The 144,179-nt window shown below is 34.6% G+C and overlaps 6 protein-coding genes and 3 pseudogenes across 7 annotated transcripts; 6 read left to right on the plus strand and 3 right to left on the minus strand.

Annotated features, from left to right (window-relative positions):
• Positions 1-17,214: 17,214 nt before the first annotated feature.
• Positions 17,215-19,631, plus strand: LOC120120568 (non-lysosomal glucosylceramidase-like). Its single transcript, XM_039140180.1, has 8 exons — positions 17,215-17,319; positions 17,469-17,507; positions 17,626-17,770; positions 18,545-18,726; positions 18,976-19,043; positions 19,275-19,347; positions 19,416-19,477; positions 19,561-19,631. Coding segments are annotated over exons 1-8 (642 nt in total). The 5' UTR covers positions 17,215-17,317.
• Positions 19,573-37,759, plus strand: LOC120120493 (non-lysosomal glucosylceramidase-like). The gene is made up of 5 exons (XM_039140132.1): positions 19,573-19,895; positions 29,955-29,958; positions 35,514-36,092; positions 36,448-36,737; positions 37,514-37,759. The coding sequence occupies exons 1-4, from the start codon at positions 19,694-19,696 to the stop codon at positions 36,539-36,541; spliced, it is 879 nt and encodes a 292-aa protein (XP_038996063.1). The 5' UTR covers positions 19,573-19,693; the 3' UTR covers positions 36,542-36,737; positions 37,514-37,759.
• Positions 37,760-38,270: 511 nt separating this feature from the next.
• Positions 38,271-45,850, minus strand: LOC120120569 (annotated as a pseudogene).
• Positions 45,851-49,063: 3,213 nt separating this feature from the next.
• LOC120120494 (chaperonin 60 subunit alpha 2, chloroplastic-like) lies at positions 49,064-52,870 on the plus strand. 2 transcript variants are annotated; one of them, XM_039140134.1, is made up of 9 exons: positions 49,064-49,173; positions 49,253-49,418; positions 49,942-50,063; positions 50,161-50,368; positions 50,454-50,599; positions 51,114-51,420; positions 51,805-52,055; positions 52,165-52,365; positions 52,539-52,870. In XM_039140134.1, exons 1-9 carry the CDS (start codon positions 49,117-49,119, stop codon positions 52,824-52,826), a joined length of 1,746 nt encoding a protein of 581 aa, XP_038996065.1. In that variant the 5' UTR covers positions 49,064-49,116; the 3' UTR covers positions 52,827-52,870. The 2 variants fall into 2 exon arrangements, with proteins under 2 accessions (XP_038996065.1, XP_038996066.1); XM_039140135.1 differs by lacking the exons at positions 49,064-49,173; positions 49,253-49,418 and having other exon boundaries at positions 49,940-50,073.
• Positions 52,871-61,457: 8,587 nt separating this feature from the next.
• On the plus strand, positions 61,458-69,580 carry LOC120120570 (annotated as a pseudogene).
• A 24,812-nt stretch (positions 69,581-94,392) lies between these two features.
• On the plus strand, positions 94,393-97,952 carry LOC120120481 (probable purine permease 10). Its single transcript, XM_039140116.1, has 2 exons — positions 94,393-94,479; positions 96,841-97,952. Exons 1-2 carry the CDS (start codon positions 94,443-94,445, stop codon positions 97,950-97,952), a joined length of 1,149 nt encoding a protein of 382 aa, XP_038996047.1. The 5' UTR covers positions 94,393-94,442.
• Positions 97,953-114,205: 16,253 nt separating this feature from the next.
• Positions 114,206-115,088, minus strand: LOC120120571 (uncharacterized protein DDB_G0290685-like). Its single transcript, XM_039140181.1, has 3 exons — positions 115,024-115,088; positions 114,519-114,917; positions 114,206-114,344 (listed from the first exon to the last, which is right to left on the minus strand). The coding sequence occupies exons 1-3, from the start codon at positions 115,086-115,088 to the stop codon at positions 114,206-114,208; spliced, it is 603 nt and encodes a 200-aa protein (XP_038996112.1).
• Positions 115,089-134,462: 19,374 nt separating this feature from the next.
• LOC120120573 (uncharacterized protein DDB_G0290685-like) lies at positions 134,463-135,612 on the minus strand. Its single transcript, XM_039140182.1, has 2 exons — positions 135,584-135,612; positions 134,463-135,510 (listed from the first exon to the last, which is right to left on the minus strand). The coding sequence occupies exons 1-2, from the start codon at positions 135,610-135,612 to the stop codon at positions 134,463-134,465; spliced, it is 1,077 nt and encodes a 358-aa protein (XP_038996113.1).
• A 5-nt stretch (positions 135,613-135,617) lies between these two features.
• On the plus strand, positions 135,618-137,365 carry LOC120120574 (annotated as a pseudogene).
• The last annotated feature ends 6,814 nt before the right edge of the window (positions 137,366-144,179 follow it).

Consider the following 144,179-nt stretch of genomic DNA (forward strand, 5'->3'; position numbering starts at 1 on the left):
ATCTCTTTGGGTCATATATTAATGGTTGGAATTTTCTATGAATCCCATGATTTTTGCTTCCCGCAGCCATACAAACATACATGCTAAAACCAACGTTAGCTTCAGAATACCTTCCTTTTCAACATCTTTTGCATAACAATACAAAATGATCTAATGTACCACAAGCTAAGCTATATGTTTTAACTTTTTCAAAATCAAATGCTTGTAAAAGGGGAATTGGAAAGGAAAAATATCTCTTTATTTATAAATGCAAAGGATTTTTAGCAACTATATGACAAACTTTTAACTGGAAAAAGAACAAAAGGATAGGCATATTCAAATATCAATAACACAAATGCTTTTGAACTGGCACGCCGTTAGAATGACCCGAGCATAGCTTCTATCAAAAGGAATTCCAAAATTGTGATGACACCTAAGAGTGCAAAGCTACTTCTGAACCCTAAAATCTCCCATTATTGGATGCCGTAAACCAGTGTTGAATCTCATGTGCATTCTATTTCTCCTCTGGTTGCTTTCATAGAGACTCGTTAATCTTTAGTCTCAATCCTGATCACCAACTATCATTGTCACTACTCATGTCATGAGCTCTTTCCACTTCCAAAAATAATTCAGAACCTCCACCATGCACGAATTCTGAATTTAACTCAAGCCGCCCTCTGCGGGTTTTCAACTTGATCTCATTTGGTTTCAAAATGCCCTTTTCGAGTTTGCATCTTGAACCCCCTTTTATTTTTTTTCGTTTTTTTCTTCTTTTTTTCTTCTTCTTTTTTATTTTTTTATTTTTTTCCATTTTTTCCATTTTTATATTTCATTTTTTCATTTTTTTTTCATTTTTTTTTCATTTTTTTCATTTTTCATTTTTTTTATCTTTAAGCAAAACCCCTCTTAGTTGCGTCGGAGTTCACTGGATAAGGTAATTCGGACTCATCCATCTCAATCAAGACTAGAGCTCCCCAAAAAAGGCTTTCTTGACAACATAGGATATTTCCCACTTGGGCATTCAATTCCCTCGGAAATCTTTTGGAACGAGCAATATCCTCCTGAGCATCAGATCCCCTTCATGGACTTCTCGAGGGAGAACTTTCTTACCATGTGCTCGTATCATCCGCTTCTGGTATATCTGACCATGACAAATAGCTTTCAATCTATTTTCTTCAATTAAATTCAGTTGGTCATATCTGGCCTGTACCCATTCTGCATCATTTAGCTTCACCTCTGACAAGATCCGAAGTGAAGGAAATTCACCTCAATAGGTAGGACAATTTTCATCCCATAAACCAAAGAAAACAGTTGCCCCAGTTAACGTCTGCACAGAAGTCCGATAGACAAACAGAGCAAATGGCAACTTCTCGTGCCAATCTTTATAAGTTTCAGTCATCTTCTCAATAAGCCTCTTAATGTTCTCATTAGCTGTCTCTACTGCCTCAATCATCTCCGGGCGATAAGTAGGGGAATTATGATGCTCTCTTTTGAATTGCTCATAGACAGACTTCATCATCTTGACGTTTAAATTCTATGCATTGTCAGAAGTAATCCTCTCCGGTAAGCCATATCCACAGATGATTTTCTTCTTCAAGAACTTACATACCGTTGACTGGGTAACACTCCCATAGGAAGCTGCGTCTACCCACTTGGTGAGGTAATCAATTGCTACCAGAATAAAGCGATGATCATTTGACGCTTTCGGCAAAATAACATCCATGTCCCCACATAGAAAACGGCCACGGGGCTGTCATCACATGCAACTAATGAGGAGGGGTGTGCATTCTATCTCCGTAATTCCATTAGCATGGGTGCCATATACTCCTTCATGTACTTCAAGAACGGTCTTGGCATCTTCAATGTCCACACACTTTAATAGGACTTGATTCAAGTTTTTCTCGTATAGGGTCTCCTCATTGGGCACATATCCCGCTGTCATTCTTGGTCGCCTACTCGGGATAACTTTGATACCTTATATATTGCAAGATACCCTAATACTAAGGCCTTCTAGCTTCTTCTTCTTCTTTAATACTAAAGCAGTGGGGTGAACACTCATAAGCTTTTATCTCAATAGGCATCATATTTGCATGCTCGTTCATCTTAAAGGCTGCTGCCAGAGAAGCCAATGCATCTGCCACTTGATTTTCTTCTCTGGGGAGGTAATTGAAAGTCACTTCTTCAAATTCTTCAATAAGTTCCAAGACTAATTTACGATATTCCACCAGTTTGGGATCTTTTGTTTCCCATTCTCTTCTGAGTTGGTAGATTACGAGAGCTGAATCGCCATATACCTTGGGTATTTTCACCTTGAGTTCAATAGCAGCTCTAAGACCCATGACACAAGCTTCATACTCGACCATATTGTTTGTACAATCAAAATTGAGCCGACTGGTAAAATGATAATGCTCTTCATCTGGTGAGACCAAGATTGCCCCAATTTCATGCCCCAAGGCATTTGAAGCGCCATCAAAGTTCATCTTCCAGTATTTCCTAGTGGATGCAATTGTTTCTTCCATCGAGATAGCCATTAAATCATCATCTGGGAAATCAAAATTCAACGGTTCATATTGTTCGGAAGCCCTACTTACAATGAATTCTGCTATGGCACTCCCTTTAACCGTTTTCTGGTTTACAAACTGGATATCAAATTCAGGCAACAGGATTTGCCAACGGGCTAATCTTCCATACAATGCAGGTGCCCCCATTAGTTACAAACATCGTTTTCTTCATATCTTCAAAGTGCATTTTAATTTGATTGTAGCTAGGGAGACCACCCACAAATGAGAATAAAGAATTTCCAGCGGTATCATCCATTAAAGTGTCTTTATGTGGCAAAGGAAAATTATCCTTTGGACTCGCTCTGCTGAGATCTCTGTCGTTGATACACATTCGAACTTTCTCATCCCTCCTTGGCACTGGGACAATATTCGCCACCCACTCAGGATATTTGGCCACTGCGAGAAAACATTAGGCATTATCGGCAATTTATAGACAACCAGTCTTGTATCCAGACCTGGCATATCTTCGTATGACCAAGCAAATACATCTTTAAATTCTTGAAGCAACTCCATCAAGCTATGTCTTCCTTCTAGCAGATAGGGTGGTACCAATCTTTACTTCTTTCTTTCCTCATTTGTACCCAGATTCAAGATCTCTGTAAGCTCTTCGTGAGGCAGAATTTGTTTATCTTCCTGTTCCACCATCTTTAGTAATTCCAAAGGTAGTTCACATCCCTCATTGTCATCACAACCTTTGACTTCCCCTTGACATATGGGCATCTCGAAATCAATCTCCGGGTCAGAATCATTAGCATTTGTATCATTGATATCTGAGTTCCTGAAAGAATACCGGAAGAGAATATACATACATATATATATATGGGAGAATCTTTTCCCATATAAGTAAGTAGAAAGAAATAATATATACATTATACAACCAAAAATGAAATGCATGGGAGAATGTTTGCCATTTTGGACCAATGGAATGCATCCTTTATTAAAAGCAAGTAAAAACACACAGCTTAACCCTTTACATCAGATCACCTATTGCCCCAGGGTATGGACAATAGAAAAAAGTTATAGCGCGCTCCTCTGCAAAAGATTTATAAACTACATGCAGCTTCTCCACAGTCCGATTGTTCAATACAAAACTCATCCTTTTCCTTCAGCGATTGCGTTAATTCCAGTTCCTGCATGGATTGGCAATGGATTTTGGGATATACTTGGTTGTCCACTGTCACCAAAATTGATAACATTCCTCCTTCTCAAAGCTTGGACGACCCTTTTGAATGCAGTGCAATTTTCAATAGAATGTCCGGGATTCCCACCATGGTAATCACACTTAACATTAGCATCGTACCATTTTGGATAAGGAGGTTGTATGGGTACCACATGATAAGGAGAGACTAGATGTCGATCGTATAAATCACGAAATAACTCCTTATAAGTCATAGGAATTGGATCAAATTGAGGCCTCCCTCTCCTCGGGTCCCTTGCCCCTTGTCTATTGTCATTTTGAGGTGGTGCTACCGTTCCCTGAGATTGGGACATTGTGATGTTATTGGAATAGTACTGGCTCACGTTGGTGACTTCATTTTCCTTTTCCCTCTTTAGTGGCTTGTTGCTGGACTCTCCTCCCTCGAGCTTCCCGCTTTTAATTGCCATTTCGATCATTTCTCCTGTCGTAACTATATCAGAAAAACTTCGGGAAGGATTACCGATAAGGTGAGAGAGAAAAGGAGCCTTCAAAGTACTAATGAAAAGCATATTCATTTCCTCCTCTTCTAATGGTGGGTGCACTTGCACTGCTACCTCCCTCCATCTCTGAGCATATTGTCTGAAACTTTCACTGTGCTTCTTCTTCATTCCTTGCAACACCAATCTGTTAGGCCTGACATCTTTCACATGTTCATACTGGTCGAGAAAGGATTTAGCAAGGTTTTTCCATGACCTAATATCAGCTCTTTTTAGTTGGTTATACCATCGTAAAGCTGAGCATGTCAAGCTTTCTTGGAAATAATGGATCAAAAGCTGATCGTCCCCTATGTACCCAGTCATTTTTCTGCAGAACATTGTAATATGGGCAGAAGGGCATCTAGTACCGTCGAATTTCTCGAAGTCGAGAGTTTTAAATTTTGGAGGCATGACCAAATCAGGAACTAAACTAAACTCTTTAGCGTCCAATCGATACATACTGGTGCATTCCTTCATAATCTGGACTTCACTTGCTAATTGTTCGAATTGTTCCCGAAATTGTTTGTTTTCATTCTTTTTGGCCTCTTCATCAAGGTCCGAGACTTGGTGACATGGACTTTCTTCGGGGTGCGAACTAGGTTCCGGTTGAAGATTCACAGCAACGCCAACGGGATTGATGTGCACTTTGGTAGGGACAGACATTCCTTGGACATTTTGAGACTGTACTGGGGTAAACCCTGGAGGATAAAGTGGTTCTCCAGTTATTTGCTCAGGGGCCTTTCCATGTTCTGGGTTTCTCCCTTCCGACAAACTTGTCAACTTAGACATCATATCTTCTTGATCCTTAAGCATGTCCTCTTGCATTTTCCTTAGATCATCTTGCAACTGCAGTTGAATTTTTTCAATTTGAGCAATCCTATCTTCCATGGCTCTCTCCCTTGTATTATAGTGATGCTTGGACTTTCCCAATATTTCTCTGCCACAGTTCCTTCACGAGTTACTCTCATGTTTTCATGATTGATGCATGTAAAAATGCTTAAATTAAAGCAATGCGAATGCAAATGTGGATGCCAAATGCAAATGCAAAAGGTGTTAATCCCAACAGTGACCGCTATAGAACAACCTTCATTTAGACAACAAGATTTATTTACACCATGTAATCAAAATACAATTGTGATTCTTCATTTACTTGAACCGTACTCTTCATAGAATCTAGCATTGCATCTCCAAAATGGTCGGCGTATTTTATCACATTTGATGAATCGGTTGTCCTTGGATTGAATCTTGGGATCTACATCTCCACTTTCAATGGAAAGTGCTCTTTACGTCTTTGTGAAGGGTCTTCTCGTCTTTGGCATTACTGCATCTATCTCCTGAGGGAACATCTTCAGGATGTCTTTCTTCGTGGATCGGTCTTCAATCAGGTTCAAATTTCTTCATTCATCAGATATTCTTCTTCATAAATCATCTGAACGCCTCCGGATCTTCGATTTTGATTACATGGTTAAGAATTTCTTGCCTCATTATGACCAGCCTTCTTATTAGTCAATCACTTGCGAATTAACACCTTTGGATGACATGAATATGCAAATGCAATAAATTAAAAATAAAATAGACATAAAACCAAAATGGGTTAGTACACATAATATAAACAACAAAATAACGAGTATCGTAACAAATAAAACCTACCCTCACATGCTGACTACCCAATCATGCTTAGTAAATCCTACCCGACATGATATCTACCTCCATGCTTTTGTTATTTGCAAATAATCCTAACCGCATGATATCTAATTCGCATGCTTGTTCGAGAAAATAAACCTAACCGCATGATTTCTAGTTCGCTTGCATTTATTCACAAAAACGAAAATAAATGACCCAAAAGCTTTTCCTTGTGTACACTCCTCACGGGATTCTTAAGGTTCGGGTTAGGCTCGACCTAAGTTCAGGCTCTATGTTTACTATATGCTGGGTTCGGTTCTAAAGTAATAGGTTCTCGAATTGTCCTTGTCGGTGCCCCCTTGGGCTGTCGAACCCTCAATCTTGGCCCATCACAGGCTTTAAGGATCGAGTTCAATTTCGAGGGAACACACCTCCTTATGTCCATGCGGAGGTGAATACCATCACGAGGACCATAAGGCGTGAGCTCCAAGAGTGATCCACTATCCCATGCGGAGGTGAAAACCACACGAGGGAGTAGTCTCTCACTCCTACTTAAATAGGACAGAGCGGGGTTTTAGCTCATGTTATGCAAATGCAATTGTGCAGTGTGTGAGGAAAAGCGAAAATAAAACAACAAATAATCACAAAGCACTCAAAAAAAATCAATCCTCTTTAAACACAAAATTAATCTGAAACCATTAGCAAACAGATCAGTACAACTATTTATTGGTTAATCAAATTCCGAACAACAACATTAAAATCAAATAGGGATCAAAAATCAAATTAGAACGAATTTATAACTTTCAATTGCAAAGATAATCAATTAATCAACTATAGGCCTGACTCTCTAAAAACTTCCCCAGCAGAGTCGCCAAGCTGTCGAAACGATTTTTAGGAGTTGGAAAACCACGTCATTTTTAATTATTTATATCTTTAATTGATTTTTTTATTAAAAACATTGTGATTTTAGAAAACATTTTGTTTCGAAAATTTAGAAATTCCTTTACGATAAAAACATATGGTTCGAGGAGTCGCCACCAATCTTTGATTAGGGTGTGATTGGACACCCAAAAATGTTTTGTCATTTTAAATAAAAAAATTAATTTTAATTAAAACAACAAATTGAAGTCTGCGTTACAACAATTCGAGTTCGGGAGTCGGTTACGTGCGGGGAAGGATTAGCACCCCCACAACGCCCTAAATCGGTACCTCATCGATTAACTAATGTCTTTGCAATGAAATTTACAAGTTCAATTTTAATTTGATTTATGATCCCCAATAAAACAATAACATACATATTTACAACATTCATAAACACCAAAACAGATTAAATTAAAATTACCCAACCATTAGAAAGATACAACCTTTAGAAAGATAAAAAATATTCGATTATTTACAAATATCGAGACCAGATCTTAAATAGTTATAACAACCTTTTCTCGATAAATTTAAATAGCCGAACATTTCTTTATCTTCCGTTCCAAAATTTTAAAGTGATAAATCAATTTTTAGGTGTCACTAATGGGATACATTTTTAATTTAAAATCGTTAGAAACGGACCTCTAATAGTTAAGACAGCCCACTTAAAACGAATTTAAATTAAAAGGGTATTACCCTTAATTCAATTATGTAAATTGGTTGAATCGTACATATGAGGCTAACATGCAAAAATAAATTAAAAAAAACACTTAACAAATAATATATACAAAACATTCCTACAATATGACACTTTAAAATAAAAATTATATACCTATTTTATTACCACACATTATACTGTATATATATATATAATATGCATCACAAATATGAATCAAATGCAGAAATAAAAACATAGCCTACCAAACTATAAAGAAAATAATACATTTTAAAATGATAACTAAATTATATTAGACATAATTTTACTATCTAAAATACAAACAAAATGCTAATTGAAATGGACACATGAATAACACACATAATAAATAATGGAACCAAAATTAAAACAAATCATTACCATAAGGGACTAAAATTAAAATTACCAAAAGATGTAAACCAAAATTAAAAGGAAAAATAAATGAAGGCATGACTAAGTGACATGGAGACAAAATAAGAGGGACTGCATAACTTATTTACCCTTGTTTATAAAAGCATGGTTTGATGCACTGAATTATTGCCATTTTAATTAAATAATATTTATATTATTTTAAAACTAAGCTAAACCCTATAGCAATATCGCACTATTCTTTTCTCTCAGGCAGTCCCTCTCACTCTTTTCCATCTCTCATGTACTGCCGGAAATAATGGCTCCTCAAGCCAAATAAATCTCGACCGGCCACCATCTCTTCTTCACTCACGGCCGTACCCCAAAGACCCAAGAGTTGCCACCGGCCACAGCACGGCCACCATACCGGTGAGGCCTGAAACCAAACCAAACCCTCTAAACCTAGACCTAGCTACCTCAACCGATTTCTCTCAAAAAACTACCCAAAACCCACTGTTCGGGATTTAACCACTTAGCCTCTCGTCCTCCACGCTCGCTCGACTCCGGTGAGAACAACGGCTAAACAGGTAAGGGTCTAAATCTCTTTTCTTATTTCGCTTCGAGCTTTAAAGTCTAAAAATCAACTCTCTAACTCCTCCCCCTCATCTTCAACAGTGGAACCCGAACATCCACGAAACGGAGCCGACGAGGCCCCACCGGCGTTCACAACCTAGGTAAATCCGCTCTATTCCTCTTCTTCTCTTTATTTGTTTTGAACACACACACACACCTGGAAAAAACGGGAAAACGAAAACAAATAAAAAATACCTTAAATCTCAACTTGTATCTCAATTGCTTTCTCGACTTCCCTGAATACAATGGTCAATTTTTTTTACAATCTATTTCCCCGGGTTTTTTGAAATACCCTGATTACATAGAATTTTTTTTTTGATGGAACTTTGCTCAACTGCCCCTCCTTTTCTTGATTGCTAACCTCTCGTTTTTTGTTTTTTGATTCTCCTCCCGTGATAAACGGTCGCCTCCAGTGTTTTCCATCTTTTTTCTTTTTCTCTGAAAAACCGAGCCCCTCTCCATTTTATCAATACTTTCTTTACCGAATACTTTGTCTGCATGTTGATTTTCTCTGTGTTTGGTGATATTTGGTTGAGCAAGTATTGACTTTGTGCAGAATATGGACACTTAACAAAACATGGGTGGCCAGCAAATATTAGTGGTGGCCAGCAAATATTAGTGGTGGCAGTATAATAGAGTTAGTGCTCCATTAATAGACTGCTAGTGCAGAAACAACATGGTGTGGGCTGGCGTGAGGTACTGTGCGGCCACATGTGCTGGTGAGTGCTTGTCTCCTAGCTGGAACATGTTTTTCCAACGTGTATATGTCTCCATGTTCATAAAAAATCTGTTCCCAACGTGTATATTGTGCAAAGTAAAAACAATTTTTTGTTGAAATTCGTAAATCCCGTATTCAGCTTGCACAGTCTTTATCTATCTGAGCGTATCTTGAGCTACCGATATCGGATTGATGCGATTCAAAGTGAGTTGGAAAGATAAGAGATAATGGAATAATTGTTAAGAAGACTTCAACATCCAAATATGTTTGGAACATGTTCAAAATTGGCAATACATCTGAATGTCGTGATCTGCCCACTGGACAATTTCCAGCCTGCACTGTCTTCATTAATTTAACCATATCTCGAGCTCCAAATATCGGATTGATGCGGTTCAATGTACGTTGGAAAGTTAAGAGATAATTGAATAACTGTTACGAAGACTTCAGAAACCGAAGATGCTTAGAACATGTTCAAAATTGGCAATCTCCATGGCTGCCGTGCACTGTTTGTAATTTGGGACCTGAATTGTGCTTGGCGTACCTTGGCCTGCAAAATGATAACATAAACAACTTTAACATTATTATTAATAATAAAATAATAATATAATAATAATAATGATAGCATCCCGGACAAAACGGGTGTCTACATAATGGAAGGCGGTCTACTTCGCTTGGATGGAAATCATATATCTCGACACTTTGCTGATACGGTAACATTTTAACGTTTTAATTCAATTTAAATTATTTGTAATAATTTTTTGATTTATTTAATGCATGATTATTAGATTAAGAATTAATTTGTGTAATTATTATTTTTTTAGGAGAAGGACCGTGTATTAGATCATTTTATTAGGAATCTTAAGTTAGTGATACCTAGCTGTGTCTTGCCGTATTTAGTAGAGGCTGGATTTGGTTACATAGGTAGATATCAGGGTCACTGTAAGATAGAACCAAACCTTATTTCTGCCTTAGTAGAGCGGTGGAGGCCGGAGACCCACACATTCCATCTTCCGTACGGAGAGTGCACGATTACACTTGAGGATGTTGCTATGCACCTAGGGCTTCTGGTGGATGGAGATGTGATATCAGGGATCTCGCAGGGTTCCTGGACTACTTTGTGCCGGGATAATCTAGGACGTGTCACAGAAAGTTTTATCAGAGGTAGGATACCGTTAAATTGGTTAGATGCCAATTTTCGGGAGTTGAGCGCAGATGCCTCTGAGGATGAAGTTAAGATGTATGCACGGGCATGCATACTGCAGTTGATAGGAGGGTTGCTGATGCCAGACAAATCGTGCAACCTAGTTCACTACATGTGGTTGCGACATCTTAGTGACTTTCGTCTGGCCGGATCATTCAGTTGGGGCTCGACAGTTTTGGCTTTGATGTACAGGGAGATGTGTGGAGCCACTGACTACAGGCGTAATGCTATCGGCGAATGTCTCCTGCTGCTGCAGTCTTGGGCATGATATCAATTGCCCTTTTTATATCTCGTTGTGAAGAACCCATTCGTATTTCCACTACTTCTGAGGTAATTATAAAACTGATTTTGTATATTAATAATTTTATATAGCGTATAATAATTTTTTTCCTTGAATAGGTGGTCTACTGATAGGAAAAATCATCAGGAGCTACCTGATGATTTAGAAAAAATTAGGGTGCTCATCGATCAGCAGGTTGGCACACAAATATGAATTTTAATGTTTAAAAATCGATTTTAGATTATTATTTTGGTAAAAATTATATATATTTGTTTTAGTTTGAGTGGGTGTCATATTCTACTGATGATGTGAGGGCAGTGATCCTACCTAAGTTGAGGGGCCCATCAGATGTTTGGATGGTGATGGTCCCTCTGATCTGTTATGCGATCGTCGAGTGGCACTCTACTAATCGCGTGCTCCAGCAGTTTGGTTGTTTTCAACCAATTACGGAAGCACCTCGCAATATGGACGAGTTGCATAGCTTAGATAGACACGGCAAGACAGATACAAATTGACTGGTGAGGCATCATGAGTGGGTCGTGTTGTGGGAGAATCGACATCGGTGCCTTCCCCGTAGAGAGCCTATTTTACCTGACCTATTGAGTGTTGCTGAAGGTTATTATGAGTGGTTCAACAGTAACCGGAAACCGTTTCTGCTTCCCGATGATGCACGAGGGCAGACCTTTCCGCGACGTCGCTTTCACTCCCACTTAAAAGGGACAAACTTGATTATAAAGCTTATTTATGAAGTACAAGTGTTGTGTGTGAGGAGAAATATTCAAACCTTTGACAAATAAATAAAAAATGAAATTTAATATCTAAAAATAAAATAAAAACATTAATAATAAAAGAATATAATAAATATTATGAAAATCATAAGTAATAAAAATTTTGAAAGAAAAGAATTATAAATTAAATAAATATGAATTTTTAATTTCTAATTGATAGAGACAATTTATAATTAATTTCAAAGCTTGACCAGTCCCCAGCGGAGTCGCCAAGCTGTCGTAACCGGATTTTACCCGGGTACGAATTTTTATTTGGCGTGAAAAATAAAATGAATAAATAAATGATTTTGATTTTAAAAAATATTTTGGCAGTCGCCATTGACCTTTTTGAGTTATGTAGGTCAAATACCTAAAAATAATCTTTTAAAATAGTTTTTAAGAAAACATAATTTAAAAGATAAATTGATCTGCGTATAACAAAAAAAAATTTAGTAAAGAAAGGATTCGTGGTCGGTTACGTTTAGGGAATGATTAACACCCCTATAACGCCCAAAATTGGTACTCATTAATTATAAATTGTCTCTATTATTGGAAATTAAAAATTCAAAGATATATTTAATTCATAATTTTTTGATTTCAAATTTATTACTATAATTTTAAGAAAAATGTATTAACTTTTATAAATATATATATATATATATATTTATTTATTTTTATAAATAAGATATTTATTTACTTAGAAATATCAGAAAAAGACTTCTAGTTGCTTTAAGACAATCATTTTCTTAATATTAAAAAATAAATATTAATAAAATATTTCTCTAAAAATAATTAAAATAATTAAAATAAAATAAATTAATATATATAATTTATAAAAGTAGGATATTTAGTTATTTAAAAATATCAGAAAAGGACTTCTAGTTGCTTTAAGACAGTCATTTTCTTAATATTAAAAAATAAATAAATATTAAAATATGATTATTTTTCCTAAAAGTAATTTATATAAAATTAAATTTATAAATAATATTTTTATTTAATAAAAACAAATAAAAATAAAATAAATAAATAAATATTATTATTATTATATATATATATATATTTATATGACTAAATAATAATAATAATAATTAAATATATTGAAAATAAACATATAAAATTAAAATATAACTAAATAGTGAGTAAAATAAATAAAATTAAAACTATAGTATTAAAATATAAAATGAAAGTATTTAAAATTAGTGATTAAATTATAACATATTAAACTTAAATGCCCTAATTCGTAATTATTTATTTAATATTATAATGGCTAAACATGCTATTTTACCTATTATTAATTTAGGGACTAAAATAAACATATACCAAATTCGAACATTAAATTAAAACAAATTAAAACATGTTGTTCGAGATTAAAATATTAATTAATAAAATTATAATGGCTAACTCGGTTATTTTACCTAAAATATATATAATTATGTAAATGACTAAATTATAAAGTAAATAAAATTCACAGACCAAATTAAAATAATCATAATTTGAATTCAGTGACTAAAATATAAAGTTATAAATTTATAATGGTTGCGGAAAGAGTTTTACCCTTATCAAATTACACATAGACCTCTCCCCAGAATGACGTCTTTCATAGAGGAGTATTTAAACCCTTTTAACCGGCCATTTAGGCCGATTTTCCTCATTTTTCTCATTCATTTCTCTCTCTAAGAGAGAGAATTAAAATTCTCTCTCGCCTCTCTCTAAACCCTCCACCGGAGGGAGTCTAACTTCCGGCCGACAACCGTGCTCAGGCGCCGATCACCGCCGCGAAAAATCCCAAAATACACCAAAACGAAGCCCTAAACACCCAAAGCCGAACCTAGCCTTAGTTTCCCCTAAAAATCTCCTAATCAGAGTAGATCTAAGAAAATACCTTTGGTATTTTTAGTTCTCCGACGACGTTTGGTGTTTCCGGCGATGATCGAAGCTTCAAGGGTAAGTTCTTCTTCTTCTCTACTTTTTATTTTCTTTGGTTTTGTTGCTTGCTGTTGGTGTTTTTCGTTTTTCTCTGTCTTTTCGTTTCGCAGGTTCGGTGGCTTTTATAGCGACCACCGAGCCTCCTTCGGACCGGGTAATATGGAGGTTTTCGATTAGTCACCAAACTATTGTGGTGACTCACCCTATAGCTTGCGACGTGGGTGGTTGGTTGGGATCTCTGGAGCCTTCAGTTGGCGTCGTGGCAGCAGAGGTCGAGGCGGTGGCAGCGGCTGGCTGACGAACGGTGGCCATGTGACCCTAGGGTATCATAACCCTAGGGTTTCTACTAGGACTATCTGGACCGTTGGATCTAAGCCAGATCCAACGGTGGACAAGGAGAGGTGGCTGGGGCATGAAACACAAACCCTAACTGGGTTTAGGGTTTCGGATGGGCTTGGGCTCCGAGATTTGTAACTAGGCCGGTCTATTTGAGCTCTTGTAATAGTAATAATAGTAGTAATAATAATAATAATAATAATAATAAATAATAAAATAAAATAATAATAATAATAATAATAATAAACAAATAAAATAATAATAATAATAATAATAAAAATAAAAACAAAATGAAAAAAAACTAGTTCACTATGCTTCTTTAAATAAGAAGTGACTCGATTTTAAATGTTTATTGTAGGGTTTTGTTTCACGCTCAAGCGGCGAAAAGTATTCTAGTGTATTGTGCCCAGCAAGTCCGGAGCTTGCCAAGTAAGCAACATATCCTTTTCTCTCTGTATTTAACAAAAGAATGTTGTTGGTTGTCGGCAGCATGTCTCATTTGGCATGTGATACCCGATATTCGGTAGGAACGGTTTGATTCGAATATCAGACATCATATTAATCATTGAAATAGTTCACATTCGAAACATATATTTTCACTTAATTAAAATAAAAGTAACTAAAATTTTTCAAAACCATTCAATCAGCATGCTTCAATGATGTCAAACACATATTAGTCACAACAATTATGACTCGTTTCTTAGCATACAAGTAACCTCATCAAGCATGTTGATTAAGTTTCTTCATGTTTAACTAATTCATCAAGTCACTTAAAACTAAGTAATTCATCGTGTCCAGACAAAAAAGGCTAAAGTGGTCAATATTTTTTCGACGGATCGATCATTTTTACAACGGATTAATCATTTTTATGAAAAATTACAGAATTTTTTTTTGAATATTTACTTTTTTTGATTACGTAACATGCAATTCATTGATTCTAATGATAATGAACATATGTCATGCATAACATAACAACACATAATCATACATCATAACATCAAATTCATATTTGAGTATGTCAAGATGATTAAAAGTTTATTTATGCAATTCAAATTATTTTTTAGGAACTCATTTTGTCAAATTCAACATCTTTAGTCATCTAACCATCCCAACAAATGTATTTAACCTTATTCACCATTCGTGATTGATACAGCCAATGAAATTCATCTAAATTAAGATTTTGACATATCAAATCTAACAGCATGCTTAAACACCTACTTAAACATAAATTACCAACATATCAATCACGCATTCTGTTGTTACTTTAGGATTTTGAATAAACATATTAACATATCAATCATCTTGAACATGTCAAACTTTCCAGACTATTAGTTTGGTTTTGTTATCAACTTCTTTTTAAGATCACTTCACAATCCTCAACTTTTTTTTTTTGTTTTGCAAATTCAATAAAAATTGAGTGTGAGCTTATTGAAGTTCAATGAATGTCTTTAGTCACCATAAACAACACAATATCGTAGATTAATCAAAAGCATACTATATAGATAATATAGATTAATCAAAAGCATACTATACAAAGAACACATACATTTTTGCAACACACTCTCACATGAGGAGAGTAAATGAACAAAACGTTCGGTGAATTGTTTGTGAACTGTTCGTATAACGTTCGTTTATTAAGTTAAATAAATGACTATGAATAAAATTTCTATGTTCATATAATAAACGAACGAACACGAATAGAGGTGTGTTCAATTCGTTTATGTTCACGAATAAACTCTTTTGTTTATGTTCATGAACAAGCTCTTTAAATGGCTCGTTTATTTTATTTTATTTTTACATTTTAAATATTAGTGAATGTAGGGATTAAATTGAACACGTGATGAAATTTAGAGTTTAAACTGTGAAGCTTAAGGAGTTTAAACACTAGTGACGTGATTTTAACATTTTTCTTTAGCACTAGTTGGTTTTGTTTAATTTCTAAATATATAAATGAACATGTTCGTGAACGCTAAACCGACGTGTTCGTGAATGCTAAACGAACGTTAAGCAAACATGTTCACTAACGCTAAACAAACATATACATGAACATGTTCACAAACGCGAAACGAATGAACACAAACATCTTCAAAAATAAATAAACGAATATGAACACGATATTAAAAATTTAAATGAAAACGAACCGAACATGAACATCTTTAAAAATAAACAAACGAACACGAACATTGCCTTATTTATTCATGTTCGATTCATTTACACCCCTAATGATACTATACAACATGTTTACTCTTTCATATCATATCATGAATTGAATTAAGCTCTTCATCGTTAATTTATTGACTTTTTTTTTCATATGAAACATAGTGTCAATACAAACATCGGATACAAGAATTCTTTATAACGTCTTATTATTGACTCAAAGAGTCGATCATGTTCCTATCAAAGTGTAGCATGACTCTCCAACACCCTATATATACATATTAGATTGCACTATCAAATGTCACTATAATGCATATAGAGCTAAATGGGACGGATCAATATATCTTAAAATTTTTGGTTTAATAGCATTTTAGGTCCTTATTAGTTTAAATTTAAATAAAATTGAACTTTTACCCTTTCCAATATTTTAGATTAAATACATAATAAGTCATTATTTTGAACATAAGTATCACGAGATCAACCTAATCCTAAGCTTGAGATTAACACAACGAATCGTGCAAATCAACAGCGACTTAGAACACTCATTGACTGCCTTCTTATTGATTTCTTAAGCTTTAATCACCTCTTAAAATCCATTTAGGATGAACAAAATCAGATCTAGTTCTTTAAATCTCATATTTTAATTTTTTTTATAGAAATCTCATGAAACCACTAAACAAAATCATCAAATTTTTAGGAACTTGATTTGATTAATTAAAATCAATTTATAAACTTCTTAATCTATAAAAAAAACCAAAAATCATTTAGAAATCAATATTTAACAAAGAAAACTGAATTTTACCACTAAAGATTCAAGATCTTCAAGAAACTCGTAATTTTTCGAATTTATTATTACAAAGGATCAAAACCTGTTTTGAACAAAATCGTTTAGATTCATGATTACGAAGATGGATTTTACCTTAGTTGAAGTAGAAAATGAATTAGGAGATTGATTGATGAGAATTCTCTTGAAAATAAGTTAGAAAAGAGAGAAAAAGATGGAAAATCTTGATGATTCGTCAGAAATTTTAAAGAGTAAAAATTGCGTTTGGGTGATTAGAAATGAAGGTAATTATTTGGTCCACATTTTTTTTCCTTTATAATTTAGTCCTTATTCTAATTTCAAAACTCATTCTTTAATATTTTCAATTAAAAAATTAATTTTCAACCGCCTACGAATTGGTTTAGTGGGATGAGGTACTAGATCCCTTAAGTAAGGTAAGGAGTTTGAATCATGACGTTTGCTAATGGAGCAAACTGGGTTGAGAGGGTCGTCATTGTCTCTGCAGAACTCGATCTGGATTAGTCGAGATCAGATACCAATGATTATAAAAAAAAATTCAAAAACCGATTTAATAAATCTGAATTTTCTGAATTTTGTGCATCTACCACTCAGTTTACCATTAGCATCTACCATTCATTCAAAAATTTTGTGCATATCTTCTCAGAATTCCGTGGGAGGAGTATCTGAATTTTCTGGTTGTCATTATAATTCAATAATAATGTGTCATACTTCCTTAAGCTTATGTAGACACACACACATAGACGCGTGTGTCCGTCTGTGCTTATCTATTAGTTTCTTCCCGGTCGGAATATTCTTCTTCTTTGTAGCATAATTTTTATACTAACATGTCAAGGAACCGATTTTGCTAGGATGAAGGATGGTGTGCACGGTGTCCTTTTACATCACATGTAAGGTCATCAGTGAAGATGGGGGGGGGGGAATGTTTCGGCTTGGTTTGATCTGTTGAATAGCTTTGCACTGCTGTTTTTTAGTTTCCAGAAGTAACACCTTTTATTACTGGTACAGTACTGCAGATGAGCTACCTCCTGTGACATTTGCAATCGCACCGCAGGAGACCGATGTTATTCGTGTTTCAGAATACCCTTGCTTTCTGGTATCTGGGAACTCAGAAGGCATAACTGCAAAAGAAATGTGGCAAGAAATAAAAGAGGTATGATGACTTTGTTTCCCTCAATTTCCATGTGCACAGTATATTCATTTTATGATCATTGTCTTTTCATTTCTTCTTTGCCCATTAACTTTCCATATCATTAGCTAAAGTTTTCCATAAAAATTACTAATTTTGATGACTCTTGTTATACTTTTGGAGATAACCTTCTTGAAGATTTCATCCTCTAATCAGAGCCTCCAGAAGTCTCCCTGAGATACCATAATATATCTGGAATCATCTTTCGTTGAGATCGCTCTTCAGAGATTGTACTCCTCAATCTTTGACGTGATATTTGACCGAGTCAAATCTTATAACTCACATCCATATATGTATAGTCTGTTAGCCTACTAACAAGCATGATGACCTTAGGTCTAACACCAGTTTCCATATAACGGGACATTTATATCACGAGGAAAGACTGAAAGGGTCATCCTTACATTAGTTACGGCTCTCCGCCCGAACCAGAAAGGGTAAACCGTCAACGACCGATGTAACTTATTTGTTCCTATCAACAACCCTTATTATATGCAATTAGGCCATTAACTTTCCATATCATTAGCTATAAGTCTTCCTTATAAACAATAATTTTGATGACCCTTTTCATCGACAATTATTCAACAAGTTCGATTCTAGCCAAATAGTCTGCGATTGCTTTGCAGTTAGCACTATCCAAGTCCTACCTTTTCTCTACATTGCTGCTGCCCACGGATAAACTTGTGCTTAAATCTTTGTTAAGGTAAACTGAAATTAGGATATCTCAAACTGTTTTTGTAGCATGGCTCTTTCGAGCATTTGAGATCTACTGAAGCATCAGTGTCTTCGAAACGAGGGTCCTCTATCGGTGCAGCCATTGCAGCTTCCGTGACGGTTCCATCTGATGCTGTAGGTACTGTTACGTTTTCATTGGCGTGGGACTGTCCTAAAGTAAACTTTCAAGGTGGAAAGACTTATTACAGGTTTGTGGTTAACATACTTGTAGAAGAAATTTCCGTACTTGAAACCTTATTTGCTTGATGAGTAGCGTATGTATCAGGGGCGGATGTGCAAACCAATTATTTTGATAAAAGTGTTAAATTTAGTTTAATTTGTTAATGAAAATAGAAAAAATAAAAAAATTTGCATATCCAAAATTTTTAGAATATGAGCATTAAAATTTTGGACCCCCATTTTTTAATTTCTAGATCCGCCACTAGTATGTATTGCAGGCGTTATACGAAGTTCTATGGAACCGAAGGAAATGCTGCAGCAAATATTGCACGTGATGCTCTTCTTGGTAATAAAAATGAAAATGTTTTCAAATTTCCATTTATTTTCTAATTTTACAACCAAACAAGTTTTCTATTTTCTAAGAAAATGAAAATAGCCTATATTTTCTAGAACCAAATGGATCCTAAATTTTTGTTAATGAAAACAAGCCTCAAAATTTAAGTTCACCAGTCTCACAAACTAGTTGTTTACAGTACTTATTTTGCATTTTGATATGTTTATTTTTCTTGAAACATAGAACACAACCATTGGGAATCACTGATTGAAGCATGGCAAGGGCCTGTACTTGAAGACAAGAGGACCCCTGAATGGTTAGTTCAGTCTTATTGTTTGCAATTACCTGTGCTACCAGACCCTAATTTTTTAACCCCCTCAACAGGTACCCTGTCACTTTATTCAGTGAGCTCTATTATCTTAATTCAGGGGGGACGATCTGGACAGGTGTCTGTACATTGCACTCATTTCTTAAAATTGGATTTCTTAAAGGACTTGTGCTAATCTTTCTCCTTTTGTTTGTACCACAGATGAACCACCACCACTCCATAGTTTAGTAAGCATTGGAGGAAGCAAGTTTTCCTTGATAGATCTCAGTTAGGATTGAAAAACATTACTGGTGTTCCCCATCAAAATTATACTGCCATTGACATTCTGGGAAGGATGACTTCTATACTTGAGCAAATACACACTCCAATTGCATCAAATTCGGCTTTAGGAACAAATTTGCTTCAAGAAGGAGAAGAAAACATTGGTCAATTCCTTTATCTTGAAGGAATTGAGTATCACATGCGGAACACCTATGATGTCCACTTTTATGCATCTTTTGCACTAATCATGTTATTTCCGGAACTTCAGCTCAGTATGAGAAGAGATTTTGCTGCTGCGGTAATAATGCATGATCCTAGTAAGATGAAACTTTTAAATGATGGACAACTGTGTAAACACTGATTTTTCATTTTACTTAATTTATTATTATTAAAATTATTATTATTATTATAAATATTATTATTATAATATATTATTATTAAATAATTATTACAAGCCCAGATCCCGGGAGCCCAAATACAAATCCCACACCCAACTTGAACCAGACCAGATGGCCCAGTAGAACCCTAAACTACTAGGGCTTCCTTCATCTCATCTCAGCGCCTCAGATCCTCAGCCGTTGGATCTAATCTAATCTAACGGTCCTGATGCAGTCCAGTAAGGAAACCCTAGGGTTTCATAACCCTAGGGACACATCCCAGCCGCCGCTACTTCCAGAAGACCCCAGCCGCCTCTCAAGCTTCCAACCGCCGCTGCCAACATCACGTCTCTGCCAGGTGGTCCAACAGCTGCTGTCGACACTCCAGTGCCACGCCACCTTGTCGTTGAAGCCTCCAGAAGCTCTGCTGCCACGATGACAGCCACACGTGTCGCCTCTACGGTGAGTCACCAGCAAAGCTTTGGTGACTCACCAAGGCTTTCATCCTATGGACTGGTCCGACGAGAGCCTCACCGAGGCTATAAAGCCTCGGTTCCCCTGCAAACAAAAAAAAGGAGGGACATAAAGAGAGGAAGCAACCAACGAGGACAGAGAAAGATATGAACAACAACGGAGAAGAACAAACAGCTACGAAGAAAAATAAATAACAGAACACAACAACAGCAAACTACTAACGATCTCAGTCAACAACAAATCGAGGGAAGAAGAAAAGGTAAAAGAAACTTACCACAGAGGAGAGCAAACGTCGCCTGAAACCACCAAAACCCGAAGGTATTCTTGTAGATCTGCTCCGATTAGGAGCTTTTTAAGGAAAAGTAAGGTTGGATTCGGTATTGGGGGTGTTTAGCGCTCCCTTTTGGTATAAGATTGTATAGTTCCGGCCACCGTGAGCGGTGGCCGGCGGCGACGTCTGACGCTAGGGTATGGTGGCCGGCAGCTGCCGGAGTTCCCTCTGGTGAGGGAAGCAAGAGAGAGACGAGAGAGAATTTCTTCTCTCATTTTTAGAGAGAAAAGAGAAAGGGAGAAAATGAGAGGCTGACCCGAAGGGTCAGCCATTTAGGAGTTTAAAAACCCTCTCCCAAACGACGTCGTTTTGGGGAGGGTATTTGTGTAATTTCCCACGTAGGTAAACTATACCCGCAGTCACTCCAAGAATGTAACTTTGCATTTTAGTCACTGAAAGTAATTTTTGATTAGTTTAATTTAGTCTTCAAATTTTGTTTAATTTATAATTTAGTCATTATTAGTGTTTATATATATTAAAGTAAATAACTGATTTAGTCCCTTATCATTTTAATTAATTATATTTTAGTCCTGAATAACTAATTAAGGACAAATTGCACCTTTAGCACTTAGATTTATGACATTTTGAATTAGACCATTTAATTTTAACAAGTTATAATTTAATCCCTAATTTTAGTTTATCATTTTTTTATATTTTAATACCCTAGTTTTAATTTTATTTATTTAAGTCATTACTTATTTTAATTTTATATGTTTATTTTTAAATATCTTTAATTATTATTATTATTATTATTATTTAGTCATATAAATATATATAATAAATAATATTTGTTTATTTATTTGTATTTGTTTTTTTAAATAAAAATCCTATTTATAAATTTAATTTTATAAATTACTTTTAAGAAAAATAATCATATTTTGATATTTATTTATTTTTTAATATCGAAGAAAAGAGCTGTTTTAAGGCACCTAGAAGCCCTTTTCTGATATTTTTAAATAAGTAAATATCTCCTATATTTATATATTAATATATTTTTGTAAAATTATAAATTTGAAAAACAGAATTATAAATTAAATATATCTTTGAATTTTTAAATTTCTAATAATAGAGACAATTTATAATTAATAAGTACTAATTTTGGGCGTTGTAGGGGTGCTAATCCTTCCCTAAACGTAACCGACCACGAATCCCTTTTTATTATTAAGAAGAATGAATTTTTGGTTAAAACGCAGATCAATTTATCTTTTAACTGATATTTTCTTAAAAACTCTTTTAAAAAATAATTTTTAGGTATTCAACCTACCTTACCCAAAAGGTCGATGGCGACTCCCAAAACATTTTAAAAACCATTTATTTACATCACTTTTCCAGCCGAGTAAAATTTTCGTGCCCGGGCGAAAACCGGTTACGACAGGTTGGCGACTCTGCTGGGGACTGTCAAACTTTAAAATTAATTATAAATTGTCTCTATTAATTAGAAATTAAAAATTCATTTATTTAATTTTAAATTATTTTCTTTCAAATTTTTATGATTTTTATAATATTTTTTATATTTTTTATTTTTACTTTATTTTCAGATATTAAATTTTTCATTTAATTATTTGTCAAAGGTTTGAATATTTCTCCTCACACACAACACTTGCATTGCATAACATAAGCTTTCTAATCAAGCTTGTCCCTTCTAAGTGGGAATGAAAGCGACGTCTTCGTGAGAATTTATTCTCCGTGTTAGACCTAGCAAGTAACTTTCGGGGTTCATACGCTCTATGTCTTCGTGAGAATTTATTCTCCGTGTCAGGCATAGAGAAATGTGTCCCCTCGAATTGAACTCGATCTGCTTAAGTCTGTAATGGACTAGGATTGAGGGTTTGACAGCCCAAGGGGGCATCAACAAGGACAATTCGAGTACCTTTACTCCTAGAACTGAAACTCTGCATATAATAAACCCTAGAAATTCACCTGATCTAAGATAGTACTGAACCTCTGTTCATAGGTGTACACAAAGAAGAAATAAGCTCTAGCTTTTAATTTATTTAATTTATTATTTTTCTCTCTGAATAAATGCCTGCGAACTAGTAATCATGCTGTTAGGTTAATTTTTCCAAACAAAGCATGGAACTAGAAAACATGAGGTTAGGATATATTATATACCATGATAGGTAGAATATTTTCTTTTCATTAATTGGTACTTACCAATTTATTTATTTCCTTTCTCATTTTTATTTTTCATACATTTTGTTTTGTTTTAACTTGTTTATATTGATTTCTTTTGTTTTGTGCCTGCATTACATGATCATGGCATAACCAAAAGGTGTTGACTTGAAAGACTGTTCATCAAATTGGAAAGAATTTGTAAATGGACAAAAAGTTTTATGATCAAACAAAATATGACGCGGCCAAGGAATGGCATCCTGAGGGAACTTCGAGGATAGATGAGAGCTATGCACCCAAAGATCGTATGCCCATTGAAGAGCAAAAGGAGATACGAGAAATAAGAGAGCAGATGTCCAAGATGATGGATAGAATATTTGTTTTGGACAAAGGAAAAGAAATTCCTGCACAGAAAGAGAGAGAGCTCAATGAACTTAACCTTGCAATGTCAGATACGCAAGGGACTTCGGATCTTAACCAACTTGAGAAATTACATACAGTCATCATTAGTATTCACAAATCGTCTGGAAATACCAAAGAAATAGTGACCACTGTAAAAGCTCCCAGAGATGAGAAGAAATCATGTAACCTGAAATCATCGAAGTTTAGTCTGCTCCCGATGTCTAAAACTCAGGTTCAATCCAAGACAAAAGGTGGTTCTCATTTTGATGCTATCCCTATATCATATAAAGAGTTGTATGAAAAGTTACTTGAAGCACGAGAAGTATCTCCATATTACATAAAACCATTCCAATCTCTGTATCCAAATTGGTATGACATCAACGTTCATTGTGAATATCATGCCGGAGCTCAAGGACATACCATCGAGAATTGTCTTGCCTTCAAACGTCGAGTCCAAAGTCTTTTGGATCATGGAACCTTACAATTTATGGTAAATGATCGCCCTAGTTTGGTAACCGAAGGTCCTGCTAGATTAATACCAAAAGTCTTCAAAGGTAAGAGTATCAGTAGGGGCCCCCAGAGAGAAGAAGATTTACCGAGGTTCGAGGCTCAAATACGTCATTTAAAGATTGGAAACGATAAATTGAGCACATAAATAGAAACCATGCAGGAAGATTTCCAGAAGGTCAGTCAAGCCTTTCAAAATGCTGGCATAGGAAACACCCCAGAAGAGTGGATAACAGGGGTCACCAAACTGAAAAAGAACTGTAATATATATGAAGGTCGAGCCAAGAAGTTTTATCATAATTCACGAGTTGCAGAAGAAAGACTCAATACAACTGTCATGGAATCGAGAAAATATCAAGTCGATAATCAAAGGTTGAATAGTACTATGACCAACATGGAAGCATCATATCAGATTCATCAGCTTGAGATCGATACTGAATTAAAAGCCACTATGACCAAGAACAAAACATTGAAGAAATGTTTAGATGATTATGGAGATCTTGTACGAGAACTTCTTGAACATAAAGAATCTCTCACAAGAAAAAATGAACAACATTGTTTACAAACCTGAGAGTTAACACAGAAGATGAAGGAAAAAGACAATGTCACGAAGGAAATTACTGGTCAAGCAAGCAATGTGGCTCATAAGCTGGTGAACTTAGCTGGCTTCGCGAGAGAATTGAAGCAGATGGATAACTCCACACCTGAACATGAGTGGAAGTTAAAATGGCTTTTAAGGGAAATAGAGAAATTAGGAGTAAAAGCCATCCCCTATATATAAAAGTTTTGTTTAATGCACGAAAACTTTTGTGTTCAATGAAATATGTTCTAAGATGATCACTCTTGAGTAACACCTTTTCATACATGCATTTGCATTTCACATCTTTGCATTTTCATTTTGTATTCATACTTTTATGTATGCTTTTACATTGCAAAGTTTGCATTCTTATTTTTACATTTATACATTTTTGCATTTACATTACATTTATTATTTAAGTATTGTTATATACATTAATTATAAAAACATGTAAATAATTCATGAAAGGTTTTGTAACAGTAAAATTGAGATCATTCATTCATATTATTGTACCATCATCATGAAAACAATGGAGCAATCTTATAAGGGACTACAAGATCAGTGGCCAGAACAATTGACAGGGTTACCTCAGGATATAAGGAAAGGAACATTAGATTCAGTACCAGATGGATCAAATCAAATTATTCAGGGGATGACATCTGATAAAGAAGAGATAATAAATGATAAAGAGCAACCATATTGTCAGATTGAAGAGTCGAGAATGATAACGTAACCTGGGGCATCCCACTCGAACCCAATGAATAGCCTCATTAATTATTCACAATATGAGGAGAGATTCAAGAAGATGGATGAATCAATCAGAAATATGAAAAGTGTTAATGCCTCCCACAAAGAATTAGAAGCAAGAGAGCTCAGCTTGGTTCCAGACTTGATTATTCCCCATGAATTCAAAATGCCAGATTTTGAGAAATACAAAGGCACCAGTTGTCCCCTAATCCACCTGAAAATGTTTTGCAGAAAATGGAAGGATATTTAAGTTTTGATGATCTGTTAATTCACTCATTCCATGATAGCCTCAGTGGAACAGCAGTAGTATGGTATAATCAGTTGACCAGTCTAACACGTATGGATCTTCGAAGAGTAAACAAGAAAACCAATGAAAGATTTCAAGAATATACCTTAAGATGGAGAGGAGTGGAAGCACAAGTTCAACTTCCCATGTTAGAAGAAGAGATATCACGTATGTTTCGTGATTCCCTTCCAGCGCCTTTCTTCGAGTTAATGCAGGCAAACCCGACGAAGGAATTTGAGAATCTTGTGACAAGTGGAAAATTATATGAGAATGTAATCAATGAAGAAAACTCAAAAGTCACATCCAGGAGCCCGACGGATCAAAAAGCAAAAGCTGATCATGTGAATGAGTGTCGCATCCAGAGTCCTCGCAATTGCAAAAGAAAAAGAGCAAGTAACTGTTCGAATCGACCAAAGAAAGTCATGCGATCAATAAAAACTTTGGAAGTGTTCCAAACTTCCATTTCAGACTTGTATCCTCATTTGGTTAAAGGTCAATACATCACACCAAGACCAACTAAAGTGACACCAAACCCTTCTGCTCATAGCTATGATCAAGATAGTGTTTGTAATTTCCACTTGGGGGTAAAGGGGCATTCTACAGGCAATTGTAGGCCACTGTTAAAAGAAATTGAGATGCTTGTTGACAAAGGGGTTTTGACACCAGAAATGATCAAGAAATGGGGGGCAAATGAGGAAAAGAACCCTGGTCCAAATACACACCCAACATTATAGGAATAATGAGGCATGATGCATAAACAAGTGGAAGTGTTATCTACCACTGTAGTACTTTCTATTTTCAGCATCTTGTTTGAACTTGTTTTTTTGTTCCTTTCTCCACCTTTTGTGCAATAAATAAATGTGTATTGCTTTTATGGTTATGAGCAAGGAATCAAGTTTTAACCTTGAGATTATTGAGTATCAAGTAGATTAAATATTCTTTTAATTTTTCAAGAGTTATAGATCTTTGGCAAGTGGTAAAATTATATCTTCCATATCCCATCCAACGCCAATTACTTGATCCTTACTAAAACCAAATTTTGACCGTACATTTATCTGAGACTCTGAAGAAATGTCTCTACTTGTTTTTGAGACACAAACTCTAGATGTTTACCTTCTCGGATATAGTTGGTTGGTTTATGATATAACCCCTTCCACCATATATATGACCTCAAAAGTCACACATTTGACATTCCAAATACAATACCATCATAAACCAAAAAAACCTCAAAAGAACCAAACTTTCAATTATCCGGGAATCTTCCTGCAAGAAGAGACGAGATGAGGCATCATGGACCGACTTATCGAAGATAATTTCGATGTGATTGGGACATACTCAAAGAAGAAGGAAAAAGTGATTGATTGAAATAAATATATCATGCATTAATTACATTTTTTCATGTAAATAAAGTTAATCTTGAATATTCATCCCCCTGTGGATACCTCTTTTTACAAAGGTTTCTGTGTATGAGATGATGAACGGTATTGTTTCATTTATCCTTTAATATATATATATATATATATATATATATATATATATATCCTTTATTATCCTCATTTGAGTCTGAATATTTTTCTTCTAATTCAACCCTAACCAAGGATCACCCTCTACATTGGGGGGTAAAGTGAAGGATATTTGCTCACAAGAATAAAGATTTTCAATACAGTTTTATTACGAAGACAAGTTTCCATGAAGTTAAGAAAGTTTTGAACTACAAGGTATGTCAAATACAGAGTGCTTGAAGATTAATCCAATCAAGAATAATGGAAAATCTCCAAAATGCAAAAGGAAAAGGAGATGCTCAAAGCAATTGAAGTATTATACTTATCCAGAAAAGAAAGAAGAAGGGAAAAAAAGGAAAAAAAGAAAAAGGAAAAAACAAAAAGGAAAAAAAAGAAAAAAAGGAAAATTGAATCAAGATGGGTAACTTATTGAGCCTCAAGTTACAAGATTGATCAAGTACAAACAAGAAGAGCAAGAAATGCTGGAGATATGAGAAAATGGAAATGAATCCAAAATTTGGCAGTCTAGAGGGATCTAGATGATGGAAAAATCCCCAACAAAGCAGATCCAAGTTAAGCAAGGCAAGGTGAAGGCATCAGAATGAATTGATCCTTGGTTTGATTACCTTTAAACACTTACTTGGGCCTTTTTATCCCTTTCTTTCATAACCATAAGCCATGGCCTACGTTACGTACCAGAAAAGTCCATTCTAATCATACATGGATTTCTAAGTGAAAGAGAATATCTTCAGATTTCATCCCGCCTCTCAAGATTGATTTTTATTTACAAATTGGTTTTTAAAATCTTTAATGCATGATATGAAAAAATGATAAAGGGGGGTTCAAGATGTAAATTTTTAAATAACATCTTGAAACCAAAGGAGGATTCGAGTTGAAAACCTGAAAAGGGAACTCGAATAATGAATGGTGCAACAATGACATAAGAGACGATCTTAAGCTCTTAATAAAGCACCTCACATCCCAAAGACATTCCTGAGAGTCTGGAAACAAGAAGTATTACTACAAACATGAGCATAACAACTATTTCTTCAAGTTAGTGGAAGCCCGAAGCGACATACTGAACCAACCTGAGAGACCTTACTTTACCAGAACTAACCTACACCTCAAATCAGTCAATAGTTTTGACACTTGCCATAGGACTATGATTTTTGAATGATTTAAAAGTGTAGTTGATTTATTTGATATTCATTAAACTCGTTGTTTATGATTTGATTATATTGTGAACCTGAAAGGAGCAATACTTTATAAAATTCTTTCATTCTTCAATAAAGAAAGGAGAAAAAACATTTTCAAACAGGTCAGTCTCAAATGAGGAAGGACCTTGAAGCAAGTTGTTGCCTATTCTACCTCTATTAAAGAGAAAGAATAAGTCAGACCAAAATGATGAAGCACTCTTGAAATCAAGTGGTCTGAGAAGCCAGAAAGTTTGAAGAATTGAACTCATGATGCTCTTCTGTGACATTATCAGCAAATTATCAAGAATGATTACCTTGTTCTAAAGGGAGATACTGAAAGACAGTCACTTTAGCAGCCATTGCAAGAAAAGGTTGTTACATGGAATGCCACCGATAACAAGGTCGAATTCGACAAATCTACTCATCAATTGCTCTAACCGATCATCATTCAGTTCTTGCACATCTGTTTTCAAAGGTATGCCAAGACAGTAGAAGGCAACCTCTACATCACTGATTCTAGAGAAAAGAGACAGAACATTGATACCACCGGGGAACATGTCTCTAGCAGATCCTCCTCCTCGTGTATGGTTTTTAGGGAAACCTAGAAGCATTTCCACCTCATCAGGTTCAAGTGGAGTAATTTTATTCCTTCCAACCCATACCAGATTCCATTTTCAGCACTCATCAAGAACATATTTCTGGACACTCGAAGATGGCTCATCGTCATAAGCTTCAAGAGCCTTATGGATCTTTCTGTCAATTTGGCACTTCCTGTATATGTTTGTAAACAGTTCAACTTTGTTCTGGGAGCCCATAAAGGCCACCATTTTGTGTCAATGAAAAAGCATCATGTATGGCGCAATGAGGAAGCAGAATAAAAGGAAATATGTTCTCAATTGGCAGATTATGAACATAGCCCTTTTCAGTGTAGCAGCATGAAAATACTTCGAATCTTCAAATTCTGGCTCTACATCGTATAAGTACCGTGACCTTTCGGTCCAAACACTAACTGGAGCAAGTGCCATGTTCTCGTAGTAGAAATAAGGAGGCCCAATAGCATTTTCTGGGAGTGTTCTTTGAGTTATCTGATCTGGTTCGGTAGGAACCCCAGAACCAATCATTGGAATTAAAAGATGAACTGAATGATCGTCTTCATTAAGAAGCTTATTTTCAAGCTTCTTCTGCTTATTCCTTTCCCAAAAATCATAGCTCGAGTTTAGTCTTTTCTTGTAATTAGGATCATTGCATAATGGATTCCTATCTTCTATCAGAAGAAGTGCGTTAGCAGCCTTTGATATTTGAACATCACATATAAAATCTGTCAACTCTGCAATAGATGAATTCAGACCACATCTCTTCATGGCTATTGAAGCCCCCCATTTTCGTCAAGTATAACAGTTTATTCTCCTCATCAGAATCAGAATTCAGGATTTCTTCGATATCAGAAGAACTATCAATATCTGTGAAATCATCCTGAAAGATCGCTTCATAATCAGATGAGTAGTTATCATAATTAACATGTTGCATGGGTGTGGATGTTTCAAGAGCCTATACCACTGTATATGTAGTCTTGCTATTGCATCAGATTACTGTTCACATAAATTGGTTTCTCTTCTACAGAAAAGTATATTCCAGAAATAGCCTTCACTGAAAGATGATAAGCCACTATATCGGCCTAGAATGGATTACCAAGCGATTTATACCGCTCTGTCTGACTAGACTCCTCCATATCCAGAAGATGATCACCTCATTCACATATCTCAGACGTTTCTGTCAGAATGATTGAGCACTTCATAAGTTTTTGAAAACATGAAGAGAATTCCTCCAGTTACTGCTGTTTAGTGACACCAGAATGAGAGTATTCAAGATAAACAGATTTGGGGTATCTCAAAAGCCATTTCAGACAGAAATGATCCATGTAGGGCATTCTTGGAAGCTCATCTCAACAAGAAGTAATGTCGAGCATACTTTTAGCATCTGTATTAGCAAATGTTGGGGCATTTTAAAGGTTCTTTCAGACAGATCTATGTGGGGAATTTTGAAGGCTCAAATTAACAAGAAGAAAATGTTGGGGCATACTGAAAACCCTTTTCAATCAAAATCAAGAATATTAAAGTATTTTGAATATTTATATCAACAAAATGCTGGGGCATGTTGAAAGCCCCTTTCAATCAGAATCAGGACTGTTGATGCATTTTGAACACTTGTATTAGTCAATGTTGGGGCATGCTGAAGGCCCATATCATCCTGTGTCAAGATCATTGACTTGAGCAAATATTTCCAAAGAGACGGAAAGATATGAAGAATGAAAATGGTGAAACAGTGATAGTCGAGCTGACTATACATAATTGCTTCGTTCATCTGGCAGTTACATTATGATCATGTTGTTGAACAAATATCTACTCAACAAGTATGGTTTCAAATACACAATCTTCTTAAACCATGTGTCACATGACAGTGTGTTCTTTGATAAACTATATCATGATTGCATGAATAAAGATGATCCCCAGGTAAATTACTCGATCCAGGGTTCAGTTTTTCAAGATCTCGGCTTTGAATTTTACATTCTCTGTGTCGGTGACAATTGAAAATATTTCTTTGAGATTCCTAGCTGTTAGTTTCAACCATACTGTTGGGATTACGAAGCTGTTTTTCACAATAGTTTTCGCTTAATCGATGACATTGGAAAGGGAGACTCGACTCACTTACATTACTGTTATTCCCATTGTTACTGGGGTTATCATTGCCTGCCAGGATGAATTGAAATTTTATCTATTTTGGGTTTATCATGTACGTTTCATCCCCAGCAACAAGAATTCCAAGGACATCTTTCTGTACATGGATCCTATAACTGAAGTGTTTCTACTTTCTACAATGCTCATTACAGAAGAAAACGTGATCAGTATCACACTTGCCCTTGCACGAGATGATATCAAGAGCAATTAGTGTCTCCTATTCAATTCGACACCAGCACATTTTGTGAATTTGACCAACTTTTTTGGTCATACCAATATTTCACTTGTATTCCCATTGAGTTTTGTTCTCAAGTGATCTTGTGACATCATACAAAAACTTTGAACACTAGGAAAAGAGCTTCAATGATTGAGAAATTTGAGCAGAAGCCACAGAAAAGGATGAATGTGTTGTCAAATGCTTTACGAACATCTGAGCAGAAACCACAGAAAAGGATGAATGTGTTGTCAAGTGTTTTACATCTGAGCAGAAACCACATGAGATGATGCATGTGTTGTCAAATGTTTTACGAACCAGTTATTCTGATGCTGAACCAATGTTGTGATCATATGGTTTCCATTTTTGATCCAAGATGAAGTTTGTCTTCTTCAACTTCAAGATTATAAGTTGAGATATGATGAAGATTTCTTTCCGCAGAAGGAGAGCTGAAATTTTAACAACAAGAAACTAGTGGAGCCAACTAAGGTTGAACGATAGGTTGTTGTTAAGCATCTCGACATGATATGGTCCAAGTTGCCTTGTTCAAGAACCATTTAAATGTGGGGACATGAAAGGAATTGAGATAAATTCTCCTTATGATGTGTTTCAAGAGTCAAATCAGAACAGACTCTACTTCCCTAATTAATCCCCGCTGAGTCAGACATATCTACATCTACACTCTTCAAAGATAATAGATTCTCTTTTTAAAGATGATAGATTCTCTTTTCAAAGATGAAAGCTTTATGGGATTTATACACAAGTCCAAGCAAATAAAGTTGGTTTTATCCATGACAAAATAGGGCATCAGGGTCATAATTTTGACTACAGCAAGAGTTCCACAAATGAAACATTTCTTATGAGACTTTAATGAAGCAAAGAAGATGCAAAGATACAAGTTGATCAAATGATTCTGTAGAAATGCAAGCTTGATAGCATAATTTTCTACACTGATATCCAGAGGTAACCCTGGCAATAAATGATGAAGTGAAGGAAGACCAAGTTCACCACTTTGAAGTCAAATGAAGATTGCATCAACATTCATGCATTCATAAGAATATCATTTACACAATAGACAATGCATTACATTGATACATCTGAGTGCATTCAAACATAAAGTTTTATAGATCTTCGGAAGAACAAGAAGATTCATGGTAAAAAGTACCTTACAAGAAGAAGGTATTCAAAACCGCAAATGCAGGAATCACGCCAACATATGAAGAATAGATGGACTCAATCCACAAGAATGAACATTATCTTGAGATTGGGTCATGTTACCCAATCAACATGTTATTTTGAAAAATAACGAGAAAACGATTTCCATAGTTTCTCATTCAATCTTTTCTAAAAATGAAATTGTTGAAAAGTAAGAAAACAATTTTCATAGTTTCTTACTTAGTAAACTATTTCCCACATATGTAAGTCCTACAGTGCATGATGTTTCCAAAAAGCCTTCGGGAGCTTTTTGATGTTTTCAAAACCTTAGGGTCATCTGTAAGTCCTACAGTGCATGATGTTTCCAAAAAGCCTTCGGGAGCTTTTTGATGTTTTCAAAGCCTTAGGGTAATCTGTAAGTCCTACAGTGCATGATGTTTCCAAAAAGCCTTCAGGAGCTTTTTGATGTTTTCAAAGCCTTAGGGTCATCTGTAAGTCCTACAGTGCATGATGTTTCCAAAAAGCCTTCGGGAGCTTTTTGATGTTTTCAAAGCCTTAGGGTCATCTACAAGTCCTACAGTGCATGATGTTTCCAAAAAGCCTTCGGGAGCTTTTTGATGTTTTCAAAGCCTTAGGGTCATCTGTAAGTCCTACAGTGCATGATGTTTCCAAAAAGCCTTCGGGAGCTTTTTGATGTTTTCAAAGCCTTAGGGTCATCTGTAAGTCCTACAGTGCATGATGTTTCCAAAAAGCCTTCGGGAGCTTTTTGATGTTTTCAAAGCCTTAGGGTCATCTGTAAGTCCTACAGTGCATGATGTTTTCAAAAAGCCTTCGGGAGCTTTATGATGTTTTTAAAACCTTCGGGTCATCTGTAAGCCCTTCAGTGCATGATGTTGTTAAGACCTCTGGAATGATGTTTTCAACATTTCAGTCTTACTCAAAAGAAGTCAAATGAAAAATTATTGTTTTTTCGTCTTTGCTCTATTCTTGTTAACACAAGAATGAGCAAAGAGGGGCAGCTGTAAACACTATTTTTTTTCATTTTACTTAATTTATTATTATTAAAATTATTATTATTATTATTATTATATTATATATATTATATTATTATTAAATAATTATTACAAGCCCAGATCCCGGGAGCCCAAATACAAATCCCAGACCCAACTTGAACCAGACCAGATGGCCCAGTAGAACCCTCAACTACTAGGGTTTCCTTCATCTCATCTCAGCCGCCTCAGATCCTCAGCTGTTGGATCTAATCTGATCTAACGGTCCTGATGCAGTCCAGTAAGGAAACCCTAGGGTATCATAACCCTAGGGACATGTCCCAGCCGCCGCTACTTCCAGAAGACCCCAGCCGCCTCTCAAGCTTCCAGCCGCCGCTGCCAACACCACGTCTCTGCCAGGTGGTCCAACAGCTACTGTCGACACTCCAGTGCCACACCACCTCGTCGTTGAAGCCTCCAGAAGCTCTGCTGCCACGATGACAGCCACAAACGTCGCCTCTACGGTGAGTCACCAACATAGCTTTGGTGACTCACCAAGGCTTTCATCCTCTGGACTGGTCCGACGAGAGCCTCACCGAGGCTATAAAGCCTCGGTTCCCCTGCAAACAAAAAAAAGGAGGGACAGAAAGAGAGGAAGCAACCAACTAGGATGGAGAGAGATACAAACAACAACGGAGAAGAACATACAGCTACGAAGAAAAACATATAACAGAACACAACAACAACAAACTACCAACGATCTCAGTCAACAACAAATCGAGGGAAGAAGAAAAGGTAAAAGAAACTTACCACAGAGGAGAGCAAACGTCGCCTGAAACCACCAAAACCCGAAGGTATTCTTGTATATCTGCTCCGATTAGGAGCTTTTTAAGGAAAAGTAAGGTTGGATTCGGTATTAGGGGTGTTTAGCTCTCCCTTTTGGTATAAGATTGTATAGTTTCGGCCACCGCTCACGGTGGCCGGCGGCGACGTCTAACGCCAGGGTATGGTGGCCGGAAGCTGCCGGAGTTCCCTCTGGTGAGGGAAGCAAGAGAGAGACGAGAGAGAATTTCTTCTCTCATTTTTAGAGAGAAAAGAGAAAGGGAGAAAATGAGAGGCTGACCCGAAGGGTCAGCCATTTAGGGTTTTAAAAACCCTCTCCCAAACGATGCCATTTTGGGGGAGGGTATTTGTGTAATTTCCCACGTAGGTAAACTATACCCGCAGTCACTCCAAGAATGTAACTTTGCATTTTAGTCACTGAAAGCAATTTTTGATTAGTTTAATTTAGTCTTCAAATTTTGTTTAATTTATAATTTAGTCATTATCAATGTTTATATATATTAAGGTAAATAATTGATTTAGTCCCTTATCATTTTAATTAATTATATTTTAGTCCTGAATAACTAATTAAGGACAAATTGCACCTTTAGCACTTAGATTTATGACATTTTGAATTAGACCATTTAATTTTAACAAGTTATAATTTAATCCCTAATTTTAGTTTATCGTTTTTTATATTTTAATACCCTAGTTTTAATTTTATTTATTTCAGTCATTACTTATTTTAATTTTATATGTTTATTTTTAAATATATTTAATTATTATTATTATTATTCATATAAATATATATAATAAATAATATTTGTTTATTTATTTTTATTTGTTTTTTAAAATAAAAATCCTATTTATAAATTTAATTTTATAAATTACTTTTAAGAAAAATAATCATATTTTGATATTTATTTATTTTTTAATATCGAAGAAAAGAGTTGTCTTAAAGCACATAGAAGCCCTTTTCTGATATTTCTAAATAAGTAAATATCTCCTATATTTATATATTAATATATTTTTGTAAAATTATAAATTTGAAAAACAGAATTATAAATTAAATATATCTTTGAATTTTTAAATTTCTAATAATAGAGACAATTTATAATTAAAAAGTACCAATTTTGGGCGTTGTAGGGGTGTTAATCCTTCCCTAAACGTAACCGACCACGAATCCCTTTTTATTATTAAAAAGAATGAATTTTTGGTTAAAACGCAGATCAGTTTATCTTTTAACTGATGTTTTCTTAAAAACTCTTTTAAAAGATAATTTTTAGGTATTCGACCTACCTGACCCAAGAGGCCGATGGTGACTCCCAAAACATTTTAAAAACCATTTATTCACATCACTTTTCCCGCCGAGTAAAATTTTCGTGCCCGGGCGAACACCTATGATGTCCACTTTTATGCATCTTTTGCACTAATCATGTTATTTCCGGAACTTCAGCTCAGTATGAGAAGAGATTTTGCTGCTGCGGTAATAATGCATGATCCTAGTAAGATGAAACTTTTAAATGATGGACAACTGGTTCCAAGAAAAGTTCTTGGAGCTGTTCCACATGATGTTGGAGTTGATGACCCGTGGTTTGAAGTTAACGCATACTGCCTTTACGACACTGATCGATGGAAAGACTTGAATCCAAAATTTGTTTACAGGGATGTCATTGCCACCGGTGACAAGAAGTTTGCAGAAGCTGTTTGGCCCTCAGTTTATGTTGCAATGGCTTATATGGGACAATTTGACGAGGATGGCGATGGGATGATTGAGAATGGAGGCTTCCCTGATAAGACATACGATACATGGTCCTTGTCTGGTGTAAGTGCCTATAGTGGTGGGCTCTGGGTAGCAGCCTTACAGACTGCATCTGCTTTGGCACGTGAAGTAGGAGACGAGGGTTCTGAAGATTATTTTTGGTACAAGTTTCTGAAAGCAAAAGGTGTCTATCATAAATTGTGGAATGGCTCTTACTTCAATTACGACGACAGTGGTAGTCGCACAAGTTCATCTATTCAGGCTGATCAGTTGGCTGGCCAATGGTCCATAACGGTGGACGTAACTTAAAACTTCTAGTTCATTATTACTTTTTCCATAATCTAGAAAATGATTTTGGTTAGAAATTTATACTTCTTTATTTGCACTTTAAATCATTTTCTTTAGTTTGAACGTAGGATTTTCTCTCATTTCATATTCTGATTAGAAACATTAGTACCTTCTTAATGGCATGCATCCATCATATAATGTTTTAGGTCTAAGCATGAATATTGAGATTTAGAATAATGTAGGCTTGAGACAATTATTGCTGTTCATTTTGTTGCACTGTTCCTTTTCATCCCAGCTAAATCTCTTTATATTGTTCTGTTCATGAGGTAATGAATTACAATGCCTTTGTAGGTATGCAAGGGCATGTGGTCTTTTTCCAATTGTTGATGAGGACAAAGCAAGAAGCACGTTAGAGAAGGTATACAGTTACAATGTCTTAAAGTGAAAGGTGGGAAGCGGGGGGCTGTAAACGGGATGCTGCCTGGTGGAAGAGTCGATATATCGTCGATGCAATCGAGAGACATATGGTCTGGAGTTACATATGCAGTGGTTGCAATAAAGTTCCATGAAGATTTGGTGGATATGGCATTTCATACTGCAAGTGGAATCTTTGAATCAGTGTGGTCTGAAGAAGGACTTGGGTAAGATTGACTTTCCCCTCTTTGTTTCCTGTAGTTGGTGGTATGATTTTTTGTGGAAAGCTTCCCCCTAATGTTTGAGTAGCATAAGAAATAAATCGAATGGGTTCACAGATTGTGAAAGTTGCCTTTGAATGGGGTGATTATAATCCCCTAACATAAGATGTTGCTTAATTTAGTCTCACGACTATTAAAAGTTATAAAATGGTTCTCCGATTATAGGGTGTTAGCACGGCTATTAAAAGTTACAAAATGGTCACATGACTAGTAAAAAGTAATATGCTCCAAACTTGTTTTTTTCCGTTAAAAGTTTAATGGTCGTCTGATCTAGATATTAACTTCTTGATTGAAATATGATAAAATCATATTTTAATTATAGCTATTGGCACCATTGTTACTTTCAACATTGATTCAATGACATAATGTAAAAAGAGACTCGATCAACAAAATACAACTCAAACAGTTATGAAATCATATTTTTACCATATTCCAGTGAGCAGGATAACGTCCAACTCAAACGGTCTTCAATTTTTCAACGGAAAATGACGAATTTAGAACATATGAATGATCATGTGACTAAACATCTTATAGTCAGAGGATCATTTTGTTTCAATGGTCGAGGGACTCAACAAAGCAACACCCTATAGTCAGGCAACGCACACACTTTACAAAACGTAGTTGTTCGAACTTGGAGCATTCTCTTCTTATCACTGAGATCTAGGTTAAGAGATTATTGTTTGAATATTCATTTGTTCACCATGTTGCTTATCTGTTGACAGTTACTCATTTCAAACCCCGGAAGGTTGGAACACAGAGGATCAATATAGATCTCCAACTTACATGCGTCCGTTGGCCATATGGGCAATGCAATGGGCCTTATCAAGACCAAAACTTCCAAAGCAGGACCTAAAACCCCTAGTGAAGGCAGACTCCCTACTTACACACCATGCCGTAGTCTCCAAAGTTGCTCGTCTTCTAAAATTGCATGAAGATCAAGGTTCCCCATTTCTTTTCCAGATAATATTCGATTATACTTGCAAGAGAATGTTGGCTTAATTGTTACTGGTGTATATTGATTGTGCAATGTGTTATTCAATAATTGGAAAACTCAATCATTGACACCAGATAAGCCCTTTTAAAGTGTTTGCATAATAATATTGTGATTAAATATAGTGAATTTTTGTTCTTTGAACTCAATCGTTTTCATTTTTGTTCTTTTTTCTTTCCCTATTACTTTCATGTTTTAATCCTGCGATCATAAGAAGTCATACATTGTGGCATGTAGGCTTATAGATGTATCTACAACACTTTCTCGTGATCTGGTGCATAATTATAAACAATAATCAATATAGATGGACATTCTGAAGCAAAACAAATGCACCAAAACATAATCTAAACCTAAGCTTTTCTCCAGCTCTCCAAAATGACAATTGAAAGATGAAACAATCTATAGATATGCAAGTCAGTTGCTGAAAAATGTGTACACGATGTGGTTGAAAGAAGGTCTAAGAACTCGGATAACGGTTTGCATCGCATCTAGCGATCAGAAGCAGTGGCAACATCTCCTTCCAAACTTCTCTGTTTCTTCTTCCCTTCCCCATGCATTGACCTCCTGGGTGCCTCATCCTCGATTTCATTGTCGTCATTCCTGAAGCTGTTTCAAGCAGCAAACTGATCTTCCTTGCGAGCCTTTATTCCTTCTTGCAGTACAGTGTCGAATCATCCCAGCCACTTCCTGGCCTCTACCCTGCTCTAATCTTGCACTAGATCTGTCATTGGTTGGTGTCCTCTGATCTCTTTTAATAGCCTGGCCAGAGTTCTGAGAGGAAGATGCCGGAGGTAGGGGAAACATAGGACGTATGCCAACGGGCCAGCCACCTCGAGCAGGATTTGCACCTGTCATAAATGGAGGACTCATTCCACCAGATGGAAACACTGCCCCAGGTTGTGGAGATCGTCCTGGAAACATCATGCCAAATGCAGGACCTGTAAAATCTCCAGAAAACCTGGGTCCATACGGAGCAAAAGGACGGGAAGCACCAAAAAGATCTGGCATCCCAAAACCATCAGAGGCAATTGGTCCATATGAAAAGCCATCACCACCCATCACCATAGATGGAAAGCCTCGCATCCCAAGCATAGGTCACCACGGGCTAGGGGCATGTGAGGGGACCACATTACTCCTCTGCCTCTTCCTCTTCCCTGAGCCGCAGAACTGAAGCTTTCATCCTCCTCACTTTCTTCCTCTTCCTCTTCCTCTTCTTCATTGTCCTAAAATGGAACAATGTTCGGGTTCTCTATATTATTTGAATTGACTCCCTTTGCTTTCTCATGTTCACGTTTTGATTCTGCTTCCAGTGAAATTGCCTGTACCCCATGGGATTAAACAAATGAATACAAGATAAGAGATTCATTCACATAGGGGATCCAATAAAATGAAAGGCAAGTCAAAATGTCAGACTTATGCAGCCTCCTATTATATCCTCAAATTAAAAGCATGGTAAAATGAAGGCAATGCTATAACCCAAACTAAGATGTCTCAACTGCATTATCTTCTTTAAGTAGTTTGAAACAATAATAATCTTATACTTCCACAAACTATTTGCAAGTTGCAATATGCATCTCAGTTGGTTAGCACATCAGAACTCGACTCCCCAAAACATTCGAGTCCATACAATCTTATCACTACTGTCACCTTCACAGTCTGATTTATTAGGAGGCTATTAGCCCGTATGTGTCTCTAACCCATACACCATACAAGGACCTCATATTTGGGTATGTAAAAGAGATCATACTAACTAGAATTCAAGCAAGCACGAGAACACAAGATTTGCTTCCCTCTCTTTCATTCCTTCTTTTTCAACTTTCCCATACTTATTCTAATAATTCTATTTCTATTGTTATCAAAATCAGATATCATAACAGTAAAATACAATAAACATACCATAAGCGCCCAATCTGGTTCAAGAGAAAGCAAGGAGGCCAACTGCTCGCCAACAGAAGGCTCTAACTCTTGGCAATCTCTGCTTATCTGCAAGTGCACAAAGTGCATCAATAAGGTTAAACTACAATCACTCCAAATATAACAGAAACAGCATCACATGATAAAACATTGTGATATTGTTGTCTATTGCAGACACTATATTAAAGATAAACGATACATGGTAGAAGCAGATAAATAATTCATATAAACTGGAGTATTAACCTAATAAGATGACAAAAATATTGCTGACATAAAATATCATCGATCATCATTAAGGCTTAACCTTCCAATGCTGGAATCATACCTATACTGGGAAGTTCTCATTGTAGGGGTTCCTCAAATGGCGAATTTTGTTGGACAGCTCACATAACTACATATCAAGCATAGGGGTGTAAATGAACCGACCTTGAACGAACAATACTATATTTGTGTTTGTTTGTTTATTTTTTAATGTGTTCATGTTCAGTTCGTGTTCGTTTAAATTTTCAATATCGTGTTCGTGCTCGTTTATTTATTTTTGAAAGTGTTGGTCTTCGTTTATTTATTATTCACGAACATGTTTGTTTAACGTTATCGAACTTGTTTGTTTAACGTTATCGAACTTGTTCGTTTATATGTTCATGAACATGTTAATTTAGCGTTCACGATCATGTTCGTTTAGTGTTAATTCAATGTTCATTTATATGTTCAATTTTTAGTTTTATCTTTCATTTGCAAGCTAAAGAAAATGGTAAAATTACACCACTAGTGCTTAAACTCCTCAAAATCCACAATTTAAATTTCAACTTTTACCATGTATTTAATTTAGTCCCTACCTTCAACAATATTTAAAATGTAAAAAATAAAATAAAAGGAAAATGAGAACCGGATAAACGATGTTGTTTATGAACATAAATAAACGAGCTTGTTCGTGAACATAAACGAACCAAACACACTTTGTTCCTATTCATTCGTTTATTAAATGAACATAATTTTTTCTTCATATTTGTTTATTTAGCTTAACAAGCGAACATAAATGAACATTATACGAACGATTTACGAACAGTTCACTGAACGCTTTTTTCATTTACACCACTAATCAAGCAGCAATTAGTCATCAAAATCTCACAAACACAAGGCAATCAAGGCACTGAACTAATCAACCAGTAAAAATGTAGCAATATTTTTTTTGATAGGAATAATAGGCCTCATTAAAAACCTCCCTCTTAGTTAACTCTAGAAAAGAATAACTAGCGGAAAGAGGAAAAGAGTGGCTTGATTTATTGAATATATAACTATTACAAAAGAGTACACCAATACATAGAGGGTATCCTAATAAAACTGAAATCCATAAAGCACCCTATAGATATACCCTTACAATTACTCGATCCCATCCTTAGCTAATTTATCTGCTTTCTAATTACAACCCCTAGGAATCCATCGAATAATAACCACCCTCTCTTGAACTCTGAACACAATATCCAAAACAATGGAATTGAAAAAACTAGGAACAGAATTAGGCAGTAATATCGAGTCGACTACAGATTTGCAGTCACTTTCTAGAATCAGTCTTCCCTTTGTAGCCCAATCTGATGATAGAAAAATGTCTAGACTTTTTTTAATTGCTTTCAGCTCAGCCAACGGAGGTGGTCCTGGACCAATACTAATAGAAAAAGTCGATAAAATAATACAATTACAATCTCTCAAAATACCTCCAATTCCTCCAGCCAACTTTATAAAAATCAGTTGGTGGAGGATGCCAACTTTGTATCAAACTTCTGTGAGTTTTCTGAATAACAATCCTATCTGCAAGAGAGGGGTCCCCTACCAACAAATCCATTTGAATTTGAATATGGGAAAACTTAGCTAAAAACCATTGAGCCAACCTAAATCTTATTAGGAAGAAGAGAGAGGTTATATCAAGGCTAGAATTATCAAACACAATTGAATTCCTTGCTTTCCAAATAGACCAAAGAACTACTCCCGGGATGAATTTCCATATGTGTGAGTTTTTCTTCAAATCAGACCATGAACTTAACAAAACTAGTGGATCATTAGGCAAAGCTGTATAGATGTCCCAAATCTTTAAAAAACATGCTAAGGATATCTTCATAGAAAACCTTTTAGCTGCTTAAAACTTCGCTTCATAGAAAATTTTGTTCTGAAAGGGGAGGGGAGGGGATGAAGAAATGCATCTTTAACCATTTTACTGAGAAATTTCGTCCATAAAGTCCAGTTCCATGAGCATGTTTCCAGTTGCCTCCAGCAACAGATCCACCAATTTTGGATGTCATCTTGGCACAACCCTAATAAGACAAGACAATGTAATACCTAAAACAACAGACATAAAAAGACAACATTTTGGACTAATGGTAATACATAAGACCTACTTGAGAACTGACAAGATAGTAATGCAAGACCTACAGGTAACAAGTTATTTCAGAATAACACATGTATGGGTTCCCAAATTGATTAGATATAGGATATTAGATTTCTGAATTACCTGGAAATGCAGGGTACGGTTAACGGAGAAGACCAAAATCACATTTTCAGCAGAATCAAAAGCAGCATTCAGTTTAGCCTCATTGCTTCTGAGTTGCCCATACTCCTAGTTGAACAGATAGTTCCAGATTTTCACGGTTGCAACTTTTAACAGTAAAATAACTAGGGTGCCATATTTGAGAGTAATAAATTAAACAAAGTTATTCACCGAAATGACATGTAATTTAACACTGAAAATAATGTCAAATTTAGAAAGAAAAAAAATATAACAGCAAACAGATTCTGCCTGCTTGGTATAAGCTAGCTACTATGAAAGTTCATAACGGTAACCAATCACTAAATAATGAACAAAGTATTGTAATAACTAATAAGCAGCTCGAGACATGGCTTATTACTGTTAGATTGCCGGTTATAAAGCTGAACTTAAACTTGAGGATTTTTAGGCATATAAGTTTTAAACCCATTTGACAAATTTACAAATGCAAAACCAATACAATCACTACTTACAGAGTTTCAGGTAAACTTAAGCATAGATTTAAAATGAGGGTTCTTATCATTGTGCAATTTAATTAGTTCTACAACAGTGTTACAACTATAACATATTTTTATGATTCTCAACTCTTGAATTGGTTACCGAAAATTAATTCATAACTTCCGTTCTTATTGTTCATGTAAATCATTCTTATTATATCATCCTCTTATTGTCATTTCTCCCACTGGATCACGTCATAACATATAAAGTAGAAAAGACATGAAACTGTGAACTTAATAGTCAAATGAAACAAAATAAGCACTACATAGGAAGGGGGTAGTTACTGATTTTCTTTCAGACATCTAAACCAACAAGACTAAGAAATAAACACACTGACACCAGAGTTCGGAACACCCTCATAAACAAGATAGGCCAGTTGTACAAAAATACTTTGAAAGTCTAAAAAGAAAAAGAGTATACATCAATTTTCTCAATCCTTTTCACCACAAGAAAGAACGTTTGTTGTATCTAAAAATTCAACAAGTTTAGTTTACAATAACTTCATTTCTATTTGTACAAAAAGGTAAAAAGGAGAAGAAGAAGAAGATAAATTTATTCAACTCTTAACTGTACGATCTGGTCCAATACAGGCATTGACATATTTTTAGATGCCCCTGCAAAATAAATAATACAAGAGCTTGAAGGAGAAAAACAACACATAAAAGAATTGTAAATCATTCAAATTACAGCATAAATGTGTAATAAAATGAACAACTACCTAGTTTAGTTTTTTATGTTACTAATTACACCTTATATATAATGACAGAATTCATATGGGCAGTTATTGTTGAATAAAGGATATCTCATAACTTTGTCCAAAACAAAATACAATTAACGATTTACAGAACTCAATTAAGGACCGCAGCACTCTTAACACACCTAGATATTCCTTGAGGCAAAGGTATAGCAGGTCTGGCTGCTCTGTTGTTGTGGTTGTTGAACATGCTGCTGTTGCTGCACATAAGTAGATTCAGTACCCAAAGGTTTTCCAGTTGCTCCTTGATTTACATTGTTATGTGCTTGTGGCATCTGAGATTTTTCAGCTTGTTGGGAAAAGCCAGCATTGCGCTGTTGAAAGAATTTGTTGTTATAATTGTGAGCACTTAATTGTTGAATCTTCTGCAGGACCTCTTCTACAGGAGGAGGAGGAATATGCCACCATTATGTTCAGACGTACTGAACCAACTTTACAATTTGTCTGTGGCAGAAGGGGGGGGGGAGACAGAGAGAGCACTCACGTGCAGGATCATCATTTTTCGCCAGAAAACCCCCGACGAAGATGCAAAATATTGAGAATAGAACAGGTATAAGGAAAGCAGGGGCAACCCTATTGATCATTTTCACCGCACCAAACACAATAAAGCAAAGTATAATAGTCACAACAATCCCATAAATTTGCAAGTCATGTGTACTTATACTCTGTATAGGTTCTGAGACCGTGCCATTGACCTTTGTAGTGGTCTCTGCATTGCAAGCAAGACAATATTAGAAATGAATTGGTACAAAATTCTTTTCAACAGATTTAAATCCAAATCATGACAATTGCTATCAACAACCGGTATGCGCGGTAAAGAACAAGGTTATCAGCAATTGTGCTAGCAATTAATAATTACCAGTAAAAATCCCAGCAGAAGGAAGAGCTTTTAGAAAGGTTTCAACAGCTCCCAACACATAACTACAACCAAAACCAAAAGCGCAAGGAAGACAACGGTATTAGCATGAGTTGGATGTTGTTAAATAAATAACGCATTATGCTATCAGGGTAGCAAAATTTGCTGTGAGTTATGCAGAAAATAGTGCCATAAAAAAAAGCAAAGGACCAGAAGATACACTCACAGAGCTCCCGCAACTGCATTGCCAAGAAAGAAACATAACCCAATGCTAACTCCAACCTCAGGACCAAGGGCACGACCAATTTGATAATATGGACCACCACCCTGGCAGTAATTAACAAGAAAATAACTGAAAAATAACGGTAAAGGATGTATATAATTATAAAGAATGTATACCTTCATAGCACTATTAGCTGCAATAGGTCTCAGTGATATTCCTGTCAATAAAGTACAGACCAAAAAGTGATACCAGCAGCAGTGACTCGCCAATGCCACCCATCCCAACAATCCTGCAATTATCATAAATGAATACTTTATCAACAAAAATAATAAAATCTAGCTATTTTACAGCATATTACAGTTCAAGGGCATAAAATCAGAATAGACCTTTTTTTCCTCGACTGAAACCCTTTTCTCACGGCATTAATAAAAAATAACATGACAATTTTTTTTGAAATTCATTTTCTGGTAAAAGATCAGCCTAAAATTTAAAACCAGAACCATCAATTAGAAACAAAGCATGCATTCAATTTACATTTGTACATGCACTACTGCACATCAGTGTTGTCAAGGCGTGCACTTGGGCACGCCTGCACGTTGCGTCTTAGCAGTAGAGAATAAAAAGTGCCTCAGACACTTTTGGGTGAGGCCTATTTAGTCAGGCACGTCTGGTGCGCCTAGGCACGCCTTTTTTGTAAGGCAATAGGAATCGGAAAAGCCTGCCTAATAAAGTTCTCTTTAATTTCTTCCATTTTTCATTAGATATACTTTAACTACTTACTGGTAAGGAATAGTATCAAATTCTATGCTTTTCAATATTTGAGTATTCAATAACAGACACGGGGCATAAGGAAATCATACATATTGACCAATAAAAAATAGCATGTTTTGTAGATAAACTGGATCATACTTTTGAGTTTATTATACCTCTTAAGGTTTATATGCACAAGGTTTATCATATACCTTAAGCTTTCTATATGTATGTATGTATGTACAAGCACACAATACAAAAACTTGCACATAAATAAATTGCAGTTTTTTTTCGGTTAGGCTAGTTCTGTTCTTTTTCCTTCTTTCATTTTTGGGCATTGCACCTGAGGCAACATGAGGGTTCTAGCCAGTTACAACACTGCTGCACATACATGATAAGACAAAATAATGGGCAAACAAATTAAAAAATAAACATCAAAAGAGATCAAACTTACCATGAAAACCGGATATAGTAGATAATACCCAAAATAATACCCATTTTGACATCAGAAGGCTGCTTGATATATGCACAGATCATGGAACAGCATGAGTAGGATGAAAAGTATAGTTTCCTATTTTTTGTTAAGAAAGAGGACAAGGAAACAAAGAATAATCTGACGCATTGCATTGCATAGCATTTCATAAAGCAGTTTCACATATACAAGATTTATCAATTCTTGCTAGCATTTCAACCGAGACAAACATAATTGATAGAAATGCAAGGAAATTAAACATGGGCATCAGTTCCTACCTACAGCATCCTACATAAATTAATTTTGGCTTAAGCATGCATGAAGCCCTCAAACTTTTGAAAAAGAAATCAATTAAACCCCTAAACCTTTGCACCCAATTGAACCTTCAAACCGAGAAATTGAATCAATTAAGCCCTTTGACCAATTTTGACCGTTACGACTTAACAGTTTTTCTGAGATATTACTGCCACACGGCACATTATAGTTCTGCTGCGTGGAATTTGCAGATTTTGTAAAGAAAAATCTAAAAATAGTTATAGAAATTCTAAAATAATTTTAAAATACTCTAAAAACTTTATTAAAAATTAATGAATTTCTGGAAATGCCACTTGGCAACATTGTGATGTGACCTGTAGCCCCAACTAGGGCTGTAAATGATACGAGACAGATCGCGAGCTACTCGAGATCGACTCGATCAAGGCTCGATAAATATTCGGATCGAATGGACTCGACTCGAGTTCTTAACGAGCCGAAACGAGCTACTTGATATTCTACTCGAAAAGCTCGTGAGCAGCTCGAAAACATAATATATTAAGATTTTATTTTTAAAAAAATAAATTATTAATAATATTAACATTTATGTATTGATTTTTTTTTTAAAATACAATAAGATTTTCATATATTTAAGGTTTAGGTTCGAGTTTGAGACTTCAATCGAATTAAGTTTAATTTTTTTTTTATTCATTTCAAGCCTTTTCGAGTTGCTCACGAGCTTCAGTTCAGGATTTCGAGTTCGAGACGAGCTTGAAAATTTTAAGCTTGCGAGTTTTCGAGTCAAATCGAGCTTCATTTTAGAGTTTTCGAGCCGAGTCGAGCTCAACACTACTCGAGCTCGACTCGGCTCGTTTACACCCCTAGCCCCAACTGATCCAAAAAATCGTTAGATTTAACGGTCAACATTGGTCAAAGGGGCAAATTGATGAAATTTCAAAGCATAGGGGCTTAATTGGGTGAATAAATCAGGGGCATAATAGATTTTTTCAAAAGTTTGAGGGCTTTTGGCACGCTTATGTGTACATATCTTAATACCTTAGTATCTAAAAATAAACACATAATTATATTGGTGTAAATATGTTTTTCTATGTGATACACATATATCATATAAAGTCGAGGGACTCGTCTCAAACTTGAAAATCAATATACTAATTACTAAAAAAATTAAATTATTCAAGTTGTATTTTACAAATCGATTTGAATTTATTTTTTTTGAAATGATTCAAATTTATGAAATTACAACTTAATATTTAATTCGTATCGAATCAAAAAATTAATCTTTTTAATTGAGTCGAATTTTGTTCATTTAGTATCATCTACAATATAGAATGCCGAATTAGTTGTTGAAGTATATAGACTTGTCCCATGCAGCTACCATAGAAGCCTACAGCTTTCCTTTAGACCGCCACCATAGGCCGAAACACTGCCATGCTGGCTAGGGACCCAGGTTTGAGCCCATGGTAGTTTATGGTCTTCACAACGATTGTCAGAATCTCCAAAATGGGGATGATATTAAAAAATAAAATTATTATTCAAGGACCTATTTGATATTTTAATAATAATTTAAGGGTAAAACTAAATATTATTATTTTTTTGTTAACGTTATCATTTCATCAATTTAACGAGATGATGGTGGAGTGATCATTTCGTTGCAAATAGATAATATTAGTAATTAATATGTTACTTTTTAAACTTCAATGGGAAAAACAAAAAAAATACTCAAACATTAGTAATCATTTTTGTAGTTTACCCAAAAAAATATTATTCTCTGTAGAAATTTCAGACTTGAACAACTATATTTTTGTAAGGTGTATATGTGTTATCTATGATTAAGAAATAATCTAAATATATAATATCTTGTAATCAATCTAGACTATTAGAAAAATCTTACAAGATTATGAATTCGAATTTTGACGATTGCGAATGAAATAAATTGGCTGAAAGCGTTATCCTAATAGTAGGCTTTTACAATAAATAAATTGAGTACACGTAATTAATTAAAAAAGGCTTAATACTTAAATAAGTGCTCAAATTATATCATTTTTTTTGAATAGGTGCCTATAATATTTTTTGGACTATCCAGTTGTCTAATGTTACAAACATTACCACTTTAGGTGCCCAGTCTGTCAACGATTTTAATTTCTTCTTTTATGTGAAACGTGTTACAATATGATAATTTTAATATGTATATATAATTTAAAAAGAAAATTATATATTTTTTTAAAAAGAAAACACAAAAAAATTTGAAATAACCCAAAAACTTTGAAAACCTTCATTTCAACCTCTAAACTTATGTCAATCGTTGCCCTTTGCCATCGACGAAGCTCCACCTGACCCCACCTCCCCCAAAGACCAAAACCCCTATGAAATCGTGACCGATCGACGAACAATCAACGGTGAATCGACGTTTTATACCCCCGCTAACCTTAGGATGAAAACCGCGATATCACACGATTTCGACGGCTAATCGACGACAACTACGGTGACGTATAATTAGGATGATAGCAGAGACTACGTAAGCGGCAGCGGTCGTGGCTGGAAAAAGTTAGGATTTGGGGATTTTAGGGACTTTGAGGTTTTTTTTTTGTAATTTAAAAGGAATTAGGATTTTTTTATAAATATAATAATATTTTAATATATTTAAAAAAATAAATTTCAAAATTACCATATTATGAAATGTGTCACTTAATGGAGAAAATTAACGGTCATTACGTTCCGAGCACCTAAAGTGATCACATTAATAATGTTAGACAACTAGATGGTCAAAAAAATATTATTGGCACCTATTCAAGTAAAAAGTATATAATTTGAACACTTATTTAGGGATTAAGCCATTAAAAAATCCTAATTTTTTTAGAAGAGAAAAAAAAACTTATTCCAAAACCTTTTTAAAGCCTCTCAAGAAAACAAAATAAAAAGTTAAAAGGGTTTGATGATAAATTAGACGATGAACTGAGTGGACTCGCCCCATAAAACCCTTTTAAAGCCTCTAAGTCTCAGCTAAATTTTAGAAACCTCGAAGACCACTAATCATTCTCCAGAGCTGAACGGAAGGGATATGTCTGTCTCATCCTTACTTTCACCAATCCCTGGAATTGCTTTCTTCTCCGTTTCTGTAAGTCACTTTCTCTTATTGTCTCTGTTCTTTGTTCTACGTCTGTTTAATTTCAACGAAGATGTGGGTACCGTTGCAGAACATTGATGGTAGTAGAAGAGCAGTGAGAAAACCACTGATGGTTAGGAATTTGATGGTGAGAGCTGGTCCAAAGAGGATATTATTCGGGAGAGATTGCAGGGAGGCGTTGCAAGCTGGTATTGATAAGTTAGCTGATGCTGTTTCTGTCACCTTGGGTCCTAGAGGTAAACCTTGCTGCCTCTTGTTGTTTTTCCTTTTTCTTCAATTGGGTGTTCTTATTTCTGTATGATTTCATAGGGTTATTATTGCTTTGCATGAGCATAGAATTCAATATAGGATTACAAAGATTTTGGGAGTTTTAATAACATTATCAGAGACAATGCTTAAGGATACAATCTTTTCCCTTGCAATGCTCACATACATTTGTTAATGCCTTGATTACTTTTTAACTTGTCTTCAATGGAGTACTGACCTGGGGTTTGTCTAGCTGTCATATAGGCACCTCATGCTTAGTGGTGGTGCGCATAATGATTGTTGCGCCTTTTAGCATTAAGCTTTAATGTTCTTTGGGACAAAGACAAGACGTGGTATCGTTCCAATGCCATGGGATTCACAACTAAATGAAGATGAACTTTTTTTTTAGAGAATTTATTTGTTCTCATTGAATGTCAAACTTCTGTTTTCATTAATTTGGTGATGGTGCATGCTTAATATGAGCTGCTAATCTATTTTAGGGGAACCTTGCAGGACGAAATGTTGTTCTTTTTGAGTCTGAGACACTGAAAGTAGTTAATGATGGTGTAACCATTGCCCGGGCTATAGAACTTTCCGATGCTATTGAGAATGCAGGAGCAATGCTAATACAAGAGGTCATTCATGGTTGCTATAGCTTCCTCCCTAAGCTTTTTATGATTTATTTTGGGAAAAATGATTCGGGATATGTAAGTTTTATGTTCTTCAATGCAGGTTGCAAGTAAAATGAATGATTTGGCTGGTGATGGTACTACAACTGCAATTATTTTAACTCGAGCCATTATCAAGTATGGATTGTTGGCAGTTTCTTTTGGAGCTAATCCTGTTTCTCTGAAAAGGGGAATGGATAAGACTGTGAAAGAATTGGTCAAGGAGCTTAAGAAGAGAAGTTTGCCTGTGAAAGGGAAGGAGGAAATAAAAGGTTTTTCTTATTTCATTTTTTTATTAATGACTTGTATCGGCTTTTTCTATATAAAAATGATGATACTGAACTCTTCTTTTCACAGCCGTTGCTTCAATCTCTGCTGGTAATGATGATTTCATTGGGAACTTGATTGCTGAAGCTATAGAAAAGATTGGTCCTGATGGAGTAATTTCTTTTGAGTCATCCTCATCAGCTGAAACCTCTGTGATAATTGAAGAAGGAATGAAGGTGTAAAGCTGACTCCAGCTTGCCATTCTTTTAGATAGTGTCTAAAAGAAACCATTGATTTGTGCATAACATAGCAAATTAGATTTTTGCTAAAATCAAAATTTTTGTTAGGCTCTATTTGGTTGATACTTTTACTATTTGCTTGTTGATCTGAATACAAAGGGCAAAGGGAAAAGGGCAAAAAGCAAAAGCACAAACCAGATGAGCCTTAGTATCAAGTTAGAAAAGCTAAGGTTTCAGTTTAGATTTACATCCAGTTTATTCCTCGTCTCGGCATGGTCAGTCATGAAAATTGTGGATTAAACACATTGTATCTGGTTAATATTAAAAGATAGTTTCATTTTAGCCATTCTTTCTTCATTTAACTGCACGTAGCATAATTTTACTTAATAATCTAATTTCTTTGAAACTCATGACTAAATTTGTTAAAGATGATTGAAGAGTTTCCTACTGCTCAGCTTGTGGATTTTTTCTAATCTTTTCATTGATGAGATTTAATATTTTCCCACTGCAGATTGACAAGGGATATATGTCGCCCCACTTCATCACTAATCAAGATAAGTCTATAGTGGAGTTCGACAATGCCAAAGTCCTTGTAACTGATCAAAAGATATCAACCGTCAAAGAAATTGTTCCATTACTTGAAAAGACTATGCAACTGAGTGTCCCTCTGCTAATCTTTGCGGAGGATATCTCAAAGCAAGTTCTGGAAACACTAGTTGTGAACAAAATGCAAGGTTTACTTAATGTTTCTGTTGTCAAATGTCCAGGATTCGGGGAAGGAAAGAAAGCCCTGTTGCAGGACATTGCCCTTATGACAGGTTAAATTGCTTTTATTTTGCCTTTATACAAATCTGCTGATGATCAGCAACGGCTAAAATAAATTTTTTTTGAATGTCTTCTTTATATTGTTCTGCTAATAATTAGCTGAAATTTTAATCTGAGAACCGTGAAGTGTCAGTTGTGTAAAAGGGTCTGTTTAAGCCATCAGGATGCCGTGATGTGTTTTGCATACTACAGTCTTTCCATTATTATAATATTGAATTCCCCCTAAATCTCTTGGGTGCTTCATTTTTTATTATCTTAAAGCATGAATATCTCTTTTCTCATGCCTGTGAGGACTGTTTAGCAGTATGACAATTGCTTCTTCATTCTTGCATTTAGTGTTATATGCCGGCTAACTGATATAATTTCTACATCATTAGGAGCTGATTTTCTTTCTGGAGACTTCGGTATGATGCTCGCTGCTGCGACTTCTGATCAACTTGGTGTTGCACGGAAAGTGACTATAACAAGCAATTCCACAACCATAGTTGCTGATCCTTCTACTAAGGCTGAAATCCAGGCAAGAATAATGCAGATAAAAAAGGATCTAGCTGAAACTGATAATGCATACTTGTCAAGACAGCTCTCAGAAAGAATTGCAAAACTCTCTGGTGGTGTGGCGGTCATTAAGGTTTGCAGCCACGACACATGATATACTGAGATTGAAAGGCATAACCTAACGGTTTAACCACATCTCTTTCCACTTCTAAATGGTTAAACAATGAGCATCAAAACTGTAGGTAGGAGCATATACTGAGATGGAACTTGAAGACCGTAAACTAAGAATTGAAGATGCAAAGAATGCTGCATTTTCTGCCATGGATGAAGGGATAGTACCAGGTGGTGGCGCAACTTATATACATCTTTCACAGCTGATTCACAAAATGAAGGATTCTATGGAAGACATGGATGAACGAATTGGTGCTGATATTGTAGCAAAAGTATGTGTTTGATTTGAGACTACCTTATGTTGGAGTCAACTTTCACTTTATATGTATCGAAGTCTTTGTCTATTGTTTTCCCTTCATCTTTTTAGTGTTATTAGAGTTCTTACTGCTTGCTTATATTGGTTTTAGAGGATTAAATTTTGACATTTTTGTCTGATGGAATTCAGGCACTCCTTGCACCTTCAAAAGTAATTGCAACAAATGCAGGTGTTGATGGAGAAGTTGTAGTGGAGAAGACTAGAAGGTTTGATTGGCGAATTGGGTACAATGCAATGTCTGGAAGATACGAAGACCTTATCAATGCTGGAGTTATTGATCCTTGTCGAGTTTCAAGGTGTGCCCTACAAAGTGCTGTCTCTGTTGCTGGGATAGTTCTAACCACCCAAGCTATAATGGTAGAGAAAATGAAGCAGCCCAAGCCAGCAGTCCCACTTGTTCCAGGAATAGGTCCTTGAAGAAAAAGGAACACTGATGGATTAAAGCTGAAGAGTATCTGAAGGAGCAAAGCTGCTGTATTTGCAATGATTAAAACCAGCCTGTGAATTGGGTTGGCTTGATTCTTGAGAACCAAAATGGATTTTATGATGAGAGCCTCAAATACTAGGTATACAAATGCGTACTGAATTGTTTCCTTGTAGCAGTACAATGTATTTGTTCACTGATTCCATCAGGGGAGGTCTTCTCTTCCCATTCGCCACCTTTCTTCGACATCCCTGCAGCTGGTAGCCCCATTTATTTCCTTTTACAAAACTCATTTAGCTGTTTGTAAATTGTTTTGAACTGACGTATTAGAAGCATCCTGAAACTAGATGATTGATAGGTTGGGTACTAAAATAAAACAAAAACTAAACGTTTGGCGTGATTTTGAAAAAAAATAGAAGTTCAAGTACTAAAACATATAAAAAATAGATAGTTTAAGTATTAAATATGTAATTTACCTTTTTTTAATAGTATGGGTAATTAAAAGTAGTATAGGTTATTGATAATGTATATACAATATCCATACGTATACGTATCTGTTCGAACTTAAAATCTAAAAAAAGAACAGTTTTCTCTTCAATCACTGAGATTATTCAATGAGATTTAATAACCAACTTCTTAAATCATCTCAAGGTCTAAGTACAAAACCCGATAAAGTTTTCAAATTGAAAATCAAAGATCCCAAGATTCGAATTAAAGGCTTAAAACAAATCAAATTATCTTGAACTTAACTTGAAAGCTTCAACATTCAATTCACTTTAAGCTCAATCATCCCAAAATTTAGATTAAACTAACCCGAGCAAAATTAGGTATCTATATTTTGGTTATTTTCAATTTGATCCCTAGTGCATGTATTACCCTTTTAGTTACCGTGTGACCATGTTTTAAGTCTCTCTTACTTTTGTATGCTTAATTGTGTCGGAAGTGTAAGAAAAATACTCAATGTTTTGTTTGTTTATTCAGTTGTTGCTCTAACATTATCATTTTATGTCGGTAAAATTATTTATAGTTAATTAATCCTCAATTAATTATAAGAAAAATGGATAATTATACAGATCACATTGTATACCAAAATCACTACTAAAGCGACATACCGAAATACACCACAAACAAATTTATCCTTATTATGCAAATATTAAAAAGTATAATGATTTATTTAAAATTAATTATTTATTAAAATTTTATTTATAATTTTAATAGAATTTTATTTTTTTATTAAAAATAATAATTAATTTAAGTAATTTAATTTGTTTAGAATTAATATTTTTAAGTTATATAACTTAGAACCGACCATCAGCATTAGTCACCGCTGAAGACCACCTTCACTCACCGTAAAATCAATTGCTGCAACGATTAGCGCTTTAGTTCATTGGAAAATCAATCACTCTTGTTATTTTTAATAAAAATGATAAACTACACGTGTAATACCTAAACTATTACTTGTCTTCTGTTTTAGTACCTCAACTTTCAATTTTTCAAAATCATACCTAATATTTACTTTTGGTTTCATTTTAGTATCCCACCATTAAAAAGTTAATGGCACATTTGACGTTGTATTTTTTATTTGCGTAAACTGCACAATTCATCACTCAATTATCTTCTCATTCCTATTTTGATCATTAAAGTTTAAAATTTTTGAATATAATCATTAAACTTTTGAATTGCTTCTATTTTGATCCTTTTGGACTATATTATTATTATTATTATTATTTTTAGTATGACATGATAAATTAATTAATAGTTAATATCAAATAAGATTTAAAATAAAAATAAAAATAAAAATTTTAATCCAACCCTTAATCCTCAAACCCCAATTGTCGATCCAAACTCTAACCCCACCGCATCACCCTTCGACCACCACATAAAAATCTCTTGAAAAATCATTTGCGAATTGGAAACAAATGAACACAGATAAACAAATTTAAGTGTCAAGAATACAACCACCACCACCACCTTCACAAAGACAAGTTAAGAAAAATGTAAACATTGCTCAATACCCATAATTGAAACAACAAAATGCTTAGAATTTTTTTATATAAAAACAAAAATAACAACAATAAAAGGGAAAACGCATAAAGTGGATGAGAAGGAAGTTGCCATCCATGCTTCCTCATTTCCTCTTAAAACGTTGCAGTTCCCAAAAAAAAGTAAAACTAAAATAAAGAAGAGATAAAGAGTATGATACAAAAAAAAAAAAAAAAACTAGGTTTCTGTTTATACTTATTTTTTAGGCAAAATAAAGATAACTCATTTCACTAACCAAACAAAAGCAACACTACCCCATTTTTTATTTTCACAGGCATAATCATAAAATCAAAATGAAAAGAATAAAAAAAATAAGAACAAGAACTTGATGAAGATAGGTATGGACTGCAAGATTATTTTTTTTTTAAATTTTTTGTGTAGTTTCACTCAATCGTAGCACTGGATCATGCAAAGGAAGAGAAGGAAATGAAAGAAAAACAAGGGCTAGTATGGGTTTTTGGGTATTCTTTTTTTCATGAAGATGGAATTAAAAATAAATTTAGATCGACGTTGGGGTTTGGAGATTTAGGATTAAGATTAATGATTTTGATTTTAAATTTTATTTGACATTAATAATAATAATAATTTGTCATGTCATGCTAAATATAATAATAAAATAATCTACGTCATCAAAGAGAGATCAAAATACAAGTAATTTGAAAGTTTAATGATTAAATTTAATTTTTTTAAAATTTTAGTGACCAAAATAGAAGTAAGAAGATAGTTGAGTGATGAATCATGTAATTTACCTAAATAAAAATACCACGTCAGCTGTGTCGTTAATTTTTTAATGGCGAGGTACTAAAATGAAATAAAAATAAACGTTGGGTATGTTTTTGAAAAAAAATGAAAGTTGAGGTACTAAATCGGAACAAAAGTGTAATTTAGGTACTAAACATGTAGTTTACCCTAAAATATTATAATTTAATTATAATTCTATTAGAATTATAATTAATTTTGAATAAATGAGTAATTTGAAATAAATCCTTATACTTTTTAACATTTACATAACAAGAGCAAATTTGCTTGTGATGTGTTTTGGTACGTCACTTTAGTGGTAGGTTGCCGTATGCAATATGCGCTGTAGAATTTTTCTAAAAAAATTATTTAAAAAATAAAACTTTTAAAAGTTAAACGGTTAAAAATAAAATAAAATGGCAAGTCTGAAGACTTTTTTTTATCATTGGACCATAATAATAATAAAACAAAGGGTAAACTATATATTTAGTCACCCAACTATCACTTTGATTCTATTATGGTCACTCAACTATTTTTTTTCAAAATCATCACTAATGTTACATTCTAGTTTCATTTTGATCACCCGCTGTTAAAAATTTAACAAAATTGTTGACAAAATATTTAAAAAAAAATTCAATGATGACGTGACATTACCTTATGGTGACACATCAACAACAACAACAACAACAAAACCCAATTCCCATATGTATGGGGTAAGGGGGAGGTAGGGTAGTAGGCTGCCCCCAACGCCAGGTTGAGAATAGCTTCCGTGAAAGACCTCCGGCAGTCAGAAAATTAAAAATATAGATAAAATGCAATGCATGTATAAATAATTACATAAATACATAGTTAAACAGTATTCATATGCAGTCATTAATATCATATGTGCTTCTGTAATGGGGAGTAATCCCTGCAAAATAATCCCTGCGAAAGAGTCTCTGCATATAGACAGAAACCTAAGACCCGGCTAAAAATAACATAGGAAACATGATGAGAATGATACACATGAGACAACGATAGTAAGCCCAGTTCTAATATTTCATAAATACCAATAACAGAAAAGTATAAAAAGTAAAAGTCAAGGAAATAACTACAAATGCATTTAAAAGAAGACAAAGATGATACACCCTATAGATGTGACCCACACTACTCGACTACCCTAGTCTTAAGCCTCCATAATTTCCTATCATAGGTCATGTCTTCGGTAAGGCCTAAATCCCTCAAATCAGATCTCAAGCAGTCATCCCACTTCCGCCTTGGTCGTCCTTTCCTTCTGGCACCGTCGACTGTAATCGACTCTACCCTCCTGACCGCATCCGACGGTAGTCGCCTAAGGACGTGTCCAAACCACCGTAGTCTTCCCTCCCTCATTTTTTCGGAAACAGACATCACCCCTAAGGACATCCTAATAGCAGAGTTTGTCGTCATATCCCACAGAGTCCTACCACATGTCCATCGAAGCATTCTCATTTCTGCGGCCTCTATCCTCCTAACGTGATCCTTCTTGGGTGCCCAACATTCTGATCCATACAACAGCGCTGGTCTTATTGCCATTCTATAAAATTTTCCCTTAAGTTTTAGAGGCACCTTCTTGTCACACAAAACTCCAGTAGCAGCCCTCCACTTTAGCCATCCCGCCTTTATACGGTGTGTAACGTCATCATCTACACCCCCATCTTTATGTATCATAGACCCTAAGTACTTGAAACAATCCTTTGAGGGAAGAACGTGTCCTTCGATGCATACTTCTACATTTTCATCATTTTGGTTCCCACTGAAGTTTGAACATAAATACTCTGTCTTTTCAATATTGATCCTTAAACCTTTTTCTTCCAAAGCAGTCTTCCAGGTAGCCAGTCTGCTATTCAACTCAGATTTTGTTTCAGCCACTAAGACAATGTCGTCAGCGAAAAGCATACACCAAGGTACACCGTCTGGTGTCGCACAATAGATGTCGTCCATAATCAAGGCGAAGATGTAAGGGCTAAGAGCCGACCCCTGGTGGAGTCCGATTTCCACCGGGAATGCCTCGGTGTCGCCAACTGTAGTCCTGACGTAAGTAGTAGATCTACAGTACATATCACGAATCGTCCGGATATAAGCAGTTGGTATCCGTCTCGTTTCCAAAGTCTTCCATATCGTATCGCGAGGAACGCTATCATAGGCCTTCTCAAGGTCAATGAACGCCATGTGGAGATCTCTAGACTTTTCCCTATATTTCTCCATAAGCCGTCGAAGTAGATGAATCGCCTCCGTGGTAGACCTGTTTGGCATAAAGCCAAATTGGTTTTCCGAAACCCTAGTGACTTGTCTCAACCTAGACTCTATCACCCTTTCCCATAGCTTCATGGTATGGCTGAGTAGTTTAATACCTCTGTAGTTACCACAACGTTGGGGATCTCCTTTATTTTTATAAATTGGTATCACCGTAGACTCTCTCCACTCCTCTGGCATCTTGGCAGTCTCTAAAATAATATTAAAGATGTTGGTCAACCACTTAACTCCCTCATCTCCTAAGGCTAACCACACAGTGATAGGAATTTGATCAGGACCGACAGCTTTCTCCCTTCCCATCTTTCTAAGAGCCATTTTGACTTCCTCAAACCCAATCCTACTTGTAGGGCAGTCATTGGCCGTAGTATGATGGTCGGCTGACCCAACAACGATATTATCTCTACATGGAGAGGCACCGTCATTAAATAAGCCAAAGAAGTAACTACCCCAAACCCTCTTAATATCATGTTCTTTCGTTAAAAGAACACCATTGTTGTCCTTAATAAACCTAATGTTACCTAGATCTTTTTTCCTAGTCTCCCTAGATTTTGAAAGTCTGAATATGCCATTTTGTCCTTCCTTAGTGTCTAATCTCTTGTACATTTCCTCATATGCCTTATCCTTTGCTTTAGCTACCGTTTTCTTGGCTTCCCGCTTTGCCTCCTGGTATCTTTGTTTAGCTCCCGACCTTTCTTCGTCGTCATTGCATTGAAGAAACTCCTTGAAGCAAGTTTGTTTTGTCTTCACCTTAGTTTGGACTTCGTCGTTCCACCACCACGATTCTTTATGTTCCTTGGCCTTCCCCGTCGACAACCCAAGGGTTTTTTTGCCCACCTCTCTGATGGAATTTGCCATATTTTTCCATAACATATCTGCGTTATTTGAGTTTGTAGTTTCAAAACCTGTATTAGACAAAAGCTTACTCCTAAAGTCATCAGTTGTCGCTCCATGTAAGTTCTTCCAGAGGATCCTAGGTTTACCCAGTTTAGCCCTCCTATGCGTGCTCCGCCCGTTGGGTACGCGGAACACCAAAACCAACAATTTGTGTTGTGATGTACATGCCTCTTCAGGGAACACCTTACAGTCAATGCAAGCCCATCGTTCCCGATTTCTAACCAAGATGTAGTCGATTTGGGTACAATGTCCCCCACTGTGAAACGTAATCAAGTTCACATCTCTTTTATTAAATAAGGAGTTAGTGATCACTAAGTCGTGAGCAGTAGCAAAATCAAGCAACGTACGCCCCTCATCATTCCTGTTACCATAACCGAAACCTCCATGAACACCGTTATACCCGTCGATTGCACTACCTATATGGCCGTTGAAGTCTCCCCTATGAAAACTCTTTGGTCCTCCGGGATGCTCCTAAGTACAATATCTAACTGATCCCAGAAGCAACGTTTCTCCCCCTCCCCTAGGCCAACGTGTGGAGCGTACACTGAAAGGACATTAACCACTTCCGCTTCTATAATAACCTTAATCATCATGATCCTATCCCGGTATCTACAAACTTCAACAACATTTTCCTTGAGACTAGAGGATACCAAGATACCCACCCCATTTCTAGCGTTATCTACTCCTGAATACCACAACTTGTACCCATTACACTCTCTGGCGCGAGCCCCTTTCCACCTAGTCTCTGAATACATGCAAAATCTATTTTCCTATTACTAAGTACGTCGGTCAGCTCCAGCAGCCTAGCATTTAATGTGCCTACATTTAACGAACAAACTCTAAGTCTAGTCTCATTGACACCACTCCGTTGAGCCCTCCCCCTATACGCCCTATGGGATCTAAAAGAATGACATGACCTCACGTAATCATCTATAATCGAAGCTATGTGGGACTATGAAAAGAATATCCAAAGAAGAAACCTTTCTGAAAATCCTCAGACCCGAAAATGCAACACCCAAAAAGCAAAAACAGTTTATAAATATTTATAACAGATATACTCAATTTGAAATATAAATAATGATATAAGATACTAGAGGTATAGGACAATGAAAAAACAATGATCTAGTAACTCCTACCCAGAGCAATATAGCAAAATATAGATCCAGTAGTGCCTTATAATGATTTTTAATTTAATATCAAGTAATATAAATATGATTATAATAGTGTAGTAAGTGATAATTCCAAAAATAAAAATACTAAACAATCACATAGATACACCTACTATTAATACAGAATCAAAACTAGTCGTAAAAGTAGCATAATACGTTTAAATATCTGGCCAACTACTATATGTACCTGACCGGCAAGTAAGAAGTAGTTGCTATTTTTTGGCGGGATTATTTTCCGACGAAGGTTCTGCTGTGGAACTTTAATGGGGTAGCCGGAGTCACCTGTAGAGATCACCGGTGGAATATGGTTGCGGTAACGTTCACCTGCAAAAAGCAAAAGTAACTCCAACGAATATCGGGAGAGAGAGAAGGTTCCACACTTTCCTTTCTGGATCTCCAGCTTCCGAGAAACGAAAATCAGGTGAGTGAAAGAGTAGATCTGAGGATTTGCGGAGCTAAAAGCAAAGGAAGAAAGCAAAAGGATAAGCGTAGGTGGGAAGCGAAAGTAGATCCCAGTCCCGGCCTAGAAGTTCCTCCTTTTATGCGATATTTGTCTGCGTTTGTGGAAGCAAGCAGAACCCAGATAAAAAAAACTAAAACCTAGGCTCTCTCCCTTATGGTGACACATCAATATCACAATTATGTTTATAACTATGAGTGACCAAAATGAAACCAAAGTGTAACTTTAATGAAGATTTTGAAAAAAAATAGTTGGATGACCAAGTCGGAACCAAAGTAATAGTTAGGTGACTAATAAGTAATTTACCCTGAAAAGAAAAGAGGGTAAACTACACATTTAGTACCTAAACTATTTTTTTTTTGTTTTGGTACCTAAACTTTATTTTTTTAAATCATACCTAACGTTTAGTTTAAGTTTCATACTCCGTCTTTAAAAACTTAACTGATGATATGACATTTTAAAAAAATTTCAACGATGACATGATATTATCTTATGGTGACACATCAACATCACAATTAAACTTTTAATGGCAGGTTACTAAAATGAAACAAAAAAATAACATTGACGATGATTTTGAAAGAAAAATTAAAGTTTGGGTACAAAAACGAAATCAAATCAATAGTTGGATAACTAAACACGTAGTTTATCCTAAAAAGAAAGTAATAGCAAAAAGACGACGACAGATGCGATTATATCGTATCCTGATTGATCTCATGGCTCATGCAACGAATGATATCGTACCATCTCCAGGCTTTCATCTTTCAGAAATCTCCAACAACTTTGAACTTTCCAATTATTAACCTAAGAAAACGCCATGGATCTGGCCCCTGAAGAGCTTCAATTTCTTTGCATCCCAGACATCCTTAGAGAATCTGTTTCAATCAGAGTTTTAAAACACGGTCAGCGACTGCGATTTCGGCCGTGATATAGCGGTTTCACCGCTGTTCGAGTTATCCGCGACGGCCGCAATAACACCCGCGACGGCCGCAATCACAGTAAATTCGAAATAACCGAAAACGCGACCGCGATTTGAAATCCTGATTTCAATCCCTCAAAAATCCCCCAAAGCCTTCAATCTCATTACCTTGGTTCTCATTTTCCCTCTCTCTTTCGCCATTCTAGTTCACTCCCTTTTCACCCACCCGATCCTAAATCAACTCGAATCCCACCCATTAGCCGACTCTTCCCAGACCCGTCACGAGTGGACTCTCCTTTTAACCTCATATTCCTCTTTGGTTTCTTCCTTTTATCAACAGCCGCCGTCGTTTTCACAGTCGCATCTCTCTACACCTCAAAGGCGGTCTCTTTCTCTTCCACGATCTCCGCCATACCAAAGGTGTTTAAACGCCTCTTCATAACCTTCGGATGGATTGCTCTCTTGATGTTTGTTTACAATGGCTTGATGATCGCCTTCTTGTTCATGTTCTTCATCGTCGTTAATACCCAGAACGTCGTTTTATCATTCTTGGCATTCATGGTGATCTTGGTCCTTTTCTTGGGTGTTCACGTTTACATCATGGCGCTATGGCATTTGGCCAGTGTGGTATCGGTGCTTGAACCCATTTATGGGCTCGTAGCAATGAAGAAGAGCTACGAGTTGTTGAAAGGGAGGGTCAACATGGCCTGCATTTTGGTGTTTGGGTATTTGGCGATCTGCGCCGTGATCAGCGGTACCTTTGGAACCGTGGTGGTGCATGGAGGGGAACGTTATGGGATTTTTTGGAGGATTTTGGTGGGGGGATTTTTGGTTGGAGTTTTGGTGATTGTGAACCTTGTTGGCTTGTTGGTGCAGAGTGTATTTTACTATGTCTGTAAGAGTTATCATCATCAGGGGATCGATAAAAGTGCTTTGCATGATCATCTTGGTGGGTATCTTGGGGAGTATGTGCCTCTCAAGAGCAGCATTCAAATGGAGAATTTGGATACTTGATTGTCAAGGAAACTTTTTTTATTCTATGAAATAGTATGTGGGATCCTAAACCCATTACTGCTCTTTCATAGGCATAACACATTGGATGATAAAACTTGTATGCTAGATTGCAAAGCATGTGATATCTTATTGTTCTTTCATTTTACCTTAGTTAAATATGTGTTATGCCTATGAAAATATCTTTTGAAAACTTATGTTATATTTTGACTCAAATTATAATTGATAATTAAGTTAGATTTTACTGTAATTATTTTAGGCAAGAATTCTTGGTGACCAAAGATTTAGTTATATAAATAGAAATAATATATTAAACTAATGTGATAGAATTATTTTGGAGAGATGTAATCTTTTTTATGCAACTTTTGGGGGTTTTGTAGGGATTGAGAAAGAGATAATTATTTTGGAGAGATGTAATTTTTTTTGGGATCTATGTAACTTTTGGGGTTTATATTGCAAAGTTAGTTGTGTAAGGATTGAGAGAGTCTTTGGGATACACCGGATTGTGGGATACATGTAATATCATGTATGTTCACTCTTCGTGTTCTCTACATCTATAATATATTATTATTCTTCTCATCCGTGGAGGTAGGCAATGTCAAATTACGTTAAATCTCGTCTCTTATGCATATCTTATTTTATGTTGATGTCGCTTTGATTATTTTTCCGCTTACAAATTCTAACAACTACACTAAACACCCACCAATAAAGATATCTGAAGTTACCACATCATCTTCGGAGTTTATGCTCTCCGGTCTTTGACATGACCTCTGACATTATTAAATATGTTTGAATTCTATAAATGCTTTCATATTTTGATCAAGAAAGGAAAATTTCTAAAGTAATGGTTGTTTCAGGGAACTAATGTGGCACACTAAGTCCATCTTATAACAAATCGAGTTCAAGGTGTTACATATAAATAGAATTTTTCATTTTAAAATGTCACTTACATAACAGTTGGTTGGTTAGTTTTTATACTTATGTAAATGTTATGGTGGCATGATATCATGATGGTCTTATGGGTGTATGTTAAAGTCGGTATGCATAATACGAAAATGAAGTTGTGACCTATTGTCCTAATTGGAGAAATGTTGCATAAGAGAAAGATGGAGACAGATTTGGTCAAATAGACTTATAATTATGCTTGAAAGTTGTTTCTAAAGTTCACATTGAAGTTTGATAAGTTTTAGAGGCTGTATGGGCTTAATTACATATTAGAGATCAAAACAATCCATTTTTTTTTGCATATTGGTCCTCTTAGGACATATGTGTTTAAGTCTTCATATAGGTAATATCTTGGGAAGATAATAGATTTTCTCATGGAGTTATATATGAATTTGAAGAGTGAAATGCATTCTAATACTTTAGAGATTTTCTAAATAGCTTTTGATGCATGTAAAGTTTGTCAAAATTTCAAATTTGTAATTGTATGGTGTAGTATATTAATATTATTCTGGTGGTATCAATATTGATCATTATTAGATTATTTTTAGTTTTGTGAAACTCATTTTAATACTGATACCTCAATGTTGGTATCGATATCCAAAAAATTTATTCATATTTGTTATATTTTTGAAACTTAGAATGGAATCAATACTTTTAGATTAGTATCAATACTCAATCATTTGAGTCAATTTCTTATAATATTAAGTCTTATTTTCGTATTGATACCATAGGTTTGGTATTGATACCCATGAGGCTTGTAATTGTTTCTTGTCTATCAATAAAGCCGAGCATATAGCTTTTTTACTCTTTGTTTAATAATGGTATTGTTGTATACATAGAGATAGTACTTGATGCAGTGGTTTATATGTTTTGTTGTGACATCATGTACACATCTAGTCATTCGGCTTGATATAGGTGTTAAAGAGGTAGATTCGATTGAGAAAATCGAATTACTATAAATTATTATATGTGTTATCTTATTTTCGATTGATCGATTAAACTAACACAAATACAATTTATTGAGTAATTTAAGAAATACACTATTTCTTTTTGGTATCTTCTTATCTACTAACGATTGCAAACAGAAAGGAATACGAGGAAATAAAGATGAACAGATTGACCGGTTGACCAGATGTGCTTGCTCCACTCTGCAAGAGTGTAACACCCATTTCCCATATACATTTTCGTACACGAGTCACATATGTCACCTGACTTTTGAAATATTTTCGGTACTTAAAAATCAGTAAAATTTTCGTTTTCTTTAGATAAAACCATTTAAATATATAGTTTATAAGACATTCTTCAATTATATATATATATATATATATATATATATATACTAAACACGTCTACTCCAATTTGCAATACTAGTTCTTATTATCCATATTTAAAATCATTATATGACAATTCAATTAATCTATTACAAACCAGTTTCCAAAATATTTAAATAGAGCTAATAGGACATTCATAAGTACATGCCACTAAACTGAGTCAAAATTTCATCAGAGGATGTCTTACTGATATTGTAGTATATTCCTTGATGCTTGGATATTGCTCTGTACTCTACTTCTAATCATGACTTTTACCTACATGTGAAAATCAATCACACGCTAAGTATTCACTTAGTGAGGCATAATAATAATGAAGTGAAATAAAAACATAAGTATATCATAAATACCAAAATACAAATTTACTTAAATAAATCATAATAATACATAAAGTTGGCTTGGTAAACCAAGTTTCTTTCACATAACCTACGAAACCATATTTAGTATGCCCAACATACTTATCAATCATTATTTATCTATATTATTCTTTTATTTGCACAATATATGTTGAATGAGAATGCATGGTACATGAATTGACACCTAAGTACCCATATTGAAATTCACAAACTCATTTTTAAATCATCGGGATGCACATATAGTGCTGATACGGTCATTCACAAACTCATTGTGAATTACGTAGGTTGCACACATAGTGCCAATACGAAAATTCATAAACTCATTATGAATTTCATCAGGTTGCACACATAGTGCCAATACGGAAATTCATAAACTAATTATGAATTTCGTGGGGTTGTACACATAGTGCCAATACGGAAATTCATAAACTCATTATGAATTTCGTGGGGTTGCACACATAGTGCCAATACGAAAATTCATAAACTTATTATGAATTTCGTGGGGTTGTACACATAGCGCTAATACAGAAATTCATAAACTCATTATAAATTTTGTGAGGTTGCACACATAGTGCCAATATGGAAATTCATAAACTCATTATGAATTTCAAGGGGTTACACATATAGTGCCAATACGGAAATTCATAAACTCATTATGAATTTCGTGGGGTTGCACACATAGTAACAATACGGAAATTCATAAACTCATTATGAATTTCTTGGGGTTGCACATATAGTTCCAATATGGAAATTCATAAACTCATTATGAATTTTGTGGGGTTGTACACATATATATTAAACAAAAAACATCTGTGACTATCATTGTAACACCCACAACCCGTATCCGACCCGAATACGAATCCGAGGTGTCACATTGACTTTTCAAATCATTTACTTTCAAAATATAGTTGAAAATTTAAAAATTTTGTTTACATCAAACTGGTGGAACCCTTTAATGCAAATATTTATAGAAATTTAAACTATAATTGAACACAAAGCTTATAAATTTACATAAGTACAATAAAGTGCTTTTACAAAATCGGATCAGAGCATATACAATTCAACATTTAACTACATGCCAACCAAATTTAATACAACAAAGCACATACTGTAAACTCTTTTCTGATCTGATCTTCGAAGGAAATATTATGTCCCGACTCCTAGCTTTGATCTTCTTGCTTCTTTGCACCTACGTGTGAAACACTCATACGCTAAGTCTTTGACTTAGTGAGGCATATAATTCATAAATAAAACCTTAAAACATGTAATCACACAATTAACTTTTATAAACATCATAAGTACATAAACTATCATACACTTCACCAAGCAAGAACATGTAACATTATGCACTGTTCATTCATTTTATTTCTTTTAATAGCCCATGGTACATTATTGAGAAATTAAGGTATATGAGTGCATTGAGGTTGTGCACTAATGCTGTCACCATAGCTCGTATAAATTGCAACGAAGTGCCATGTAGAATATGCACCAAAGTGCCACATAGAAATATCCCATAGGACCACATAGATATATCCCGAAAAACAGTGTAGAAATTTCCCGAAGGACCACATAGAATTGTCCCAAAGGACCGCGTAGAACCCTCGACTCTTGGTATGCTAATTTTACCATTAACCCTCATATCACATACTTTTGGGCTTTATCATTTATAACAGTTCACATAACTTATATCACATATGCATGTAATAATATAGCTCATTGTCACATAGTTTATATCACATTTTCATATAATCATATAGGTCATATAACACGTAGTATTAAATGTAACACATAGCTCATGTATGTCAATGCACATAACATATATACATATGCTTGTACTTATGTACACATGGAAACCATATCAACAAGATAATTATATTCACGAATATTATGCAATCAAAACATTGAAAATAGACTCATAGCAAGTCTTCTTTCCATATGATCATATTTCATATTAGTATGACTCACCTTGGCCTCACTTAGTCAAAGCAACACTTATAACTCTTAAACACTCTAATGACTTTGAATCATCCAAAACCTGTCCTCATTCTCTATGTACACAAAGATACAATCTATATGAATGTCGGAGTTCATATTACTATTAATCAATCCTTAATAACTTAAGCTTAAACAAAACACTTAATTCCCCAATTTATTCTGAATAGTATCGGTACCCAGGTCCAGTATTGATACTTCCTTACCATGGTATCAATACTATACTTCGGTATTGTTGAGTTAATCAATCGACAAATCAGCCAAGAGGGGGGGTGAATTGGTAATAAAAATTTTGGTAGAAGCTTTTGCAGAAAATAGAAAATAATTGCACAGCGATTTAGAGTGGTTCGATTTTCTCAACCAAAGTCTACGTCCACTACCTTAGCTATCCACACTAAGGATTTTCCACAAATTCACTAATTTGTCTTTCTTTTGAGAACAAAGAGTAACCTTACAAATCCCTTAAGAATTATACCCCAAATTCTTGAGAACACTCTCTCCCAAAGAGAACAATACAAATTTCACAAACTTATAGAAAAACCTCATAAGGAAAGATGTTTGTACAATTCTAGAACAAAGAAAGAACACTCAAAGATGAATAAAATTGAGCACAATAAGTATTCTTGAAAACAAAAAGAATATTGAATGAAAATTTGGCTTGAAATACTCAAACTTGAGGTTTGATGCTTTCTCTTTGATTCTCTAGCTTCTCTTCTTAATTGTTGTTGATCAATGGCTTCTAAGCTTGTTTAAATACACCTTGGATCACTTTTGAACGTTGGGGATCATTGGTGAAGTCAATAGAGCCGTTATTGTGTAATTATCATTTAAAAATCTGGTTGGGAGCGTAGGTGTATTGATACACACTAAGGGTGCATCGATACACTATGTGTAAAATTCAAATATTTCGACCGTTATAAGACCTTGTGCATCAGTACACTTGGGGTGCATCGGTATACTAATTACATTCGATGTTTCAAAAGAGCCAAAAGTGTATCGATGCATGATCAGTGCATCGGTACATAAAATGCATTCGATATTTCAATAAAATCAAGAGTGCATCGATGCATGGCTATGCATCGGTACACAAAATGCATCGAAATAGGGTGTGCATCGATACATCAAATAGTGCATCTGTACAACCCTATATAAAATTGATTTTTGGCTCAATTTTGGTTCAAAATACTTTGTAAAAATTTTATCAAACATATTTTAAGTTTAAAACACAATTTTACACTTTAGCAAGGATTGAAATTTACCTTTGAAAAACTTGGAGTAATATTTTGATATTCGAATGACTTAATCGAATATACTTTAAAAATGATTATAAAATCTTAAAATTCAATAACACTTAATTTGTTATATTGAAACATCAAAATGTTTTTAACAATCTCACCCTTTTTGATATAACAAAACATTTAAGAAATTTTAAGATTTTCTTTGAAAATCATTTTTGAAACCAACTTTTGATATTACTCCCCCTTACTATATTCTCCCCCTTTTTGTTAAATCAAAAAGACTCTATAAAACATTTTTAAACAAGGTTTTGAAAATTTTAGCCAATTGACATTTAGATAAAGCATAAGCTGCTAAGATCACAATCAAGAGAAAGATTAACCATTAGTTCCATAAATCAATATTCATAAATAATATGCAATGGTAATTGGTCATATTCTGCTATGATGCAAAAATTAATAATCATTAAGCTCAAATTCAAACCAAATATAAGCATTCAAATTCAAACATCCAAAATAAAATTTAAACATCCAAAATATATCAATCCAAAAACATCCAAAATGTTGATACCAATAAATCCTAAGTTCAATCTAATAAGAACTAAGCAAGGCAAGGTCTAATCATCCATAGGAGGATCGGGAGGAGATAGATATGCCCATATATTAGCCACATCATGTGTAAGCGCATTGAGTCTATCATCCACAACATTGAATCGATTATCCATTGCTTCTCGGTTAGCCGAATCTCTCATTGATTCTCCAATTATTGAGTCTCCATAGCAGTCAAGTGGGACTCTAATGATGCAAACCTCATATCCAATATCTCCATAAATGAGCTAAAGTATAGAGGCATTGGATCCTCTTGCCGTGCCAGCTCGTCCTCGGGTACGTGATCTTCGATATCTTGAAATAACTCTTGAAGTTCTGGATCATCGTCCGCTATCGGTGCCGGAGGAACTTGTGAAGAGCTAGCTCCCGATGTTTTCTCAATGGATCGAACCCATTGGTCATTTTCCTTCTTCCATCCCAATTTCTTTAAAGATGTGAGATTTATTTGGTTATGGAGAGGGATAGGAATATCAAGCATGACCCTAAGCCCGAGTTTGATAAACAAATTACTAAGGAGACAACCGTAAACTAAAATTTCTACATTTTTGGATGGGACAACGTTTACGGTATCTACTAATTCACCGAAAATGATCTGTGGCAAATTTATTTTATTGTTATGTTGGATACAATGTATGCACAATAAATATAAGACCCTAAGAGATGAGTACCTAGCTCCAGATGGTCTAAACCACCAAGAGATCATCAAGTGAAGGAATTGCTCGTGATGAGTTCTGAAGGTACTAGCACTATCCTTAGGCTTATAAGGTGTAGCCACCATCTCTTTCTCGTTATCTAAACCTAAGTTATCTAACCCAAAGTTGGTAGCGATTGTGTTAGAGTTAATATAAAGGAATTAACCTAAAAGATAAGATCGAATCCCTATGGTTTCAGTTTGACGCTTGTTTGGACACAGACCGCATTGGAGTAGAAAATGCGGACTAGTTGATGATAAACAATCGGTTTAAGGTGAAAAAGTTTATCAAATTTCCAGGATTTAAGGGTAGGAAGACATTCAAAATTCATATCGACCATAGCTTGAAGTGAGATGATACGCACTTCCCGGATTTTATATGATTGAAAAGAATTCATGTACCTATGGTAAAGGTTCTAACTATGATTGGGTTGGTTAAAACATGAATTGAGAATGGTCATATTTGGATCATTAGGGTTTGGATTTGGATTGGGTGGAGGAATAGGAGGTTGGTTTTGACTCGAACGACTGCAGGATGTCCTAGGGCATTTAGACATGATTAAAGATTGGAACTGGTAAGGTAACTTGCAATTTTGAAACACATGTATGCAATATAATCAATCACAAAACTCAATAAGTGTCCGCAATATTCAAGGTTCTCTAAAATAATCCTAATAGGCAAAATTTGAAAACTAATTTTGAAAAACGATGTTTGAAAATCAATATATAGTTTTGAAAACAACATAATTAAATCAAAAACATTAAATTTTAAAATCAAAACAATTTTTTTTATTTCGAAAATTCCAAAATATTTTGAAAAATTGTGTTTTTTTTTATGAAATTAGTTGTAAAATCTAGTTTAGAAACATCATATAATCATTGCCCGATATAAAGTTCAACCTAGGACTAATTAAAACTAATCCTAAGTTCAAAAATCAATAAAACAAAGGTTTTTGAAATATTACCTTGAAAATTCGGATTTAGTGAGAATGTGATGATTTTTTGCACGAGTTTGATGATTCCAACAGGTTTAGAAGATAAAGAACTATTGAATTCCGACTATAGATTGAAGGTTTTGAGCAAATGGAGATTTGAGGTTGAGAAAGGAGGGAACGACGAGTGTTTTTGATAGAGAGGGTTTTGGAAAAATGAAGGAATTAGGGATTTAAAGCCTAAAACCCGACGGGTGTATTGATGCACAACAGAGTGTATCGACGCACATTCAAATAATCCACCACTGGACTTCATAGTGTATCGATGCATATTCAAGGGATGCATCATTACACTTTCATAGTGTATCGATGCATAATGCACAAAAATGTTAAAATCTATTTTAAACACTTAAAATACTAAATTAATTAGCTCTAGTGGTATTGGCAACTCAAAGATCGAAAATTAACAATGTTCAATTAAATAAAATCTATAATTAAATTTTATTTGAACATACAATTAATTTTCACTAAAGAATCATAAACTCCCCCTAATTATTAGCAAAGAATACAATCAAAAATATTATTTTTATAAGCATTTTTCAAAAATAATTAAAAGTGCTAAAATTATTTTAAACACTAAGTCAAGGTAGGTTAGTTAAACCTAATTCTCTCCTAAGTGTCCAAAATCTTTCTTTATCTAAAGGTTTTGTAAAAATATCCGCTAATTGATGCAAAGTATCAACATATTCTAGAACTATATCTCCTTTAGTAATATGATCTCTAATAAAATGATGTCTAATTTCAATATGCTTAGTTCTAAAGTGTTGGATGAGATTTTTAGTGAGAAAAATAACACTAGTATTGTCACACTTGATAGGTATGGTACTAACTTCAATTCCATAATCTAAAAGTTGTTGTTTCATCCATAAAACATGTGCACAACAACTACCTACTGAAATGTATTCCGCTTCAGTGGTAGATAATGCAACACAATTTTGTTTCTTTGAAAACCATGAAATCAACATATTTCCTAGAAATTGGTAAGTACCGGAGGTGCTTTTCCTACCTAATTTGCATCCTCCATAATCCACATCAGAAAAGGCATGCAAGCTAAAGCTAGAGTCTCTAGGATACCAAAGTCCTAAACTAGGAGTGTCCTTAATATATCTAAAGATTCTCTTAACGGCTAGTAGATGTGATTCCTTAGGACATGATTGAAATCTAGCACATAAGCAAACACTAAACATAATGTCCGGTCTACTTACGGTTAGATATAGCAAATAACCAATCATTGACCTATATAATTTAACATCCACACATTTACCTCCATCATCTTTGTCAAGCTTTGTTGATGAGCTCATTGGAGTGACATGAGGTTTCCCATTTTCCAATCCAAATTTCTTGAGCATATACTTGACGTATTTTGCTTGATTGATGAAGATGCCATCTTTTCTTTACTTGATTTGGTGTCCCAAAAAAAATGAGAGCTCCCCCATCATGCTCATCTCGAATTCACTCTGCATTAGCTTAGAAAATTCTTGGCAAAGAGCATCATTAGTAGAACCAAATATTATATCATCGACATAAATTTGAACCACTAATAAATCTTACTTTTATGCTTTAAAAACAATGTAGTGTCAACCTTCCCTTTTGAAAAACCTTTTCAATTAAAAAAATTGACAATCTTTCATACCAAGCTCTAGAAGCTCTCTTTAAACCATAAAGTGCTTTTGTTAATTTAAAAACATGATCCGAAAATTTTGAATCTTCAAATCCTGGAGGTTGTTCTACATACACTTCTTCTTTTATAAAACCATTTAAAAATGCACTTTTAACATTCATTTGATATAATTTAAATTCATTGAAACATGCAAATGCTAATAACATTCTAATTGCTTCCATCCTAGCTACGGGAGCGTATGTTTCATCATAGTCTATGCCCTCTTCTTGAGTATAGCCTTGAGCAACAAATCTAGCCTTGTTCCTCACTATATTACCACTTTCATCAAGCTTATTCCTAAATACCCGTCTAGTACCTACAGTAGATTTATTACTAGGCCTTTCAACTAATGTCCATACTTTACTTCTCTCAAATTGATTTAATTCTTCTTGCATAGCCATAATCCAATTTTCATCATCTAATGCCTCTTTGATATTATTAGGCTCTATGCATGAAATAAATGCAACATAATTACATATATTTCTAAGAGAAGATCGAGTTGTTACCCCTTTGGATGGATCACCTATTATCTCATCATCCTTGACATAGTTGTATTCTCTTGGGTAAGAGACTTCCCTTGATTCAATGGTTGGATTCTTGAGAACATCGTGAGTTTCTTCATCTTTCGTTTCTTCCTTTGATGATGGTTCTCCAACATCTTGTCTAACATCATTTGATTTTACAATACCTACGTCATCATCAACACAATAATCATTCCTCGGAAGGGGATTATCATCGAAAACATGTATAGACTCTTCTACAACTAAAGTTCATTTATTAAATACTCGATAAGCTTTAGAATTTAAGGAATAACCCAAAAAAATTCCTTCATCACTTTTAGCATCAAATTTGCCAAGATTTGTTTTACCGTTGTTTAAAACAAAACATCTACATCCAAAATGATGAAAATAACTAATGTTAGGCTTTTTATTTTTGAAAAGTTTATATGGAGTTTTCTTTAAAATTGGCCTAATTATTACTCGGTTTATAACATAACCAGAGGTATTTGTTGCTTCCGCCCAAAAATATTTTGGTAAATTGTTTTCACAAAGCATGGTTCTAACCATTTCTTCTAAAGTTTGATTTTTCCTCTCAACAACTCCATTTTGTTGAGTGGTTCTCGGAGCTGAAAAATTATGGCTAATACCATTAGAGTTACAAAATCAATAAATCCAAGATTTTCATATTCAGTACCATGATCACTCCTAACACTAGTTATGGAGTAACCTTTTTCATTTTGGATTACTTTTGAAAACGTGATCAATTTTCTAATGCTTCATCTTTAGTACTTAAAAATAGAACCCAAATATATATAGAATAGTCATCTACCAATACAAAGCAATATTGTTTTCCACCCAAGCTAATAGTCTTAATTGGCCCAAAAATATCTATATGGATCAATTGTAATACTCTACTAGTTGATACATCATTAATTGACTTAAAGGAAGCTCTTTGATGTTTTCCTTTAGCAAAAGCATCACAGATTTTATCTTTATCAAATTTTAGCTTTGGCAACCCTCTTACTAAATCTCCTTGAATTAGTCTTTGTAAAACACTCATGATAGTATGTCCTAGTCTCCTATGACATAACCAACTATCATGTTCATCCTTAGTAACTAGGCATAAATTAGTCATATTTATTGAATCTAGATGCACTATGTAAATGTTTCATATTCTATGACCAACAAGCATAATCCAATTAGATGCAATGTAAATGACTTTACAACCATTCGTTTCAAATAAGACATTGTATCCTTTATCAAAAAATTGACTAATACTTAATAGATTATGCTTTAACCCATTCACATATAAAACATCTTTAATTTGTATGGAAGATGTATTACCTATAGTACCTATAACTTCAATGTGACCTTTTGAATTATCACCAAAAGTTACATCTCCTCCATTTTTGTCGTTAAACTCTATGAACCGGCTCTTGTTTCTGGTTATATGTCTTGAGCATCCACTATCAAGGTACCATGAGTTTGAACGTGTTTCTCATGCCTTCTAGCAAAGCTCATTTCCCTACAAACATAGATTAACTTTTGATTTTTGGTACCCAATTTCTTTTGGGTCCATATTCATTAGTTTCTAAAATTCTAGTCCCCTTTGGTATCTACTTTTGTAGGATATCCTTATCTTTAGTAGTAATGAGTTCTTTAGGAACCCATATACTTCTAATGATTTTTCCATTAGAGGTTCTTCGGGCACCTCTATGATGTAGTTTTTAAATCTTTTTCTAACAAAGTTGGATTTTGAACTTTCTCCATTTTCAAAATGTTTTGTTCCAACTTTATCAAAAGTAGTTTTAAGATTATCAATTTTCTTTTGATGATCATAATTCACTCTTGAAAGTAGGTTATACAAATATTTTTTCTTTTCAAATTCATCTAATTTGATTTGGAATTCTTTGACCTTACTTTCAAGATCAATGTTGGTCTTGGATATGAGATTATTTTCGTTTTTCAATTTTGAAATATCATTTTTTGGATTTTAAAAATAATTTCTCATAATCTAAAGCCAACCCAGTGTATTCCTCTAACAACTCATCAAAAGAATAATCTTCGAAATTAAATGAGCTAGAGGTTACCTGAGAATCTTCTCCGAAAGCCATTAAGCACAAGTTTGCTACTTATTGTTCCTCTTCATCGGAGGCTTCATCATCGCTCCATGTAGCCACGTGTACATTATGCTTCTTCTTGGATTTGCCTTTTTTCTTTAATTGTGGGCAATCGTATTTGACATGCCCGAGCTTTTTGCATTCGTAGAAAATGATAGGTTTTTTTTTTCTTTTGGTTCATTCTTGAAGCCTTCATTACGCTTGAATTTTCTTCCTCTATTGGGCTTCATTAGTTTTCTGAACCTTTTGGAAAATAATGCTATTTCCTCGTCATCGTTATCGTTATCTTCATCAGAATCACTCTCATCTTTTGTGGATTTGAGAGCAACTCCAACATTCTTCTTCTTCTCCGTCTCCTTCTTTGGCTCATCCCTTTCTCGAGGTCTATCTCATCTTGAAGCATCATTTCATGTGTGAAGAGAGAACCAATAAGCTCATCTAGGGTTAAAGATTTTAATTTTTTAGCCTCGATGATTGTCGTCTTCTTTGATTGCCAAGATTTTAGAAGAGAGTAAACTAACTTCCTCACAAGCTTCTCGTTTAGAATGATCTCTTCATATGATTTGAGACCATTGAAAATCGTGGAAAATCTATCCTTCATAGCTTTGATGTCTTCATCCTGAAATTTTCGTAGCTATGAGTTAGAAGACTAATTTTAGATTCTTTTACCTCGTTTGTGCCTTCATTAGTGACTTATAGTTTATCCCATATCTATTTGGCGGTTGTACAAGATGAAACCCTCTTGTATTCATCTGGTCCAAGAGTACAAAAAATAATATGGATAGCCTTTGAGTTGAGAGCTGGAACATTCTTGTCTCTCCTTCACTCCACAATCTTGAATGAGTGGAATGTATGATGTATCCGTGTTCTATGAGATTCCATGCTCCCATGTCACTTGCTTGAATGAAGTATCTCATTCTATTATTCTAATAAGCATTATTAGCTCAATTGAAGAAAGGAGGCTTGTTGACGAGCATTGAATCAAGACCGAAGTCGACGTTTGAAGTGAAGGCCATTAATGACTTGAATATTGATATAACTCTTCCTGAATCGACTCAAGAGGTGATTAAATATTCAAATGAGTGAGGCTCTGATACCAATTGTTGAGTTATTCGATCGAAAAATCGGCCATGAGGGGGTGAATTGGCAATAAAAATTTTGGTGGAAACTTTTGTAGAAAATAGAAAATAATTGCACAATGATTTACAGTGGTTCGACTTTCTCAACCAAAGTCTACGTCCACTACCTTAGCTATCCACACTAAGGATTTTCCACAAATTCACTAATTTGTCTTTCTTTTGAGGACAAAGAGTAACCTTACAAATCCCTCAAGAATTATACCTCAAATTCTTGAGAACACTCTCTCCCAAAGAGAACAATAGAAATTTTGCAAACTTACAGAAAAATATCACAAGGCAAGATGTTTGCCCATTTCTAGAACAAAGAAAGAACACTCAAAGATGAATACAATTGAGAACAATAAGTGTTCCTGAAAAACCAAAGAACATTGAATGAAAATTTGGCTTGAAATGCTCAAACTTGAGGTTTGATGCTTTCTCTTTAATTCTCTAGCTTCTCTTCTTAATTGTTGTTGATCAATGGCTTCTAAGCTTGTTTAAATACACCTTGGATCACTCCAGAATGTTGGGGATCATTGGTGAAGTCAATAGAGCCATTATTGTGTAATTATCATTTAAAAATCTGGTTGGGAGCGTAGGTGCATCGGTACACACTAAGGGTGCATCGGTACACTATGTGTAAAATTCAAATATTTCGATCGTTATAAGACCTTGTGCATCAGTACACTTGGGGTACATCGGTACACTAATTATATTCGATATTTCAAAAGAGCCAGGAGTGTATCGATGCATGGTCTGTTCGTCGATACATAAAATTCATTTGATGTTTCAATAAAATCAAGAGTGCATCGATGCATGACTGTGCATCGATACACAAAATGCATTCAAAATAGGGTATGCATCAATACATCAAATAGTGCATCGATACATCCCTATATAAAATTGATTTTTGGCTCGATTTTGGTTTGAAATACTTTTGTAAAAATTGTTTCAAACATATTTTAAGTTTAAAACACAATGTTACACTTTAGTAAGGATTGAAATTGACCTTTGAAAAACTTGAGTAATATTTTGATATTCGAATGACTTAATAGAATATACTTTAAAAATGATTATAAAATCTTAAAATTCAATAACACTTAATTTGTTATATCGAAACATCAAAATGTTTTTAACATGTATCGATACCCATTCTACATTCTGGAATTTGACTTCTAAAAATGGTAACGATACTTGTCCCTCATTATCGATACCCTTGGTATCGATGCTACTCCTTCGTTATCGATACTGATTAAAGGATTTTATACAATTTTACCTTATGGTATCAATATTGTTCTTCTAGTATCGATACCCAAACTCAGATATCACCTATTTTTGCTTTGAAGTATCGGTTCTATTCATCTAGTATCGACACCTCTTGCCCAGAACTTACTCATTTAAACCTGAAAATTTACCAAAACTTAGTTAAATCTTCTACTTTAATCTTCTTTCAAGCCTTTAAGCTACAATAAACTCATTAAAACTAACTTGTCTCACTTTAATACTCCTCAACACCCAAAATCTCACTAGAACACTTGGAAACCAAAAATCACACCAAATAATCAACAGACCCCAAATCCATTTCTAACACTTTAGATTCCTTATTCCAACTTATGACAAGTCAAATATGATTTCTAAATCCATTTATTAACTCTTTCTCATCAATTCTCTAAAAAAAATTCAATCACCCATAACTTGTAAATCTTTTAGTTTATACTTCTCTTTAAGCTTTCTTAAGCTTATATAAAGCCCAAACACCAAAAACCAACTTAAAATCTCAAGAAATAAGTAAGTCAAAAATCCCTTACCTTAGGTATGAAAACACAGTAGAAAGGATGAAGAAAGGATGAAGAGAAATCTAGATATCTCTTCTCTTCATCTCCACGTATATATTACACCACTAAGAAATTTTAAATTCATTTCTTGCCTATTGATCATTTTGCCCTTCCTTCTTTCAATTCTTGCTAATAAATCCTACATAAATAATTTCCAAGTAAATCTCTGAACTTTTCAATTTATCTAATTTGATTATGAAGTTTTAAAATCTTACAATTTAGTCACTAAACCGGTGTTTGAGATGTTACAATCTCCCCTTAAGAAAATTCATCCTCAAATTTTCACTGCATAAAGAGATGGGGAAATTGTCTACGCATATCTTCCTCACGTTCCCATGTTGCTTCCTCTACTTTATGATTCCTCCAAAAAACTTTTACTAATGGATTCGTCTTATTCCTTAGCTGTTTAATTTCATATGCCAAAATCTGCACCGGTTCTTCCTTGTAAGTCAGGTCATGTTGAACTTTTATCTCTTCCAGTGCAATGATATGAGAAGGATCAGATCTATATATTCGAGGCATGAAAACATGGAAAACATTGTGAATACTCTCATATGCCAGTAGTCCCACTTTTTTAAAAATCTCATATGGCCCGATAAATCTGGGACTAAGTTTTCCTTTTGACCATAACGTAATACTTTCTTCCAAGGAGATACTTTAAAAAACACTTTATCTCCAACTTCAAACTCAATCTCTTTCCTCTTTAGATTGGCATAGACTTCTGTCTATCGACTGCCACTTTGAGATTGTGCTGAATCACTTGAACTTTCTCTTCTACTTCCTTGATCAAGTCAGGATCGGGGGACCAAGAACTTCCCGATCCTTCAGCTCATACCATTTCAATGGTGTATGACACTTTTTCCCGTACAAAGCCTCATAGGGAGCCATCTTAATGCTTAACTGGTAACTATTATTTTAAGCAAATTCTGCAAGCAAAAAATATTTTTCCCAAGATCACTTGAACTCGATAACACACGCTCTTAACATATCTTCTAAAATTTGGATTGTCCGCTCAGACTGTCTATCTGTCTGAGGGTGAAAAGTTGTGCTAAAATTCAATCGAGTCCCTAAGGCTCCATGTAACGCTTTCCAAAATCTCGATGTAAACTGAGGATCTCGATCAGAAACTATTGAAATAAGCACACCATGCAGTCGAATAATCTCTTTTATATACAATGCAACATACTTATCCATGGAGAAATTAGCTCGAACTGGAATAAAAAGCGTTGACTTGGAAAATCAGTCAACTATCACTCAAATTGAATCTCTTTTATTCGGAGTAAAGGTAACCCCGTTAGAAAATCTATCGTTACGCTCTCCCATTTCTACTTAGGAATGAAGATTGGTTGTAACAATCCTGAAGGAACTTGATGCTCAACTTTGACTTACTGACACATCAAACATTTAGACATAAATTCCATGATACTTCTTTTTATTCTTGGCCACCAATACCGACTCTTAAGATCCGTATACATCTTGTTTTCACCTGGGTGCATAGTCAATGGACTACAATGAGCTTCTGTCAGCAAATCATTCTTCAATTCCTCATTATCTGGAATAACCAGTTTCCCACGATAATACAGATGGCCATCTAACTTAACTTCGAAATCCTTATTCCTTTCATTATCGAATTGCTTCATCCTTTTCAAACTCGTTTCATCTTTGTTTTGCAAGTCTTTAATTCGATCTAGAAACGTTGATTTAAGCTTTAATTTCGCAAGTAATGCATCATCACCATTTAATACCAATATCACATCTAAAGCTCGCAAAGTTACGAATGTCTTCCGACTTAACGCATCAGCTACCACATTTGCTTTCCCAGTATGGAAATCAATAACTACATCATAATATTTGAAAAACTCAATCCACCTTCTCTATCTCAGATTTAATTCTTTTTAAGTCATCAGATACTTCAAACTCTTATGATCAGTATATAAGTAGCAACACTCACCATATAAGTAGTGACACCATATATTCAAAGTGAATACTATTGCAACCAATTCTAAATCATGTGTCGGATAGTTTTTCTTGTGAAGTTTCAATTGCCTTGATGCATATGCCACTACTTTACCTTCTTGCATCAGTACACATCCCAAACCATTATGGGACACATTACTGTAAACCACATAGTTCTTGTCAGATTCAGGTTAGACCAATATCGAAGCTTCTGTTAAAATTCTCTTTAATGCTTCAAAGCTTTCTTGACATTCTGAGGTCCAAACAAAAGACACATATTTCCTTAGTAACTTGGTCAAAGGCAAAGATATCATCGAAAAGTTCTTAACGAACTTTCGATAATAACCTGCAAGACCTTGGAAACTTTAAACTTCTGACACATTCTTTGGAATTTCCCAGTATAATATGGCTTTTATCTTCTGAGAATGTACATGAATTCCATATGCAGATACCACATGCCTAAGGAAGGCCACCTTATTTAACCAAAAATCACACTTAGACAGTTTGACATATAACTTCTTATCTCGTAGAGTTTGTAAAACCACTCAAAGATATGCATCATGTTCTTCATTAGATTTGGAATATACTAGAATATCATCAATGAAAAAGACTACGAACTGATCAAGATAAGGTTGAAACATTCTGTTCATAAGGTCCATAAATGCAGGAGGTGCATTAGTAAATCCGAATGGCATAATGATGAATTCTTATTGACCATATCTCATCCTAAAACCCATCTTTGGAATATCTCTTTCTTGAATCTTCAATTACTGATACCCCAAACGTAAATCGATCTTAGAGAATACAGAAGCTCCCTTTAACTGATCAAATAAATCATCGATTCTAGGGAGAGGATACTTAGTCTTTGTTGTCACCTTGTTGAGTTATCGATAATCAATGCAGAGATGCATCAAACCATCATTCTTCTTTACAAACAACACTGGAGCTCCCCAAGGTGATACACTAGGTCTGATGAATCCTTTATCCAATAACTCTTGCAACTGAGTCTTTAACTCACTCAGTTCCTTCAGGGCCATTCGGTAAGGAGCCATTGCAATCGGTGCTGTTCCAAGCACTAACTCAATTTGAAACTCGACCTCTCTATCTAGAGGTAATCCCGGTAACTCATCTGGAAATACATCTAGAAATTCTCATACCTTAAGAATCTCCTTTAGTCCTCTCTCCTTGACTCGAGTATCAATCATATTGGCAATGAAAGCTGGACATCCTTGTAATAATAACTTCTTAGCTGATATCACCAATATAACATTAGCTAACGAAATAAGTCTTTCACTGCTTACAATCACTTCTGATTAGGGATGGTCATGGGTCAGGTTGGGTCGGGTTTTTGGTCCACCCGACCCGACCCAAAATAAATTTTTTTTATTCAATAAAAACAATGATTTAATTGAAAAAAATTATATATAGAGGGTTATTATAATTATTCCTAAATATATAAGGTAAAATTATATATTTTTTCGGGTCAAGTCGAGTATTTTTCATCCTAAAACCTGAACCCGACCCGGCCTGAATATCACACTTAAAAAACCCAACCCGAACCTAATTGCTTTTTTTAAAAAATTCGAGTTGATCGTGCGGGTCTGGTCAGAACCCATCGGTTCGGGTTGAGTGCCCATCCCTACTTCTGATCCATCAAAACTTATCAATGTTACTCTCTTCAATCTACAATATGCATTGGCATGATAATGATACATCCAATCCATTCCTTAGATTACTTCAAACTCATCAAAGGGTAATTCCATCAGATTAGCAGGGAATTCAATTCTCTGAATCCTTATGGGATACCCTCAACACAATTGATTCTCCCGAGCATTATGCCCTAATGGGTTAGTCACTATTACATCGTTAGTTATGCCTTCTGATTGAATTTTTAATTATTCCACCAATTTGCTACTATTATATGAATAAGTCGATCCCGGATCTATCAAAACCAAAACAAATTTGTCAAATAACTGGAAAGTACCTGCAATGATCTCCAGATCATCGTGATCTTCATTTGTCTTAATGTTGTAAACCTAGGCAGTTGAACACATCTCTTGTTGAGTGGAGGAGTTAGACTGATTTCTTCCTCTTCCTCTCTGAGATACCGAAGCAGATCGCTCAAATTGGGTAGTCTCTCAAGTCATCATTGGACAATCCCATATAAAATGTTAGGTGTCCCCACTTCTAAAGCAGGCTTCAGAGACCACTTTACATACTTTGGTATGATTCTTCCCATAATGCTGACACTGTCTCGATTGACCTTGACTTTATCTCCCAGCTCTAAACCTACTAATTGAGTCTGTCTAGCTCTCATCAGATTGGATCCTCTGGCAGAGAAGGCAGCTGACTCAGATCTAGTCTGAGATCGAAAACCAGAATCTTTGCCTCTCTTTGATGGTGCTGAGCTTAAAGAAGCACCAGATCTCTTGGTTATAGGAGCTTTTTATTCTCCATACCTTTCATTATGAGCTCTCTTTAGAGCTTTAGCACGATTAACAACTTCTTGGAATAAAGACAGATTCAAAACTATTAACATTTCTTTCAGTCTAGGGCGCAAGCCCTCAACAAACCAATCTCATGCATCTTTTTCTGTTGGAACCAACTTGGTAGCAAATCTACTTAACTTATTGAATTCGCACTCGTACTCATACACAGTGCGATTCCTTGCTTCAAGCTCATAAATTCTTACTTCATTTTTTTTATGAATTGGTCACCGATGTACTTGTTCTTGAACTCTTCTAAAAACAAAGACCATGTTACTTGATCACTTTCCAATCTCATGGTGACATTTTTCCACCAAACTCTAGTTTGACCGCATAGCAATAAAACTGTTCCATTTAATTTCTCTACTTCAGAGTAGTGGAGACCTTCTAACATTATCTTTACATCATTTAACCAAATGTATGTAGCGATAGAACCTTCCTTAGCTTCACCCTTAAACTTGGGTGCTCCTAACCATTTCAATTATTTGGCTACATTCATTCTAGGAGTGGAGGGAGTAGGAGGTTGGAAACGCGTCAGAATAACGTCCAAGTCATGAAAAACACCTATTGATCTTATATAGGCACTCCCTGAGGTGCCTGTTCTTCACCTTGCCTGGCTAGGGCAGGTGAATTACTACTACCTTCTTGTCTTTTATCTCCCGTTTCACTTTAGGAGCTCCCGTGGTCAGACATCTAATAAAATATAACCATTTAACTCTATTAGCAAGACAATACACTCCTTACACTATCAGATCAGAATTTTTCACTTTCTATTGGCATGTATTCTTTTTAAAACACACTTGACATTGGTTTAACCCTATAATCGGCTAAACCATAACTCTAATACCATTAAATGTAACACCCCAACCCGTATACGACCCGGATACGAATCCGAGGTGTTACATTGACTTTTCAGACTATTTACTTTTAAAAGATACTTGAAAATTTAAAACTTTTGTTTACATCAAACTGGTGGAACCCTTTAATGCAAATATTTAGAGAAATTCAAACTATAATTGAACACAAAACTTATAAATTTATATATGTACAATAAAGTGCTTTTACAAAATCGGATCAGAGCATATATGATTCAACATTTAACTACATGCTAATAAAATTTAATACAACAAAACACATATTGTAAACTCTTTTCTGATCAGATCTTTGAAGGAAATATATTGTCCTGACTCCTAGCTTTGATCTTCTTGCTTCTTTGCACCTACGTGTGAAACACTCACATGCTAAGTCTTTGACTTAGTGAGGCATATAATTCGTAAATAAAACCTTAAAACATGTAATCACATAATTAAATTTTATAAACATCATAAGTACATAAACTATCATACACTTCACCAAGTAAGACCATGTAACATTATGCACTGTTCATTCATTTTATTTTTCCCATGGTACATTATTGAGAACTTAAGGTATGTGAGTGCATTGAGGTTGTGCACTAATGATGTCACCATAACTTGTATAAATTGTAACGAAGTATCACGTAGAATATGGACCGAAGTGCCACATAGAAATATCCTGAAGGACCACATAGATATCTCCCGAAGGACTGCGTAGAACCCATGACTCTTAGCATTCCAATTATACCTTTAGCTCTCATATCACATACTTTTGGGATTTATCATTTATAATAGTTCACATAACTTATATAACATATGTATGTAATCACATAGCTTATTGTCACATAGTTTATATCACATTTTCATATAATCATATAGGTCATATAACACGTAGTATGAAATGTAACACATAGCTCATGTATGACAGTGCACATAACATATATACATATGCTTGTACTCATGTACACATAGAAACCATATCAATAAGATAATTGTATTCATGAATATTATGCAATCAAAACATTGTATTCTAGATATCTCTTCTCTTCATCTCCACGTATATATTACAAGAGTAAGAAATTTTAAATTTCTTTCTTGCCTATTGACCCTTTTTCCCTTCATTCTTTCAATTCTTGCTAAACAATCCTACACAAATAATTTCCAAGTAAATCCCTAAACTTTTTAATTTATCTAATTTGATCATGAAGTTTTAAAATCTTATAATTTAGTCACTAACCCGGTGTTTGAGATGTTACAATCATAATATATAAGTACAAAATAAATGCACTCACCTTGTATGCTTCACTATTAAGCCTTACTGATGTTAGACTATTTGACAACTTTACCATTGCTTTTCCGTTTGCTTGACTTAGGAGCTTGATTACGATCTATACAAGCATCCATAATCACACATATAATACAAATGTTAGTATACTTTCTAACATTTATACGAAATAATAATACTCAAAAGTACTATTATTCTCGAATTCTATTAAAGTTCATCCTAACTTAAAATTCCAGGCTGATTAGTATCGATACCCATTTTACGGTATCTATACTTCTATATTATGGTACCGATACTCCCTTCAGTATCGATACCAGTTTTGCATTCTAGAATCCATTTCTCAATAATAGTATTGATATCTTCCTCTTTGTATTGATACCCCATTTCAGTATTGATCCTACTTGCATAAGTATCGACATTGTTCACCGTATTCATCCTCTTTCCTCAAATTTAACCCTATTGTATCGATATTGTTCTTCTAGTACCGATACCTTTACCCATATTTTACATATTTCATTTCGATTTTTACCACATTTTTGCTTAAATCTCTTACTTTTATCCCTAACCATACCATTAAACTCATCATTACTTAATCCAACTAACTTACATCCATAAATTTTCTTATAGCATCTAAAATCTCCAAAGAACACCCAAAACTAAGAATCACACCTATTGTTTTAATCAAAACTAAGAATCACACAAATTTTTCAAACATGTTTTTAATAACATCTAAGGCTATAAATCTCTTATTTACTTCTTTGACCATCAAATCACTTAAAAACCCATTTTATTAAATCTCCAATAAATCACTAATCTCTTAGTTTTATTCACTTTTAAGCTTTCCTTAAGCTTCTATATCACTTAAGGATTCAAAACCAACCCATAAACGAAAGGAAAAACCAACTTGAAAGAATCTTACCTTTGGCTATGGAGGCACGAGAATAAAGGGAAGAAGAAGAAGAAGAGAACCAAATTATTTTCAGCTTTCTTTCCCTTTTTTTACTATTCAACCCATAATAAGTATCCCAAATAAAATGAATAATAAAATAATTTCCTTCTAAAAGACCATAATGTCCATTCATTTTTCCATTCTCACTAATAAGTCTTAAACAAAATCTCTAACTTAAATCCTTGTACTTTTCAATTTGTTCAAATTAACCCACTAAAATTTTAAATCCTTTCACTATGGTCACTGACTCAATGTTTGGGGTATTACAATTATCCCCCTTAAGAAAATTCATCCTCGAATTTTTAAGACTTTATGCTTTTACCAAAGCACTTTAACTAGAGGAATCATCTTGATGTTCAATTGATAAATATTGTAGATAATTTATGCTAAAGGTAAATATTTTTTCCATGATCCCTAGAAATCAATCACACATGCCCTCATCATATTTTCCAATATCTGTATAGTACACTCTGACTAAACATATGTCTGCGGATGAAAGACTATACTGAAATTTAATCGAGTACCCAAAGCTTTATGCAAGAATTTCCAAAAGCTTGAAGTGAATCTTGGATCTCTTTCAGATGTAATTGATATTGGCACTCCATACAGTCGAACTATCTCTTATATGCATATCTCATCATATTTATCCATTGAACAATATGTTTGTACCAAAATGAAGTGATTTGTCTTGGTAAATCTCTCAACAATCACCCATATTAAGTCTTTCTTGCTAGATGTCAAATGTAGCCTTGTAACAAAGCCCACAATGACTCGTTCCCACTTTCCATTCATGAATCGAGATCGATTGAAACAATATGGAAGATACTTGATGTTCATCTTTCCTCTATTGGTACGTCAGACACTTTGCCATAATTTTTGACATGGCTCTTTTCAAACCAGGCTACCAAACCAACTCATTAAAACTTGGTACTTCTATTTTCCACCTGAATAAATAGTCAACTGACTTAATGCCCTAAAAAGAATATCTTTCTTTAGATTTTCATAGTCAGAAATACAAAGTCTCCCACGATAGTACAAACATCTATCAGACCTAACCTCAAAAGTCATTAATCTCGTCATTTTCTACTTGTGCAATTATTACCAAGAAATTTTCATCCTTCCTTTGTAATTCTCTTTTCCAATCTAAAAACATCAGCTTTTTCTTTAATTCAGCCCATGATGCCATTTCTTTAAACAATAGTCATACATCCATAACTCGCAAAACTGTAAAAGTTTTCCGACTACGTGTAACAACATTTGCCTTTCCTGGATGATAATCAATGATCACGTCATAATCCTTTAAAAGCTCTATTCATATTTTCTGTTCTCAAGTTCAGCTCTTTTTGAGTCAACAAATACTTTAGGCTTTTGTGATTTGTATAATCATAACATCGCTCACCATATTGATAATGGCGTCAAATCTTTAAAGCAAACTTGACTGCTACCAACTCTAAATCATATGTAAGGTAATCCCTCTTATGATTCTTTAACTTTATCAAGGAATAGGCCATAACTTTACCTTTTTTCATAAGCACACATCCCAAGCTGTTCTAAGATACATCGCTAAAAAAACCACATAATCCTTACCCCACTCACGTTGTACAAGCGTCGGTGCCTCTATTAAAATCCTCTTTAGCATTTTGAAACTCTCTTGGTACTACTTCGTTTAAACAAAAGACACATCGTTCCTTAAAGACACATATCTGCTAACCAGAATTCACATTTGGATAGATTGGCATATAACTTCTTCTCTCGAAGAGTCTGAAGAAAAACATAAAGATGAGCATCATGTTCATCTCTTGACCCAAGTAAGGTTGGAATACTCTATTCATCAAATCCATAAATGTTGCAGGAGCATTAGTCAATCCGAATGGCATCACCACAAATTCGTAATGTCCATACTAAGTTTGAAAAGTTGTATTTGGAATATCCTCCTCTCAATCATTAGTTGGTGGTATCCTGATCAAAGGTCTATCTTAGAGAAATTGATGTGCCTTTTTGTTGATCAAACAAATCATCAACCATCGGAAGTTGATACTTGTTCTTTTATTGTTACTTTAATTAACTATAGATAATCTATGCATAACTACATAGATTCATCTTTCTTTTCACCAATATCGCAAATACTCCCCAAGGGGAAACACTCGGTCTGATGAAACCTTGAGCAATCAACTATTGTAATTGAGCTTTTAGTTTATTAACTCGATCAAAGCCATTCGATACGAATCCATAGAAACATGCTCAATACCCTGATAACCATCAATCTTGAATTCTACCTCTTGCTCTAAAGGTAACCCAGGTAATTCATCTAAAAAGACATCTATAAATTCTCGAGTTGTGGGAATATCATACAATCATACTTTAAATACTTAAGTAACTATCACATTAACCATAAAAACTATACATCTCTTTGACATCATTTCTTCGCAATCATTGCTGATATCACATTGGGTGATGATTTTGCTTTTCTCCAATAACTATAATTCTCAAATCCTCCGTATCTTTCTGAAATAACCGCTTCTTGAGACAATGTTTCTACTCGAACCTATTAGAAGAACAAAGTCTCGAAGATTCAAAGCATATCTATTCGGTAAGTATAATGTGAATGAATCATTAAATGATTCTAATGTTGCTCCCTTTAATGTTTCTCCCCTGTTCATCCCCCTTTGTTCTTCATCGAGTCTAGAGCTTTCTAGGTTTGATTCTTTAACAAAAGTAACGTTCATTAAGCTGCCACCGCTTCCCTATCACATAGCCCCTTGAATCTTTATCGAATATTTACTACATGTCCAACTCACACTTGCACTATGACCCATAGGGTTGACAACTATCATCTCACTCGTTATCAAGTTGAATAAAATTCCTTTATTTTAAAATTTCTCATTTTCTTCTTGAGGTAATCCGTGTAACCTTTCCTGATCCAGTGAAAATATTCTCGAGCAATTGAAACATTTTCCCCTCTCAACTATGAAAGTCTAATTATCCACATCATTTAATAAGAAGACTTGACAGTTTCATAGCAATAACTTCATAGCAGTTAATGCAAAATTTACACTAGAAAACAAATTTACTCTTTTTCCTATCATTACGAACATGACACTTTTCAAGTCCTCGAGAGTCAATCTCAATTTAAACATTAATTCATTCTAGCATGGAATAGGTAGACACTCCATTTTCGCAAATTTTCCTTCAAAAGGTAACTCTATCAAGTCCCTAAAACTTAACATCTATTCTCATACAAACTCATAACCATTTGATTCACTAATAATTCAGCTTTCTTTAAACTTTTAGTGGACAACGACATTATCGCTTACTCATTTCCTCTTACTCAACTCAACAATGCTTTAAACCATTTAATACTTAACTTAAATATTTCTCAACTATTTATTCTTACCTAAAGAAACCTCAGAATCATCACTAGATTCATAAATCTCTTCTGGATCCTCATCCGAATCAACTTCTCTTGTAAACCGTTCAAACTTTTTGATGGATTCCTCAAATGCATAAACTTCGTTAAATGCTGGGGCATTTCTTCCATAGAATGGAGGAAAATCCCTAGCTGCTTCTACTCTTCTAAGGCAGGATACTGAAATCATGTCTTATTCTTTTGGGTCGATTTTGATCTCGACCTTCTTTTCAACATTATCAACTTTCTTACCTTTGTTTTTAGTTTTCGACATCTAAACACAGTCAAAATCGTCTTACATTAGTAAAGAGTAATTTACTCCCTAATAAGCATCATCAAAACAACATATATATATATATATACAACTATCGGTGAACTTTTGGCATCCTAGTGGCATGCATATATTCTTAACAACGTTACTACTCATTTCATGTCTAGAAACGACTAAAACATGTAACTCTGATACCAATAAATGTAACACCCATTTCCCGTATATGTTTTCGTACATGAGTCACAGATGTCACCTGACTTTTGGAATATTTTCGGTACTTAAAAATTAGTAAAATTTTCATTTTCTTCAGATAAAACCATTTAAATATATAGTTTATAAGACATTCTTCAAGTATATATATATTAAACACGTCTACTCCAATATGCAATACTAGTTATTGTTATCCATATTTAAAATCGGTATAAGACAATTCAGTTAATCTATTACAAACCAGTTTCCAAAATATTTAAATAGAGCTAATAGGGCATTCATAAGTACATTCTTCAATTATATATATAATAAACACATCGACTTCAATTTGCAATACTAGTTCTTATTATCCATATTTAAAACCAGTATCAGACAATTCAGTTAATTTATTACAAACCAGTTTCTAAAATATTTAAATAGAGCTAATAGGACATTCATAACTACATGCCACTAAACCGAGTCAAAATTTCATCATAGGATGTCTTACTGATATTGTAGTATATTCATTGATGCTTGGATGTTGCTCTGTACTCTCTACTTCTAATCCTGACTTTTACCAACATGTGAAAATAAATCACACGCTAAGTATTCACTTAGTGAGGCATAATAATAATGAAGTGAAATCAAAACATAAGTATATCATAACTATCAAAATACAAATTTACTCGTGTAAATAATAATAATACATAAAGTTGGATTGGTAAACCAAGTTTCTTTCACATAACCTACGGAACCATATTTAGTATGCCCATCATACTTTTCAATCAGTATTTATCTAAATTATTCTTTTATTTGCCCAATATATGTTGAATGAGAATGCATGGTACATGAATTGGCACCTAAGTATCCATATGGAAATTCACAAACTCATTTTTAAATCCTTGGGGTGAAAATATAGTGCTGATACGGTCATTCACAAATTCATTGTGAATTACGTAGGTTGCACACATAGTGCCAATATGGAAATTCATAAACTCATTATGAATTTCGTGAGGTTGCACACATAGCGCCAATACGGAAATTCATAAACTCATTATGAATTTTTTTGGGGTTGCACACATAGTGCCAATATGGAAATTCATAAACTCATTATGAATTTTGTGGGGTTACACACATAGCGCCAATACGAAAATTCATAAACTCATTATTTATTTCGTGGGGTTGCACACATAATGCCAATACAAAAATTCGGGGTTGCATACATAGTTCCAATACAAAAAATCATAAACTCATTATGAATTTCGTGAGGTTGCACACATAGTTCTAATACGGAAATAATTCATAAACTCATTATGAATTTTGTGGGGTTGCAGACATAGTGCCAATATGGAAATTCATAAACTCATTATGAATTTTGTGGGGTTGCACACATAGTGCCAATATGAAAATTTATAAACTCATTATGAATTTCATGGGGGACACATAGTGCTAATACGGAAATTCATAAACTCATTATGAATTTCGTGGGGTTGCACACATAGTGTCAATACGAAAATTCATAAACTCATTCTGAATTTCGTGGGGTTGCACACATAGTGGCAATACGGAAATTCATAAACTTATTATGAATTTCGTGGGGTTGCACACATATACATTAAACAAAAAGCATTTGTGACTATCATAACATATAAGTACATAATAAATGCACTCACCTAGTATGCTTCACTATTAAGCCTTATTGATGTCCGACTATTTGACAACTTTATCTTTGCCTTTCTGTTTGCTTGACTTATGAGATTGATTACGATCTACACAAGCATCCATAATCACACATGCAATACAAATGTTAGTAGACTTTCTAACATTTATACAAAATAATAATACTTAAAAGTACTATTATTCTCGAATTCTATTAAAGTTCATCCTTATTTAAAATTCCAGGCTGATTAGTATCGGTACCCCTTCTATGGAATCGATACTTATATATTATGGTACCGATACTCCCTTCAGTATCGATATCATATTTGCATTTTGGAATCTATTTCTCAATAATAGTATCGATACCTTCCTCTTGGTATCGATAGCCCACTTTAGTACCTATACTACTTGCATAAGTATCGATAATGTTCATCGTGTTTATCCTCTTTCCTCAAATTTAATCCTATAGTATCGGTACTGTTCTTCTAGTACCGATACCTTTACCCAGATTTTACATATTTCACTTCGATTTTTACCACATTTTCACCTAATCTCTTACTTTTATCCCCAAACATACCATTAAACTCATCATATTACTTAAACAAACTAACTTAAATCCATAAATCTTCTTATAACATCTAAAATCTCCAAAGAACACTCAAAACTAAGAATCACACTAATTTTTCAAACATGTTTTTAATCACTTCTAAGGCTCCAATTCTCTTATTTACTTCTTCAACAAGTCAAATATGTCTTTAAACTCCAATAACTGACTTTATTTCATCAAATAACTTAAAAAATCATTTTTATTAAATCTCCAATAAATCACTAATCTCTTGGTTTTATTCACTCTTAAGCTTTCCTTAAGCTTCTATATCACTTAAGGGTTCAAAACCAACCCATAAACGAAAGGAAAACCCAACTTGAAGGAATCTTACCTTTGGCTATGGAGGGCACGAGGATGAAGGGAAGAAGAAGAAGAAGAGAACCAAGTTATTTTCAGCTTTCTTTCCCTTTTTCTACTATTCAACCCTTAATAAATATCCCAAATAAAATGAATAATAAAATCATTTCCTTCTAAAAGACCATAATGCGCCTCCATTCTTCCATTCTTACTAATAAGTCTTAAACAAAATCTCTAAATTAAATCCTTTTACTTTTCAATTTATTCAAATTAACCCACTAAATTTGTAAATCCTTTCACTATGGTCACTGACCCGATGTTTGGGGTATTACAAAGAGTTTTCAAAATTCATTCGAAAACATTTTTTTATTAAGTATTGTGGTATTATATTTTCAAAACAAATGTCAGAGTTCTAACTCACACAAGGTAGAATAACATGAACATCTTTAACAACACGAACATCAATGGATCTCAAAATTCATTAAAAGAACTTAATAATCCATAACTAGACTTTGGATAAATAGCATTTTAAAAATAAGAGATTGGAAATTCAATTTATTAAAATCAAAATGGTCAATAACATTCTAATCTTAGTCAACGTTCAATTAAGTCAAATTTAATTATTTTATCATTTCTATATTTTTAAACTTTTACTTTTTTATTAATTTTCAAATGTTGACATCATTCATAATACACGTAATTAAGACTTAACAACTTTAAATAAATACCAAAATAATTAAGGAAATGAAAAAGCGTATAACAAATTGTGACAAGAATATGAAGGCAGGAGAAAATGGCAAGATCAAAAATTAAGAAGAGAATTAAGTCACACCAACGAAATTAGTTTAAGTTGTAAACAATTTGATATCACTTAAATAAGTATCGAGTTTGAAGTATTGTAAATGTAGAAAATCATTGTTAGGAAACTTACTCATGAAACATAAATGTATGACGTGAGTATTTCAAATTAATCGGGATGAAATTTTGAAACCGGTGAAAAAAAATTAAGCCACTTTCAAGTGAAAGCCAAGCAATGCACATGATTCATTTCTGTACAAATTCAATCGACATATACCCATCATTCTCAAAATTTAAGAAAAAGGAAACGACCGCAGATAACATAATTATCACTAACGTTTTGTTCATTTCTAATTTTTGTTAAATATTTATATGTGATATAAATATAAGTGGTGACATATAATCTTTTATTTTTTTTAAAGAAATAAAAAAAATAAAAAAAATTAACATACATGCATGTATGTGACATATTTATATTTACTGTAAAGTTTATAAATACACTAAATTATTCTAAAATAATTCTTTTGAGATTTAAATTATAAAATAAATATTTTTATTATATAATGAACATCGTACCGTTAATTTTTGTTTATTGATGGTAAGAAAATGATATAATAGAATAAATTAGACGAGCAATCTCATTTGACCCTTTAACTATAACTAAAATTTTATTTTGATATTTTTTTAATATTTTAAGAAAATATAAGTATTCATAATTTTTTTTTTAAAATTATATTTTTGATTTCTTTTAAAAATCAAAATACTAAAATAAATGACATTTTAATTTGTTTACAGTGTAGATATGAGTTAGAGGCGATTCGAGTGGTCTCGTAAGATAGGTTTCTTTTATAGTCCATGGTAATTACAATATAGTATATGTTCATAATTTTTTAATCATTTATAACGTACACACATCATACAAACACAAGAACAACTCTCTTTTTAACCACTTATGCCAATTGATGTGTTCTCGTAAAATAGACTTCTATCATTAAAAGATATTGGCTGATTAAATGACTTATAAGATATAATTTACAAGTTTAAAAAAGAGTGAAAGTATATATAATGAAAAATATGGAAGATTTTATTAAAATTTCGTGATTTATAATTTTTTATAAAATTATAATTTTTTTTAAAAAATTATATTTTATATTTAAAAAGAAATAATGAAAAACTATATATATATAGTTTTAATTTTAAACTAGACGGGTGACGTGTGTAGCCATCTTGGTTCAATAATCGTGATTCTTATGTATGGAAGTGGATACCTTTCTTTTTCTTTTGTTGGATTCTTTTCTTTCATTCAAATAATAGAATTTATTTGGGCAAACTACAAATTTAGTATTTAAACTATTAGTTTTTATCTATTTTAGTATGTAAACTTTTATTTTTTTAAATCATACCTAACGTTGACTTTTTATTTCATTTTAGTACCCATGTTAAAAACTTAACGTTAAATTTTGAAAAATAAATTTCAAAGTTTAGGTACTAAAATGGACCAAAACTGATAGTTTAGGTGCTAAACACGTTAAGTTTTTAACAATGGTGTACTAAAATGAAACAAAAACAAAATGTTATGTATGATTTTGAAAATTTTGAAAGTTCAAGTACTAAAACAGAATAAAATTGATAGTTTAGATACTAAACGTATAGTTTACCCTTTTTTTTAATAAATCTGGATGAATAAAAAATAATATATGTTCAAAGATTCTTAATTATTTTGACAATGAGTGTTCGTACTTTGTATATAAGGTACCCGAACCTGAAATCTCAAATGATAATAACAAATCGCTTAATCTTTAAGGTCGCCTGATTCATACATAAAAGAACTTAAATTGCCATAAATATTAAATAATATATATATATAGACCTCTCCTATTAAATTTCGTGATTTTATATACATGGTACAGCCTTCTCTATTTTCTCTTCTTCTCTGCCTGCATTTAGACCTCTTCATGTTTCGAGTATGGGAAAACCTCAAGAACTGCAACTCCACGTCACTGGTAAGTGGGCTCCTATATTTTACTCAAAACTCGAAAATAGCATAATACTCTGTATGTTTATATTTAATATTTTTTAGAATATAGGAGAATATATTAAAGGCTCTACGATATAAATAAAATGTAAATTCTTGATAAAAATAGGGTAAATTACGCGTTTAGTACTTAAACTATCAATTTTGATCCGTTTTAGTAAATAAACTTTCAAAATTTTCAAAATCATAGTTAACATTTAATTTTTGTTTCATTTGAGTACACGTCGTTTAAAACTTAACGCGTTTAGTACCTAAACTATCAGTTTTTGTCCATTTTAGTACTTAAACTTTATTTTTTTTCAAGACTTAAGTATGATTTAGGTACTAAACGTGACCTAAACTTTCATTTTTTTTCAACACTTAAGTTTTGATACTAAAAATGAAACAAAAACTAAACTTTAGGTATACTTTTGAAAAAAATAAAAGTTTAAATACTAAAAGAGATCAAAACTGGTAGTTTAGATACTAAATGTGTAATTTACCCTTAAAAGAAAGAAAATGTTCCATCAATAGAAAAAGAAAATGGTTCAGAAGCATACATGATTTCTTCATGAAAGATGAAAAATTTGAAACTAAAACGAGTTTTGAAAGAAAATGATTTCTATCATGAATCTCTCTCGTAAATAGGTCATAAGAGAAGGAAAAAGTTGTCTTCAAGAATAATGTTGGTGAGATCGTTGTTGAAAGTTGTCGGTTAAATTTTTTTCAAAGTTCAAAGCATTTATTATTCATATGTTTTAGACTTGTTATTTTTCCGTTAAAAATTTAGTACCTAAACTTTTAATTTCTCTAATTTAGATCGTTGTGCTTTTGAGCTATTTTTTTCTATTGATGGACACTTTTCTTTCTTTTAAGGATAAATTACGCATTTAGTACTTAAATTATCAATTTTGTTCCATTTCAGTACCTAAACTTTTAATCTTTTTAAAATCATACCTAAAGTTTAGTTTCTGTTTCATTTTTCGTACCAAAACTTAAGTGTTGTAAAATGAAAGTTTAGATACCAAAACACGTTTAGTACCTAAACTATACTTAAATTTTGATTTTTTTTTGAAGTTTAGGTACTAAAACAAACAAAAACTGATAGTTTAGGTACTAAACGCGATAAATTTTTAACGACATGACACTAAAATGAAACAAAAACTAAACGTTAGGTATGATTTTAAAGAATTTAAAAGTTTAGGTACTAAAACGGACCAAAACTGAAAGTTTAAGTACTAAACATGTAATTTACCCTTCTTTTAAAGATTTGTTGTTTACAAATTGATATGTATTTATTTATTTATCTATTCATTTATTTTATGATATATTAACTTATCGACGTAAATAAATATATGTTCTTAATCATTTTAGATAAGTATTTAACATATTAAACATAAAAATTCGAGAGAAAAAAAAATTACACACGTGTAAATTAGTTAATAACATTTTTATCATGAATATTAATGATTCAATTATAGTAATATTTTAATATAATAATATTATGTTTTTATAATAAATAATATTATTTGTTATATTTAATATTTATAATGAATAATTTTTATTTTTTTCATACACGCATCTAAAAATTGTTCTCCATAATAAAATTTTATTTTCAAAAAACTATTTTTAGTATAACAAATATGACATTATTTGATCAACAATCGGTTGTTCTAGTGGGACGAGACATTGATTCTTTAAGGAATGTCAGGGATTCAAACACTAGTGTTTGCAAACGGTGCATATTAGGTTGCGAGAGTAGTCCCCATAGTAGACCTCTACAAAACTTTATCTGAATTGGTTGGCCAATAAATTAGATATCGATGATTAATTTAAAAAAAATACATCATCTGAATATTGTTGTAAATTTATTTGTTCCATTTATTCTTGTAAAATATCATATATCCGATCTTCCTATTAAAAAGGTATAATGCCAAAAATAACCCCTACTATTTACCAAAATGGCCATATATCTAAAACATTGGGGCAAAAAGATCCTTGTATAGATGAAAACTATTAGTTAACAAACGATTAATGCTCCAAAATATGAGCATTTTTAAACCTAAAATGAAACGTTGAGGGTTAAAATGCCAAAAAAAAAGAATAAGGGACAATGTGATTATTTTGTCAATTGTCAGGGGCTTTCTTTAGCCTAAAATAAAACGTTATGATAAAAATGCTCCAAAAAAATAATATGGGGCAAAATGACTATTTTGGTAAATGTTGGGAGCTAATTTTGGCATTATTCCAAATAAAATGAATGAAAGAGTAAAACAACAAATTTTAATTTGTAGAGTACAACAGAAAAAGAACTCATTCGAGAATTATGCCAATGTTTTTTTTCTAACAGTTGAAGAAGTTAAGGAAGAAAACTCAGCTGAGTATCAGAACAGCAAGAAACTTGTAAGCCATGAACCCAGGAGCTATAAACGGTGGATCATCATCAGCATGTACGCATTCTTCGTAATCTGCGGTCAATCAGCATCCACACTCTTGGGGCGCCTGTACTACGACAAAGGAGGTAAGAGCATTTGGCTTGCCATGGTCTCTCAACTCGCCGGCTTCCCCATCCTTGTGCCATGTTATTGCCTTACTGCACCACCGAAAACCAAAGATGGGCAAATACAGCAGCCGCTGTCGCCGTCGGCGGCGATACTGGTGTTGGTTTATTTCTCTTTCGGTATTTGTCTGGCGGCATACACCTTGATGTATGCCATTGGACTCTTACACCTTCAAGTATCTACTTTTTCACTCGTTTGTGCATCACAATTGGCCTTCAATGCTCTCTTCTCCTTCTTCCTACATTCACAAAAGTTCACTCCTTTTATACTCAATTCACTAGTTCTACTAACCATATCCTCCACCCTCCTGATATCTCAAACCAATCCGCCCACCCGCCACGGTGGGGTCTTGAAAGGAAAATACATGGTCGGATTCCTATGCACCATCGGTGCGTCCGCCGTGTATGGATTGATGCTTTCTCTAACACAGCTATCCTTCAAGAAGATCCTAAAAGGAGCACATGTGTTGGAAATTGTTATGTATCAGTCACTGGTTGCCACTTTCGTTTCCGTTGTGGGACTTTTCACCAGCGGAGAATGGAGAGGTTTGTTGATGGAGATGGCGGAGTTTGAACTCGGTAAGTTTTCGTACGTGATGACCCTGATCGAGACGGCTATAGCTTCGCAGTTTTTTATTGTGGGCACAACAGGATTGATTTTGGAAGTGTCTTCGCTCTTCTCCAATGCCATAAGTGTGTTGGGTTTGCCAGTTATTCCAATTCTAGCTGTGTTGTTTTTCCAAGACAAAATGGATGCAGTGAAGGTGATTGCCATGGTATTGGCAATATGGGGCTTTGTTTCATATGTCTACCAGTGTTATCTTGATAATAATGATTCTAAGAGTCAATATCTATGTGGAAGTGAAGTTTCCAAGAGTCCTTTACTTGAAGAGACAAGTTAACAGAAAAGTGGTGCGATCCATTCTCGGAAATTCTAAATTCTTGTATAATTTAAATATTTTTAATATTTTATATTAATAATTTAAAATTGCATCTCTTAAAATTGTATATTTAGCCTTTAAAATTTTAATGTATATTTCTAAGTTCTCAGTCTCTAACATAAAATTCTGTGGCCAGCGCTATATGAAATTGTCGCTTTTTACTCATGTAATGATCCTAAAAATGTGTAAAACTTTTAAAGTTTTACACTAGGTAAGTGGATCACGATTATATTTAAATTGAAACAAATTAGTATTGAAGACACTTAAATTCGTCCATCATAATACATACATATATATATATATATATATAATATCATATAATGTTATAAATTATAATATATATATATATATATATATATATATATATATATTTTGAATTTCTTTTATAGGCCCAACAGTAATGGCCCAAATCCCACGTGACCCAAGTGACCCAGCTGCCCAAACCAGTATGGATTAGGGTTTGTGTAAACCCTAATCTCTCAACCTCTCATCCAGCCGCCAAGCATCTTGACCATTGGATCAAGTTGTGATCCAATGGTCCACAGCAACCCTAATTGCTTCAGCAACATCCCAGCGCCGCAAGCCCTCACGCAGCACGCCTATCTCCTCACGCCACACGCAGCCGGGAATCTCGGCAACCGCCAACAACACACAAAGATCTCGCATGCATAACCAACAAACAACCAAGTTAGAATTTTAATAGGACTCAAACACTGATATTAGGCTATAAATATGTTTATAGTCCAACTCATTGTACACGGTTTAGAGAGATTACGAGAGGCAAAAATCACACAAATACACGCAAGACACAGAGAGAGATTACGAGAGTCACACAAAACTCAGAAGCATTTGTAATAGCATTGGAAGCTTTTTTTCGAAGTGAAAATAAAAGAAAGGTATATTTTTGCTTACCTTTTCGTTCGTGTGGTCCCTTGCATGCCCGTTTTATCTCCTTTTGTTGCGTTTTTGTTCGAAAGAAAACAAAGAGAAAAGATTTTGGCCAATGAGCGGGGCGTTTTCGAGATCTATTGTTTTAGATCTAGCCCCGAGGCGTTTGTTTCTCAAACAAAGTTTTGATTTTTTTAAAAAGAGGGTGAAGAGAACTTTCGAGATTTTTGAAGAAAATAAAAAAATAAATTTTTTTCCGCAAATGAACGGCGGTCGCGGCGAGGCGGCGCTAAGGTGGCCGGAATCTGGGTTCATGTGAGAACCCGGCCGTGTTCTTATTTTTGAAGAACACTTGAGAGAAATCAAAGAAGGGGGGGCAGCTCTCGTTTTAGTGAGAAGAGAAGAATGAAAGTTTTTAAAATTTGTTTAACATATATACTACACCCGCGGATGCTTGCCGACCCAACCCATACATAAAAGCGACCCGCGTGTTTTTTAAAACGGGTAAACCGTGCATTTGATGCCTCTAGTTTTATAAAGTTCTGATTTGCCCCCTTAAGTTCCAATTGTACTTCGAATTCCTATTAAATTTGGCCTTAATTTCATTCTATTTCCAATTTAGACCCCATATATATATAATTGTTACGTTTAAATCCTTATATTATTATTGTATATTATTTTGTATTATTTTGTATTATTTATGTTGATATACGCTTATTCTTTTATATTTTATTGGTACAACATTATTAATATATATATATATATATATTCCTAATTATGCTCATGATCACTTCTTATTTCTAATACTATATCATATAATCGTATATATATATTTCTATTCATTTTTGGTTCTTTACTATTATATTTTATTATTTTGTTTTTTTTTGTTTTTTTGTTTTTACCTTTATATATACATTATATTTTTTTACTTTCATATAATTATTTTTGTCTTTACTATTATTATACTTGCCTATATTTGATTTATTTCATTTTTTTCTCTTGCTTTCATTTTATTTTTATTTATTTTTTTATTTTTTACTTTGTTCATTTATTCCATCTAATACGTTTCTCGATTTTTTAAGGATGATTTCAAACTGATCTAAGGTAAGCAATTTCAATCGTCATTTTACCTTTTAAGTTAAACTTACAATTTCCTTACTTAATGACAACTGGAAATTACATAGTACCGAAAGGGCAGTTCAAGGGTACTAACCCTTCTTTGACCGTAACCGACTCCTGGATCCGACATATCACTGGTAAGACACAGACCAGGTAAGAAATAAGGTATCCGATCAGCTCATTTTATTTAAAATAAATGATCGGTGGCGACTCCTAACCCATTTTTCCTAAGTCGAAGCCCAATTCCGGGAACACCCGAAAGACGGTTCCAACAGCTTGGCGACTCCACTGGGGATACAGGTAAGTGAGTCATGCTAAGGTAATTTCCAGTTGTCATTTTAACGAAAAAGGTAAGTTTAAATTTTAAGGTAACATTTTGATCCTTATTGCTTACTTTTGATTATATGTTTCAAATAAATAGTTGTACTAACCGTTTTTTTAATGATTTCAGCATTCCAAACTCGTTTTTTCCTCTAAGGCTCTATACCCGAGCTCTAAACCCTAATTTAAGTGGGGGTAAAAGGGATGCCTTCGTGTGAATTTATTCACTGTGCGGGCCTAGCAAGTAGCCTTCGAGATTCATATACCTTATGTCTTCGTGTGAATTTATTCACAGTGCGGGCATAAGGGAATGTATCCTCTCGAGTTTAACTTAGTCCACACAAGCCTGTGATGGGTTTAGGACTAAGGGTCTGGTAAGCCCATGGGGCACCAGCAAGGAGAACTCGGGTACCGTTTTTAGAACCTAAACTGGGAGACCATGGAGAATTAGAGCCTACTCCAAAACTACATTCCAAAACCTAAGATATTTTTACCCTAGCCATTTTCTTTTTTGTGTTTTTTTCTTTCGTCATTTTATTTATTTATTACTAATCCTTTTGCCTTTGTGTTTGTTTTCTAGAATTTGCATCATAACAAGAGGCTATTGATCCTTAAAAAGCGTTTGTTAAACACAAAATAAATCTGAATTAATGGACAAAGGTGTTGTAATACAAGAAATTGAAAACGCTGAGGCACGACTATGGTCCGAGAAGACTTAGAAAGAGAAGACTCACAAAATTATATGTCAGAGCTGGTTAGTTACTCCTCTGTCATCCTGAAACAGAACGATGTCCAAGAATTGTGAAACATTTGGGACAGTTGGGGGAATGACAGAAAGCAGAAGTTCAGCCAACGATATGGTGATATTGCCCTCTTACTCCATGTCAAGACTGATGAGCCTCTGCTCCGAGCATTAATTCAATTCTGGAACCCAGGATATAGTTGTTTCACCTTTAACTGGGAGGACATGGTGCATTCTATCAAAGAGTATACTACCCTACTGCACTGCGAAAACATTAGACTAGAGAGGGCATATATCAAACACATCAAGAGTCAGCCTTTCAAGAATGGACTAGCTAAGATTGCAGGGGTTGATAAAAAATGGGTGACTGATCCACTTCGACACAAAGGTAACGGGGAAGGAATCGAGTGAATTCACATAAGGCAACTAATGAAGAACCACCCTGATGAATGGAAGACTATAGACCTTTTTGTACTAGGTCTGTACGGTCTGGTTATCTTTCCGAAGACTTTGGGCTGCATCGACGTAGCCGTGGTAGAGCTATTCGAACAACTTCCAAGGCGAGTCAACCCAGCACCGACCGAAACCTTTCGATCTCTCAACCATTGCAGAAGAACTGGCGGAGGAAGATTCGTTGGGTGTACTCAGCTCCTTCAAGTCTGGATTCACAGCCACTTTTGAAAGAATAATGGGGTAGCCTATCACCGATTCAGCACTACCTATTCACCTTTGGCAGAATTCATCACTAGGAAATGACATGAAGATGCTTCAAAAGAAAAGTGGATGAAAGTCTTTACACATCTTCAGGATCGAGAAATTACCTGGAGAGCCCCTTGGTTGTTCCTCGGTGATGTTCTTTTTTGGTGTGGGGATTCTGACACTATGACATTACTTGGACTCTGGGGTGCAGTCGGGTATGCTCCGTTGTTAGCACTTAGACAGTATAGGGCACGTCAGTTTGTCTCGGTAACATACGGGCTAGCTAGATCAGAGTTTGTGTATAGTAGTGATAGTTATAAGAAGAGGATCAAGGAAGCAGCTGATTCGTGGAAGAAAGTATTCCGGATGGATGTTGTAGCTACCAGAGACATGCTTACTCCGGATTATGTGGAGTGGCGAAGGCTGAGAAAGAATGATAGCATCCCAGTGCCAGACTGTGAAGACACCCAGACCATGGAGGAACATCTCAGGCCTGTCCCTTCAGAATTTGAGATAGCTAAGGCAGAGTTTGAAGCTGTGAATAACGAGCTGAAGCAGAGGATTAAGGAACTTGAAGCTGAAGGTTATCAATGGAAGCTAGATGCCGACTCTCAGAAAGATAGAGCAGACAAACTGGAAAGAGAACATAAAAAAGTCCATTTTGAGCTCGAAGATTTGAGAAAGGGGTATCAAGATAAAGTCAAAGATAACTCCAAGTTGAAAATAACCTCTGAATACTGGAAAGACGAAGCTCACAATCTGAAAAGGAAGTTCGAGGGGCCTGATGAAAGTGCTTGGAAGGAACAACTGAAGACTGCTCAATGGCGCTTGGCAGACAATCAACATCAGAACCAACACTTGAGAATTCGAGTGGCTGACTTAGAGAAACAACATGAAAAGGATGGCAAGACAATAGCTGAATTAGAAGCTATTGTAGATGGGTTCAAGAGGCAAGCGAACGAGCTTCAGATAGTGACTTTTGATGGAGGATTACAATGACGTTTCCGTTGGGAGCAAGCACAAAAAAGGGTGAGGGCCAGAGACGTAACCGTTCGAGATTTTATTGAACAAGTACTGAAGGCGGCTTGTCATCTTCACGGCCTAGCAAGGGAAGCAGGAGTAGTTCGACAAGGCATTCAACCAGTGACAGATGAAGGCAGAAGACTTGTCAACCTACTAGAAGCTGTTAGAGGTCTAGAGGATTTAGTCCAAATGTACCTCTAATTTGTTTTTATGTCTCTTAAAAGATAAAATTTTTTTGTCTGAATAAAGATTATTTATAATAATGAACACTTTTCTGGATCAATGCCTCCAAATTGCATACATCATACATTGCATATTTTGCATTTTATATTTCATGCTTGTTTTTTTTTATTTTGTATTTTCCATGTTTTTACATTCGTATTAACTAACAGAACATGTCTCATACATCAAGCTTACCACCGCAAGCATTAGATACACATCACCCGCACAATACCCGAGCAAAAATGAGACAAATGGAGGCCAGAATGGAGAAGATCGAAGAGAACATGACAAGACTGTAAAAAGAATTGGAGGACAAAATGGCTCAGAATAGTCAAAGTACCATGGAGTCCATCAAGAAAAGCCAAGAATCCTTAGTCGACCAAATCGTGGCTAAGTTGTCTGGCTTACAACAACAAGCAAGTGCATCCGGAGTAGGTGCATCTGAGGGGATAACCATACCACCGACCTTACAAGTGGTTGTCTCATCCAGAATCTTACCTGGACTGCAAGGTGACTCATCCGCCGCCAAAGTGAAAGTTGTATCGGTGGCAAATTTACAGACTTCTGCGGTAATTCGTGACAGTCATCCAGACGACTGCCCTATCCCAGATTTTGACGAGGAGGATAAAGCGAAAAAGATGGAAGAGAAGATCAGAATGTTAGAAGATCATATGAAGATGGTCCAAGGAGACCATGATTATTATTGAGTGGACGCAATTAAGCTGAGCCTGGTTCCAGATTTGGTGCTTCCACCTAAGTTTAAAATTCCTCAGTTCGAGAAGTTCGATGGAAATAGTTGCCCTTCAGCCCATATCACCATGTTTTGTCGGAAGATGACAGGATATAGGGGAAATGACCAACTCCTGATCCACTACTTCCAGGAGAGCCTGTCATGTTCAGCTAACCGGTGATACAACCAGCTTAGCCGAACTCATATCAAGATGTGGAAAGACTTAGCCAAGTCTTTTTAGAGTAGTACAAGCATATCAATGATATGAGACCAGACTGAGTTATGCTATAGAGCCTGGAGAAGAAGCATAACAAGAGTTTCTGATAGTTTGCACAGAGATGGAGGGATTTGTCTGTGCAAGTTCATCTACCCTTGGATGAAAAGGAAACTAGAAAGCTGTTTGTGTAGACCCTGAAAGTACCTTACTTCGGGAACTTGGTAGCAATCACGTCAGGAAGTTTCTCAGATTTAGTCATGGACTGTGAAATGATCAAATTGGCCATACAAAAAGGAAAGATTGAGGGAGGTGACTCCAGTAAAAAGCCTCCCATGAAGAACAAGGACCGTGAGATCAACAATGTCAACACCTACAATGCTAACAAAGGTGTTACGGTCTCGAGTTCAAAAACCACTACAGCTGTACCATCTGGTACTTCTAATCAAAAACATAGAGAACCAAGGAGAGAAAGGGATCAGTTCGATCCCATTCCCATGACGAATAAAGAGTTATATCAACAACTCTTCGACACTCATGCGGTATCACCCTACCCAATGGATCCGATAAAGCCCCATATTTGAAATAGTTTAACGAAAATGCCCACTGCGAATATCATGGAGGTGTACAGGGGCATTCAATTGAAAACTGTCTCGTATTCAAGAGGCTTGTACAACGAATGCAGAACAAGAATTAGATCCATTTTAACTCCAGAGCACCGAACGTCGCCCAGAATCCCTTGCCTAATCATCCAGAGACTGGAATCAACGCAATCACCACCGAGAATGGAAAGAGAGTCAAAACTTGTGTTTCAGAATTTAAAGCTCCTTTGGCTTGGATATGGAGACAAATGGTAAAAGCGGGGCTTCTTGCACCCCAATCACGTGCAACGAGGATTGAATATGGTAACCATTGCTGTTACCACAACGAAGAGGGGTATAAGGTGCAAGAGTGCCCAGAATTCAGATTAGTAGTCCAGCTCATGATGGACCGGAAAGAGCTGGAATTTTACGAGGAAATTTAAGATTCTTTGGATGTAGATGTTTGCGCCATCGAAGAATCATCAGACAGAAGATTTGGTAGGGGTAGTCCTTTGATAATTACCCCTAAGGTAAATATGACAACACCAGCCAAGGTGGTGATCACAACACCTTGACCTTTTCAATACAAGGACGATCGACAAGTGCCATGGAAGTACGAATGCCAGGTGAGTACTTCCAAAGGATGTGATAGCAAAGTGGGGCAAAGACCACTTGCCATTCAAATAAGATGTGCTAGTTGCCAATGAACCTATAAAGGAGGAAGAAGCTAAAGAGTTCCTCAAGATCTTGAAGCACAGTGAGTACAACATTGTAGAACAGCTCCACAACTTACCGACGCGTACTTCAATGCTAGCACTATTTTTAAACTGAGAGGCACACCGAGGAGCATTGTTGAAGGTCCTTAATCAAACGTTCGTTCCACAGGACATACCAGTCAGCAAGATGGATCAACTGGTAAATAATATTCAAGCTGATAATCTCATCTCATTCTTAGATGATGAGATTCCATTCGGAGGAAGAGGCCGAACTAAGGCATTACACATCACTACCTATTGTAAGGGACATGCCTTACCGAGTGTATTGATCGATAACGGTTCGACCCTGAACGTGATGCCTTTGGCGACATTGAAGAGGCTGCCAATAGATACCTCTCATATAAGAGCCTATCAAAATGTGGTCTGAGCATTTGACGGGACCAAAAGAGAGGTAGTTAGTAAGATCGAGGTACCGTTGACCATCGGACCAGCCACTTATGATGTTGAGTTCCTTATGAGGGATATCATGCCGTCTTATAGCTGTCTTTTGGGAAGGCCATGGATTCATCAAGCAGGTCCGATATCTTCCTCTGCCACCCGGGTTCGTGCCTAGCAGTTGGTCGGTGGAAGAACTACCTGTGGTTTATAAGATTCTTTCAGAGTAATATTTAAACTATCCCTATTTGCCTATACCCAGGACAATAAGTGATCTTTTGTAAGGGTGAATAAACATTTTGTTTACGTTTAATAAAAGATGCATTTTTTTCTTATGTCCATGGCAAACAAATTTTCTTTCATTTCCTTTTTTCATTGTCTATTTTCTTTGTTTCAGCACTACATTTCCATTTTCTCTTTCGAATTTGATTCTTGACTATTTTGTGTGGGATATTTCCTCACACACACATATATCTTATTTGTTCTTTCAGGACCCCAAATAACAATAATGTCGACATTGATGATCTTGATCCGAAAGTGGATTTTGAATCGGCCATTTGTATCAGGGAATTTGATGAATGTGACACTAAAGAGGAGTTTAACTTGCCTACTAAATTATTGAGAATGGTAGAAAGAGAAGAGAAGCAAATACTACCACATGAGGAGGCGATTGAAATCTTGAATTTGGGCACTGAAGATGACAGAAAGGAGGTTAAAATCGACACAACTCTCTCGGCTGAAGCAAGACAAAACCTGATAGTCTAACTTCAGGAGTATAGAGATGTGTTCACCTGGTCATATCAATACATGCTGGGACTAGACACATATATGGTAGTTCATAAATTGCCAATTAAGCCAGAGTGCAAACCCGTGCAATAGAAACTGAGAAGGATGCGACCTGAGATGCTCTTTAAAATTAAAGAAGAAGTCAAGAAGCAATTCGATGTCGGTTTCCTTCAAGTGGCCAAGTACCCAGAATGGGTGACCAACATAGTGCTTGTTCTGAAGAAAGACGGGAAAGTTTGCATGTGTGTCGATTAAAGGGACCTCAACAAAGCGATCCCTAAAGACAACTTTCCTCTACCTCACATTGACACGTTGGTAGACAATATAGCCGGGAATGCTTTATTTTCATTCATGGATGGATTTTTGGGATATAACTAGATCAAGATGCATCATGAAGACATGGAGAAGACCACGTTCATCACAATGTGCGGAACCTTCTGCTATAAGGTGATGCCCTTCGGACTGAAGAATGCTGGGGTAACACATCAGAGAGTTATGGTGACCCTGTTCCATGACATGATGCACAAAGAAATCGAAGTTTATGTCGATGACATGATTGTCAAGGCACAAACCGAGAATGAACATGTCGAGAATTTGAGGAAGCTCTTCCAAAGATTGAGAAAGTTCCAATTAAGATTGAACCTTAGCAAGTGCACCTTCGGGGTAACATCCGGAAAACTATTAGGCTTCGTGGTCACTAGAAATGGCATCGAAGTTGATCCCGATAAAGTTAAGGCTATTCAAAGTCTACCTCCACCACGAACACAAAAAGAGGTCAGAGGTTTCCTGGGCAGATTGAACTACATAGCATGTTTCATATCTCATTTAACCGACAAGTGTGACCCAATCTTCCGTCTTCTCCGAAAGAACAACGCTGGAGCATGGGATGAAAAATGCCAGATTGCATTCGAGAAAGTAAAGGAGTATTTATCTTACTCTCCTGTCCTGATGTCCCCTATCCTGGGCAAACCTCTGTTCTTGTATCTTTCCATATTTGAGAACTCCATGGGGTGTGTCCTAGGTTAACATGATGAATCCGGGAAAAAGGAAAGAGCCATCTACTATTTAAGCAAGAAGTTCACCGATTGCAAGGTCAGATATCCTCCTATCGAGAAGGTTTGTTGTGCTTTAGTCTGGGCCACAAAAAGACTCTGATTTCTTTATCACACTACTTGACTGATTTCCAAGTTAGATCCCCTGAAGTACATGATGGGTGTACCTGCTCTATCTGGAGGGTTAGCCCGATGGTAGATGCTCTTATATGAATTTGATATCGAGTACGTGGGCCAAAAATCAATCAAGGGAAGTGCCATATCGGAGTTCTTGGCTAGTAGAACCGATGAGAATTACAAGCCATTGGACTTTGATTTTCCAGATGAGGACCTGATGGATATATCCTTAGAAGAAGCAAGCACTTCAACGGACAGTTCCTGGAGAATGCATTTCGATGGTGCATCAAATGCTTTAGGACATGGCGTCGGGGCAATTTTGATCTCTCCAGAAGGGAACCACTACCCATTTACCAGCAGACTCAACTTCGATTGCACCAATAACATGGCAGAGTATGAAGCATGTGTCTTGGGAATTCGAGCTGCACTGGGGCAAAGCATAAAGACCTTACGGATATACGGAGATTCAGCATTAGTAATCTATCAGCTTCGCGGAGAATGGGAAACCAAGGATACAAAACTGATGGAATACCGAAAGCTAATACTGGATCTACTTGAAGAATTCGACGAAGTCACCTTCCACTACATGCCTAGAGAAGAAAATCAAATGGATGACGCTTTAGCTACCTTGGCAGCCGCATTCAAGGCTGGTGGGGAGTCTGAAATGATGCCAATTAACATGCAATCGTATGAGTACCCAACTCATTGTTACCAAATTAAAGAAGTGAAAGACACTAAGCCTTGGTATTATGACATTCCACAGTATATCAAGCATCGGAGTTATCCAGAAGAAGCCATCGAAACCGATATGAGAACCCTTAGAAGGATGACAACTGGATACGTCCTTGACGGAGAGGTTTTATACAAGAAAAGCCATAATCAAGTCCTGTTAAGGTGCGTCGATGCTGAAGAGGCAAAAATGATAGTGGAAGAAGTACACGATGGAGTTTGTGGAGCACATGCAAATGGACATATGATGTCAAGACAAATAATGAGATGCGGATATTTTTTGTCCACACTGGAAAGTGATTGCATCAACTATGCTAGAAGATGTCATAAATGTCAGATTTACGGAGATAAAATCAATGTTCCACCTCATCCACTTCATGTAATGACGTCGCCATGGCCTTTCTCTATTTGAGGCATGGACGTTATCGGGCAAATCTATCCGAAGGCATCGAATGGTCACCGTTTCATTCTTGTGAAAATTGATTACTTCACGAAATGGGTAGAGGCTACATCATATGCTAGTGCCACTCAGTCCACTATTTGCAAGTTTCTGAAAAAAGGAGATAATATGTCGGTATGGTCTACCTGAAAGGATCATTACCGATAACGCTACAAACTTGAACAACAAGATGATGAATGCTACTTGTGAATAGTTCAACATAAAGCATCACAATTCAACCGCTTACAGACCAAAGATGAACGGAGCAGTAGAAGTAACAAACAAAAATATTAAGAAGATAGTGGAGAAAATGACTGAAACTTACAAAGACTGGCATGAGAAGTTGCCTTTTACTTTGTTCGCTTATCGAACCTCGGTACGAACCTCGACTGGGGCAACTCTATTTTCACTAGCTTATGGAATGGAAGCAGTGCTACCCATTGAAGTAGAAATTCCATCACTCCAGGTCTTGACAGAAGTTAAACTGGATGATGCAGAGTGGATACAATCCATATATGATCAGCTTAACCTGATAGATGAAAAGAGAATGAAAGCCATTCGTCATGGTCAAATCTATCAGAAACGAATGAGCCAAGCACATGACAAAAAGGTGTACCCAAGAATATTCCACGAATGATATCTGGTGCTAAAAGGAATTTGTTCAGTCCAGAAAGATTTCCGAGGAAAATGGACACCAAATTGGGAAGGACCTTACATCGTGAAAAATGCCTTCTCCGGAGGAGCTCTTGTCCTTGCTGAAATGGATGGATCTGAAATCCACATCCCATCAACTCGGGTGCAGTCAAAAAGTACTTCGCTTAGGATGAAAACCCGAGAGGGCGTCCTAAGTTGAAAAAAAAGAGAAAAAGAAAAACGAAAAAAAAGACTTTTAGGACAAAAACCCGAAAGGGTGCCCTAAATTGAAAAAAGAGGAAAAGAACATAAGAAAAAAGAAAAAGAAAAATAAGGTGGGTTCGAGATGAAAACCCGCAAAGGGTGTCTCGTGACCAAGGATGGGTCCAAATTGAAAACCCGAAAGGGAGATTTTAGATATCAGTTCAAGAAATCCAGACAGTGGAAGCATCCCAACATATGAATCTTCTACAAACTCAACAAATCGAAGAAATGTTGCACTCTCCTGAATGTTTTCGCATTTTCAAAGATCCTTTGGCAAAGGCTGCATTCAAGGTCACCAAACGGCTTGTCAGCTCAGAAGTGCCCACATTATCGAGATCTAAGACATTCGTTTACACCTCATCAAGTATTCATTTTCCAGAATGTTTGTCATGTATTATTTGTTCTTTTTTTCTCCCTTATGAATAAAGACAATCTTTTTCTCTAAATCCTTTCGAGCATCTTGAATTGAACTTAAACTCAATGATTTATCTACTTATGCAAAAGATAATCGCATATTACTGTACAAAGATTCATTGAAAAGTACAGGTACCCAGAAGCCGATCAAGGCTCATGCATATATTTGAGATGGTCGAGAAGTATTTCCTGGATCAAGCATCAAAGGAACACAATATGCACATCAGATTTCAGAATTTGAAAAATTCAATACCAGAGATCGGAATTTCAAGATTCCAGACAGGCAACCGGAGATTGAGATTTCTCTTCAGAGCCCCAAGATAACATATGTTGCATATGCATTTTAGGCACACCTAAGAGCATTGCATTCATAGCATCACATATATGCGTAACATTTTCAGGTTTTAGCTAGAGTCAATTTCAACTTCACAGCGGAGGATATTGAACTCGAAGCGACACAATTTGCCCGAGAGTAGATTTTAACTTCACGGCGGAGGATATCTAACTCGAAGCCAAACTTCATAATAAAAGGGTTATCCACGGTTTCAACTTCACGGCAAAGGGAATCGTGTCCACCCGCAACATACAATACTTGGATTTTAACTTCACGACGAAGGATATTCAAGTCAAGGTTCAACTTCACGACGAAGGGGCCACCCGCGATTTCAACTCCACGACGGAGGATATCGTACCCACACGTCCATGATTTCAACTCCACGACAGAGGATATCGTGCCATTCGGGGTTCAACTTCACGACGAAAGGTCTTCACAATTTCAGAGCCAATTTCAACTTCACAACGAAGGATATTGGACCCAAGATAACAGAAGCTCAACTTCACGACGAAGGGGTGGCTGATTTTCAACAAAATTTCATTCATAATCAAATTCAACTTCACGACGAAGGATATTAAACTCGAGACAACACAAGCTCAACTTCACAGCCAAGGGACGGCTGACTGTCAACAAATAATTTCCCAGTTCTATAACTAATATCAACTTCACGACGGAGGATAATGGATTCAAAACAATACTTGGATTTCAACTTCACAACGAAGGATATCCAATTCTCAGGCTCAACTTCATGACGAAGGCGCCACCCGCGGTTTTAACTTCACGACGAAGGGAATCGTGCACACAAGTAGCATCCATCTCTAGATTGGATTTCAACTTCACGATGAAGGATATTCAACTCAAAGAAGGAGTGTCTCTCAATAAACTTTCCAGTTTCAGAGTCAATTTCAACTTCACGACGGATGATGTTGGCCTCGAAACAACGTAGCTTACATTGGATTTCAACTTCATGACGAAGGATATCCAATTCCCAGGGTCAACTTCAAGACGAATGGGCCATATACAATTTTAACTTCACAAATAGATTGACCTAACTTCATGATGAAGGATTCATCTGTAACATAGCCATACCAAAGTCTTCAAGACGAGTTTCACTTTCACGACGAAGTATCTAGAAGATGATCCAAAAGCTGCTGGTCAAAGCTTTGACCTCGGTTTTAACTTCACGACGAATGATATCGCGCTCAGAATTTTCCAGATTGACTCAACCTCACGACGAGGGAGTTATTTTGGGATTCAACCCAAATCAACAAATCAGCCTCAATGTCGAATTTCAACTCTATGACGGAGGGCATTCGATAAGGACATAATTTGTGTCTTTTAATCTTTGCTCTATTTTCGTGACACGATAATGAGCAAAGAGGGGCAGCTGAAGACACTTAAATTCATCCATCATAATACGTACATATATATATAATATCATATAATGTTATAAATTATAATATATATATGGTTTATTTACATTTTTTGAATTTCTTTTACAAACCCAATAGTAATGGCCCAAATCCCACGTGACCCAGCTGCCCAAACCAGTATAGATTAGGGTTTGTGTAAACCCTAATCTCTCAACCTCTCATCTAGCCGCCAAGTATCTTGACCATTGGATCAAGGTGTGATCCAACAGTCCACATCAACCCTAATTGCTTCAGCAACATCCCAGCGCCGCAAGCCCTCACGTAGCATGCCTCTCTCCTCACGTCTCCTCACGCCACACGCAGCCGAGAATCTCGGCAACCGCCAACAACACACAAATATCGCGCATGCATAACCAACAAACAACCAAGTTAGAATTTTATTAGGCTATAAAAATGTTTGTAGTTCAACTCATTGTACACAGTTGAGAGAGATTACGAGAGGCAAAAATCACACACAAATACACGCAAGACACACAGAGAGATTACGATAGTCACACAAAACTCAGAAGCATTTGTAATAGCATTGGAAGCTTTTTTTCGAAGTGAAAAATAAAAGAAAGGTATATTTTTGCTTACCTTTTCGTTCGTGTGGTCCCTTGCATGCCTGTTTGATCTCCTTTTATTGCGTTTGTGTTCGAAAGAAAACAAAGAGAAAAGCTTTTGTCCAATGAGCGGGGCGTTTTTGAGATCTATTGTTTTAGATCTAGCCCCGAGGCGTTTGTTTCTCAAACAAAGTTTTGATTTTTTAAAAAGAGGGTGAAGAGAGCTCAAGGGAGTTTTGAAGAAAATAAAAAAATAAAATTTTTTGCCACCGATGAACGACGGACGCGGCGGCGGCGAGGTGGCGCTAAGGTGGCGCTAATCTGGGTTCATGCGAGAACCCGACCGTGTTCTTATTTTTGAAGAACACTTGAGAGAAATCAAAGAAGGGGGGCTCTCGTTTTGGTGAGAAGAAAAGAATGAAAGTTTTTAAAATTTGTTTAACATATATACTAGACCCGCGGATGCTTGCCGACCCGACCCATACATAAAAGCGACCCGCGTGTTTTTTAAAACGGGTAAACCGTGCATTTGATGCCTCTGGTTTTATAAAGTTCTGGTTTGCCCTCTTAAGTTCCAATTGTACTTTGAATTCCTATTAAACTTGGCCTTAAATTTCATTCTATTTCTAATTTAGACCCCATATATATATAATTATTACGTTTAAATCCTTATATTACTTTGTATTATTTATGTGATATACGCGTATTCTTTTATATTTTATTGGTACAGCATTATTAATATATATATATATATATATATATATATATATTTCTAATTATGCTCATGATTACTTCTTATTTCTAGTACTATATCTTATAATCGTATATATATATTTCTATTCATTTTTGATTCTTTACTATTATATTTTATTATTTTGTTTTATTTTGTTTTTACCTTTATATATACATTATATTTTTTTACTTTCATATAATTATTTTTTTCTTTACTTTCATATAATTATTTTTTTCTTTACTATTATTATACTTGCCTATATTTGATTTATTTCATTTTTTCTCTTGCTTTCATTTTTTTTTATTTATTTTTTTATTTTTTACTATGATCATTTATTCCATCTAATACGTTTCTCGATTTTTTAAAGATGATTTCAAATTGATCTAAGGTAAGTAATTTCGATCGTCATTTTACCTTTTAAGTTAAACTTACAATTTCCTTACTTAATGACAACTGGAAATTACATAGTACCGAAAGAGCAGTTCAAGGGTGCTAACCCTTCCTTGACCGTAACCGACTCCCGAATCCGACATATCACTGGTAAGACGCAGATCAGGTAAGAAATAAGGTATCCGATCAGCCCATTTGTTTAAAATAAATGATCGGTGGCGACTCCTAACCCATTTTTCCTTAGTCGAAGCCCAATTTCGGGCCCACCCGAAAGACAGTTTCGACAAGTATCATAGCATTATAAATAAATATATTTAAATTTGAACATAAACTCAAATAAATACATTTGATTTCGTTTGATTCAATTTTCATAAACTCAAAAAAAAAAATAATGGGACTCGTCATCCCCTGAATATATTAAAATAATCAGGCTCGCGAGGCCCACTACCTAGAACCATAAAATAATTATTTCTTCAGGAACTCATCACGTCGGTGTGACAAGTTCTGAAGTTACTGTAGAATTTATCGTAGATTGCAAAATAAAAACCTGTTGACCCTAATGGGCTAATTAATTAGCCCGCCTAGATTATTGGGCTAATTATGCCCAAAAACTACCATTACAACTTTCTTGTTTTTTTTTCTACTGCCATGTTTCTCTTTATTTACTGTCGTTGTCGTCGTCACTGTCGTAGTCATCACCATTGTCACTTTCATCATCGTCGTCATTGTCATCATTGTTGTAATCATTGCTATCACTATTGTAATCATCGTTGTTGTCGTCACCGTCTCTGTCGTTTCTGTCATTACCATCTCAGTCATCGTAATCGTCATTGTTATCACTGTCGTTGTCGTTATCATCGTCTTTGCCACAGTCGTCATCGTCGTTGTTGTTGTTTTAGAAATCTTTGTTGTTGTTATTGTAGCCATCGTTGTCACCATCACCGTCATTGTCGCCAACGTTATCGTCGCACACGTTGCTATTATCGCTGTCGTCGCCACCGTCATTTTTGTCTTCTTTGTTGCTGTCGTCTTTGTTGTTACAATCACCATTGTCGTGTTTGCCATCATCTCCATTGTTATCATCGCTTTCATCTCCGTCATTGCTGTTATTACAGTCGTCGTTATTGCCATCGATGTTGTCATCATTTTCATCGTCGTCATTACACCCGTCTTCATCATTGGCGTTACTGTCATCTTCGTCGTCGGTGTTACTGTCATCTTCGTCGTCGGTGTTACTGTCATCTTCGTCGTTACCGTTATCACCATCGTGACTGTTACCATCTTCGTCGTTGTTGTAGTCACCATCGTCACCCCTGTCATCATCGTCGTTGTTGTAGTAATTTGTCAGCAAAGTTGTTTCTTTTTTTTTTCTTCAAATTCAAAGAATTCTTATCCCTATACATAAGTCATCGATTTAACATTGGAAAAAGGGGTTCAAATCATTTTATCGACATGAGTGTTTTATATCGTAAAAACATTTTTGTATTGAAAATCTTTCTGTATGTCGTCGTCATCGTTGTTGCCGTCATTTTTTTCTCCATCGTTGTCATGGTTGTCGTTGTCGCCTTCATAACTGTTGTTATAGTTATAGTCGTCACCACCGTTGTTATTGTCCAAAATGGTCCCCGTCGGGCTTTTTAGGGCTTTTTCTGGGAATCGATCCGACTTAATATTGGGTACATGTTGGATTTTAAAATAGACAAATTTGGAGTTTCCATCGACTTTTGGGTTAGGTAAGTCGAATACTTAAAAATATCTTTTAAAATAATTTTATGAAAAAATAATTTTAATAGATAAAAAAATTGATCTGTGATTGACCGGAGATTCACTTTGAAAAGGTTTCGGCAGTCGGTTACATGTGGCGAAGGATTAACAAACCCACAACGCCCAAAATTGGTACTTATGATTGTACATCATCTTTAATTATTAAAATTGACAAATTCAAGTAATATTTAAATTATGATAAAAAGGAAAATAAGATATTATTTTATACGAATATCCTTAAAAGTACACTCCTAGCAAGTTAAGGAGATATTTTATAAATTACTCGAATAAAATAACATTAAAAACATTATAATTAACAAAAATTGATAAATATATATAAATAAATGATTAAAATAATAAATATGTTAAATTTAATAATCAAATTATAAAACTACAAAAGGTTAAAGTTACATATGTAAATAATTAATATATTAGATACTATAATTGGAAATAAACCAATAATACTATTAAAAATTAAAAATATTAAATTAGAGGACAAAATTGTAAAATAATAAAACTTATAGCCATAAATAAAAATATCACAAAATCTATGTATTACAAATGTAATTTAAGCTTTATTACTATTTGGGGTTAAAACGATTACTATTAAAATTAAAAGGACTAAATTGAATATTTTACCTAAAATATATACATACTAGTTAGTGATTAAAATAAAACTAAAATAAAATTTGAAAACCAAATTGAAATGTACAGAAATTGATTTCCAATGACCAAATTGTAAGGCTTACAAAGTACAAAGACCACAGATGGTGTTTACCCATTCCCAAAATACACATATATCCCTTCCCCAAAACGACATAGTTTGGGAGGGATATAAATACCCCCAAAAAATACCTCTTTATTCTCTCTCGCCTCTCTCTAGAACCCTCTACCGAAGGGATAGTCGACCATTGTCAAACGCCGTGCTCCAGTACTGACAACCACCCATGTGCCCGGAATTCAGAAAATTACCCCGAATCAAAGCCCTTTTTCCTCTGAACCTAGATCCGCCTTCATTTTGTTCTAAAAGTCCCCCAAACTCCCCATATCTAGGAATATACCTTTGAACAGACAGCGGTTTTTGGTGACACGTGGAGGCTCCGACGACTTTGGGTAAGCTTCTCGGTCTCTTCTCTTTATTTTTCTATTGGTTTGTTGATTGTCTTCGTGTTGTTTTATGGTCGTGTTTGTTGTTCGTCGTATCTCTCTTGGCCTTGCTCTCTGTTCGTGTTTGTTTCACTGTCGTTCCTTTCTTCGTCATTGGCCCCCTTTCTTCTCTTACAGGTAAGGGTTTATATAGCCCTTGGAGTGTCTTTCATAAAGATAAACCCTTCGGTGAGTCACCGAAACAATGGTAGTGACTCACTCTAGGACAATGATGTGTGTGGTTATCTTGTTGGGTGCATTAAATGCACCCAGATCTTCTGGATTCGTCTGGTGAGAAAGTGGTGGCGTGGAAACTGCTGATTGGAGCACTTGGAGTCGGCGACGGTGAGCTCATCATCAACCTAAGGTGACGGTTGGAATAACCCTAGGGTTGTAATAAAACCATAGGGTTTCTACTGGCGAATCTGGGTCGTTCATCTCTATCTTAATCAACTGGTGGTGATGAGGAGACGGCTGGAGATGTATGTCAAAAACCCTTGAAGAATTCGGGCCTGCTGGGTCGTATGTAATATGGGCTTGGATCGGGTTGGACTTATCGGGTATAGACCTCCAGTTTGTCTTCTCGAGTCTAGACCTTCGGGTTCTTGTAAATGGGTCTCCATATTTGCTTTGTGGGGCTCCAGATTTGTCTTCAATTGGGCCCCAGTTTATTATATTGGGCTTGTAACAATAATATAATTATTTAATAATAATAATAATAATAATAAATACGATAAAAACTAGTGACTACAACTGCCCCTCTTTACTCATTCTTGTGTTAAAAAGAATAGGGCAAAGATGAAAAATACATTAAGTTTTTGTCCAATTGACTTATCTTTACTAGGAAGTCAATAAAGAGTAAAATCATCCTTCCAAAAGGTCTTACGGATGGCCCAACGGACATAACATCTTGCTCAAAAGACTGACAGATGACCCAAAAGATTTGAACATCATGCTCGAAAGACTGACAGATGACCCGAAGGATTTACACATTATTGGGAAATAATTTACTAGGTAAGAAACTTTGGAAATCGCTTTCTTACTTTTCAAGAATTTCATTTTTTGAACATTATATGAGAAACTTTGGTAACCGCTTTCTCATTTTCATGTGAAAATCATGTGTAAACATTCTACCTAAAGGTTTTACGGATGACCTGAAGGAATTATCATCTTGCTTAAAAGACTGACAGATGACTCGAAAGATTTAAGCATCATGCTCGAAAAACTGACAGAAGACCCTAAGGATTTAAACATCATTGGGAAATAATTTACTAGGTAAGAAACTTTGGAAATCACTTTCTTACTTTTCAAGAATTTCATTTTCTGAACATTAAATGAGAAACTTTGGTAATCGCTTTCTCATTTTCATGTGAAAATCATGTGTAAACATTCTGCCTGAAAGTCTTACGGATGACCTGAAGGATTTATCATCTCGCTCGAAAGACTGACAGATGACTCGAAAGATTTAAGCATCATACTTGAAAGACTAACAGATGACCCGAAGGATTTAAATATCATTGGGAAATAATTTACTAGGTAAGAAACTTTGGAAATCACTTTCTTACTTTTCAAGAATTTGATTTTCTGAACATTAAATGAGAAACTTTGGTAATCAGTTTCTCATTTTCATGTGAAAATCATGTGTAAACATCCTTCCTGAAGATCTTATAGATGGCCCAAAGGACTTATCATCTTGCTCGAAAGACTGACAGATGACCCGAAGGATTTTAACATCATGCTCGAAAGACTGACAGATGACCCAAATGGTTTACAAATTTAGGAAATAGTTTACTGGGTAAGAAACTTTGGAAATCGTTTTCTTACTTTTCAAGAATTTCATTTTTAGAAAAGATTAAATGAGAAACTTTGAAAATCGTTCTCTCATTTTTCAAAACAATTTGATGTTTGGGTAACATGCCCCATTTCAAAATAATTCTTCCTCTCTGGATTGCGATCATCTATTCTTCAGGTCTTACTTCTCCTAACTTCATTTTTGCATTTGAGGTTTTGAATTCTACCTTATACTTGTAAGGTATTTTGTTATCATCAATTGTGATATCCTAGAATCGGGGCCAAAGACTAAAATGGAAATTTTGAAACTTTGAGTTCTGATTTTAAAGTATTGAAAAGTTTAGGGACTAAATTGGTAATATTTTTGGATGATTGTTTAGAAAATATTAAGTGAATTAAGGGGTAAAATGGTCTTTTCTATGGAAAGATTTTATTTTCCCATACATAGGAAATTAACACGTGAAGATGGGAAAAATGAAAGAAAATTCTGGAGCTTGGGTTATCTTCTTCCTCTCCTCTTCCCGTGGCTCCATTGATAAGGTAAATTGGTTTCAAGCTGGTTAATTCTCTCATTTTAAAGTTGGTTTTGATTCTTGGAGTGATAAAAAAGCTTAAGGAATGCTTAAAATAGCTTTTAAACAAAGAATGAAAGAGTTATGAGAGATTAAAGATTTGGAGTTTTTGAATGAAAATTTGGAATAGAGTTGATAAGTAAAATTGGAAGTTAAATTTGACTTGTCAATAGTTGAATTAAGAGATATGAAGTGATAGAATTAAATTTAGAACAAATAGAAAATTTGGTATGATTATTGAATTCCATATGGAGGATGAGATTTTGAGGTTAAATGTATGATAAATGGGTATTAATGGGTTTAAATATGTGTATGTGAATTAAGAATATGATAGGGCATGAAATATGAAGTGTTTAAGTGGATTTGGAGTGATTTTCAGGTTTAAAAGTGATTTTTGGGCAAGGGGGTATCGATACCCATTCAACATGTACCTATACCTAAAGAGAAAATTTCAGGAAGATATTCAAAGGGTACCAATACATAGGCAGTGTATCGATACCCTCTTTGAAATGAAAAATTTTGAATGTAATTTGTGTACCGATACATAAGCAGTGTACTGATACACTAGTGAAGGGATGTATCGATACCCTATAGTGTGTACCGATACACTTCAAAGGGAAAATGGAAATATATCTTTCTTTTAGTTTAAAAAATGAAAATTAGAGTATGCCAAGTGGAATGTCGATATGTATATTATACGTATGATTGTGTAGATATCAATCGAGAACAATGTCCGGACAATGTGTCAAGTAATAGCCATCAAGAAGAGATAAAAAATTGGTATTGACTAGTGATGCCAGGTGAGTGCATCTTATTTTGATATAGGATTATATAGGAATTGGAATTGCGATAAGTCCATTTCATATAAGTCTAGTGCATGAAGTCATGATCATAAGTATGTGAATGACATGATTTATTTGTATGCATGATTATATATGTTGATATGTTTTTGTATGTACTAAAAGATTATATGTCTATGTAATAATATAAGAAGCTTTTAGAAGATCTATGATATGAACATAAAAGATAATATGAACATGAGATATGTGATTATGAATGAAATGATATGTTTATATGAATACGAGAAAAGGTATATGTGACTATGTGATCATATGAAAATATGATAAAGAGCTATGTGAAAGAACTATGTGATATGAATATGTGAATGTGTAATAAGATAAATGATAATGCCCATGTTATGTGTCATGAGAGCTAGAGGTATAGTTGGCATGCCAAGAGTCGAGGGTTCTACGTGGTCGTTCAGGACATTTCATAGTGGTCATTCGGGATAAATTCATATGCCTTTAGTGAAACCCCATACGAGCTGTGGTGACAGCATAGTGCACAACCTCTATGTACTCAAATATCTATAGTTCCCACATGTGTACATGGGCTAATAAAGATACAACTTTGAATACAATGCATGTAATATATATATATGATGTGTGATATGAATTGTATGACATGATATATTTATGTTATGGGTTATTGTATCTGTTACATGATATACATGAATATATGTTAATGAATATATGAATGAATATAAACGACTTATATGATGAAATAAGAATATGCTATAAGATATAAAATATGAACGTAAGAGATCTTATGAACAAGAGATAAGAGATATGAAGGATGATAGTATAGGAGTATGATAAAAACATAAAAGATGACATGTATGTGTGTAGGTATGTAATTGTTATATGAAAATGTATATGAGTTGTATGATATGATAGTATAAAATATTCATGCATGGTTAGTGGATATAAATTACATTAGATGTGTGTTTTTATGCCTCACTAAGTCATAGACTTAGCGTGTGATTGTTTCACACGTAGGTTCCGGAAATTGAGAAGAGAAACGAAAAAGAGCAAGAAAGGTCAGATTCTCCTTTCCACGGATCAGATCAGAAAAGAAATGATTAGTATGTATTTTGTTTAATGTATATAGTTGGCATGTAAATAAGAGATTTTAATAGTTTACGCTCTGATATGTTTTGTAAATTAATTATTTGAATAAATTGAAATTCTTTATTCTTTTGTAAAAGTGATTGTTTGAAAAGTCAATGTGACATCTCAGACTCAGATTCGGGTCGGATACGTGTTAGGGGTATTATATTTAATGGTATCAGAGCTAAGGTTTAGCCGATTCTATGCTTAAACCGAAGGTAAAAGAGTTTCAAAATGTATACATGCCAACACAGAGTGAAATTTTTTTGATATGATAGTGTAAGGAGTATGTTGTCTTGCTAATATAATAAGATTAGTAGGATATAGTAGAAAGTTGATTATAAGAATTGTCGAAGTGAATCGATAGGTGATAAACCTGATGGTGGTAGCAATTCACCTGCCCTGGCCAGGCAAGATGAAGAGTGGATACCTCAGGGAGTTCCTTTGTAAAAGATAAGGATTGTGTTTGGAATATTGAAAGTTCAATTGAATAGTGTCAGAGGATCTCCACTATTCCAAAGTGGAGAATTTAGATGAAGTAATTTAGTTGTTATGTGGTCGAGTTAAAGTATGGTAAACATATGCTATCATAAGAATGATATAAGATTCAGTGATGTGGTTAATAGTTTAGAAAGTTTGATAATAAGTATTTCAGAGATAAGGTTATCAGAAATATGAAGACATAGTTTATGAGTTTGAAACAGGAGAATCGTAATATGTATGGATAATAGTGCATTTTGATAAGTTGAGTGAATTGTAGTTAAGCTAATTTGAATGAAAATGATGTAGATATTATTCGGAAAAGTTTAAAAATGGGTACATCGGTGATCAGTTTGTAAAACAAAGGAAGTTGGAATGTTTAGTTGAATTAAGGAAAATGTATTATGTATGAGTAAGAATGTGGGTTTGATAAGTTAAGTAAATTAATGGTGGATTAATTCTGACTAGAAAGAATGTATATGAATTATTCAATGAAAGCTTGCGCTCTAGATTGGAAGTACTGGTGTTGGCTAACCAAATTATGTGATAGTAAGTGTATTAGAGTTAAAGAATTAGAAAATGATGTCAGGGTAAGTTAACCAAGTATAATGTGGATTTGGATATAATGGTGTATTTTGAGTATGGAAATGTAAGGTAGTAAAGGAGATAAGGATTCGTATGGTTGAGGGAAATATAAGTACAAGAGATGATAAAGAATGAGGTTTTGTATAAGTAACGTTGACTATCAAAGTCATCAAAATGTGATAAAGGGTGATAGTTAAGGATAAATATACGTGATATAAAAGAGTATGGGAGTATGAAGGACAAGATATGGTTTAGTTATGCATAAGGATATCTTGATTATAAAAGGATAAAAAGATAAATAAATAAAAAGGATTGAGTTTAAAGGATCAAATATGATAAAGGTTATATGGAAGTGTGGAGGATAAGTTTGATATAGAAGTAAGAAAAGTGTGTGAGGTGATGTGAAAAGATTGTTTGATTCCGTAAAGTATATGTTTAATCACATTTGAAGAAGATTTAAGGTTGTGTTCTTGGTCAAATGATGATGAAATAAGAGTTTGGTTATGGTTATAAGGTAATTAGAGATGGATTTATGATGTTGAGTGATGAGAATAGATGTTACTATCTACATGATGAGTGACATTACATGGATTTTAAAAAGGTCAAAGGAAAATGTAGAATCGAATGAGAGAAAATACTAAAATGGATTGGGTTCTTTGGAAATTGAAAGCAAATCATTGATTATAAATTGCAAAGGGATAAAGTAGAGAAAGAAACAAGAGAACATTAAAAGATATGTTCTTTTCGGTATGTGTAATGAAAATTTGAGGACGAATTTTCTTAAAAGGATGGGAGATTTGTAATATCCTAGAATGGGGGCCAATGACTAAAATGGAAATTTTGAACTTTATGTTTTGATTTTGAAGTATTGAAAAGTTCAGGGACTAAATTGGTAATATTTTGTGGATGATTGTTTAGTATATATTAAGTGAAGTAAGGGGCAAAATGGTATTTTCTAAGGAAATATTTTATTTTTCCCTATATATAGGAAATTAACACGTGGAGATGGGGAGAATGAAAGAAAATTCTGGAGATTGGGTTACCTTCTTCCTCTCCTCTTCCTGTGGCTCCATTGATAAGGTAAGTTGGTTTCAAAATGGTTAATTATCTTAGTTTAAAGTTGGTTTTGATTCTTGGAGTGATAGAAAAGCTTAAAGAAGGCTTCAAGTAGCTTTTAAACAAAGAATGAAAGAGTTATGGGAGATTAAAGATTTGGAGTTTTTGAATGAAAATTTGGAATAGGGTTGATAAGTAAAATTGGAAGTTAAATTTGACTTGTCAATAGTTGAATTAAGAGATATGAAGTGATAGAATTGAATTTAGAACAAGAATAAAATTTGGTATGATTCTTGAATTCCATATGGAGGATGAGATTTTGTGGTTAAATGTGTGATAAATGGGTATTAATGGGTTTAAGCATGTGTATGTGAATTAAGAATATGATAGGAGAAGAAATATGAAGTGTTTAAGTAGATTTGGAGTGATTTTTGGGTTTAAAAGTATTTTTGGGCAAGGGGGTATCGGTACCCATTCAACAGGTACCTATACCTCAAGATCAAATTTCAGGAAGATATTCAAAGGGTACCGATACATAGGCAGTGTATCGATACCCTATTTGAAACAAATTTTTTTAATGTAATTTGTGTACCGATACATAAGTAGTATACTGATACACCAGTGAAGGGATGTATTGATACCCTATAGTGTGTACCGATACACTTCAAAGGGAAAATTGAAATAGATCTTTCTTTTAGTTTAAGAAATGAAAATTAGAGTATTCCAAGTGGAATGTTGATATGTATATTATATGTATGATTGTGTAGATATCAATTGAGAGCAATGTCCGGACAAGGTGTCAAGTAATAGCCATCAAGAAGAGATAAGGAATTGGTATTGACTAGTGAGGCCAGGTGAGTGCATCTTATTTTGATATAGGATTATATAGAAATTGGAATTGCGATAAGTCCATTTCATATAAGTCTAGTGCATGAAGTCATGATCATAAGTATGTGAATGACATGATTTGTATGTATGCATGATTATATGTGTTGATATATTTTTGTATGTACTAAAAGATTATATGTTTATGTGATAATATAAGAAGCTTTTATAAGATCTATGATATGAACATAAGAGATAATATGAACATGAGATATGTGATTATGAATGAAATGATATGTTTATATGAATATGAGAAAAGGTATATGTGACTATGTGATCATATGAAAATATGATAAAGAGCTATTTGAAAGAACTATGTGATATGAATATGTGAATGTGTAATAAGATAAATGATAATGCCCATGTTATGTGTCATGAGAGCTAGAGGAATAGTTGGCATGCCAAGAGTCGAGGGTTCTGCGTGGTCCTTCGGGACATAGTGGTCCTTCGGGACATTTCATAGTGGTCCTTCGGTTCAAATTCATATGCCCCTAGTGGGACCCCATACGAGCTATGGTGACAATATAGTGCACAACCTCTATGTACTCACATATCTATTGTTCTCACATGTGTACATGGGCTAATAAAGAGATAACTTTGTATACAATGTATGTAATATATATATATGATATGTGATATGAATTGTATGACATGATATATGTATGTTATGGTTTATTACATATGTTACATGATATACATGAATATATGTTAATGTATATATGAAAGAATATAAATGACTTATATGATGATATAAGAATCTGTTATAAGATATAGAATATGAACGTAAGAGATCATATGAATAAGAGATAAGATATATGAAGGATAATAGTATAGGAGTATGATAAAAACATAAATGATGACATGTATGTGTGTAGGCATGTAATTGTTATATGAAAATGTATATGAGTTGTATGATATGATAGTATAAAATATTAATGCATGGTTAGTGGATATAAATTACATTAGATGTGTTTTTATGCCTCACTAAGTCATAGACTTAGCGTGTGATTGTTTCACACGTAGGTTCCAGAAATCGAGAAGAGAAACGAAGAAGAGCAAGACATGTCAGATTCTCTTTTCCACGGATCAAATCAGAAAAGAAAATGATTAGTATATATTTTGTTTAATGTATATAGTTGGCATGTAATTAAGAGATTTGAATAGTTTACGCTCTGATATGTTTTGCAAATTAATTATTTTAATAAATTTGAAATTCTTCATTCTTTTGTAAAAGTGATTGTTTGAAAAGTCAATGTGACACCTCGGACTCGGATCCGCATCGGGGTGTTACATGAATCTTCTTTTTTCATATGATGATCTGGAAAAACCTGTGTTTGAATGCAATCAAATGTATCAATGTAATGCATTTTCTATTATGCAAATGATGTTATTATGAATGCATAAATTTTGATTCAAATCATTTAACTTCAAAGTAGTGAACTCGATCTTCTTCCACTTGATCATTACTTTCTAAGGTTTACTTCAAATATCAATGTAGCAACTTATACTTTCAAGCTTGCATTTCTGAAGAGTCATCTGATCAACTTTTATCTTTGTGTCTTCTTTGCCTCCATTTGTATTAAAGTCTTAGAAGAAATGTTTCATTTATGGAACTCTTGTCGCAGTCAGAATTATGACCTTGGTACCCCTTTTTTCCCCTAAACGTATGTAGAAATCCAATAAAGCTTTTATCTTTGAGAGGAGAAACTATCATCTTTGAAGAATACAGATGTAAATATGCCAAACTCATTAGAGATTAATTAGGAGAGCAGCGTATGTTCTAATTTGACTCTTGAAATACCTCATCAGGAAGATTTATCCTAATTCCTTTCATGTCTCCAAATCTAATCGGATCTTGAACAAGGCTATTTAGACCATATTATTCCAAAACTTTTAAGCAACATCCCATCGTTCAACCTTGGTTGGCTCAATTAATTTCTTTTTGTCAAAAATTCCAGTGCCCCTTCCGTGGAAAGAAATCTTCACCATTTCTCACTTTTCCTTGGGGTTTTGGAATACAACCTTCATCTTGGGTCAACAAATGGAAACACCATATGATTTTAACATTGGTTCAGCACCATAATCACTGGTTCGTAGAACATTTGACAACACATTCATCCTTTCATGTGGTTTCTGCCTAGATTTTTCAACCAGAGAAGCTCTTTGCATAGTGTTTATAGCTTTTGTATGGTGTTATAAGAACACCAAAGAAAAAAGCTCATTGGGAATACAAATGGGACGCTTTGGCTTACCAGCTTTAAATCACTAGAATAACGCAACCGTATGATGGAAAAAATGATCATATATTGTAAGCTCCACTATCACTGTTTCACCATTTTCATTCTTCATATATCATTGGAAATATTTGCTTAAATCAATGATCTTATTTTCCTGGATGATATGGGCCTCCCAAAATGCCCCAGCATTTGCTAATATGAATGTTCAAAATGTGTTCAAAATTATTTCTTCCTGATATGAGCCTAAAAAGTGCCCCAACATTTATACTTCTGGCTGAATCGGGCCTTCAAAATGCCCCAATATTAATTTCTTTCTGAAATGGGCCTTCAAAACACCCCAACATGATATAGATCTTCAACATGCTCCAACATTTATTTCTTGTTGATATGAGCTTTCAACAGTGCCCCAACATTATTTCATACTGGTATAGGCCTTCAAAATGTCCCAATATTTCAAGTTGTAAGGCTCACTCTCAATGTCTGTTTGATTTGAATCTTATGATCCTCGTGAGGTCTGGCTTTGATAATGCCCCATTATGGGTACTCGTGGCTCTTTTTGTGCCCAAATCTCTTGATCTTGAATGTTCTCATTGTGGTGTTACTAAACAACAATGTTGTCAAATATCTTGAGGGCTTATCTTCATGTTACCATGGATACTTAAGAAGTGATCAATCTTTCTAACATAAATGTCTTGCATTTCTATATGATCTGAGATATGTGCCTCTTTCGAATGAGGCAATCATCATCTTCTTGACTGGTCGCACTCTTACCTTTTTTCTATGTACTGAGATATGTGCCCCTTTTGAACAAGCTGATTATCTTCTTCTTGATAAGTTGTTGATAACATCACAAGGGAATGTTACAAGTTCTATCCTCCATCCCTCCTGATTTCGTGGACTACTTGCTTTCAAGAATGTGAAGTGCTTCATCATTCTGTCATTGCTTATTCATTTTCTCCAATAGAGGTGCTTCAAGGACCTTTCTCATTTGAGACTGTCTTGTTTGAAAATGTTTTTCTCATTTCTTTTAAAAAATCAGAAAATAAAAGAAATTTGTAAAGCATTGCCCTTTAATTCAGGCTCACAATTGAATCAAATCATAAAACATGAGTTCAAAGAATATCAAAAGAATCAACAGTTTTTTAATGTTTTAGAGTTATAGCTCTTTGACAAGTATCAAAATTGATGGGTTGGTTTCATGTTGGCTTTCATATTTTCTATTTTTGTCCATTAAAGATGTCATTTCTCTCTCGATCTTTATGACCATTGTCACATACCTCACTTTCTTGACTTGGTATTTTAACCGGATGCGGACAAAATGACGTAATTATAATAATTACTAGACTTTCTAGAACGCTTCTATTTTGGTTCTCTGAAATCTTCCATTTGTTCAAGGTTTGTAGACTCCTCTAATAGAGGTAGTGCAAAAATATTGGTCTAAAAATGAAATTTCTGAGTGCTCGTGTGAGGTTGACTATAATAGGTGTTCCTTAACTCCCTTAGTCCATATTTTACCGAAACTCTTTATTTAATAAATTTGCCATTTTTTGCTAGCTGAATTCAGCTTTATTGTATATATAAAATATAATCACCTTTTTCAGGTTAGTTGAATCTTATCCATAAAGTTGGGGCTATTAACCAATTTCTCTAGAGGGACAGTTCAAGCTTTATTATATAAAATAGTTATATAATATGGGTATACGGATTCAACTTCTTAAGCTTGTTAAGAAGAACCTGTTATAGTCTAGGTGTTTATTGAAAGTCAGAAAATCTCATTATTAGAGTTCAATTTCCAAGCAACTGACCTGAACAAGATTCACCTACTCGACTATTCCATTTGTGAAGATTATGATCATCATTGAACGTCATCAATAGAAGAGTAGTCTAGTCAGTTACGCAGTGTCATACACATATGATGCCCCATGTTGTATGCTCCTCTATATATCCAAATACCAAGCCTTTTGTTTATTTTCTTGCGATAGGAGAAAGCTATATTTGTAAGAGAATGGTATGGTGCTTGAGTGTATTTTTCGGAGGTAAGGTCAAAGGTCCTTGTGTTACCAGTTTTCAATCTTCATACTTTATCAAAAATTTATAACTCTAATTATAAAGAGTTTTTAATCCAATTGATATTCAAAGAACTACAAGATTGCAAAATTGATTCAATGCTCATAACTCTTAAAAACAACATAAATTTATTTAAATAACCTTACAAGAAGGTTGAGAAAGAATAAAAAACAATTTCAAACAAGATGCTGCAAATTGATATAAAGTTTCATGATAAATGAAATGATCTCTTTATAATTAGGATACATCATTACTCATCTAATGTGACGACAATTGACTCAATCATGCTTTGATTCCCTACTTGAGTTCGTCATCCACTGTTCCACTAATTCTCGTGTCAATGTCGCATTGTTAACAAGCATCTCTATTTCTTTTAATAATGGCCTACAATTGCCCGTAGAATGCCCAGATACCCCAAGTGGAAATCATAAATACTATCTTGATCATAGCAATGAGCAGAAAGGTTTGGTGGCACTTTCGTTGGCCTCGGTGTGATGTATTGACCTTTAATCAAATGAGGGTACAGATTTGAGATAGAAGTTTGGAATACCTCCAAAGTATTTTTTGATCGTGGGACTTTCTTTGGTCGGTTCGAACGACTAATTGCTCATTTTCTTTTGCGGTTGCGGGAGCTCTGGATGTGACATTCATTCACATCATTAGTTTTCACTTTTTGCTCAGTTGGGCTTTTGGATGTGACTTTTAAGTTTCCTTCACCGATTTTATTTCAATTAATTATCCACTTCTCACAAGTTACTCAAATTTATTCTTCGAATTTGCCAGCATTAACTCAAGGAAAGGAGCTGGAAGGGAATCGTGAAACATGTATGATATCTCTTCTTCTATCATGAGAGGTTGAACTTGTGCTACCACTCCTCTCCATCTTAAGGCATACTCTTTAAATCTTTCATTGCTTTCATCCTTACTCCTTGAAGATCCTTACGTTTGGGAGATAAGCCTTTAACATATCGATATTGTTCCAAAAATGCATCAGCTAGATCAACCCATCTCTTAATTTGCTCTTGGTTCAAATGAATGTATCATATTACTGTTGTCCCAACAAGACTATCATGCAATGAGTGAATTAATAAATCATCAATATTTAGATACCCTTAGGGGACAACTTGTGCCATCATATTTCTCAAAATCAGGCATCCTGAATTCATGGGGAATAACCAAATCTGCAACCAAGCTGAACTCCCTTGCTTCTAGTTCTTTTGTGAGAGGCATTAACACTTTTCATAGTTCTGATTGGTTCTTCCATTCGCGTGAATCCCTCCTTATATTATGCATAATCAATGAAGTTATTCTTCAAGTTCGAGTGGGATGCCACAGGTATGTTATCATTCTCGACGTATTAATCTGATAGCATTGTTTCTCTTTAGCAGTTATCTCTTATTTATTAGAAGTCTTGGTTGTAATCAATTGGATAATATGATTTGATCCATCTTGAAGAGATCCCGATGCTTAATTCATTATATCTTGATATAACCCGATCAAATGTTCTGACAACTGATCTTGTGATCCCTTTTGAAGTTGCTCGGTTGTTTACATTTATTTGTTCATGATGATGATACGGTAATATGAATGAATGATCTCGGTTTTACTATTACAAAACCTTTCATGAATTATTTACACAATTTTATAACTAATGCATGTAACAATACTTAAATAAATAAATGTGATGCATATGCGAAAATGCAAAAATGGGAATGCGAACTATGCAATGCAAATGTATGTATGCAAAAGGTATCATTCAAGAGTGATCATCTTAAAGAAACTTTCATTGAACACAAAAGATTTCAGTACATCTAAAATAACTTTACAGATAAGGAATAACTTTCACTCCTAATTTCTCTATTTCCTTCAAAAGCCAAATTAGCTTCCACTCATACTCAGGTGTTGAGTTATCAATCTTCTTTAATTCTCTCTTAAAACTAGCTAAATCAATCAATTTATGAGCCACATTGCTTACCTGCGTAGCGAATTCCTTTATGACATTATATTTTTCCTGCATCTTACATGTTAATTCTTGGATTTGTAGACAATATTGTTCATTTTTCCTTGTAAGAGAGCCTTTATGGTCAATAAGTTCTTGTATAAGATCTTCATAATCATCTAAAAATTTCATCAATGTCTTGTTTCTAGCCCTAGTGCCTTCTAGTTCAATATCATTCTCATGCTTATGGCGATGATACGAGGCTTCCACATTGGCTATAGATATATTCAACATCTAGTTTTTGGCTTGACATCTTTCCAAATTGATGACGGTTGTATTGCACCATTCTTTTGCAATCCGTAAATCATGAGAAAATTTTTTGGCTCGATCTTTGTGTGTCTTGCAATTTTTTTCAGTTTAGTGACCCATATTATTCATTTCTTTGGGTATTTCCTAAACCAACTTTTTAAAAGGCTTGACTGATCTTTTGGAAATCCTCACGTATGGTTTCCATATATGCACCCAGTCTATCATTTTCAATTTTCAAATGAAGTATTTGAGCCTCATACTTCAATAAATATTCTTCCTTCCTCATGCCCCCACTGATACTCTTACCTTTGAATATTTTTGGTATCAATCGGATAGGATAATCAATGACCAAACTAGGTCGATTCTTTACCTCGAACTCTAAAATTCCATATTCCAAAAGATGTTGGACTCGATGCTTGAAAGTGGTGCAGTTTTCAATGGAATGTCCTTGAATTTCGGCATGATATTCATAACGAACATTAATATCATACAAATTTGGATAAGGAGGTTTCCATGGTTTCACATAATACAGAGCCACCTTTCAAGCTTCTAGTAGTTTCTCGTACAAATCCTTATATGATATAGGGATATCATCAAAATGAGAACTTCATTTCGTCTTGGATTAATCTTGATTTTCTGACGTTGGAAAAAGATTCTTAAATACCGACGAGTTCTGATTGCATGACTTCTTTTTAGCTCTTAAAATTTCTACAGTTTTCACTATTTCTTTGACATTTCCAGATAAGCTGTTGATACGAATAGTGCATGCGTATAATTTTTCAGATTGATTAGGATCAGTAGTCCCTTGTATATCTGATATCGCAAGATTATCTTTATCGAGTTCTTTTTCTTTTTGTGTAGAAGTCTCTTTTCCTTTGGCCAAAACAGATATTCTATCCATCAACTTGGACATTTACTCTCTTATCTCTCGTATCTCCTTTTTCTATTCATCGAACATACGATCTTTGGGTGCATAGGTCTCCATTATCCTCGGAGTTTCCTCATGATGACATTCCCTAGCTGTGTTATAGTTTACTTGATCATGAAACCCTTTGTCCATTATGAAAACCTTTTACTTTGATGACCACTCTCAAATCAACACTTTTTGATTATGTCATGATCATGCAATGCAAGCAAAAAAGAAATAAACATTAAAAAAAGTTAGTAGAAATAATAAAATAATGTAATGTAAATGCAAAATAGACAGATAAAAACAAGACAAAAAGAATGGTTAGTATTAATTAATTGAAAGGAAAAAAAATCCTACCTATAACATGGTATCTACCCTAACATGCTATTACTATTACTAAATAACAATCCTATCTGTAGCTGTTTTAATACCTTCATGCTATGTTATTTACAAGAAAACAATCCTAACCGCATGATATCCAGTTTGCATGAAAAATGAACCTAACCACATACTTTTCTAGTTCTCATGCTTTTTGCAAAATAAATAGATTCAAGGAAAAGGTTAGAATGAGTTTCCCTTACAAACAGTATAAAACGGGTAAAAATTTGGTGCTACTAACATGGTACTCAAATTGTCCTTTGTTGGTGCTCGCTTGAGCTTGACAAACCCTCAATCCTCACCCATTATAGGCTTAAAAAATTGAGTTCAATTCGAGAGGATTCATTTTCCCATGTCCATGCGAGGAAACTCGATGTTTCACTCATAAACATGATGCATATGTATCCTAGAGGTTACTTTCTAAAGTCCATGCGGAGAAAAATAATTTTTCTCACGTAAGCGTAGTATTCACCCCTACCTAAAGGGACAGAGCACAACTAGAAGGCTCTTGATATCAAACATCTATAGTGTGTGAGGGGAAACTTACAATCATTTACTTCAATGTCAGGACAATCAACCTAAAACACTGTTAGAAATCTGAAACACAAAAACTAATCAAATTAGTATAACTAAACAATAATCAAAATTTAAATATCATTCATATTTGCCATATTTAACTAACAATATGACTTATAATCAATTATAGCTTAACTCTCTAAAAAAAAAGGTCATCATCGGAGTCGCCAAGCTGTCAAAATGGTCCCCGTTGGGCTTTTTAAGGCTTTTTCTGGGAATCGATCCGACTTAATATTGGGAACATGTCGGATTTTAAAATAGACAAATTTAGAGTCGCCATCGACTTTTGGGTTAGGTAAGTCGAATACCTAAAAATATATTTTAATATAATTTAAAGAAAAAAAATTAAAAGATAAAAAATTGATTTGCGATTGACTAGAGATTTACTTTGGAAAGGGTTCAAAAGTCGGTTACAAGTGGGGAAGGATTAGCACCCCACAACGCTCAAAATTAATACTTATTATTATTATACGTCATCTTTAGTTATTAAAATTGGCAAATTCAAGTAATATTTAAATTATGATAAAATAGGAAAATAAGATATAATACGAATATCTTTAAAAGTACACTCCTAGCAAGTTAAGGAGATATTTTTATGAATTACTCGAATAAAATAACATTAAAAACATTATAATTAACAAAAATTGATAAATGTATATAAAATAAATTATTAAAATAATAAATAGGTTAAATTTAGTAATCAAATTATAAAACTACAAAAGTTTAAAGTTACCTATGTAAATAATTAATATATTAGGTACTATAATTATAAATAAACCAAAAATAATATTAAAAATTAAAAATATTAAATATTAAATATTAAATATTAAATTAGAGGATAAAATTATAAAATAATAAAACTTATAGCCATAAATGAAAATATCACAAAATCTATGTACTACAAATAATTTAACCTTTATTACTACTTGGGGTTAAAATGAAAGCTATTAAAATTAAAAGGACTAAATTGAATATTTTACCTAAAATATATACATCCTAGTTAGTGACTAAAATATAACTAAAATAAAATTTGAAAACCAAATTGAAATGCACAGAAATTGATTTCCAATGACCAAATTCTAAGGCTTACAAAGTACATGGACCACAAACTAGGTTTACCCATGCCCAAAATACACAGATACCCCTTCCCCAAAATGATATCGTTTGTGGAAGGATATAAATACCCCCAATCGGCCATTCTCCTTCATTTTTTCCTTTCCTATCTCTCTAAGTAAGAGAAATAAAATTTCTCCCTTCCCTCTCTCCAGAACCCTCTACCAGAGGGATAACTATCCACCATCGACCGCCGTGCTCCGACACCGACAACCACCCCGGTGGCCAGAATTCAGAAAATTACCCCGAATCAAAGCCCTTTTTTCCCCTGAACCTAGATCCACTTTCATTTTGTTCTAAAAGTCCCCCAAGCTCCCCAGATCTAAGAATATACATTCGAACAGACGACGGTTTCCGGTGACGCGTGAAGGCTCTGACGAGTGTGGGTAAGCTTCTCAGTCTCTTCTCTTTATTTTTCTATTGGTTGGTTGTCTTCATGTTGTTTCATGGTCGTGTTTTTTGTTCTTCATATCTCTCTTAGCCTTGCTCTTTGTTCGTGTCTGTGTCATTATCGTTCCTTTCTTCTTCGTTGTCCCCTTTTCTTCTCTTACAGGTAAGGGTTTATATAGCCCTTAGAGTGCCGTTCATAATGATGAACCCTTCAGTGAGTCACCGAAACTATGGTGGTGACTCACTCTAGGGATGATGATGTGTGCGATTATCTTGTTGGATGCATTAAATGCACCAAGATCTTCTGGATTCGTCTGGTGAGGCGGTGGTGGCGTGACAACTGCTGACTGGAGCACTTGGAGGCGGCGATGGTGAGCTCATCATCAACCTAAGGTGGCGACCGGAATAGCCCTAGGGTTGTAATGAAACCCTAGGGTTTCTATTGGCGAATCTGGCTCAGTCATCTCCATCTTGATCAAACGGTGGTGATGAGGAGGCGGCTGAAGATGTGTGTGAAAAAACCCTAGAAGAGTTCGGGCCTGTTGGGTCGTCTGTAATCTGGGCCTAGATCAGGTTGGACTTCTCGGGTCTGGACCTCCAGTTTGTCTTCTCGAGTCTGGACCTTCGGGTTCTTGTAAATGGGCCTTCATATTTGCTTTGTAACTGGGGCTCCAGATTTGTCTTCAATTGGGCCCCGGTTTATTGTATTGGGCTTGTAACAATAATATAATTATTTAATAATAATAATAATAGTAAATAGGACAAAAACTAGTGTCTACAACTGTCATTATCGTCGTTGTCATTACCGCTGTCATGGTTGTCGCCATTATCACCGTTGATGTCATTGTCATTATCGTCGTTGTTGCAGTCATTATCTTCATCTCCCTTGTCATCGTTGTCATTGCCATCGTCGTCATTGTTGTTGCCAATATTACAGTCATCTTCATCGTCGGCATCCTCGTTACCACAGTCATCGCCATTACTGTCGTTGGTGTTGTCACCATCGTCGTAGCTGTCATCGTTGTTGCAGTCACCATCATTACAGTCGCTATGGTTACCACTATCGCTGTCATTACAAAGGTTGTCATCGTCGTTGTTGCAGTCATCATCATCATCGTCGTTGTTACAGACTTTGTCGTATTCGTTGTCACCGTCACCGTCATCGTCATCGTCATTGTCGTCTCTATCACCATATGTGTCGTCTTTTTCGTCTCTACTACCATCGTTACCATAGTCATCATCGCCTCCATTGGCGTTGTTATCGTCGCCTTCAAAGATGTCGTAGCCATCGTCATCTTTTTCATCGCTGTTGTTGTTACTGTCACTATCGTCTCCATCATTGTCGTCATTACAGTCATCATCGTCGTCGTTATCTTTGTTGTCATCGCCTTCATCGACGTCGTAGCCATCATCGCCATTGTCACCATCCTTGTCGTCGATGTTATTGTTGTCATCACTATCGTCTCCATCATTGTTGTCATTGTCGTCATCATCGTCGTCGTCATCGCCATCACCATCTTCATAATCCCATCCATCGTTATTGTCATCGTCGTAGTGGTCGTTGTTGTTACAGTCATCGTCATCGTTGCAATCGCAACTGTCGTCATTGTTGCAGTATTTGTCGTTGTAGTAATCTTCGTCATTGTTGTCATTGTCGTCATCGTCGCCATCTTCGTCGTTTTTATCACCATCGTTGTCGTCGTCATCGCCGTTGTTTCCATCACTGTCATCTCTGTCGTCATCGTCGCCACCATCACTTTCGTTGTATTCGTCATCACCGTTGTTACCTTCGTCATCATCGTCATTGTTGTTGTCGCTACCATTATCGTTGTTACCGTCATTATCTTTACTGTCGTAACCACCGTCGCCATTGATGTCATCGTTGCTACTATCGCCGCCCTATTGTTGTCGTTGTCATTATTGATGTCACTATCGTTGTCGTTGTTATCGTCGTCGTCATTACCATCATTTTCGTTGTCTCCATCGTCATTGTTGTCATTGTCGTCACTGTTATTTTCTCTTTTTATCGTCCTCATCGTTGTCGTTACTGTTATCACTGTCATTGTTGTTATTATCGTCGTTTTCGTCACTGCCACAACAACAAGAACATCGACAACATCAACAACAGCGACAACATCAACAACATCAACAACAACAACAACAACGAAAAAAAATAGCAATGGCAGCAAAAACAACAACAGCAACGGTAACAAAAACAACAACAACAACGGTAACAAAAACAACAACGGCATGGATACATTTATTATTTTGAATTTAAAATACAATCATTTTAATATAATTTAAAAAAAATCATTTTAATACAATGTTATTCCCAGGTCTTATATTTTGTATCTCATATTGATCAAATATATAATTTTAGGAGATAAATCTGATCACATGTAAAATTATATAAAATGAGGAAAATGATAAAATTATCAATAAAATGTTATTGATAGATTGGACAAAATTTTTTTGGTAAGTGTAAAAATAGCGATGAATTAAGAAATATTTTTAAGGATGAACACATATATTAACAATACAAAATCTTTTGTATGAAGTGGGCATAAATAAATTTTTAGGGTGAGCACAATCAATAAAATAAATAACTAATCGAACAAAACTTGAAGGATAGAAATGTGTCCATCCTAAATAAAGTATGCATTCGTCATTGTATAAAACAGTGAAATAAATAAGAATAAAAAAGTACAAATATTATTGTTTGTTGATTTTTATAATAAAATATTTTGAATGAGATAATTTTATAAATCAAAATGATTAAATTTAGTGGACTGAGTAACTATTATTATTGTTGAAAAGGGTTGAAACGATGATAATTATTATCGATTAATATTACATATTAAACACCTATTTTTAATTATGTTTTTAAAAATTAAATCGATTAGTTGTATTTTACAGGGAGTCGAAATTGCAAAACAAATTGGCCGGAAGCATTTCATGGAACATATAATATTAATCGAACCAATCCGGAAGCATTCCACATACAGACACATTCACAAAAGTTCACTCCTTTTGTACTCAATTCACTAGTTCTACTAACCATATCCTCCACCCTCCTGATATCTCAAACCAATCCGGCCCGCCACAGTGGGGTCTCGAAAGGGAAATACGCAGTCGGATTCGTGTGCACCATCGGTGCATCCGCTTTGTATGGATTGACGCTTTCTCTAACACAGCTCTCCTTCAAGAAGCTCCTAAAAGGAGCACGTGTTGAAAATTGTTATGTATTAGTCACTGGTTGTCACTTTCGCCGCCGTTGTGGGACTTTTTACCGTCGAAAAATGGAGAGGTTTGTCGATGGAGATGGCGGAGTTCGGACTCAGTAAGTTCTCGAACTTGCGTACCCTGATCGAGACGGTTATAGCTTCACAGTTTTTGATTGTGGGCACAACGGGATTGATTTTGGAAGTGTCTTCGCTCTTCTCCAATGCCATAAGTGTGTTGCAGTTATTCTAATTATGACTGTGTTGTTTTTCCATGACAAAATGGATGCAGTGAAGGTGATTCCCATGGTATTGGCGATATGGGGCTTTGTTTCATATGTCTACCAGTGTTATCTTGATAATAATAGTTACAAGAGTGAATATCTACGTGCAAGTGAAGTTTCCAAGAGTCCTTTACTAGAACGGGTGTGTTTGGTTGGGGGAATGTGAGATTCCCATGGGAATGGAATCTACATTCCCCCGTTTGGTTGGTCGGGAATGTCATTCCGGTAATCTTATATTACCAATAGTGGATTTTTTGGGTATATTATCGGGAATGTCATATATCTCTTTCCTTAGGCATTATTGGATTACTGACATTTTGGACTAAAATGTCCTTAAAATTATTATTTTTTCAAAAAATATCATTATTCTGTCATTGAATAATAAAAATTCTACGAAGGTTAAATTACAAATTTATCCTTAAACTATTTTAGATTTACAAAAAAAAGTCTATAATTAAAATTTTATATGAAGTTCATGGGTTAAAATAAAATTTTACTCTTTCATTAAACCTTTTTATATTTTCAATTTTGTAAAAAAAATTATATAAATTTTATGAATTTATTTTTTTTAAAGAAAATATATAAATATTTTCCAACTTGTTAAAAAAACAAATATATAATAAGGACAATTTGGTCAAATATACATTTCAATAATCTTTTATTCCTTTAACCAAACACAGTAATCTTACATTCCAGCTAAATCAACCAAATACAAAATACAACATTCCCAGTAATCCTATTCCCTGGTAATCTTTTATTCCCACTGGTAATCTTATATTCCGTGAACCAAACGCACCCGAAGAGATTAGTTAACAGAGAATGGGCTTCTATGGCACTACCCTAGGATGCGAACCCATCCACGAAAATTTCAAATTGTCGTATAATTTAAATATCTTTTATATTTTATATTGATAATTTAAATTTACATTCCTTAAAATTTTATGATTTTGTACTTTTAAAATTTTAATGTATATTTCTAAGTTCGTAGTCTCTAACATAAAACTGTGCATCCAATATTGTTTGAGTTTGTCATTTTTTCATCCAACCATCCTAAAAACATGTAAAACTATATGAGTTTTACACTGTGTAAGTGAATTCTAACTCATATATATGTGTATATGAGTTAGAATCCACTTACATAATGTAAAACTGTTTAAAATATTTTGATATTTCGATATAACAAATTAAGATAAATGAATTTTAAGATTTTCCAAAAAGATTTTCTAAGTATATTCGATATAATTATTCGAATATCAAAATATTACTCCAAATCTTTGAAATGTCATTTTTAATCCTTACTCAAGTGTAAAATTAAGTTTTAAACTTAAAATAATTTCAAAACAATTTTACAAAATATTTCGAACCATTTCAAAGCCAAAAATTCCAGATTGCTCAGAGGGAATCAATTCCCCCTGAATGGTTTGGCTCCGAGAAAAACAGAATGCTCGGAGGGAACCAATTACCCTAAGGGGTATCGATTCCCCTCTGTTCAACGGTTGAAATATTTGAATTTTACACTTAGGGAATCGATTCCCTATGAGGGGGTACCGATTCCCCCCACGCTCCTAGCAGAAATATTAATTGTTTTCACACTTAAACAGCTCCAATAACTTCATTAATGATCCCCAACGTTCAGAAATGATTCAAGGTGTATTTAAACAAGCTTAGAAGCCATTGATCAACAACAAGAAACAACAATTATCAAGAATTGAGAGAGAATCAAAGAGAAAGCATCAAACTCATTGTTTGAGCACTTCAAGCCTATTTTTCATTCAATATTCATTGTTCTTTCAAGAACACCATTTGTGCTATATTGTATTTATCCTTGAGTGTTCTTTCTTTGTTCTAGAATTGTGCAAACAATCTACCTTGTAAGTTTGCAAATTTGTGTATTTCTCTTTGAAAAAGAGTGTGCTCAAGAATTTAGGGTATAATTCTTGAGGGAGTTGTAAGGTTACTCTTTGACCTCAAAATAAAGAACAAATTAGTGAATTTGTTGGAAAATCCTTAGTGTGGATAGCTAAGGTAGTGGACGTAGACTTTGGTTGAGAATGTCGAACCACTCTAAATCGTTGTGCAAATATTTTCAATTTTCTACAAAAGCTTCCACCAAAATTTTATTGCCAAATCACCCCCTCTTGGCCAATTCCATCGATCGATTAACTCAACAATTGGCATCAGAGCTTGACTCATTTGAAGGTTTAACTGCCTCTTGAGTAGATCCGGGAAGAGTTAAATCGATAAAGATGGCGTCCACTTCCGGTTCATTCTCCATGGAAGAATCCAGACCAATTGACGTGCCACCACACTTCAATGGAACAAATTATCGTCTTTGGAAGAAGCTTATGATGATATTTATCCAATCATTTTATATGGAAGCTTGGATGATGATCGAGAAATGATATTCTTCTTCTACAAAGAAGGCAAAAAAGTGGAGTGATCAAGAACGAAAGAAAGCTCAACAAAATACAAAAGCTATGCACATGTTGTGTTGTACAATTGATCCTAATGTATATAAAGGAGTTTCTTCTTGTTCAAATGCCAAGGAGATGTGGGATAAGCTTGAGGAGATCTATGGAGACAAGGAAGAAGAAGAACCAATAAAGGTGATGTCTCTATTAGCTCTTACAGAGCCAAAGGTATCTTCTAACTCAAATAGATTAAATTCAAAATCTTTTAATGAGTTACAATATGCTTATGATGAATTATTTTCGGAGTTTGAGACCATGAACTCCAAATACAATAAATTGATTTCTAAATTTATTGCTAAAAATGATATTCTTTTGAAAGCTAAAACGGACTTGGAAAATCAAAATGAAATGTTGAGAAATGAGTTAGAGCTTTCAAAAATAAAATCTGAAAACTTTGAAAAAGAAATTTTCAAATTAAACAAACTTCTTCTAGAAACGAAAATGAATTTTGAAAATCAAAATGAAATCTTGAAGAAGGATTTAGAGCTTTCAAAAATGAAATTTGAAAGTATTGAAAAAGAAAATTTCGATTTGAAAGTTAAGCTTGAATGTTTAACAAAAGAAAAAGATATCATTTTAAATAATTCATCTAGTTCAATAATGACAATATGTTCACATTGACATTATCATGGTCATAAGGAACATACTTGTCCTTTAAAGAAAGGAAAACGATTTAAAATTAGACAAGTATGGGTTCCAAAAGGAACAAGAGGCATTGAAACTAATGTTCAAGGATCCAAAGCAATTTGGATACCAAAATCTACTTAAATGTCTCTTGTAGGTGTGTGGGAGCAATGGTGATGAAGATGATGATATTCAAGATGCTCTAGCCACACATGAAAAAGGAATGGGTAACCTCTAAACTTAATGTTTTTTTATTTTATTTGGTTGCTCATTTAGTTTATGCATGCATGAGGTTTTAAATTTTAAATAATTCTAAATGATTATGTTTTGTCTCATGTATGTTGAAAAATATTGTATGATGAACATAATAATTTTTTGTAATGTTTTATAAACTCTAGTTCATCATATTAATTTTTGGTCAAAATTGTTTTTAAAATGTAATTGATATCTCTTTAACAATTGATATCGATTTTTCAAGAACTCTGGTTTTGCAAAATTTTGACCTTAAATTTTTATTAAAGATTATGCATAGATTTTTTTTAAATATTATAAAGTTTTAATGCATAACATTTTCAAAAACTTTATGCATGTACTCTTAATCTCGATTATCAACATTGCATAATGTTTTGTATGTGAATGGATTAAAGCATAATCTGATTAGATGAATTTGACAAAAGATACATGTCTTATTTTTAAATTAAGTGTTTGCAAAATTGATTGACATTGCATCTACTTTGATTATGCTTGTTGGTCATAGAATATGAAACATTTACATGGTGCATTTAGATTCTATCAATATGACTAATTTATGCCTAGTTGTTAAGGATGAGCATGATAGTTGGTTATGGCATAGGAGACTAGGACATGCTAGTATGAGTGTTTTGCAACGGTTAATTCAAGGAGACTTAGTAAGAGGGCTGCCTAAACTGAAATTTGATAATGATAAAATCTGTGATGCTTGTGTTAAAGGAAAAAAAAGCGAGTTTGTTTTAAATCCATTAATGGATCATCAACTAGTAGAGTATTACAATTGATCCATATAGATCTTTTTGGGCCAACTAGAACTACTAGCTTGGGTGGAAAACAATATGCATTTGTCTTGGTAGATGACTATTCTAGATATACTTGGGTTTTATTCTTAAGTACTAAAGATGAAGCATTAGAAAAATTCATCACGTTTTCAAAAGTAATCCAAAACGAAAAAGGATACTCTATAACTAGTGTTAGGAGTGATCATGGAACTGAATTTGAAAATCTTGGATTTACTGAGTTTTGTAATTCTAATGGTATTATCCATAATTTTTCATCACCTAGAACCCCTCAACAAAATGGAGTTGTTGAGAGGAAAAATCAAACTTTAGAAGAAATGGCTAGAACCATGCTATGTGAAAACAATTTGCCAAAATATTTTTGGGCTGAAGCCACAAATACTGCTTGTTATGTTGTAAATCGAGTAATGATTAGGCCTATTTTGAAGAAAACTCCATATGAACTTTTTAAAAATAAAAAGCCTAACATTAGTTATTTTCATCCTTTTGGATATAAATGTTTTGTTTTAAACAACGGTAAAGACAATCTTGACAAATTTGATGCTAAAAGAGATGAAGGAATTTTTCTGGGTTATTCCTTAAATTCTAAAGCTTATCGAGTATTTAATAAAAGAACTTTAGTTGTAGAAGAGTTTATACATGTTGTTTTCGATGATAATCTCCTTCCGATGAAGGATTCTTGTTTGAATGATGATATAGGTATTATAATACAAATGACGTTAGACATGACGTTGAAGAACCATCATTAAAGGAAGAAACGAAAGATAAGGAAACTCATGATCCTCTCGAGAATCCAACCATTGAAGAAAGGGAAGCATCTTACCCAAGAGAGTACAACTATGTCAAGGATGGTGAAATCATAGGTGATCCATCCAAAGGGGTAACAACTCGATCTTCTCTTAGAAATATTTGTAATTATGTTGCATTTATCTCATGCATAGAGCCTAAGAATATTAAAGAAGCATTAAATGATGAACATTGGATTGGCTATGCAAGAAGAGTTAAATCAATTTGAGAGAAGTAAAGTATGGACATTAGTTGAAAGGCCTAGTAATAAATCTACTGTAGGTACTAGATGGGTATTTAGGAATAAGCTTGATGAAAGTGGTAATATAATGAGAAACAAGGCTAGACTTGTTGCTCAAGGCTATACTCAAGAAGAAGGCATAGACTATGATGAAACATATGCTCCCGTAGATAGGATGGAAGCAATTAGAATGTTATTAGCATTTGCATGTTTCCATGAATTTAAATTATATCAAATGGATGTTAAAAGTGCAATTTTAAATGGTTTTATAAAAGAAGTGTATGTGAAACAACCTCCAGGTTTTGAAGATTCAAAATTTCCAAATCATGTTCTTAAATTGACAAAAGCGCTTTATGTTTAAAATAAGCTCCTAGAGCTTGGTATGAAAGATTGTCAAACTTTTTAATTGAAAAAGGATTTTCAAAAGGGAACGTTGACACTACATTGTTTTTAAAACATAAAGGTAAATATTTATTAGTAGTTCAAATTTATGTTGATGATATAATATTTGGTTCACTAATGATGTTCTTTGCCAAGAATTTTCCAAGCTAATGCAAAGTTAATTTGAGATGAGCATGATGGGAGAGCTCTCATTTTTCTTGGGACTCCAAATCAAGCAAAGAAAAGATGGCATCTTCATCAATCAAGCTAAGTACATCAAATATATGCTCAAAAAGTTTGGACTGGAAAATGGGAAACCTCATGACACTCCAATGAGCTCTTCTACAAAGCTTGACATGGATGAAGGAGGTAAATGTGTGGATGTTAAATTATATAGGTCAATGATTGGTTCTTTGCTCTATCTAACTGCAAGTAGACCAGACATTATGTTTAGTGTTTGCTTATGTGCTAGATTTCAATCATGTCCTATGGAATCACATTTACTAGCTGTTAAGAGAATCTTTAGATACCTTAAGGACACTCCTAGTTTAGGACTTTTGTATCCTAGAGACTCTAGCTTTAGCTTGCATGCCTTTTATGATGCGGATTATGGAGGATGCAAATTAGATAGGAAAAACACCTCTGGTACTTGCCAATTCCTTGGAAATATGTTGATTTCTTGGTTTTCAAAGAAACAAAATTGTGTTGCATTATCTACTACTGAAGACGAATACATTTCAGCTGGTAGTTGTTGTGCACAAGTTTTATGGATGAAACAATAACTTTTTGATTATATAATTGAAGTAGGTACAATTCCTATCAAGTGTGACAATACTAGTGCTATTTGTCTCACTAAAAATCTCATCCAACACTCTAGAACTAAGCACATTGAAATAAGACATCACTTCATTAGAGACCATGTCGCTAAGGAAGATGTAGTTCTAGAATTTGTTGATACTTTGCACAAATTAGTGGATATCTTTACAAAACCTTTAGACAAGGAAAGATTTTGGACACTTAGGAGAGAATTAGGTTTAACTTACCTATCTTCACTTAGTGTTTAAAATAATTTTAGCACTTTTAAGAATAAATGAAAAATGCTTATAATAAATTTTGATTGCATTCTTTGCTATTAGTTAGGGGGAGTTTATGATTCTTTGTGAAAAATTGATTATATGTTCAAATAAATTTTAATGATAAATTTGATTGATTGAACATAGTTAATTTTTCGTAATATGAGTTGCCAATACCACTAGAGAAAATTAATTTAGCATTTTGAGTGTTTAAAATCAAATTTTAGTAGTTTTAGTGCAGAGGGAATCGATACCACCTTGAAGGGGAACTGATTCCCCCTTTGAATGGGAACTGATTCCCTCCTTGAGGGAATCGATACCCCCCACGGGTTCTGGATATATCACGACCAGAAAA

Source organism: Hibiscus syriacus, unplaced genomic scaffold (assembly GCF_006381635.1).
Source record: "Hibiscus syriacus cultivar Baekdansim isolate YM2019G1 unplaced genomic scaffold, ASM638163v2 tig00110339_pilon, whole genome shotgun sequence".
In the NCBI taxonomy this organism is placed as follows: domain Eukaryota; kingdom Viridiplantae; phylum Streptophyta; class Magnoliopsida; order Malvales; family Malvaceae; genus Hibiscus; species Hibiscus syriacus.

Excerpts from the sequence above, each read along its gene's own strand:
- LOC120120573 (XM_039140182.1), bottom strand. The coding sequence starts at position 135,612 with ATGACAACGACAACAATAGGGCGGCGATA. Across the intron at positions 135,511-135,583 it reads ACAACAATAGGGCGGCGATA|CGACAACAACAATGACGATG; the intron begins GTAGCAACGATG and ends CGATAATGGTAG.
- LOC120120568 (XM_039140180.1), top strand. Across the intron at positions 17,771-18,544 it reads TGTGGCAAGAAATAAAAGAG|CATGGCTCTTTCGAGCATTT; the intron begins GTATGATGACTT and ends CTGTTTTTGTAG. Across the intron at positions 19,044-19,274 it reads TGCACGTGATGCTCTTCTTG|AACACAACCATTGGGAATCA; the intron begins GTAATAAAAATG and ends CTTGAAACATAG.
- LOC120120571 (XM_039140181.1), bottom strand. The coding sequence starts at position 115,088 with ATGGAGAAAAAAATGACGGCAACAACGATGACGACGACATACAGAAAG. Across the intron at positions 114,918-115,023 it reads AAGATTTTCAATACAAAAAT|AAAAAAAAAAGAAACAACTT; the intron begins GTTTTTACGATA and ends TTGAATTTGAAG. Across the intron at positions 114,345-114,518 it reads GACAGCGATAATAGCAACGT|AAACGACAGAGACGGTGACG; the intron begins GTGCGACGATAA and ends TGGTAATGACAG.
- LOC120120481 (XM_039140116.1), top strand. The coding sequence starts at position 94,443 with ATGGGAAAACCTCAAGAACTGCAACTCCACGTCACTG. Across the intron at positions 94,480-96,840 it reads ACTGCAACTCCACGTCACTG|TTGAAGAAGTTAAGGAAGAA; the intron begins GTAAGTGGGCTC and ends TTTTTCTAACAG.
- LOC120120494 (XM_039140134.1), top strand. The coding sequence starts at position 49,117 with ATGTCTGTCTCATCCTTACTTTCACCAATCCCTGGAATTGCTTTCTTC. Across the intron at positions 50,064-50,160 it reads GAGCAATGCTAATACAAGAG|GTTGCAAGTAAAATGAATGA; the intron begins GTCATTCATGGT and ends TCTTCAATGCAG. Across the intron at positions 50,600-51,113 it reads TAATTGAAGAAGGAATGAAG|ATTGACAAGGGATATATGTC; the intron begins GTGTAAAGCTGA and ends TTCCCACTGCAG.
- LOC120120493 (XM_039140132.1), top strand. The coding sequence starts at position 19,694 with ATGACTTCTATACTTGAGCAAATACACACTCCAATTGCATCAAATTCG. Across the intron at positions 36,093-36,447 it reads GATCAGTTGGCTGGCCAATG|GTATGCAAGGGCATGTGGTC; the intron begins GTCCATAACGGT and ends ATGCCTTTGTAG.